Below are 115,898 nucleotides of genomic sequence, written 5' to 3' on the forward strand. Positions count from 1 at the left end.
ACCACAAACAGGTCTTCCTTCCACCAGATCACAACGTAAAATGTCTCTTGAGCACACCACTCTAAAAGAATCTGTCTCCGCTTGACTCCACTAGCGTTCCGCCACTGTCGAACTCTCGCTGGCTGCAGGTTATCCCCACCGACAACACATCTTTCTTATGTTCTAAGACATGATTTCGACTAAACTTGACCACTTTCCGCTCTAAACAAATCTATTAAAACACTATTGAAACAAATAAATGTTGTAAACACTTGGTCACACTCAAATCATTTACAATAAATAAAAATAATAGTTTGTTGATAGATAAATAAGCTAGTGTTCTGGTGCAAGTACACTTACATTAAATGGCAAGCAGACGACCTTGTAGGTGGAGCAGACTCAGCTATGAGTACCCACCCTGGCTATTAATAACCGCTTTAGCTGTATTTGGTCCTTTACTACTGTATCACTAGCGGCGAACATGAAGACGTGGCTTTTAGCGCCACGAAATCGGTAATGATACAGTAATAAAGGACCAAATACAGCTGGAGCGGTTATTAATACCCAGAATTAAATGACAAGGATTGTCGTTAGGACGAAGTGGCCGTGCGGTTAAAGGCGCTGCAGTCTGGAACCGCAATACCGCTACGGTCGCAGGTTCGAATCCTGCCTCGGGCATAGATGTTTGTGATGTCCTTAGGTTAGTTAGGTTTAACTAGTTCTAAGTTCTAGGGGACTAATGACCTCAGCAGTTGAGTCCCATAGTGCTTTGAACCATTTGATTGTCGTTAAATATTATTTAAACAATTATTTATTTTTACTTGATACAAGCGTCTTCTGACATCTTTTCAATAGTGGTCGCAGTTAACACATGCGATTGACCATTTTTAAATTACATTTGTTGTCTTCACATTGGCTGTAATTACATTTCAGTAAAGTTACTAGCGAAAATGATACCATATTTTTAATAACTATACAAGTGTGACAAGATACGAGGTTTTCATGCTGAATTCATTTACTGTGTTATTGTGGTGGAAACGCCATTATGAGAAAAATTTGAATAATAAAAAAATACAAATACGTAACACATCAATAAATAAATTAGGTAGAAATGAGTAGCTTTCAGATATGATAGCTATAGTGCAATACTGTCATCTGACGTATCTTTAGTTGAAATCACACGAAGCGTTTAAAAGCATCCATGGTCTAGGGGAGGCGGAATGGTAGCTCAGCATGTTCGGTAGAGGGTTATCTGCCTTCTGTAAGAAAAAAATCTGAGTGAACTGATCAAGGAAGAACTTGAACGTATGTCATGGGACGTCCGCCCGTACAAATGCAATGAACAAAATGAGATTTAAAAAAAAGGGGGTGACAGTGTCTTTGAGTAGCTGTAAAGACATTCTCAGTGCCGGGTTCGAACCCCACCACTGATTACATTTTGAATAAAAATTATCAGTAAAGGCGGCCGAAGACTTCCATCATAAGTAGACATTCTCGTTCAGCGAAAGGCACTCTCTTTCTCTCGTGGTAGGAAACTGCCCCTAAAGGTGGAAGAGTCAGCAATGATCACCGACATGAGGATGCAGAAGGCAATGGAAACCATTGCACTGAAGACACATAAGTGTATCCACGGGACATATGGCCTGTAACTGAAAAAGTGTCATGATAATATCTCCATTGGCAAAAGATTCCGGGTTACACCTCCTTTCAGATCTCGAGGAGGGGACTGCCAAGGGGGAGGTGGACATGAGAAAAATATTGAATAAACAATGGGAGGATACCGCTCTACGAGCCGGAAGGTGGACTGTCAGAAATTTGAATGTGGTGGGGAAGGCAGAAGATCTGAAAAGGCAAATCACAAGGCTCAATGTAGATACAGTTGGAGTCAGTCAAGTGAAATGGAAAGAAGACAAGAACTTCTGGTCAGATGAATATAAGGTAATATCAACAACAGCAGGAAATGGTATAAAGCGAGTAGTTTAGCGAATGAGTTACTGTCGCCATTTCAGTGGTACGATCGTTCTCGTCAGACTCGACAGTAAGCTAACACCGACGATTGTTCATATATACATGTCGACGTCGCAAGCGGAAGACGAAGAGGTAGGAAAAGTACACGAGGATATTGATCGGGTAATTAAGTAAGTAGAAGGAGATGTAATGTGGTTGTAGGGGAAGAAGAAAGGATTACGAGGGAATATGGGCTTGTAGACAGGAATGAGAGAGGACAAAGACTAATTGAGTTCTCCAATAAATTGCAGCTAGTAACAGTAGACATTCTATTCAAGGATCACAAGAGGAGGAGATATATCTGGAACAGACCGGGAGATACGGGAAGATCTCAGTTAGATTACATCACGTTCGGGCACCGATTCCGAAATCAGATACTTAGGGACGGAAATAGACTGAGATCACAATTTAGTAGTAATGGAGAGCAGGCCGAAGTTTAAGAGACTAGTCAGGAAGAATCAACGCGCAAAGAATGGGAAACGGAAGCACTAAAGAACGAAGCGCTACTCTTGAAATTCTCTGAGGGCCCACATACAGCGATAAGTAATAGCTCAATAGGTAGTTTAGCTGAAGATGAATAGTCTAGACATCTCTCATAAAGGACAATCACAGAAGATGGAAAGAAAAATATAGGTAAAAGGATGGTAACTGCGAAGAAACCGTGAGTAACAGATAAAATACTTGAGTTGGTCGATGAAAAAATGAAGAACAATAATGTTGAGGGATATTCAAGAATACAGAAATACAAATCACTGAAGAATGACATAAATAGGAAGTGCAGAGGAAATGGCTGCAGGAAAATATGAAGAAATAGAAAAAGAAATTACCGTCAGCAGGACTGACTCGGTATACAGAGAAGTAAGAACAACTTTCAGTGAAATTAATAGCAATGGTGGTAACATTAAGAGTGTGATGTGAATTCCACTGTTAAGAGGAGAGAGCAGACATTTGGAAAAAGTACATTGAGGGGGGAACACTGCAGTGTTCTCCACGCCAGCACGGACGAATCTGTTCCAGAAGCTCGAAACCGGCCATCTACAAGATGAAAATTAATAACTTAAATGTGATCACGACTGTGTTTCTTTTAAATAAGTTATAACGTTAATAGATCGTTGTATTTCGTGGAACAATGTCCCACTAAATCCTAGTTGAAGAAACGACTTTAACATGTTCTCGCCATAGAAATGCAAACGAACCTTCCCTCTTCGTGACAATGCAAGACCGCATACAAGTCTGCGCACCTGAGAGGAGCTCACAAAACATCAACTGTTCTTCATCAGCCACCCTAAACCCAGATCTCCCACCTTCCGACTTCCATCTTGAGCTGTGGCTGGCTCATGCTATGCGTTGGATTAAACCTTGGTTGCTATTCTGTGATTAGTCTCCCACGGTTATCGCGATTATGCTGTTATGCTCTCTTTCCACGGGTAGCAGCAGCGGTGTGTATCGATATTCACACCTTGGATTATCTTTGGCCTGGCGCTTATAGTTTCTGGCTGGGCTGTGTGCGAGTAGTTGGTCGGTTGGCGTGGAGCAGCGAGGAAGTCTCCGTGGCGCGTAGGTTGGCCAGGTCCGCTGGTGTCCTGTATGCGGTGTCGGAGTGTGTGGTGCTGTTTCCATAGCTACAAGGTTCGTGACTCACCGATCTTGGACATGAAAGTTGAATTTTCACTTAATCTACCAGCAAGTCACGACTATTCACATTATGTCGTTTGGATTTCGTTGTCAGCCGCTGGGATATTCCCGCGAGCAACAACGTTGCCAAATTTTAACCACCCTCCAGTGGAGTTTACCTGTACTTGGTTATTTAAATTGAAGTGCACCAGCGGAATCTTCTGCCTTGTGGCCGTTAACGTTCCGGTTACCTGCCCTGGCCATTGACGTAAATTCAGGCACTGTATTTTCCTCGTCGTGTTGTCGCTGTCCAGCACGGTGTGTAGTTTGACAGCTCCATGTATAATTGGTTGTGGGTGCCAATACTTACTACGATGTTCCATTGAACTCCCTGTTGTGTGATTATCAGGTGAAGTGGAGATTAGCTTGTCAGTGGGTCCGTTGACTGTCTGTCGGTTGGGTTTTCGTCAGATCAACAATGGTTGGGCCGACTGCCTGTCTCACCTAAGTGAGCATTAGTGTTTGAATTCCAGGCCGACACTCATAACTTCTGAGCGCCCTTGGGTGTACTGCCTTTTCTTGTTTGTACTTGTATGGCTTCTAGCCGATTTTTACATTGAGGTTGTTTTGCCGTTAAGTCGTCAGGTGGTTTGGGCCTTCAGCCTAATTTAAGAACTGTTTTACGTAAAACCTTTGGTATTTTTAAAATTAGTGTTATTGAGTCTTAAGTGTTGGGTCTTCAGCTGATTTTTTATTTAAGTTGTTTGCTCTTAAAGAGTCAGATTCTTTGGCTCTTCAGCCTAATTAAGGAACAGTTTTAAGATAAAGCTTTGCCTTTTAAATTTCTGATTTTTTATTTTCTTTTTTTTTTTAGCTTTGAGTTATTGGCTTTCAGCCGTTTTTAAATTAAAGTGTGCCACGCGGGATTAGCCGAGCGGTCTCAGGCGCTGCAGTCATGGACTGTGCGGCTGATCCCGGCGGAGGTTCGAGTCCTGTCTCGGGCATTGGTGTATGTGTTTGTCCTTAGGACAATTTAGATTAAGTAGTGTGTAAGCTTAGGGACTGATGACCTTAGCAGTTAAGTCCCATAAGATTTCACACACATATGAACACAAATTAAAGTGGTCTTGCCATTAAGGCATGCAATTGTACGGCGCATTCAGCCGCTAATTAAGTTCCAAACTTAAGCTGTGTTCTTTTTTTTAAAAAAAATTTCTTGGCTCTTGTAATGTTTGATCAAATAAAACGTTGTATGTTCGAGCGTAATTGACAGCCACATATTTTGGCCCCTTTCCACAACTTAAAGTATCTGTCCTGTCCTGCGGTTTTAGCAGGGCGTCTCACGTCTGCTGGCCCAGTGAATGAAGGATGAGCTCCGCAGGAAGCAGTAGGTGAATGATGGACAGGTTATCGATGCAGCAAAACATTGGCTCTGATGTCGGCGAGTGGAGTGGCACCATGCGAGAATACAGACCCTCCCAGTAAGAGGCGTAAGCGCGTCACATTGAACGTAGTTTATGTCGAAGAATACGGTTTTGCAGCCACATCAGTGGTGAATAATGTGTAGTATTGGAATCTTGAATAAAAGCGAGCTGCTGTCAGAAAAAAGAAGCGTTGCATTACTTAACGAACGCGCCTCGTACTTATGGATAACAATGAACACTGTGCAATAGTAGTGATAGAACATTAATGTGTATACACACACACACGCACACACACACACACACACACACACACACACACACACACACACAAGTGAACAAATAACAGTGGCAGAACAGTCCAGGCCAAGTTCAGTAACCAGCACAGTTCGTCATAATGTATCACTGAACAGTCCTAATGACAAGTTAACCTTCGCGGAGAGCGAAAGTTGAGAGAGAGAGAGAGAGAGCGGGCCGCGCTGTTTGTTTGTTTGTTTTAGGGGCAATCAGCTGCGCGGTCATCAGTGCCTGTACAAAGTCCCAATTTGTACGCAGTCCAGTTTTTACACTGTCCAATCCAGCCATTGTCACGAACGATGATGGTGGTGAAATGATGAGGACAACACAAACACTCCGTCCCTGAGCAGAGGAAATCTCCAGCCCAACAGGGAATCGAACCCGGGACCCGTGAACCAGAGGCAGCAACGCTATCTACTAGATCACGAGTGCCACCCCCCCCCCCCCCCCCCCCCCCGCCTCGCTCATCAAACGCCAGCAAACGGTGTAGGCGCTGTCGTATCGGTTCCTCGCCATCGGCACCACATTTGGACTCCGCCTTTGTGCTGGTGGGGGCGTGAACTCCCCGCCACAAAAGCTACGAGTCAGTTTTATGTACGCTACATTTTGCCTCACTTGGAGAACAATAAGCGACAAGAAACTTACGAGGGAGTTTTCCACTTGTTAAGAGCCCCATTTGCTATTCCTCAAGACAACAGATCCTGAGATTACTCTGAAAACTCATTTTAGGGCCGACTCCTAAAGACCAAGGTTCAACTGGTTCAACTGTCTCTGAGCACTATGGGACTTAACTTCTGAGGTCATCAGTCCCCTAGAACTTAGAACTACTTAAACCTAACTAACCTAAGGACATCACACAACACCCAGTCATCACGAGGCAGAGAAAATCCCTGACCCCGCCGGGAATCGAACCCGGGAACCCGGGCGCGGGAAGCGAGAACGCTACCGCACGACCACGAGCTGCGGACAAAAGACCAAGGTTCAAATGGCTCTGAGCACTATGGGACTCAACTGCTGAGGACATTAGTCCCCTAGAACTTAGAACTAGTTAAACCTAACTAACCTAAGGACATCACAAACATCCATGCCCGAGGCAAAAAGACCAAGGGAACAGCGACTGAACAACAAGGTGAGTCATACCATGGGTGCACAAGACCGGGATGATATGAAAACGTTTGTATTACGGAATAATAAATGTTTGTCATAAGGTGAGAAGTTTCACGCCCCACCACTGTCAGGACAGAAGTTGGCTGCTAATAGATCTTGTCTTAATCACGCCTGTTCCCATCCTCTTTTTCTCCTCATGGGTACAGTATTTGCAGCTATTATGACCTTCAGACCCGAAGATCATACAACCGTAGTCAAAGTGCAACCACAGGAAACTGTCAAATTGTAGGAGACATTGCGGCGGCGCGGTTGTGTTCGTCCATTACCTGCACCTACCTGTGAACTCTTTGCAGCAGATCGCCGGTATAACAGCTGAGCAGAAACCTACAGTACTGCGACTCGCACCAGGCTGCATACAACGTAACTATCCTAAGAATCGCGAAAAAGTCATAATTTTGAATGAAAGGTGGAAATACTGGCAAAACTTCGGTATATTCTGAACCATGAGATGGACACGTTCACTGCCAAGCCCGTGCTATTCTTAACACTGCCGTGCACAAACCCTTTCATTCACGGCAGCAAGTTTATGGTAACGCATTTTCCGAAATCTGAACAGCTACTAAGAACGCATTGTTCTTAAAAAAAATGATCGCCCTACTATTACGTATATAGGTGTCTAATGCACTCAAGCTTTTAGTCACCGCCCGCCAGAGTGGTCGAGCGGTTCTAGGCGCTTCAGTCTGGAACCACGCGGCCGCCACGGTCGCAGGATCGAAACCTGCTTCGGGCGTGGATGTGTGTGATGTCCTTAGGTTAGTTAGGTTTAAGTAGTCCTAAGTTCTAGGGGACTGATGACCTCAGACGTAAAGTCCCATAGTGCTCAGAGCCATTTGAACCATTTTTTTTTTAGTCACCGATCTGCTCAATATGCCACGCGGAATTACTGTCTTTTCTCATAAACAAAATTACTTAAAAATCCGTACTTTCAACAACAAAAAAAAACACACCAGAACAAATATGCCTTCACTTTAAAACACTTTTGAAACATGTAGCACAACTAAAACCGGTAAATTATAACTTCCTTCGGAGCTCATACTTCACACGACCGTACCATTCTGAGGCTAGGCTCCGACTCTCTTAGACTGTTTTCAGTATTCTGTATGTCCAAGACGCGAGAAGAATACTCCGTTCTGATTGGTCAGTTTTCTTTAAGACCTATAGAAAAACATTATTCTCCCGCGTTAGTCTGCGATTTTCATGATCAACCAATCAACAAACAACACACTTTCGAACTCTACTTTTTCCTTAAATAAAAATGTAATATTCTGATATTTTGTTTATACTTTACGTTATTAACTATTTTTATTTGCACTCGAATTAGCTTTTCTCTTGCCATAAACTTACTTAACATGTTATGATACACAATTCCCCGTCGTCTGCGTTTACACAGTCTTAAAAATTTGTCACACTAGTTGGTACAGCGTTCATCAGTAGATCAGTGATCTACATATTTACTTTAGACCACATTCAAGCATTTTCACACTACTAAAATTATGTAAAAACATAAATAAACAAAACAGCCTTCCAGAAATAAACAGAACAATCCACAAAAACATCCTCGTGACGTGCTTCTTCAATGTCTCTGTCCACTACTGGATTCTGATGGTCAACATTCTTAACTACATTATAGTTCTTTCTGTTTAGTCCTGTCCGCTACTGTCCTCTAGCAGGTGAAAAGTAGAATTACATACTCGACTGATCCCGCTATAGACCACCTGTCAATGTGAACGCATGAGTCATTCTGCCGATACATAGGCTCTAGACAGAAGCGATGTAAGGCGTCACGCCTCCACGTTCCTCTATCTTCCAACCAGTTAATGTCAATGGCTTTGAGGCACTCTGTTTTAGGACTAACCCGCAAAGGGCACATCATAGAACCAAGACCTTGACCAAGCAGTATGCTTTACACTACAACAGACTGCAGATTTTTGTACTTGCTGGCTGCTGGAAAATGTGTAATAGATGTGAGTGTATGGGACAAGTATTGCAAATAAACAAGAATTATGTGTTTGTCTCGAATGTAGCTTCCTTATACTGGAAGTAGTCTTAAGCTGAGGTTTGAAGATGGTCGCCTGTCTAAAATTAGAATTCCGGAAATAAATATTAATTTACAAAATTGTGAGTTACAGTTTACGCAAAGGCCAATTTTGCGTTTTGCAACTGCAAGAACAAGTAGTTTTTAATATTCAAGGACGATCTTAGCCGAAATCGCTTGCGGCGCGTATGTTCTGTAACTTACGTGGCTTTTGTAGTCCAATTTGGGATCGTTTCCCGGCTTAACAGACCGCAAGGGTCTTATGTCAAACTGTTCACATCGATTTCTCGTACAAACTGTGGTACACTGTAAACTACACCCTGTGTAGTTGAAATTAACATACTGTTCAACAGAACAAGCACTTACAACTATGGAGTTAACGTTAAAGTATTATCTGACAACAACTATTTAAAGACACACCATCATCAAAACGACACAATAAAGTTCAGTGAAGTTACTTTTGAACAATCGTTACGAAGTTTAATTTAGCGAACTATGGCATGAAAAACATTAAAGATAATCACAACACCTAGGAACCTGAAAGACATTACACAATCATTTCTGGGGCTCAGTAATACTGAAATTGTTGCTGCTTGCCTAGGGTGTCCATTCGTCCCGTTTTTCCCGGGACAGTCCCGTTTTTTACCAAAATGTCCCGCTGTCCCGAAAGTTTCTTTGGGGACGCTCAAATGTCCCGTTTTTTATGATTCCGCTTGGCTAGAGTATTTTACGCTACTGGTCGTTTGACTTGCTATTAACTGCGCAAGTATTTACGCGAGGAAGCGTGTGATGACTTTCAGCATACCGCAAACATGTACCGAACTGTCAAAAATCGCAAGTAATTTTAAACGCACTATAGGTTACGAATAACAACAAAGATTCTTCTCTTCTAAAGCGATCCACTGAATCCGTCCTTTCAGTCCAGAGATACTCTACACCACTGATACTTGCTCTCTGGCCACATTGTTAATGTTTTGCATTGTGTAATCACCGTTTCATTATGCCAAAACGAAAGTGTAATTTTAACAGCAATATAAAAAGCGAGTTTCCTTTTATCACTGGTAGTGGAGAAACTGTAGAATGTACGTTGTGCAGATCAAAATTTGCTATTGGTCATGGAGGAAGGTCTGACATTGTGAATCACATTAAGACGAAGAAACATCGCATGAGTGATCAAACGAAAAGAGCAAATAAATGCGTGAGTGACTACTATGTAAACTTAAAATCAGTAACAGAAATGGATAGGCAGTTGGCAGCACAAGAGGCTACGTTTGCATACCACAGTGCAATGCATAACCATAGCTTGAAGTCGATGGACTGTACTACAGCAGTTGTCAAAAAACCTTTCAATCCTAAATTCACATGAGGACACATAAAATGTAATGCAATCATTTCAAATGTTATTGCACCGTATGCAGCTCAGCAGGTTTTAAATGAACGGAAAAGTGCTCGATTCATTTCTGTAATGATTGATACATCGAATCATCTGGATTTGAAGTTGGTTCCTCTCCTTATCAGGAATTTTCACCCTGAAAATGGCATCACGGTGAAAGTGCTCGAATTGGTTAATTTAGATGGAGAAACTTCAGATTTACTTCAGAATTATGTGCTGAAGGTTTCAAAGAAATATGATTTCTGCAGACAACACTAACACCAGTTTTGGTGGTAAGTAGAGGAAAGGAAAAAACAATTTGTTCTATGAACTGCAACAGAACACAGTGAATAATATAGTCGGTGCTGGCTGTCCAGCACATGTAGTGCACAATTCCTTACAAACTGGCTCAGACTGCCTACCCATCGACTGCCAATTAATTGTAAACAAAATCTACCAGCATTTCCACATATATACAGTAAGTGTTGAATCTCTGAAGTCATTCTTTAAGTTTACTGAAACTGAATACAAAACTGTACTTGGGCACAGCAAGACAAGGTGGCTATCTCTGCTACCAGCATTGGTAAGAATTGTAGAGATATTTCCTGCTTTGAAATCATATTTCATTTCCCTTGATAAGTGTCCTGTTATCCTTAAACAATTCTTTGATAACCCTGTGTCTATTGTTCTTCTATATTTTCTTGTTAGCCAGATAAAACCTTTCTCCACAACAATGAAATGTATTGAGAAACAAGAAATCACAATAGTGGAAGTTTATCAAGAAATAAACAAATTATTGGGCAAATTACAATGTAGAAAATCGGAAAGATTTCTCACATCCTTTGTACATGAGACTCTAAGAAAGCTGGAAGAAGAGGGTGAAACTACTGTAGAACAATTTCATATTTATGCTGACATCTTCTATGACTATTGAATTGAGTGTATTAAAGAATGGTGTTTACCATTTCTCACACCTTCTAAAGCATTTGACTGGGTCAATACTGAAAAGGAGCAGCTACAGTGGAAGGACATTCAGGACTGTAGTGTTTTTGTTAAAAGTATTGTACCAAATTTTCCTGTTGATGAAGACGAACTGTTCGATGAATTTTCATGTGCACAGAACTTCATAAAAAGTGAAGGAGACAAAGAAAGTGTTAGTGCAACGTGGTGTAAAATATTTCCGTATTTCAAAAGTAAAAACATTAACATGAAAAACATGATTCATTTGGTGGAGTTTTGTCTGGCAATTCCTGGGTCAAATGCTGCTATGGAACGTGTGTTTTCGATAGTGAACTCTTTGTGGTCAGATGAAAAAAAAATAGAATGAAAGTTGAAATAGTGATGGCCTTGCTCATTGTCAAAACACACTTTAATGGTGTATCGTGTACTGATTTTTATGATACAATTTCAAACGAAAATGCACTTCTTTATAAAGTACATAAAAGTGAAAAGTACGGTGATAGTGTGGCAGAATAATTGTAAAAAGTGGTTTGGGATCATCTGAGTGCATGTTGTAAAGGTAAACTTGTATGTGTACTAAATTTAGTCAATACAGTATTTATGTCCCGTTTTTTTTTTTTCTTCATTGTCCCAGGATTTTCTCTAATTTATTTTAAAGGTCCCCTTTTTCAATGCAAATGAAATAGACATCCAATGCTTGCCTGTTTAATGGTTCAACACTTTTATTCGCAGAACAGCAATGTGCGCACTTGAAACTAAGACGATGATCGGTTAAACTCACCCTTAGGAACTTCGTCTGTGAATCTGTACTGCCCACTAACGTTAATGTGGCTACCTGATCACTTTATTTATTTTATCTGAACCAGGTAAATACACCAACCTTTGTAATTACGACAGTGCAGTGCTTCTGTTGTTCAGAAATACGTTGCAATTTTCCTTCGGACATGTATGCCGACATCGGAAAAGCGATTTTCAATTAAAATATCTCCCCTGTACGGTAATATACATCATGAATGTACGAGTGCTGGTTGTAGACACAAGGTTGACGACATATGGAAGTTTGGGGGTGGCTGTGATCTCTACTCGAGTAGCCTAAAGGTAAGACAACCGCTCATGATAAGCGATAAATCCGGCTTCGAATCCCGGTCTGGTACAAAGTTTCATTGTCGTCGTTCCATTAAGTGGTTGTCTATATTCGCAGCTGCGTCTACGTTTCATGCAGTTCCTTTGTATAGTCGGCTGTGCAGCCAGTAGACGTCATTAAGGATTTCCAAGAACATTAGCACTGTAGCATGACAAGACAGGCTGAGGTGGGATTGCCAGCCGCCCCGAGAACAACATTCTAAACGTTTCGTTTAGCAAGAAGCCTGGCGTCAAAGTCGGCAATGTTTGTGCCGAATCACGTAGAATACACCTGGCCCTCTCACTCTTTTGTGATGCCCTAAAGAAATTTTGAGAAATATTAAAAATAACATGTATTTCTGTTCTGCTGAGGAATATTTGTTCCGTCTTCCCTTCCTCCTCATTCATATATTCTTGGAACAAAATGTCAAGCTCGTTATTCTCTACAAGTCGCTGTAATATCGTGGTTATCGCGAAATAAGGAAATTTGGCTTTAAAACTACCTTATCTCTTTAATTCGAGGAAATAAGATATGATAAATGTATTTAACATTAAATATATACGTTTAAATATGATGAGAAGTTGGAAGTGTGTGCGCTTGGCTAATATCAACACAAGGGCTTAAACAGCGGCGGCTATCTCTTCATGGGGCTTTTTGCTCTATGGTTCCCATTCAGTTAGCAGTTGGGCTTAAGATCTTGGAGTAGATCACCCCTGGAGGGAGTTGAAATTATTACATACGTACATACACATACACATTGAAATAAATATATTAAGACTTGTTCCACAGATCATGCAAACGACATTTCGTAATCATGTGGAAATTGTTACTTTAATATAAGTTTTCTTTACATAAAATAATTCATTTTTTATCGTTACTGCTTCACATCTAAAAATTCATCTTTTGAGTAGAAGGAGTTATCATTCAGAAATTCTTTTAATTTGTTTTTAAATGTTAGTTGGCTATCTGTCAGACTTTTAATGGTATTTGGCAAATGACCAAAAATTTTTGTGGCAGCATAATTCACCCCTTCCTGTGCCAAAGTCAGATTTAAGATCATCCTTTCTTCTAGTGTTGTAGCTGTGCACTTCGCAGTTACTTTTTAATTGGGATGGGTTATTAATAACAATTTTCATAAGTGAATATATGTATTGCGAAGGTGCTGTGAATATCCCGAGTTCCTTCAATAAATGTCTGCAAGGTGACCTCAGGTGGGCTCCACCTATTATTCTGATTACACGAATTTGCGCAACGAATACTTTTTCTTTTAGTAATGAATTACCCCAAAATATGATGCCATATGAAAGCAATGAATGAAAATAGACATAGTAGGCTAATTCACTGATATTTTTGTCACCAAAATTTGCAAGAACCCTGTTAGCGTAAGTAGATGAACCTAACTATTTCAGCAGATGATCGATGTGTTTCTTCCAATTCAATTTCTCATCAATGTACAAACACAGAAATTTGGAATATTCTGCCCTAGGAACAGACTTCTGTTCATCGTCTATATTTATCAATAGTGTTATACCATTTACAGTACAGAATTGCGTATACTGAGTTTTCTCAAAATTTAGTGAGAGTCGACTTGGAAAGAATCACTTAATGATTCTCTGAAAGACATTATTTACAATTTCCTCAGCTGATTCTTGTGTGTTGGATATGATTACTATACTTGTATCATCATCAAAATGAACTAGCTTTGTATCTTCATTAATACAGAGTGGCAAGTCGTTAATATACTGTATATTAAGAACAATAAGCGAGCCGTGTGGGACCCCATTCTTGATACCTCCCAAGTTAGAGGACTGCAGATTTTTGCAGACTATCTGTACTGTTAATTTCAACCTTCTGCATTCTTCCAGTTAAATATGAATTAAACCATTTGCGCACTGTCCCACTCATACCACAATACTTAAGCTTATCTAGAAGAATTTCATGATTCACACTATCAAAAGCCTTTGAGAGACCACAAAATATCCCAGTGGGTGATGTTCGGTTATTGACTTATAAGTCACTTATCCCATGCCATCTCTGTAGCCGCTCATAATTGCATATGTTTGCCGGCCAGAGTGGTCGAGTGGTTCTAGGCGCTACAGTCTGGAGGTTCGAATCCTGCCTCGGGCATGGGTGTGTGTGATGTCCTTAGGTTAGTTAGGTTTAAGTAGTTCTAAGTTCTAGGGGACTGATGACCTCAAAAGTTAAGTCCCATAGTTCTCAGAGCCATTTGAACCATTCTGCATATGTTTGCCTGTGGAGGATTCTAAGCGCGAACTGCCTTCTCGATTATGTTCCATAAATGACCGATGGGCAAATTGCGTTGCCATTTCATTCGCTCTAACTCTCGAGAACGTTCTTTAAACCAATCGCGAACAATTGTGGCTTGGTGATATGGCGCATTGGCGTCCATAAAAATTTAGTCTTTTTTTGGGAACATGAAGTCCATAAATGGCTGCAACTGGTCTCCACGTAGCAGAACCATTTGCGTTTAGTGGGCTAGGGGACCCAGTCCATTCCATGTAAACACAGTCCTCACCATCATGGATCCATCATCTCCTAGCACCGTGCCGTGTTGACAACCTGGATCAATGGCTTCATGGTGTCTGCGTTACACTCAGACCCTGCCATCCGCTCTTACCGACTGTAATTAGTACTCAGCTGACCAGACCACGGTTTTCCAGTCGTCTACGGTGCAACCGATATGGTCACGAGACCAGGAGATGCGCTGAAGGCGATGTCGTGACGCCAGCAAAAGCACTCGCTTCTGTCGTCTGCTACTGCAGTCCATTAAAGACACATTTCACCGCACTGTCCTAACGGATATGTTCGTCGAACGCTAAATAAAATTCAAAACCATGTTTTCAACGGTAAAAATATCATAATAATGGATATAAACGAAAGAATAGCCTCAGGGTCAAGATGTCTGTACTCACTAAGCAACCCACTCAAAAGTAAAGCTTTGTCAATCACCACAAAGATGAAGATATACAACACTACCATCTGCCCCATAGTACTGTATGGTTCAGAAAGTTGGACGCTTACAAAGAATGCAAGAGAAAAAGTGAATGTTTTCCAATGAAAAGTAGTGAGAAAAGTCTGGGGACCTATGTTGGAGAGTGGCGTATGGAGAATTCGAAAGAACAATGAAATTTATCAGTTAATGAAGCAACCGACCATCATCCAGAAATTAAAAAGTAGGAGACTGCAATGGGCTGGACTTGTGTCTAGAATGGGAAACAACAGAATCACCAAGAAAGCATTTGAAGGAACTGTCCAGGCAACAAGACCATTGGGCCGACCTCGTACAAGGTGGAAAGATGGCATAGAGAAGGACATCGCAGCATTAGGAATTTCCGCAGGGTGGAGAGAGACTGCGAGAGATAGAAGGCGATGGAAGCATCGTTGATGCAGCGCGTGGTCTACGGGGCCTTTGGTCGCTGAGGAGAAGAAGAAGAAGAAGAATGTGTTACTGGATTTAAACGAACTAGAAGGAGGCCCGTTAACCAAAGGCGTTGACAGTGACATCACCTTGAGGGAATCAACAAGAATCTCTTCCAATAGCCTCGACTGTCACAGTGCCCCCAACTCGATGAAATCGTAACGTAGGGACAAATAACGCAGGCCCTCAGTGGCAACGTGGCTCCTGAACCACAAACGAAACATGCCTGGGTTTCCTGTACAAGTGAAGGATGAATTATCAATCTTTTGACTGGTTTGATGCAGCCTTCCAAAAGTTACGCTTCTCTAACAGTCTCTTCATCTCACAGGCACACTTGCCGCAAACATCTTCCACTATTTGTAGGATATATTCCATTCCCTGTCTTCCCCTACAAGGTGCACTGAACTGGATAAAATGCAAAATAGAAACAGTGAACGGTCCAAAGTTAACAAGTCCAACACTGAGCGCAGTGCCAGAGCCACGGCGTCCTGTTTAAGTGGTCATGGTGTTGACTGCAAAGCGGCCGAGTTGTGTTCAGTAGTCCCTCGTGCCATTTACTTTTATATTATTTTTTTCGCAACACTATGAACTGTTCGTCCGGTCACTGAAATGATTGGCAATTGTCATCCTACACATTGGTTACAGAATATCAGTCATGTGGTAAGAATGTGCCGAATAGTGACAGCAGGCGAGATATCACATAGACATTTCACAGAAATGAACACAACAAATAAACGGGTGTGAACTATGTTACAAGAAAGGAATTCAAGAGTCAAAACTTCCAAAGTGGAACGCAATAGCTAATTTCGATACAACAATTCCTACGACGTCTATTCTACTTCGGTATTGAATTTCATCGTCGACAGCGTAGGTCGTTTATTGCTCTCTGTACAAGGAGCTACGTTGTCCACAAGATGTCAAGTACCAAACAAGTTGGTTGTGGTTACGGGAAAAGCCACGGTCGCGAATAATATAAACTCAAGTTACAATCGGTCCAATTAGCTTAGAGGTCACTTATACGACGTTACTATGCAGAAATCCATTAAATATCGAGTGGTAGTATCACATTTACACGAACAACTAAATCGGTCAAGGAGGCTTATCTCACTCTCACCAGGCTTACAGATTAGGTGCGTCGATAAGAGATTCTTGTCATATGGCTCACATACTGTCAGTAACGCGGTGTCTGACACATTAGACTTGTTGAGCCCATTTCACGTCGAGCAGCCACACTACGCCGAGCAAAAGGAGGTCCGACACGATATTAGCAGGTATGTCATGGCGTTTGCAACTCAGTGTATGTTGTACTAATACTGTAAAAGCATTTTTAAAGCTCTCTGTACGAGCAAGTTTCTCTTATTGTACAGGGACAATACGGGAAACTTATAGCAAAAGATTATTGGCAACTTTGGTATTCTCTCTTTGTCCGTTTCCTAAAAACTAATCACAATGAATACAGATACATTACTGTCAGAAAACTAAAATTATAATGACCCTTCAATAAAACGTTACGTTTCCACTTATCGTACAACAGTAATTCACTTTGCCACATACTTAAATCTTTAGATGAAACCCGCAACAAAGTTAACTCTGTCCTCAGACGATCTTTCCAAAAAACGCAGAGCTCCAACTAGCAGTATGAGCCCTGAAAGCACCTAGCTCAGGTTGACGTCACTAAATATCGGTTAATACGAGTGATATGAATCTCAAAGCAGTGGCAGAAATTATGGGCCGGTATAATATAGGAAAATCTCCTGTAGTTGTGACTAACAAACGGTCTTAATACGTACATCTCAATAAATTGTCACCTCCACTGAACAAATTCAGCTCTGTTTGCTCACGACGAAGAGGAAGAAGAAGAATAGTGCCTAACTTACCATAGACGGCGAGGTTGTTAGAGGTGAAACACAACGCGAGTAGGGTAGGCATGGGGAATTAAAACGACCATGGCGTTTCCGAAAGAGCCATCCCGACTCTTCACTTCAAATGGCTCTGAGCACTATGGGACTCAACTGCTAAGGTCATTAGTCCCCTAGAACTTAGAACTAGTTAAACCTAACTAACCTAAGGACATCACACACATCGATGCCCGAGGCAGGATTCGAACCTGCGACCGTAGCGGTCTCGCGGTTCCAGACTGCAGCGCCTTTAACCGCACGGCCACTTCGGCCGGCCGACTCTTCACTTCGGTAGCATCAAGATAACACGGAAAACCTAAAAATTTGACGCCTGCTCAATACAGTTTCGGAGAACTAACTGTTGCTTCAACTTGTCCATTACCTCTTTGGAGAAGCTGTTTCGCTATAAATACAGCCCTGTGGCTGCAGAAAACTCAACGACGTTATATTTTGGATCGCATAGTGTATTACTTGAAACGTTCAGGTCTTTAAGAGTACTGTGGACGCTGACAACACGATTTCTAAAAGGCAAATGAATGTTTTTCGCGGTCGAGAACCCTCGACCTTGACAGAGTTCGCGGGAACGGATGACGTCACGATTACTGGCGTGAAACGGCAGAGCTAACGAGTGAGAGGATGCTTAAATACAGGTGCAGTTCAGCGGGCCTCACTCGTGTTCCGTGTAGGCACACCAGCTCGTGCAGTTTTGCACTTCGGTACGTACTAACACGTCTTGCTACATAAAGCAGTATTGTTGGCCAAACAACATCTGAGAGACAGGTTTAGTCTCCGAATACGAATTCTTTTCCTTCTTCGCGTATATTAAGTGTTTAGTGTGGATTTCTATGATCATAGGGTGTGAAGTAGATGATTTCGTCCACAGTGCTGTGTTTACTCTGTCGATAACGATAGAGAAGGGAGATGGCGAATCCATTGCCGGCAAACAGCCTACTTCTGTGACATAGCAAGATTAATACATTCGTCCGACGAACGGATCACAATCTGCACTTTTACACTCCGTTCATTTCTTCACGTGAGTGTGATTTCCCATTTCATTGCCAATATTTCCATTTTCAACTCGTTTCTACTGAGGAATATCTGTGGCAGAAGAGTTCAGAGGGAATTCTGAGAGTCAAATAAGTAGCTTTGTTAGGAGCGTTGTAGTTTTGTGGAGTTAATGGAGCAACTATTCGCAAGTTTATTTAAGTTAATAGGCGTTTCTAGTTTTCACCCGTGTACAACTTAATTATTGCACCATTTTGGTGATTGGATGTCGAGTGTCGTAATTGTTTTATAAAAAATAAGATTGGATTGGATTGGTTGGGGGAAGAGACCAAACAGCGAGGTCATCGGTCTCATCGGATTAGGGAAGGAAGTCGGCCGTGCCCTTTCAGAGGAACAATCCCGGCATTTGCCTGGAGCGATTTAGGGAAATCACGGAAAACCTAAATCAGGATGGCCGGACGCGGGATAAAAAATAAGATTTTCCTGTTTCAACTAATGGCTGGCCGCATAACGTATACACACTAGTAGCACCTACAGGGTGTCCCAGAAATGACGCGACAAACTTCTATGAGAGGTGGGGCACATCGTAAGGACCGAGAACAGCCCATGGTCTTAAAGGTCAGCGGTAAGTGGTAGCACAGGTCGAAGATCGGAAAGGAAACAATGGCGTTGTTCGTTTGACATATTTATTGGACAAAATAAGTACAGAATAGCATACGACGTCAATATAATTGTAATGTCAGAACGGACACCATGCATGCCTGCCACCGACGGAGGATTGATTGCCCGCAATATTAGAAGCCACCAGAACTTTCTTTGATTGCACCAGCTTCACAGACAATTCTTGCTACGAGATCTATTTCAGTCTCGATAGGATAGCGATACACGAGAGAGCTCATGGCTCGTGGTATACAGGAATTAGGACTCGAAAATCCGGTGAGGGTGATGGCAGTATTCTCGTGTACAGCAGCACCTAGCGGCGTACGATGTCGTTTGTGGCCAGCGGTTGCTGTGCAATTCTTGATCCTTACGATGCACCACACCTCCCCTAGAAGTTGTCGCATCATTTCTGGGACTCTCTGTAGACATATTACAAATAAAAGTCCCCACGCCGTGTTCTTCTAATCTCAGGAACCACTGCATGAATTTTGATACGGTTTCCACTAATAGATAGACTATTTCACGAGACCGTTTGTATCTACGCCAGACAAGTCGCCCGGTCTCACATGTTCAGTGTTACCCGTGCGAAGACGAGGCGGGTCGCTAGTAGTGGTAGAGTCGCAGCTCATGGTTCACCATTTCGTCAAATAAAATGTTGGTTTTGATCATCTGCAACTCCCTCCCCTTCTCACCCAAAAGTTATACAGGGTGGTCCACTGATCGTGACTGAGCCAAATATCTCACGAAATTAGCGTCAAACGAAAAAACTACAAAGATCGAAACTTGTCTAGTTTGAAGGGGGAAACCAGATGGCGCTATGGTTGGCCCGTTAGACGGCGCTGCCATAGGTTAAACGGATATCAACTGCGTTTTTTTATTAGGTATTCGTGTAGTACGTAAAAAAAATATGAATATTTTAGTTGGACCACTTGTTTCGCTATGTGATAGATGGCACTGTAATAGTCACAAACATATGGCTCACAATTTCAGATCAACAGTTGGTAACAGGTAGGTTTTTTAAAATAAAATACAGAACGTAGGTACGTTTGAACATTTTATTTCGGTTGTTCCAATGTGATACATGTACCTTTGTGAACTTGTAATTTCTGAGAATGCATGCTGTTACAGCGTGATTGCCTGTAAATACCACATTAATGCAATAAATGCTCATAATTATGTCCGTCAACCTCAGTGCATTGGGCAATACGTGTAACGACAACAACAGCCTTCTGTAATGTTCGCACATTGAAAGGTGGCTACACTGAGCCACAGCGTCAGAGATCGCGCTAGAGAATATTGTTCCGCCGCCTCCACTGGCAGTGATTATTGAGATGTCGTAGTGGGCAGTGCTTGTGGAGGACTCGTAGTAGTCAGTTCGTGTTGAGATGTGCTAGAGGGCAGTGCTTGTCGAGATGTTGTAATAAGGAGTGCTTGTTCCATGTTTTATGCAATTGTTTGATGGGATAGACAGTAGATGGTTCGAATGGAAATACTGTAATGATCAGAGTGCTTTTCGTCAATATATATGAAGGTAAAATATTCTGTGTTCTTTTTTTTTCATTATTTCAGTGTCTTAAATAATGCGTCATTACAGGTTAAGTCAACAAAGCATCTGGCCTGTGTTCTTGTATTAGAGTGTAATTCTGGTTCTCTTGAGTAATTATGGTATTTTTATTTTCTTTAATTAGTTCAGTATAAATGATGTTTAAAATTTCTTGTGTTATTGAAGAAGAACCGTGCCAGATGCGTACGTTGAGTCATACTTCCACACACAGAACAATTACACTTGTGTTTTGGTTTCGTAGATTTTATAGTTGCTGGGGACTTAATTAATTAATTAATTGTGTTAACGAAAATTTCCATTTCATTCTTTGTTGTTGTTCTATGCAGTCAGATAGCGTAATAATACTAGTCAGGGCCAACCGTTTACGAGACTTCGTAATCGGACATACAGCTACTAAAACAAAAATTTAAAATATTGTTTGCATTTTATTTTAATTGAGCCCCCATGCACGTGGCGACCGCTGCTTCGTATCGTCCCTTGGAATTCTTCTGATTGTAGAAATAGTAGACAGTAGGATTGTTGTAGTAATTTGTAGTTTAGTAATTGTAGTCTATATTGCATGTGTAGATTTGGTAATTGTCATTCTTCTAATGGTTTTTTTTTTTTTTTTTTTTTTTTTGCAAAATTTCATTTCTGTTATCTTGTCTACGGGTTTGACAATTAGTGCAATTATTTCAATTGTTCGATTAATCGTGTTTGAGGGAAACATTTCGTGTGAATGGTATTGTTGGAGATAAAGTGTCATTGTGTGTAATTTTCATATAGTGACGAGTTTTGTATGTTTTGTAAATGATTACGCGATCGATGAAAAAGGCAAAAATGATGGATAGTGAGAATGACGAAATTGTTAACATGGCGAACTCGCCAACAGAGGAAAACAGTATCATGAATAATGAAGTGGAAAACAATTTAATAAGTCGGGAAGATAGTCCGGAACCATTTCAAAATTTTTCTCAATCAGAAAATTCACAGAATCCGAGATTAACGACAGAAGATTCTGGAATAGTATCGAACACAGATAGCTTTATGGCTATGCAGAAGGAAGTTAGTTTTGCGGGAAATGTTAGGGGCTAAAAGAATTTTGAACCATTTAATATGGAGCAGTTGATGGGTGCAATATTAAATTTGGGATCACGGTTCGACTCACTAGACTCACAAATGGGAACAATGGAAACACGGTTTGACTCACTGGGATCTGAATTAAAAACAGAGATGGGGACTTTACGATCTGAATTAAAAACTGATATGGGAACAATGGAAACACGGTTTGGATCTGAATTAAAAACAGAGATGGGAACTTTGGAAACACGGTTAGATTCACGAATAGGGACATGTTTCAAAAATATGAAAGATTAATTAAAGAAAGAAATCAGAGAAGAAGTACAACCGATTTTGAATTCTCACAATAATAGATTAATTGCAGTAGAGATTAGACAAAGGGAACAGGATAGAGAACAGGAAGAAAGAGATCGCGTGATAGTACAAAAATTTTCAGAGTTAAATTTACAACGTGCACATGATAAGGAAGAAATATTTGAGAGAATCGAGGAATCCGTACCAAATGGCAGATTAAATAACCTAACACAACAATATGAACAGTTAACTACCAAATGTGTCAACACTGAAACCCGAGTCGCGACACTTACGGAAGATGTAAATAAACAGAAAGAAAAAATAGGTGACTTATCGGAAAGAGTTGAGGAGATTTCAGATAAATTGACAAATCTTAGTTTACATGGGGACAGAGATTCGGATGATACAGCTCCATTACCATTTGCAGAAACCGAAGAGTACCAGAACATAAATAAGCATGTTGAAAATCAGGGAAAATTTAATGAACGCGTTAAAAGGGAAGTTGAGGCATTACGAAAGCAAGTCAAACAAATTGAAGGCGAAATCGTAGGAAAAGACAGCAGAAGAAATTTAGAATCACAGATAGCAGAGGGCTTTGAAGAAAATAATTTGTTTCATTTACGAGACGCAACAAGAGAGCGCCAGGCGCGCGAACTTGACAATAATCGACATTCAAACTGGGACAGACGCGGTAGGTCTTTGTCGCCACGAGGCGAAAACTTTGACTATAAACACTTTTTGACTGTTCGGAAATTTAAGATCTTCCGCAATTCTAAGAATGACATACATCCATGTGCATGGTTAGATCAATTTATGTATGCACTCCCACCAAATTGGCCACTAAGTCACAAACTGGAATTTATGTGTGGATATTTAGAAAACTAACCGGCGACGCGGATGCGTGCACTCATTAGAGATTGTAATAATCTGAATGATTTTTATCATGCATTTCTATCGGCATATTGGTCCGAAAACACACAAGACAGAGTCAAACATAGTCTGATTATGCAGCGTAATTTTAAACAGTCTGAGTTCCGCACGCCGGCAGAATACTTTGAAGACATGATTCGAAAGAATCAGTTCCTGTCCAACCCTTATAGCCCGACTGAATTAATTCGCATTTGTTTAACTAAGCTGCCACAATCCATAAGACAAATTGCTTTAGCCGGAAGATGTAAAGATGATATTGAGACTTTTAAGACTTTGTTACAAGAACTTGAGTATGACAACGACGACGGGACTTCTTGTAACTTTTTCAGTAACAGTAATTACGATAGATTTTCAGAGAAAAGGGATAGTGATCGGAACGGGCGTTATATGGGTAATTTTGAGAATGACAGACGTAACAGACAGGACAATAGATACCAGCCTTATGACAATAACAGACGTTCTAACAGAAATTACACAGACAATTATAATAACGGTAATTCTTACCGGAATGATCAATCATACGGAAACAGTAATCGGTATCATCAAGACAGAAATTATTCATACAATACTAGAAACTCTTTCTACAGAAATAACCAGGGTAGTAGGTCTAACAATAATTTCAGAAGTGACAGTCGAAATTATACAAGAAGTAGTTATGCAGACAGACAGGAAAACAGAAATTTTAATAACAGACACAACCAAGAATTTGCATCTAACAGACAGGAAGGACCTAATTGGCATCCTCCGCGTGACAGAAATTCAGAGAGACAAGTGGAAATAGTAGAAATTGATCCGCGAAATGACGGGAATAATCAAAGACGTGACGCAAACAATCGACCATGACTTGCAGCTTCGGCTTCTGGCAGCAATATAGACGGTTCAAAAAGTAATGACACTACAACTTTACACTACGTACGCCCGGAAGATATGAGAGACATTTTGCTAGGCGAAAAGGAAAATAATGTAGACGCATTTTTACATCCTGTTATTGAAGTATGTGTGGGTAAGAATAAGTTCACTGCAGTTTTAGATTCTGGGAGCCCATTGAACGTCATTAGTGAATCAGTTTTTCGTATATGTGAAAGAACTATTGCCTGTCCTGTGTTACCTATTTCTAAAACTACAATTCGAGGAGCGATTTCTGGAAAAAGTGTGGAAGTTAAACAACAGACCAATCTAAATTTCATTTGTCAAGGATACGAATTTTCTGCTAATTTTATTATTGTTCCATTACTCAGTACACAGATTATACTAGGTATGGAGTTTCTTAACACACATAAGGCAATTTTGAACTTTAAAGAAGGAAGTGTGAATTTGACTGTTGCCGGAATGCCGAAGTGTTTGAAATTTTTCGAGTGTTTAGCAAGATCTGAATCAGATACAAAATGTTTAAGGTTTCTTACTTCTGATGTTTTCGTTGAGCATTATGACGACAGTGTGTTTATTCATGACAATGACAATAGATACAGAGACGCGATGGAGGATATAATTAGTAGCGAAGAATTAATTAATGAAAAGGTTAAAAAAGCTGAAGTGCCAGATGACGTTGCAAGAGAAGAGCTGCACCATATTTTGACTTCACATGCTACAGTGTTTAGTCATCACACAGGAACTATACAAGGCTTACAATATTTATTTAAAGTAAAAGAACACACACCATTTCGTGGGAAAACGTACGCTATTCCTTTGGCTTACAGAGACAAGGTTAAGAATGAACTTCAATACATGTTAGATCAGGGCATTATTGAGCCAGCAGTCAGTCCTTATACCAGCCCATCACACGTTGTTCTTAAAAAGGATGGGTCAATTCGTTTGGTTCTGGATTCCAGACAGATAAATAATATTATTATTCCTGAAACTGACCGTCCACAAAATTTAGATGAACTTCTTCAACATTTCCATGGAATTAAAGTTTTATCCACGATTGATATGCGCGCAAGGTTTTGGCAAATAGAACTCCACCCTGATTGTAGAAAATATACTGCCTTTTTAGCCTTTGGTAACTGTTACCAGTTTCGGAAATTACCGTTTGGACTTACTGTATCTTCTGCAGCATTTATTCGCAGTTTAAATGAAATTTTACCTGTTTATCTTCGTGACAATATTACTTCTTATGTTGACGACATTCTTATTGCTAAACGTTCTTGGAGTGAGCACAACAAAATTTTGGATTCATTATTACGTATTTTTGCAAGAGTTGGCATTACAGTGAACTTGGAAAAATCTGAATTTGGTCGTTCACAGGTGAAATTTCTCGGTCACATTATTTCTACAGAAGGTATTCTTCCTGATCCAGAAAAGCTAGACGCAATTTGTAATTATGCTGTTCCTACTACAAAACGTGATGTTCGTAGTTTCCTTGGTGTCTGTAATTTTCTTAGACGCTTTGTTAGATTGGACAATTTGGCCACACCTCGTTTATATGAACTATCTGGAAAGAATTCTAATTGGTGTTGGGATGAGGAAGCTCAGTCAGAATTTGAACAACTTCGTGATGCTTTAGTTGCTGCTCCACTTCTTTCGCATCCGGATTTATCTAAAGACTTTTGTTTGGCGACGGACTCATCATACAAAGGCCTAGGTGCACATTTATTTCAAGAGATAGAAGAAAACGGCGTTGTAGTACAGAAAACTATTGCATTTGGAAGTCGTGTTCTCTCTAAATCCGAAAAGAATTATTCGATTACGGAACTTGAAGCTTTGGCTGTTGTTTGGGCTTTCACAAAATTTCGCACATTTTTGTTCGGTAGACATACTAAGGATTACACTGATCATCGAGCTTTGGAATTTCTTATGTCGACAAAATTAACTCATGGCAGATTGTCACGATGGGCGTTGTACCTACAGGAATTTGATTTTAGTATTGTTTACATACAGGGATCTTCAAATATTGTTGCTGATGCTTTATCACGTGCACCTGTGGGTTTGAAACAAAGTGCTGAAGAGGACTGCAAAGAAAACCATTATTGTTTGATGTACATTCAAGGTGTTGCGTTTGAGAATTTTATTTCGTCTTCGCTCCAGGACATCGCTAAGGAGCAAAACAAGGATCCAATCTGGAAGGACATTAAGGAGAAGTGGAGGAGAAAGGAAAGCGTAGCGATCAGACAGTATTATTTAGTTCGCAATGACATTCTTTTCAAACGAAAATCGGTCGACAACTCTGTTTGGTTAGTTTGTATTCCTGATGAGTGGGTCAATAAATTGTTTTTGGTACACACATTTCAGTTATGCGCACTTTTGTCCCAGAAAATGCTTTCATAAATTGCGAGAAAATTGCTACTTCAGTAATATGGAAAAACGTATTCGATCTGTTCTTGCCAAATGCAAATTATGTCAAAAGGCCAAGCCGCCAACTGTTTCTCACAGAGCACCGTTGTTTCCTATCATTCCAGCGAAATTAAAGGAGATGGCTGCAGTCGATTTGTTCGGTCCAGTGGTTCGTTCTACTAATGGTTTTGCGTACATTTTCATAGCAGTGGAATTGACATCAAAATATGTGTGTTTTACACCTTTACGCAAAGCAACAGCTCGTTCAGTATCTAATGCTTTCATCAAACATTTTCTTAAAGAAGTTGGTCATGTTGATAAGGTTATATCAGATAATGGATCACAGTTTCGCTCTAAAATTTGGCTTCGTACTCTACGGCGTCGTAAGATTAAACCAATTTTTATTTCACTTTTTCACCCTCAATCTAATGCTTCAGAGAGATGGATGAAGGAAATCAATAAATTGTGCCGTCTTTATCGTCATCAGAATCACAGAACTTGGGATCAGTATCTTCATATTTTTCAAAACATTCTGAATGAACTTCCTAATGACTGAACTTCTTTACCGCCTCTATTGATATTAAAAAATAAAGTACCAATAAATCGCATTTCTGAAATCGTTCATTTTCCGCCTTCACGAAAACTGCGGCATTCTGAAGTTGTCAACCTGGCTCTACAAAATATTGCATCTGCGGCTGCTAGAAGAGAGAAATCAGCTAAGCGTCCTGGTCGTTTAAAAATCTTGTCAGTTGGTCAGAAGGTGTTAATTAAGTCTCATCGTTTGTCTCATAAAGGAAAAGGCTTATGTCGCAAATTTTTTCTGCTTTATAACGGTCCATATAGAGTTCGCAAAATTATTCATGATAACATTGTTGAAGTAGAAACTCTTAAATCTCGGCGCTCTAAGGGAATACATCACATATCTAACGTTAAATTTTTTGTGGGATGACATACTTTAGAGAAACCAACAGTTATACGTAAACATGCGGAGAGTACAAGGATACCGCGCTGTGTTTTGGCGGCGGCACAGACTCAAAGCAACAGTGAAGTCTGCGCGCCGCACAAGGCAGTCGTTGACCGCAAACAATCACTTCCTACGTCACGCGCCTACAGCTGATCGAGCGGTCAGTGCGAATGCACTGACAGACGTAAACAAATACACAGTCTAATTTCTCCGACTAAATTCTGTATAAAGCTATGGTGACTTTATAAATTATGTTATTAACGTTCAGTATTCTTCAGGATATGGTTGTATAAAATATTTAAGACCTTCAGGTAAATTCTGTGCGTGTCCGACGTTAAGACGACTTGCTATGGAGAGAATTTCAGGAAGAATATAATTTCAAAGAAAAAAGTAATAAACTAAAAAGGGTAACTATTAATTGAGTTATTTTTCAGGTAACATAATTCCACTTAGGTACGTATTTTAGATGTAATATGCTGCTCGCGATTACGTGATTCATACTTTGTGCTAATTTCATGTTCTATGAATTTACTTGTGAAGCGACGTGCTTGTGCACATTTGCTGATTTTGACAATTATTGATTAATGAACAGTGTTATTACTTGTGTATATTATGCATCGCTTGGCTGCTATGCTTTTTCACTGATGTCATATTTTTTAATTATGTGCCTGCTGTGCTTATTTATTTAAATTGTAATTGTCAACTGATTAATTGTGCTGACTGTGGTTATGTATGTAAGATATACTTTGTGATTTATCTGCTTGCGCCTTCATATTTACTTATTAAGATTACGTATGAACATTTATTTGCTTATGCTGATATGATGATAATGACCTGTTTATTATGTAAGATACATATTTGCTGCTTTGCGTATGGATTGCATATTTACACATTTCTGTTTGTTGTCATAAGTACTCTTTAATTTGGTGTATAGAAATGCTGATATACTGTGTACGTACATGGAGTTTAGGCCACACTATGGTGTTAATTATAGATTGTTTGCTTGGCAGAGCCTCGTTGTAGGAATTGTGCTGCATCCACTTGTTGACATTCTGTTCTCTACTGGTATATTTACTCGCTATTGCATGTTTTGCTTACGCTCAGTGCCTGATATTTTTAAGATAAGAAAATGAACTGCTATAATTCGACGAACGACATTAGTACGAGAAACTTCATAGAAGCCACATGAGCTGGAGGTTTTATGGAAGCTGTATAAATTTATGCTAATAGGAAGGAAGCTAACGACATGACATACCAATACTAGGTTAGACCATTGACAGTTATTACACTGCATTCTTCGTGAGTAATTGAAATAGGAAGTGACACTTGACACAAGAAATACTCCACATGTTTGCTTCTGTTTGCCATAATTTTTGAAGTGGTGTACACACTGTGAAATATTATGATCATTCACACTCCGTAATCGTACTTAATTACTGAGAGTTATTCGAACTAAGTCTGTTAGAGGTCATGTATGCATTTCTTTTATTTAATGATGAACAAGGAACCAAAATCCATCTTATAATTTATAATGAGTAGAAAATTTGGGTCAGATGGATTACACAGAGGTTGTGTGTGGACACTGTGTCTTCGGATTGTATGGGATGCTGAATTGAAGTTGCACTAGGATTTTGTCTGTACTTGTTCGAGGAGACTGACTAGAGGAAAGAGTTGTTATGGAAGTGAAATGATATTGGTGCTGAGGTTTATATATATCGACGTATTAAAGATGTATTATTGAAGTATTGAGATTAGGTGATGCTGATGATTATTGGAGTTTGGTGGATAACAGGTAAAGTAAGTGAGGAGCATATTTTTTTTGTTGGTCTATATGGAACAAGGAGGATGAAGATGGCAGACTAGAACACTCAAGTAGAAAGAAGATTGTCTACACACACACTTTGTTAAATCACTAAGCAGTATATACTTTTTTTTGGAGAGAGGAAGTAATTGCATATCTTGGCTCACTGACAGTTGTTCAGCAACCGTACATTTTGATCTGGCTTGGCAAACATTGGTCTTGACATGATGACTATGACGTTGACTAACTATTATTGACTGTTATACATTGCTGCCACTACTACACATGATGAACATAAAATTTTGACAGAATTGCATTTACACAGTTAACACTATTCAATTACACAGTAGCACTAATGTGGATGAAAGATGAGTGAGTGTGTTTTGTGTGTTTTCCTTTTATAATCCCAGAGAAGTGATCCCAAACTATCTCCTAAATATTATTTTACTTGTTTGTTGTGGCTTGCACTGACACCCATAAATATTATAGGTTTACTGCTATTTGGGTATTGTAATAGTTAATATGACAATTATCTGATATCATTTGTGTGTTTATTATTATTTGTATGATGAACTGTCTAATTAGTGATAGTGAATATTATGGACTGTTACATGCACTTGTTCAACATAATTTGTGCTAATGAACTTTGATTAACTGAGTGATTAGTGATAGGGAATATTATGGACTGTTATTTGCACTTTTTCTACATGATTGGTGCCACTAGGACATGTTTAATTTCTGCTGATGAACTGTGTGATTAGTGATAGGGAATATTATGGACTGTTATTTGCACTTTTTCTACATGATTGGTGCCACTAGGACATGTTTAATTTCTGCTGATGAACAGTGTGATTAGTGATAGTGAATTTTATGGACTGTGGTCAGCACCTATTCAACATTACTGGGTGCCACTGATGGACTGCTTCTACTGAAAAGATGTCACCTGTTGATGTCTGCACTTGCTCAACATTGCTGGGTGCCACTGATGGATTGCTTCTACTGAAAAGATGTCACCTGTTGACGTCTGCACCTGCTCAACATTGCTGGGTGCCACTGATGGACTGTTTCTACTGAAAAGATGTTACTTGTGGGTGTCTGCACCTGTTCAACATTACTGAGTGCCACTGATGGACTGTTTCTATTGAAATAATGTTACTTGTTGGTATTTGCACCTGTTGACCATTGCTGGGTGCTACTGCTGGAACTGTCAACTACTTGTTTCTTGCGCTATGGAAAGCGTCTATGTGAATATTTGTATAAACTGATTTTTTGTGTATTACTGTTTGTGAAAAGTTATGAGACTCTTACCTGCACATATTCGTCATTGCTGACGCTATTGATTGAACTGTTTAACCACATAATACTTGTGTAAACTATTATGTAAAGTCACATGTATGAAAGAATTTGTATTGCTTACTGTATTTTATATATTAGGTTATTGAAAGGTCAGTGCAAAGCCAAAATTTTAGCTAATATGTGATATTTACGTATTAATATTATCTTTTATTTTTGTCTGTATTTTTTTGACGAATTTGGTGGTATTTTCACCACCAATGCTGGCAAAAATACCATCAAATTCTAGCCTGTGGAGGAGGGCATATGAAAGGTGGCTACACTGAGCCACAGCGCCAGAGATCGCGCTAGAGAGTATTGTTCGGTCGCCTCCACTGGCAGTGATTATTGAGATGTCGTAGTGGGCAGTGCTTGTCGAGGACTCGTAGTAGTCAGTTCGTGTTGAGATGTGCTAGAGGGCAGTGCTTGTCGAGATGTTGTAATAAGGAGTAATACTAGTCAGGGCCAACCGTTTACGAGACTTCGTAATCGGACATACAGCTACTAAAACAAAAATTTAAAATATTGTTTGCATTTTATTTTAATTGAGCCCCCATGCAACATGCATTGACAATGCGCTGACGCATGTTGTCAGGCGTTGTCGGTGGATCACGGTAGGAAATATCCTTCAACTTTCCCGACAGAAGGAAATCTGGGGACGTCAGATCCGGTCAACGTGCGGTCCATGGTACGGTGCTTCGACGACCAATCCACCTGTCATGAAATATGCTATTCAATACCGCTTCAACCGCATGCGAGCTATGTGCCGGACATCCATCATGTTGGAAGTACATCGCCATTCTGTCATGCAGTGAAACATCTTGTAGTAACATCGGCAGACCATTACTAAGGAAATCAGCATACACTGCACCATTTAAATTTCCATCGATAAAATGGGGGCCAATTATCCTTCCTCCCACAATGCCGCACCGTACATTAACCCGCCAGAGTCGCTGATGTTCCACTTGTCGCAGCCATCGTGGATTTTCCGTTGCCCAGTAGCGCATATTATGCCGGCTTACGTTACCGCTGTTGGTGAATGACACTTCGTCGCTAAATAGAACGCGTGCAAAAAATCTGTCATCGTCCCGTAATTTCTCTTGTGCCCAGTGCCAGAACTGTACACGACGTTCAGAGTCGTCGCCATGCAATTCCTGGTGCATAGTAATATGGTACGGGTGCAATCGATGTTGATGTAGCATTCTCAACACCGACGTTTTGTAAGTAGGCTGTTTAGGTTTTTTTATTGGTAACGCCACCTCAGTATGAAAATCACCGGCTGTGCCGTGTGCAGTCTGTGGCTGCTTTGCATTGTTGTAATACTCAACCATTGTAGTGTTAGGCAGCTGGCTGTGAACAGCGCGTAGCGCTGGGCAGTTGGAGGTGAGCCGCCAGCATTGGTGGATGTGGAGAGAGAAATGGCGGAGTTTGGAAATTTGTAAGACTGGATGTCATGAACTGCTATATATATTATGACCTTTGAACACTATTAAGGTAAATACATTGTTTGTTCTCTATCAAAATCTGTCGTTTGCTAACTGTGCCTATCAGTAGTTAGTGCCTTCAGTAGTTTGAATCTTTTATTTAGCTGGCAGTAGTGGCGCTCGCTGTATTGCAGTAGTTCGAGTAACGAAGATTTTTGTGAGGTAAGTGATTTGTGAAACGTATAGGTTAATTTAGTCAGGGCCATTCTCTTGCAGGGATTATTGAAAGTCAGATTGCGTTGCGCTAAAAATATTGTGTGTCAGTTTAAGCACAGTCATGTATAATTGTTGAAAGGGGACGTTTCATATGTCGACCCTTAGCCGAGGATACCTCACTGGAATCTTCTGATTTTTTCTTGTAATTTGTGTAATTAGTGTAGCTTTAGTTTATTGCTAGCGCGTAATTGTGGAGGGAATCTCCTTTGTAGTTGCAGTCTTTTATTGTTGTTGTGGCATCCATGTAGATTTGCACCAAGTATTTCGAAACTGCGCTTGCAATTAACTAGACATTATTTTCAGTGCTATGTTAATGTGTTTTCTTATTTTGCTCTTCAAATTGTGCTTTTCTGTGTTATCGTGTGAAATATTGTACTATTATGGCGTGTGAAAAACGTAATACTAGGCTCCAAAGTAAACTGAGAAATGACAGTGAAGACGAAAGCAGTGTGTTAGCGCCACTGTGTAATGAATTAACTAATGTTCAAAATAGTAATTTGGTAATTGTGCATAGGGAAATGGAGCGGGCGGCAAATAATGGCGTAGACAGTGAAACAAGTAGTGAACAGGGAAGCATTATCGATCGATCAGTCGGCAATAGCTCGCCTCAGGATTCCGAAATGACAGGACACAATCTCGCAAATACTGTTGATTCAGGTTTTGGGTCCTCACCGTTTTCTCAAATAAGTCAAGACACATTTTCTGCTTGTCAAAATGTGAATGTTGCCGGTGCAAATTCACTGCCGTAAAGCATTGAGGAACATGTTTCAGACACCAATGCATTGTTATTACAATTAATCCAACAATTGGGACAAACACAGTAAAAGCTTCAAAAGTTAGACATAATGGAACAAAATCTTCAAAAGTTAGACACAATGGAACAAAATCTTCGGAAGTTAGACACCACGCTTGAACAAACACGTGAAGATTTAACAACTGAGTTACATAAAATCGAAGCGAAATGTCAAAAAGTCTGTAATGACGTAAAAACACAAATTTGTGAGCATTTCCAACCTATTTTTTCGCGTCATGAAAATGCATTTCATAATCACGAAGCAGCCATAAAGGAACTGCAAACTATAGTTCATGAAAATCACGACACCTTGCAAGCTAAAATTGACTCAGTTGCATCTACCGATTCGGTTACGCAACTTGCAAAAACTCAGGAAAACTTAAAGGACTCAGTAGATACTCTGAAAATTGGTTCAGAAAGACACGTGGAGGAAATTAGTTCATTATCAGATTAAGTAGTTTAACTTTCGGATCAGCTAAATAATTTATCTACGAAGGTAGATGATAATCTGAATGACACAAAAGCGGTAGTCTTTAATGACACAGAAGAGTGCGAACAAATTAGGAAATTCAAACAAAATCAGAATCAAATTAATACGCAACACCAAAGAGAATTCCGGGAAGTACAAGATCAGTTGACACAGGTAATACAGGAATTACATATTTTAGAGGTCACTCGCGCTCCAATACGGGAAGAGGGACATAGAAATACGGAACAGCCACAAAATAATAACTCAGGGCACTTCGGAAATTATGAAAGAAATTGGCAAGGTACACCGAATTTTGAGATGGAACCGCCGAAACGACGTAACAATGACCGACATGCGACTCGCCGACACGATGATTTTAACTATAAGCTGTTCATTACTACACGCAAATTCAAAACATTTAAGCATTCTGACAACGACATTCATCCACAAGCATGGCTTCATCAATTCTATCATTGTTTTCCTCCCAACTGGTCATTGGAGCACAGGTTAGAATTTATGTGTGCCTGCTTGGAGAATGAACCAGCTGTAAGAATGCGACCGGTCATTCACGATTGTCACAGTGAAGGAGAATTTTATCATGCCTTCCTCTCAGCATATTGGTCTCAAGCTACACAAGACCGAGTAAAACATAGCATCATAATGATGAAACATTTCGAACAATCTGAATTTTCCAGTCTTGTGAAATATTTTGAAGACATGTTGCACAAGAATCAATACCTGTCAAACCCATACAGCCCCTCATAACTCATCCGCATTTGCTTAATCAAATTACCTGAACATTTACGACATATTATTTTGGCAGGACGTTGCAAAGACGACATTGAAGCTTTTCAGGGACTGTTACAAGAACTGGAAATTGACACTGACAATCGCGGAACGTGAAAACAGGAGTACAACAATTACAGGTCACATCTGTCACAATTCCGCGATGACAGAAATAATACACGACCAGGCTATTGTTACAACGTAAATCGTGACCAAAACAGACACCACCCTTATGACAACCGTTGGTAGAATAATAGTTAAAGAGAAAGATCGCATTTCCGTAGTAATGAATATGACAGAGATAACCATAGAAACAGACAATATGGGAACCAAAACAATTATTATCAAGGGAGACAGAATAACTTCAAACGCAACAGTTCAGCGCGCAGTTACGATTCAGGGAGAAATTCTCCACCTCGTGAACGACAAGAAAGAAACTATCAAATCTGCCGACTTGACGACAGACGATATAATCATAACGGCAGACCTGAATTTCATCAGAACTGGCGGGATTCAAACAGGGGAGTGCCCTCTCGACAAGGTGAATTTGTAGAAGTTAGGTCTCCTAATCCCAATAACGACGTGCGTCAACAAAGAGACAGACAATGACTCGCACCGCGGCAGCCGCGTGCGCCGGCTGTCTCAGGGAAAAATTACATAGACGCTAACCTTGAGAAAAATTTTAGCATTCCTTACCGACGTATACAACATGGTAATTACTTTGAAGCTGAAACTCTGCGCACTAGAAAGGGTAAAGGATTGCACCACATTTCACATGTAAAACCTTTTATTGAGAGATAATTTGCTTTCTAACTTTATCTTTGCCATAAAACTTTTTACTTTACGTTACTAGTATGCATTGTCACACTCTGAAACTGTTATCATGCAACAATGTTTTGAAGTTAACTATCCAGTCTAGAACCTAGGGAACATATTTAGACAGTAATTACCACTGCATTGTGATAGTGAACAGAGGACACAGTGTTACTGTGTGTGTACATTCTTGCTTGTTAGTTGCACGATTACGTAACAACTATAAGGCTTACATACTTAGAACATATACTGCTAATGAGATTTTAATGCAACATTTTGGTTTACTTGAAAAGACATTCCTTATTTGAAGTAGTTTTTGTGAGATTAAAGATGACTTAGTATTTGGTTTCTTTGACAGCTACACAATTATATCATGACGCTACTAATGTGTGACACAATTTACATTGTTGCTTTTGTGCTGTATCTGCTTTATATCTGCTCAGTTTTTCTGTATTATTCTGGAAAGTAAAACATGTTTTAGTAGTAACTTTTGTGGTTTAGCAACAATGAGACAGCCTTTTTCGTGGCACAACAATACGTTATGTACAGTACTTTCTTCATCACGCCAATAAGCGTAATAACTAAGATATCTATACGCAAAGCATTTCACTTTTGTTTATCATGAGGTAAGTACATTGACTTCTGCAGAACTTAGCTTTCGGAGGACGATAACTACGACACTTCCACAGAGATAATGTTGCAACAAGACGCACAGTTTAGCGCTACAGTACACGTATTTGAGTGATTAATTTTATACTTAAAACATTTATTTTTAAAGGTTTTTGAATTACAAAGAAAGTTTTCCGTGATACATTTCATTCCGTTGCAATAATCTGTAACACCTGAGGGTATAATTACATTAATCCTCAGGGGGGTACACGCTTACTTTGTGTACCATGTGTTTGGCGAGCACAAGGAGCCCTAGCTAATATGGTATTTGCTTATACAACTTTACACATCGGTACCATATTTCTCTAACACATAAATTACACAGCTATCTGATTATTTGACAGAGAAACAAACATTCTTTTTACTACATCAGTGACAGATGTTTACGTAATTACACAGTTGGATACCTTCACACTTACGAAATTGTATTTTGTCTATACTTTGTGAACTGTTCATATTTTTTTGGACCCATTGTGATACTATGAGAGCTTTGAATGATATATTTGGTAAGGGAGCATGATTTTAAAGTACGTTTGAGGTAGATGACACTACTGAAATGAGCAGAGAATTTTTCTAGGTTTTGAAATTATTGGAGGAAGCTACGACGATTTTGAGATTTGACTGAGGTGTTATGATGTTATTTTTACGACGACGATGTGTATTATGCTGCTGAGGTATGTTTATGGTCAAGAAGCTGATGCTATATGAGTTATTTGATTATGCTACGTATTTATTAACAGGAAATATTGAAGAAGCGTCGACGAATTTGTATATGTGTAATAAGGTAAGGAGTAATGAATAGTGATTAGGGCACTCTGATTTGTGGAAAAGGATGTTGGAAACCAAGAATCGTACTTTAAGAGTTATGAAATGTGTGTAAATGCGTGAATGTATCACAATGCCGACGAAAATTTTTTGGACACTGTTATATTCATGGGATTTTGTTTTTACAGGTTTGCAACGCTAATTCTTGACCTGTGAAATATTTTTATTTAAGACTGCCATTGTAGCGGAAACCGCTGTCGTAAATATTTCCGTAGGAAAGTTAAGTGACCACCTGCACGTAATACGTCGTGGGCACACAGCTGTGTCAGACACCTGGGCGACAGCCGCCCGAACAAAAAAAGGCCATTAGCCTTCCAGCGGCACAGGTAGAAGAAAAAAGAGGCCATTATAATCGCTATTGACGTTCCTTTGTAGAAAGCATCGCAACATTTCACGGCTATTGTCGTGCTAGTTGAGAGAAATGCCATATGGCGACAGAAATGCCTAATGAAATGACGAGAAATATTTTTACATCTGCACACCTGATTACGACAAGCGTCTTTCTACGAGAGTTAACTTATGAAATGTCACATGACTATTGAATGATATTTTTATGCTTTGCCTTTCATAGTTGCTTATTTCATTTGATATTTAGTTTCCAGCTGTTTTGCAGCATGGGTTTTATATATATATATATATAAAAAAATTATTTGCTAATGTGAACACTTTCTGTCAACAGATCTATTAAATAATTATTTTATGACCCATATTCTTCGAAATAGGAGCTCTTGGAATGGAAAGAACAATAAGAAGGGACTAATAACAGGAACTGCATACATAATTTTCTTTTCTAGTACTTAGGAATCTTTTGTAGAATTAGTTTTTGTGGTGCACCACTTTAATTACTTAAACATTAAGATGTGATTATACATTTCCCTTATCTGCATTGTTATCTTTAGTGTACTATTTTTTCTGCTTGAGCTATGTCATATTTAGGTATAAGTTGCTGCTGTTTGCCAGGCATAGTGTTATTGAATTTGATTTTGTATTATTCTGTTAAGCCAGTTTTACTAATGATTTAATTTTATATTTTTATTGTTTGCTGCACATTGCCTTAGATTAGTTGTAATATTACAGTTGCTTTGCTAATTTCTTAATACTGCTTGCTTCGCAAATCTGCGTTTTTTTTTATTGCTGTTTATATTAATTGTTTTATGTGATGCTGCATTGCCTCGTCCCTTAGTTTAGCATCTGAGCTCAGTAGATATAAGTTAGCTTAAGAGGGGGTAGCCTATAAGATAATGAGTAGCGATTAATTGAAAAAAAATGCATTGAGAAGCTATATGAGTAAAGTACAGAAAGCAGGTATAGATAGGACTTTTGGAAATAATGAGGAATGAAGGGAGATCTCCGAGAAATAAAGAAAGTTTTTGTTTGCAACATACTGCAGTAAAAGAAACCCTGTCCTTTCCTTGTGTTATCCCACTAGGTGTTTGTGTTCCCTTGTGTATTTATGTTTTTCCTGTATTTATATGTATATCTGATAATACTTATGTTGTAGAATTTTTCTAATACTAAGCTACATTCACTGTGATGAGGAATACTGTGATCCTCAAATATAATTTGCATTGATAATATGTTATTTACTTTGTAAACATGTTTAAACAGTATTTGTTCTGTTTTGTTTTAATGCTCATGTGGAAGTTGATGTTTCAAAAGTTGTTCTGATCTTTATGTATGTACTTATGTCATTATTTTTGTAACACTGATGTATATATTTTTATTCTTTTGTAAAGCCCCTATTACCGCAAATGTTATTTGTATTGTTATGTTCTTTAATGATGTGTTTTGTACCTTTGTTATTGTGTTCTTATGTTATAAAATTGTATAGACACCAGTTCATCATATTATTAACTTGTAAGTTACATTTCACTGCACACGTTTTGTTGGTCATAGTATATGGACAATATGTGAGAAGTAGGGACTGTTAGTGTTTGTATGTGTGTTAATAATTCAGCAAGGGACTGGATGACAGCATTGCTGGTTCTAAGGACAATTCCAAAAACTTTGTGAGTGCACAAGTGGTGGTTATGGACTTGCTGTATTATCCGCAAGACTCTTCAATGGTGATTGTGCACCTGCACAGTCACAACGGATGGCTGCTGGCCATCTCTACAAGGACTACAGTGGGTCTGCATCTTTGATGATCCATCAATACCATTATTTCTACAAGGACTGCAGTGGGTCTGCGCCTCTGGTGGCCCACCAATACCGTAATCTCTACCAGGACTACAGTGGGTCTGCTCTGTGATGACCTACCAAACGATATTCTTCAAAACTTCGATTGACTCCGCTGTGGGTTTGCTCTGTTGTGGCCCATTACCTGTCAGCATGTCAAGAGTCAGCACTGTCTTTCTGTTGGAAGGACAACACTACTTCTTCAAGACTATGAAATTCCACTACTTCCGTGTGCATTTTCTTTTACTGCTCAGACTTTGAGAAAAACACTGCAATGTGATGTATGATCAAGACTGTCTTTATGGACTGTGAGAAAATTTTAGCTTTTGACCAACATTGTATCAATAAGTGTGTGCATTTGATTTCTTAGTTATTGTAATTATGAAAAATTTTTTCAAATCTGTATTGGGCACTGCCCAACCCAATTTGTAAAATTTTTTGTAGGGAGCATGGGGGCTATGTAAGTAGGCTGTTTAGGTTTTTTTATTGGTAACGCCACCTCAGTATGAAAATCACCGGCTGTGCCGTGTGCAGTCTGTGGCTGCTTTGCATTGTTGTAATACTCAACCATTGTAGTGTTAGGCAGCTGGCTGTGAACAGCGCGTAGCGCTGGGCAGTTGGAGGTGAGCCGCCAGCATTGGTGGATGTGGAGAGAGAAATGGCGGAGTTTGGAAATTTGTAAGACTGGATGTCATGAACTGCTATATATATTATGACCTTTGAACACTATTAAGGTAAATACATTGTTTGTTCTCTATCAAAATCTGTCGTTTGCTAACTGTGCCTATCAGTAGTTAGTGCCTTCAGTAGTTTGAATCTTTTATTTAGCTGGCAGTAGTGGCGCTCGCTGTATTGCAGTAGTTCGAGTAACGAAGATTTTTGTGAGGTAAGTGATTTGTGAAACGTATAGGTTAATTTAGTCAGGGCCATTCTCTTGCAGGGATTATTGAAAGTCAGATTGCGTTGCGCTAAAAATATTGTGTGTCAGTTTAAGCACAGTCATGTATAATTGTTGAAAGGGGACGTTTCAGTTTTTGAGATTCGCGAGTCTCGCGCAATTTGTCTGCTACTGATGTGCGGATTAGCAGCGACATCAGCCAAAACACCTACTTGGGCATCATCATTTGTTGCAGGTCGTGGTTGACGTTTCACATGTGGCTGAGCACTTCCTGTTTCCTTAAATAACGTAACCATCCGGCGAACGGTCCGGACACTTGGATAATGTCGTCCAGGATACCGAGCAGCATACATAGCACAAGCCCGTGGGGCATTTTGATCACAATAGCCATACATCAACACTACATCGACCTTTTCCGCAATTGGTACACGGTCCATTTTAACACGGGTAATGTATCACGAAGCAAATACCGTCCGCACTGGCGGAATGTTACGTGATACCACGTAGGCCTACTTACACGTTTGTGACTATTACAGCGCCATCTATCACAAAGCGAAAAAAGTGGTCCAACTAAAACATTCATATTTCTTTACGTACTATACGAATATGTAATAAAAATGGGGGTTCCTATTTAAAAAAACGCAGCTGATATCCGTTTGACGTACGGCAGCGCCATCTAGCGGGCCAATCATAGCGCCATCTGGTTTCTCCCTTCAAACTGGACGAGTTTCGTTCTTTGCAGTTTTTTCGTTCGATGCTTATTTCGTGATATACACTCCTGGAAATGGAAAAAAGAACACATTGACACCGGTGTGTCAGACCCACTATACTTGCTCCGGACACTGCGAGAGGGCTGTACAAGCAATGATCACACGCACGGCACAGCGGACACACCAGGAACCGCGGTGTTGGCCGTCGAATGGCGCTAGCTGCGCAGCATTTGTGCACCGCCGCCGTCAGTGTCAGCCAGTTTGCCGTGGCATACGGAGCTCCATCGCAGTCTTTAACACTGGTAGCATGCCGCGACAGCGTGGACGTGAACCGTATGTGCAGTTGACGGACTTTGAGCGAGGGCGTATAGTGGGCATGCGGGAGGCCGGGTGGACGTACCGCCGAATTGCTCAACACGTGGGGCGTGAGGTCTCCACAGTACATCGATGTTGTCGCCAGTGGTCGGCGGAAGGTGCACGTGCCCGTCGACCTGGGACCGGACCGCAGCGACGCACGGATGCACGCCAAGACCGTAGGATCCTACGCAGTGCCGTAGGGGACCGTACCGCCACTTCCCAGCAAATTAGGGACACTGTTGCTCCTGGGGTATCGGCGAGGACCATTCGCAACCGTCTCCATGAAGCTGGGCTACGGTCCCGCACACCGTTAGGCCGTCTTCCGCTCATGCCCCATCATCGTGCAGCCCGCCTCCAGTGGTGTCGCGACAGGCGTGAATGGAGGGACGAATGGAGACGTGTCGTCTTCAGCGATGAGAGTCGCTTCTGCCTTGGTGCCAATGATGGTCGTATGCGTGTTTGGCGCCGTGCAGGTGAGCGCCACAATCAGGACTGCATACGACCGAGGCACACAGGGCCAACACCCGGCATCATGGTGTGGGGAGCGATCTCCTACACTGGCCGTACACCACTGGTGATCGTCGAGGGGACACTGAATAGTGCACGGTACATCCAAACCGTCATCGAACCCATCGTTCTACCATTCCTAGACCGGCAAGGGAACTTGCTGTTCCAACAGGACAATGCACGTCCGCATGTATCCCGTGCCACCCAACGTGCTCTAGAAGGTGTAAGTCAACTATCCTGGCCAGCAAGATCTCCGGATCTGTCCCCCATTGAGCATGTTTGGGACTGGATGAAGCGTCGTCTCACGCGGTCTGTACGTCCAGCACGAACGCTGGTCCAACTGAGGCGCCAGGTGGAAATGGCATGGCAAGCCGTTCCACAGGACTACATCCAGCATCTCTACGATCGTCTCCATGGGAGAATAGCAGCCTGCATTGCTGCGAAAGGTGGATATACACTGTACTAGTGCCGACATTGTGCATGCTCCGTTGCCTGTGTCTATGTGCCTGTGGTTCTGTCAGTGTGATCATGTGATGTATCTGACCCCAGGAATGTGTCAATAAAGTTTCCCCTTCCTGGGACAATGAATTCACGGTGTTCTTATTTCAATTTCCAGGAGTGTATTTGGCCCGGTCACTATCAATGGACCACCCTGTATACTGCTGCTACTTGCATTGACGGTTGAAAGTGAATCTTTTGACGTGGTGATGCGATGATGTAGGCCAGGGCTGCCAAACACACGGGCCGAGTTTACGAACAGCGTGCAGATCCCTCTTGGCTTTGCTAGTTCCTTCCTGGAAGTATTCGGTATAGCACGACATTTCATTTAGAATTGCAGCGTGGCATTTTTCGGTCGGCACAACTCTCTTCTGTCCCGCAAATCTCGATGTCAGCGCTGTTTATCCTTTGGTATCTGTTCACGGAACGAAGGATATTCATTGGTCCAGGGACCGTAAGCAAAAAAAAAAAAAAAAAAAAAGGAAGTCTAGTGAGCTATTATCACAAGCCTTAGAAATGATTGGGAATGACAGAAGAGAGGGATGAGAACTCTCAGTATCTGTTATGAAGTCGCATAAGCCTAAGATACTGCAAATGTGCTGTGACACGATATCACAATATCAAGCAGAAGTAATTTAAAGATTTAGTTAAAAATTAAAGAGCAAAAAATTGCAATGATCGATTGTCGGGATTCATTGTTCAGTACACCAAGAAGAACTTTGTTCTAAATTTTCGGGTTCGCAGCATATGAAGAACTTTGTGGTAGGAATAGCAAAATTTATGAAGTCGTACGCATTAGTCGACTTACAGTTTTCTATGGAATTGAACGATGAGCACGGAGATATACCCCGAAGAGCCAAATAAACTGCTACACCTACCTAATATCGTTAGGGACACAGCGAGCAAGCAGAATGGCCGGACACGACGTGGCATGGACTCGATTAATGTCTGAAGAAGTGCTGGAAGGAACTGACACTATGAATCCTGCAGGGCTGTCCACAAATTCGTAAGCGTACGAAAGGGTGGAGATCTCTTCTGAACAGTACATTGCAAGGCATCCCATGTCTGTGGAGTTTGGTGGTCAACGGAAGTGTTTAAACTCAGAAGAGTGTTCCTGGAGCCACTCTGTATCAATTCTGGAAGTGTGCCGGAATCCACAATGGAGATTAATGAATGCAGGTGATCAAATAGTATGCTTACGTACGTGTCACCTGTCAGAGTCGTATCTAGACGTATCAGGGGTCCCATATCACTCCAAATGCACCCGCCCCCCATCATTACAGAGCCTCCACCAGCTTGAACAATCCCCTGCTGACATGCAGGGTAAATGGATGCGTGAGGTTGTCTCCATACCTGTGCACGTCCATCCTCTCGTTACAATTTGAAACGAGACTCGTCCGACCCGGCAACATGTTTCCAGTCATCAACAGTTCAATATCGGTCTTGACGGGCCCAGGCGAGGCGTAAAGCTTTGTGTCATGCAGTCATCAAGGGTACACGAATCGATCTTTGGCTCCGAAAGCCCATATCGATGATGTTTCGTTGAATGGTTGGCATGCTGACACTTGTTGATGCCCCAGCATTGAAATCTGCAGAATTTTGCGGAAGGTTTGCGCTTTCGTCACGTTGAACGATTCTCTTCAATCGTCGTTGGTCCCGTTCTTGCAGGATCTTTTTATGGCCGCAGTGATGTCGGAGATTTGATGTTTTACTGGATTCCTGATATTCACAGTACACTCGTGAGGTGATCGTGTGGAAAAATCCCCTCTTCGTCGCTACCTGGGAGTGCTGTGTCCCATCGCTCGTGCGCCGACTATAACACAACGCTCAATTCACTTCAGTCTTGATAACCTGCCATTGTAGCAGCAGTAACCGATCTAACAACTGCGCCTGACAGTTGTCTTATATAGGTGTTGCCAACTGCGGCGCCGTATTCTGCCTCTTTACGTATCTCTGTATTTGAATACGCATGCCTAGATCAGTTTCCTTGAAAGACAGTGCTCACTGCCATTAAAGAAAATCGCAATACTTGAAAAATTCGAATAATTTCCTAAACGTTTTGAGGACACTGTCACTCTAACTTCTGTTTTAGAGCTGTTTCCAAGACAGCTTGCCGTTTCAATTGAAAGCGCCCTTGAGCACATGGCGATGTACTTGACTGACCTGAAAGGCAATTCCCATTTTAATGACATATACTTTTATGTTAAAACTGTCCAGGAATTCTACATTCCACAGGTAGTTTCTACGTCCACATCCACATGGTTACTCAGCAATTCATACATAAGTGCCTGGCAGAGGGTTCATCGAACTATTTTCATACTACGCAACTTAACCATATTCCTAAATTGCTTACTAAAACACAAAATCTGACAGTTTTGCCCCTTGCACACAAAATACGTTAATTTAGCTACCCTACACTGCACACTAAAAATTACTATCTACCATCAACTTTGTCCTGTCACAAACACTAACATCAAACTACGCACAATATGCACACCACTAGCGAAATGACATCACTTCACTGGAGCTCAACTTCTACAAACAGGACAACTACACTGTAGTCTTACCTTTAGTTTATCTGATCTCGGGGTTCGGCTGCCCCCGGATTACGTAGTCGTTACAGTTTCTCAGTACTATCAGGATCGTCTTCTCAGACTCGCTTGCAGTAGTACGTTTTGTCATGAAAGAGTGTTTGCACATTCATTAATACATGGCATTGATCATGATATACATACATACATTTATCACTAAATATATATATATATATATATATATATATATATATATATATATACATACATAACAATAGACACTGAAAGAAAAATACATAAAATTTTATGTTTGTGGCCACTGCAAATTCGGGCCCCGCGTTTTTGGGCGACAGTTTCACGTAACTCGTGAATTGTAAATTGTTGCTCTTCTGTTTATTTATTTTTATTATTATTATTATTAGCGTACCAACGCATATATGAAAAGAGTTACGTGAAATACTTTTTGCGTTGCTGTGCTTTGAATTTCTTTATCATCATTACCTTTTAGCAAAATAATATATATATATATATATATATATATATATATATATATATATATATATATATATTGAAGTCTTATTGTTCTGTATCTGGCCTATAATTAAAGGAACGTTTTTTTGTAACTGTAACTCATGCTAAGAATCAATATATCTTCCCTACTTCATAGTTATTGAAAATTGAAATTACTTTGTTATGAACACTGATGTTACAGTTCGTATGATCGTTCAAAAACACAAGTTTGCAGTGGATTTTATTTCTCGGTAAAATACTATTTCATACCACGACTAGCCCAAGAACATGAGACTCTCATTAAAAAAAATACGTTGTCACTATAAAGTTTGCCAGACCAGAACGGAGCACAGCAAGATTCCTATCAGATTCTGAAGGTACATTATTTGTACTTGGTACTATATCCTATCAGCAGCCTGCGTCAACCTGCAACACATCATAAAATCTGCTGATCTGCACTGCCAGTCTGGGAGCTAAAAGAAATAATATTATTTTACTATTATTTTACCGCTTCCTTGCGGTATGCTCGACTATATTGTAAGTCGTTTAAATACGCCGCGGTAGCGGCTCTTCGTTCTCCACGCAGCTCAGCACCACAGATAATATTTATGTAACTGAAAAATGTCTCAACAGGATGGGATAATAGGCAAGCAAGCTTTAACAATTAATAATACAAGTTTTCATTTAAACAACTCTATTAAAACATTTAAATATCTCAGTGATTACAGACCTTTGTGAATTCACACGTAATGGCGTACATTGCTTAGTCTCGACAAAAGAATGCTACATTAGCGTTCTCTACGACAACACAGGAGATCTTACTCGCACAACTTCCAAATTAAGAAGACAAAGACATTCATATTCATCACGTATTATATACTAGTTCCTTTTTTAATCTCTGTTTAACATTTATCTTCTGTGTCGGTTTTATTACTCGCCGACGCAGACGTTCTCAAAAAAAAAATAATAAAAAAATACATAATTTTATACAATGACACAATATGATACACCTAATTTTCTAATTACTACATAATATGTTGTTTTTGTTTCTTACTAGACGTTACAATGCCCCCTGGCAGCAATTGACTAACGTTGAAAATGTTCGGCAATATGCTGCCACTAACGTCTGTTTGGTTATTGTCTGTTACCTTGGTTGGAACATTCACTTTACACTTCTTAGTTCTTTTACACTGTAGGTTTAATTACACTTTTTATACTGTTCTTACACTTTGCGAGGTGACCGTAAACCTAGTCCCAGGGTCATTACATTTCTTTGGCTCCCCCATTCGGGCTACGTGCGATCAGAAAACCTGGGAAAACTGCGCCGGAGCCATGGTCATCTCGCCTGGTTTGTTTTAATACCCAGTTTTATCACAAAAAGTTCAGACTCTATCCAATGTTCACATATAACAAAGGCTATTTGTGAGAGCATGTTAAACTTTTAGTCTCTTAGTTACCAATATACTTTCTACCCCTTTTTCATATTTGTGTTCTGGATTGTAATGAAAGTCACTTATTACACATTTTTACAGTAGTATAATGAATCGTCTCTGCACTTACTCACGACAAGTGTTTTAAAATGTTCTAGCATTCGTGCGGGTATACTTCATTAACATGACGAAAACATATTATATCTATACATCACTGAACCAATGAATACTTTGAGTCTGTATTGAGTAACTCAAGAAAAAAGACAAATGTTTGTCACGTCATTTCGTGTCCAATAAACCCTATTCATTAGTACATTAAACACATAGTTGATAGTTCATTTGAATGACAACAATGTTGTACGGAGCTGGCGGCGCGAAGCAATTGTTGAGTAGCGTCGTCTGGAACGACGCGTGCCGACTGCCGCTGGGTTCGACGACCGGCTCTCAGTAACAGCGACGTCGTGCTGACGTGGCGCCCAAGCAGTCGCGAACCGCGGCGAACCATTCGCCGATGTCGGCGAGTTGCAGTGGTTTACCGCGACCGGCTGGCTGGCGGCACGGCACTCGTCTCTGCTTCTCCGCATGGCTCCCCGTCGTAGCGCATGAAACAAACATTCCACAACGGTGTACTGTCTTTAAGGACACAGATTACTAGCTGTGGAAGAAAATGCAACTTGTTAAAAGCGTTTATTGTTCAGTAAGCCTTCGCTTCACTGGTATGCACAGGATGTTTTGGCGTGATAACAGGTTTCTTGTGGCATTGTGACACTGGTATTCAGGGTTCGTCACACGCACATTGTACTACACATTTTCACTCACTCCCACGGTTGATACACTGCCAGAGCGTCTTTCAACACGCGAAAATGTTTCGTTACACACATACTAAATGTCTCCGTCGAGCGATGTTTGTTTGAATCGACTCCGAACGGATCAATAACTACTGTTTTTATACACTGTCTATTGTTCGTTGAGCACTGCACTAGGACAGTCTATCACTCAACACTAGACTTATCGACGTATATATTGGTGCAGATACAACAGTCATTTTCTGTCCCTACTACACACAATATTCCGTCCTTTCCTCAATTGTTTATGCACACAGTTTATTTTTTAATACCTTTTAACTGTTCTTTGCATAATCACTCTCATCTACATGGCGTCTATTTGTTTTTACCTTATCACAACACAGTTTTCATATTGTTACTAGGCGTATATGGCCCTTTTGTAAATTTTTGAAAGGTGTGTGATTTTTTTTTTTTTTACATAGTTTTCCTTTCCTCCTTTCAGTGTAGCTTGCCTGGTTATCACCCATCTAGCAAACAGATTTTACCATGTGCATGACAGCTTGACTTGGGCATATTGCTCAATAAATACTTCATTTAGCACTAGCATTATTTTTAATGATTTTTCCTACATGACTACAGTGTAGGTTCCGCATTGGTTGACAATTCGCGTATCGCGTAATGAATATTCAAGGGCGTGTACCAAGTACACAGGCTTCAATTGAAGCATTGCTACATACAGAGCGGAGTTTACACGGAACGGGCTTGTTTTTTGATTAGCTTCTGCTCCAGTGTCGTTCTCAAATCACTACTGGCAGCAAACATCACATAATTGTTGCATATTACAAAGTCACTTTTTTGGCTAGTAAAGACTCTCTCTCTCAGAGTTCCTTATTCTAGTACAATTACAACGGTTACCTTACTATATAAGATTGCATCATTAATTGCACTTACGTACTACACATAGAAAATGATTCAAGAAATTAATCCTTTGTAAAATGGTTCAAGAAATTAATCCTCACTTTATCAACAAGAAGATTGTTCGTTGCTTAATGAGCATATAGTATTTTAATGGCTTTAATTGTTTTTAAACAAAATCTTTCCTGTGTAAGCTATTGTTCACTTTCTGATTCCACTTCCTCCAAGTTTAATTACACACAAATTTCTTCCTTAATACTAACATACTTATACTCTAAAACATAATTAAAATCTTCTTACAACTATTACTCTTTATATGTGATATGTCACTGAATAAATAACTTCACATCTTTACGTGGATACAATCCTTTGATCTTCCCCGTATGGGGATGTGCTAACAAATAGCTACATTCGTGGGGCACGCTTATTACCTCAAAGGGCCCTGAATATAGCAATTGCCACTTACTATTCTGTTTTAAGGTGGCTGAGGATTTAGGGTGGTTACGAATAAGTACTAGGTCTCCTACATTATATTTTTGTCCGTTAGTTACACCTCGGTCGTACTTCCTTTTCCTCTTTACCGCACAGCTAGTTAGTCTGTTCCATATCTTTTTCATCTTTTCCTCCCTTGTTTCTGCCTTGGCTGGTAATCTCGGTAAAGGCGTGAGCCATTCATTCGGTGTCTCAGTAACTCCATTCAATATCTCTACCGGTGGGTAGCCTGTACTTGAATGGGGTGTTAAATTGTGTATTTCTACAAATTTAGGTACTAACCCTGGCCATTTTGTATGTCGGTTCCCTAGGTAGATTCTAAGGAACTTATTCAATTCTCTGAATATTCTTTCAACTAGACTTGCTTCTGGATGGAACCGGGATACCAGAATATGCTGTATATTTTGTTCCCGTAGGTAATTTTTCCAAGTTCGACCCGTGAAATAAGAGGCATTATCAGTCGTTATGGCTTCGGGTTTTCCCACTTGAGGCAAGTATTCTTGATTGATCCGCCTGACCATGGTTTTGGCAGTAGCTGATTTTATGCAATAAATTGCTAAGTATTTGGAAAAAATATCGTACATGGCCAGTATATATTTCATACCTCCTCTGGCCATGGGATAGGGACCTGCTACATCCACAGATACTAGTTGAAGCGGCCTGAGTGGAACTATGGGATGTAGTTCAAACTTAGTGGATCTATTATAGTGTTTTGCTTTCTGACATATCACGCAAGTTCTAACTGTTGCCTGAATCTGGTGTTTCATACGGGGAAAGTAGCAGTATCTCGCCATGATTTCTGCACACTTTCCAATCCCTGCATGGCCCCATGCCAAGTGCGTGTGCCATATCATAACTTTTACCGACTGGTTAGGTATACATACTGCCCAGCAGTCTTCTTTCGTGCTAAGTTTATGATACAAAATATGGTTCACTATTTTAAAACCTCGCTCATCTCTATTGTTAACACCCTCTTCAATATTATTAATGATTTTTTTCCACATCGGATCTGATCTCTGTAATTCGAACATGTTGTTACATATATATAGAAAATCCTTCATGTAAGTATTGCCACGCACTAACAGCACTTTATACTCCGCGGATTGCTCTAACATTTCTGCTAACTCCGGTAATCCTACCGGCAGTCGCGACAGAGCATCCGCTATTACGTTATCTTGGCCTTTTATGTACATAATCTTTATCCGGTATTCTTGTAAGATAAGCATCCATCTCCTCAGTCTAGTATGGAATAGTTTGCATGACATCAAAAAACTTAACGCCTGGTGGTCACTATACACTCTAATCTCCTTCCCTTGTAGATAATAATTAAACTTTTTTACAGCCCAGACTACTGCAAGCGCTTCCAGTTCGGTTGCCGAGTAGGCTCTCTCGCAGCTAGTTAAAGTCCTACTGGCGAAGCCGATAATCTTTATTGTTGTCGGGTCGTTTCCTTCCTCCCACTGAAACAGGCACGCTCCCAAGCCATAGGAACATGAATCCGTCGCAAGACAAAAATCTTTTGACAGATCTGGGTGCTGCAAAATATTTGCATTCAGTAGTGCGGTTTTAATCGCTTCGAAAGCTTGTTGACATTTGTCAGTCCAAACCCACTGCACATTTTTTCGTAGTAGATTTAGTAGTGACGCGTCATTTAACAACTGATTGGGCACGAACCTTCTGAAAAAAGACGTAAGTCCAAGGAACGCTTTCAATTGTCTCTTAGTGCGGGGGCTTGGAAATTCTCGGATCGCCTCTAGTTTTTTGTTGTCTGGGCTGATACCAAGTGGTGTAATAAGATGGCCTAAAAATTTAATTTTATTTCGTCCAAATTTTGACTTTTCGAGGTTTGCTGTCACCCCTGCTTGCCTAAATCTCTCTAGTACTCTATGCAACAATTCCATATGTTCATCCCAAGTAGCAGTAGCGATTACCAGATCATCAACATATACTGTGATTTTTTCTAACAAGTCTGGACCCAGTACCGTGTCTAGTGCAGTAATAAACACTCCAGCACTCACATTCAATCCGAAAGGAAGTACCTTGAATTGGTAACTCCGCCTTCCGAATATGAAAGCTGTGTACTTCCTGGATTCCGGTGTAAGTGGGATTTGCCAATATGAACTTTTAAGATCGACTGAGGTCAAGTACTGCACTCCATGAAATTTTTGTATCTGCTCATCTAAATTCTCTGGACGAGTCCGGACAGGTATAATAATTTTGTTAATGTCCCTCGCATCTAACACTAGCCTGATTTTTCCATTAGCTTTCGCCACTGCTACAAGAGGACTACTGTATGGAGAGAAGGAGGGCTCAATGATATCCCACTCTAACATCTTCCGAATCTCTTTAGCTACTAATTCCCTCCTCGACCAAGGGATGGAGTAAGTTGCGCGACAGTATGTTTTGTGGGGCATCACCTCTATGTGATAGTGGTACCCTTTTACTATTCCTGGTCGGTCGGTAAATACCATAGTATATTCCGATAGCAGCTGCGTCAACTGTTGCTTTTGTGTATCGCTTAAGCCTTCAGATTCCTGCACTTTGGTTTGAAATGCCTCAACATTTGTTTCAAAATTTCGATCCTATAAATTCGGGTAATAGAGGTCTGCTGCATGTGAAAAATCATCGAGGTGTAGTACCCAAGGGTTCCTACCTTTGATATTGATTCGATTACAACACGGCACAAGTACCTCCTTCGATTTCATCATAGATAACTCAATCCTCCTACCCCTATTAACTATGCTTAATTTCCCCAAGGAGAGGTCGATCAATGCGTCCCTCTCACGGAGAAAATCTACTCCCAGAATGCAGGCCACCTTTAATCCTTTAACAACGAGGAACGAGCTCACTATGTCTTCGCCCTCCTTACAAATCTCCACCTGCACCTGGTACTTAACTAATTGGCTCTGTGCACTAATGGCTCCAGACACCTTACAATTATTAACCGGGAAAGTCGGAATGCTATGTCCTTTTCCCAGTGCTTTAAATAACTCCATACTCATTACACTTACTGAGGCACCTGTGTCGATGATTATATTCACTGCAACATCATTGATTTTCGCTTCGATAATAGCTTGCACATTTTCGTTATTATCCTTCTTACATTCGTGCGGTTCGTTCAGTAGATCTTTATCCATACTGACACCGTCGTTGTATCGCAGCATACGTATCCCAGGTATATTATTATGACTCGTGCTGCTCTCACTCCATCCCTCGGCCATCGATGGAGAGCATATCGAGGCCGATTCTAGTTTGTTGGATTGTTTACTTGTGAGGTACTTGGACGGCTATTGTCCGCGACCTCCACTATATGTACACTCTGATTTGTAGGCCGCCACGGCTGCGCAATAGGCGCATTTTGCGGTGGTGGTCTATTGTTGTCATACCGGTCATTCCCCTGTCGCTCTGGGCTTCTTCGCTGATTCTGCTGCCAATTTCGATTACTATCACTATAATTGCTCTGCCACTGACCTCGCGCATTTTTCCAGCGGTTGGTCCCTGACATTCCGGATTCGTACCGGTCGTCAAATCGACGCTTTTTGTTATAAGTTGGTTGTCCATACCCGTTCTGGCCTCTACCATTACTACCATTTTGCGAATGTTCTTGCCGCTTGTTACCACCCCCACCATTTCCATGGTTGTGGTTTTGTGCACTACTATTTCTGTCGTGTTTACATCCTGACCCATTATTCCGCGAGTGATCACACGCTGATTTTGCGTCTTCCTGGATCAAGTCTATTGAATCTAGAACAGACAGGAAGTTTTCCATGTCGCTTTCTGGTACATGTGTTAATTTCTCTTTGATATGAATGGGTAAATGTGATTTTAGTAGTCTTATTATGTCTCTTGGTGATATAGGCTCGTCCCAGTAGCGCGTTTTGTTTATATACTTTTCAAAATACCGCCTCAAATTCCCAAGACGGGGTGAGTACGGTTCGGGATTATATACTTCTTTTCTTAGCCGCTCTTGTATACAAGGCGACCAATATTTCGACAGAAATGCCCTTTCGAACTGTTCGTATGTCCTGCAGCTGTCTGCTACTTCTGTAGCCCACAACGCTGCGTCACCTTGAATGTATGACATTACGTATTGAATTTTCTGTGTTTCGTTCCACACACTGGGCAAGATATTTTTAAAGCTTTTTATGAATACTACTGGGTGTACTGATTTCCGTTCAGTAGTAAATGTTTGAAATTGCCTATTTTTGATTAAACTTTCTTCAACTAATATTTTTGAACTACATGGGTTTGCTCCTGGGACATATGCTGTGTGCTCCGAACCGAAGCTACAGCTCTTCGCATTATCGACTGCAGATTCCCCATTGTTGTATCGCGTATAAATTTGTGCGTTGCCAAAACCATGGGCTGTTGGCGACATAGGTTCCTGGTCCAAATGCTTTCTGCTTTGTGCTAAACCCTTCTCCAGGTCGGATATCCGTTTGTTCATATTCACTTGCCACTGCGGAATATCCTCACTGAGTATTTGTTTGATGGTTTGCACGTCGTTCTGTACCTGACTATTTACTGCGGTACTGAACGATTCGGAATCTCTATTTGCTATGGCTACTTGTACTTTAGAATTAATATTTTTGTCAAGCTCACTCTCCTTCACTTCTAGCCATGAGTTGAATTCGGTTTCGATTTTAGTTGCTTGTTCGTTCCACTTCTGCTCTACAAGCTGTGTGGAATCTATTTCTAGCTTTTCTACTCGGTTGGCTAATACACCTATTTCATCTACCATGTTAGTGTTTGCTACTTGCAGGTTGTTGACCTGTTCCGTCAACTCCTACACGGCCTTAGGTATCGACTCATAACTCTGTTTCATACAGGCAATGTCCTTTTTCATAATTTCTAAAGATTGCACAAGTTGCTGGTCCCGCTCATCTTGCTGGGCAAGTAAATTTTCTGTTAATTGGCGATCTCGCTCAGCTTGCTGGGCAAGTAAATTTTCTGCTAACTGGCGATCTCGCTCAAGCTTGCTGGCGATCCCTCTCAGCCTGCTGGCGATCTCGCTCGGCTTGTTGGCGACCTCGCTCAGCTTGCTGTGCGAGAAAAATCTCAATTTTCTCGTCCTTTTCAGCTTGTTGTTGCACAAATTTTGCCTGGTAATCTAACACACGCTCTAAGATAGCCTGAAGTGAATACCCACCAGGCAGATTACCACTCTCTGGTTCCTGCTTTTCTGGTGGTGGTACAATTTCTTTATCTACATCTCCTTGAGCACTGGTGGGCGGTGGCACCACTTCCTGTGCCCCTGCCCCCACATTCTCACATGTTATATCCTCAAAGAGAGTACTTGTACTGCTTAAGGTACCCGGTTCTACATTTCCTGCACTAACTAATTGTTGTTCCTCAGTATCCATATTGCTCGGACGCTGACTACGCAACTTAACCATATTCCTAAATTGCTTACTAAAACACAAAATCTGACAGTTTTGCCCCTTGCACACAAAATACGTTAATTTAGCTACCCTACACTGCACACTAAAAATTACTATCTACCATCAACTTTGTCCTGTCACAAACACTAACATCAAACTACGCACAATATGCACACCACTAGCGAAATGACATCACTTCACTGGAGCTCAACTTCTACAAACAGGACAACTACACTGTAGTCTTACCTTTAGTTTATCTGATCTCGGGGTTCGGCTGCCCCCGGATTACGTAGTCGTTACAGTTTCTCAGTACTATCAGGATCGTCTTCTCAGACTCGCTTGCAGTAGTACGTTTTGTCATGAAAGAGTGTTTGCACATTCATTAATACATGGCATTGATCATGATATACATACATACATTTATCACTAAATACATATATATATATATATACATACATAACAATAGACACTGAAAGAAAAATACATAAAATTTTATGTTTGTGGCCACTGCAAATTCGGGCCCCGCGTTTTTGGGCGACAGTTTCACGTAACTCGTGAATTGTAAATTGTTGCTCTTCTGTTTATTTATTTTTATTATTATTATTATTAGCGTACCAACGCATATATGAAAAGAGTTACGTGAAATACTTTTTGCGTTGCTGTGCTTTGAATTTCTTTATCATCATTACCTTTTAGCAAAATAATATATATATATATATATATATATATATATATATATATATATATTGAAGTCTTATTGTTCTGTATCTGGCCTATAATTAAAGGAACGTTTTTTTGTAACTGTAACTCATGCTAAGAATCAATATATCTTCCCTACTTCATAGTTATTGAAAATTGAAATTACTTTGTTATGAACACTGATGTTACAGTTCGTATGATCGTTCAAAAACACAAGTTTGCAGTGGATTTTATTTCTCGGTAAAATACTATTTCATACCACGACTAGCCCAAGAACATGAGACTCTCATTAAAAAAAAATACGTTGTCACTATAAAGTTTGCCAGACCAGAACGGAGCACAGCAAGATTCCTATCAGATTCTGAAGGTACATTAACTTATTTGTACTTGGTACTATATCCTATCAGCAGCCCGCGTCAACCTGCAACACATCATAAAATCTGCTGATCTGCACTGCCAGTCTGGGAGCTAAAAGAAATAATATTATTTTACTATTATTTTACCGCTTCCTTGCGGTATGCTCGACTATATTGTAAGTCGTTTAAATACGCCGCGGTAGCGGCTCTTCGTTCTCCACGCAGCTCAGCACCACAGATAATATTTATATAACTGAAAAATGTCTCAACAGGATGGGATAATAGGCAAGCAAGCTTTAACAATTAATAATACAAGTTTTCATTTAAACAACTCTATTAAAACATTTAAATATCTCAGTGATTACAGACCTTTGTGAATTCACACGTAATGGCGTACATTGCTTAGTCTCGACAAAAGAATGCTACATTAGCGTTCTCTACGACAACACAGGAGATCTTACTCGCACAACTTCCAAATTAAGAAGACAAAGACATTCATATTCATCACGTATTATATACTAGTTCCTTTTTTAATCTCTGTTTAACATTTATCTTCTGTGTCGGTTTTATTACTCGCCGACGCAGACGTTCTCAAAAAAAAATAATAAAAAAAATACATAATTTTATACAATGACACAATATGATACACCTAATTTTCTAATTACTACATAATATGTTGTTTTTGTTTCTTACTAGACGTTACAACATCCACATGGTTACTCAGCAATTCATACATAAGTGCCTGGCAGAGGGTTCATCGAACTATTTTCATACTATTTCTCATACTACATACTCTCTAATGGCGCGTGGGAAAAAGGAACACCTAAATCTTTCCGTTCGAGCTCTGATTTCTCTTATTTTATTATGATGATCATTTCTCCCTACGTAGGTGGGTGTCAACAAAATATTTTCGCATTCAGAAGAGAAAGTTGATAATTGAAATTTCGTAAATAGACCTCGCCACAAAGAAGACGGCCTTCGTTCCAGTAACTGCCACCCCAACTCGCGTATCATAGCAGTTACACTCTCACCCCTATTGCGCGATAACACGAAACTAGCTGCCGTTCTTTGCACTTTTTCGATGTCCTCTGTCAATCCTACCTGGCAAGGATCCCACACCGCGCAGAAATATTCCAGCAGAGGACGGACAACTGTAATGTAGGCTGTCTCTTTAGTGGGTTTGTAGCATCTTCTAAGTGTTCTGCCAACAAAGCGCAGTCTTTGTTTCGCCCTCCCCACAGTATAATCTATGTGGTCTTTCCAATTTAAGTTACCCGTAGTTGTAACTCCTAGGTATTTAGTTGAAATGACAGCCCTCAGATCGTATACCAAAAATTTATCGGATGTCTTTCAATACCCATGTGCATGACCTCGCACTTTTCTTTCTTTAGTGCCAATTGTCAGTTTTCGCACCATACAGAAATTCTCTCTAGATCATTTTGTAATTGGAAATGATCGTCTGATGATTTTACTAGTCGGTAAATTACAGCGTCATCTGAAAACAATCTAAGGGGTCTGCTCATATTATCACCTAGATCATTTATGTAAATTAGGAACAGCAGAGGGCCTATGACACTACCTTGCGGAACGCCAGATATCACTTCTGTTCTACTCGATGATTTACCGTCCATCACTACGAACTGTGACCTCTCTGAGAGAAAATCACGAATCCAGTCACACAACTGAGACGATACTCCATATGCACGCAATTTGATTAATAGTCGCTTGTGAGGAACGGTATGAAAAGTCTTCTGAAAATCTAGGAATATGGAATTGATCTGAGATCCCTTGTCGACAGCACTCATTACTTCATGGGAATAAAGAGTTAGCTGTGTTGCACAAGAACGATATTTTCCGAATCCGTGTTGTTTATGGATCAATAAGTCATTTTCTTCAACGCGATTCATAATGTTCGAGTACAGTACAGTTTCCATGTCTCTATAATGAGGTTGCAAAAGTGCTACAATATTTCGAACGACATATTTGCGTGTAAGACCTTTTTTGTATTAAGAAACTAAATAAGTGACAATTAAGTGACAACTTGAGTACGAACATTTGTGAAACCGTCTGCATCTGTCGGTATGCCTACGGTTTGTGCAAGATAGAAATTATATAATGTCTTCAGCTTGCCAAAATAATTAAATAATACTGAAAATTCGTTTTGTTTGTGATTTATGTTGCTGAGAAATGTGAAATATAAGACTAAGTTGCGTACAGTGCTATTGCACTGACCCATGTAATTGTGGTGTGTGTTCTGTTCACCCTCCCCCCCCCTTCGAAGCACTCAGAGAGCATTGTGTGGCGGTGGGGGGGTGGAGGGGGGAAGGGGGAGGGAATGTACAACAAGACAGCGCTGTGGCACTCATACCAGGGCTCGGCCCACTAGCCGAAATCTTTCCTGCCCCTGATCTATGTATTCAGAATTTTATGTAATCTGAAGCAGATGCAGAAGTGTATTCAAGGTTAACATTTCAGCACAACCACACCATAACATCATCTACAGCCTGTATTTAAGGAAAAATAACATAGCTGGTTTATCACATCTGAATGTTGGCTATTTGTGTGAAGATCGTGTTATGGCTTGTGTGAGCAGGAACTTCTGCCAGCACCTGACGGTATTCGACAGCAGCAGGATGGTGGTCTAATGATACTGCAGTTCATCGTTTCTACAACATACACTCCTGGAAATGGAAAAAAGAACACATTGACACCGGTGTATCAGACCCACCATACTTGCTCCGGACACTGCGAGAGGGCTGTACAAGCAATGATCACACGCACGGCACAGCGGACACACCAGGAACCGCGGTGTTGGCCGTCGAATGGCGCTAGCTGCGCAGCATTTGTGCACCGCCGCCGTCAGTGTCAGCCAGTTTGCCGTGGCATACGGAGCTCCATCGCAGTCTTTAACACTGGTAGCATGCCGCGACAGCGTGGACGTGAACCGTATGTGCAGTTGACGGACTTTGAGCGAGGGCGTATAGTGGGCATGCGGGAGGCCGGGTGGACGTACCGCCGAATTGCTCAACACGTGGGGCGTGAGGTCTCCACAGTACATCGATGTTGTCGCCAGTGGTCTGCGGAAGGTGCACGTGCCCGTCGACCTGGGACCGGACCGCAGCGACGCACGGATGCACGCCAAGACCGTAGGATCCTACGCAGTGCCGTAGGGGACCGTACCGCCACTTCCCAGCAAATTAGGGACACTGTTGCTCCTGGGGTATCGGCGAGGACCATTCGCAACCGTCTCCATGAAGCTGGGCTACGGTCCCGCACACCGTTAGGCCGTCTTCCGCTCACGCCCCATCATCGTGCAGCCCGCCTCCAGTGGTGTCGCGACAGGCGTGAATGGAGGGACGAATGGAGACGTGTCGTCTTCAGCGATGAGAGTCGCTTCTGCCTCGGTGCCAATGATGGTCGTATGCGTGTTTGGCGCCGTGCAGGTGAGCGCCACAATCAGGACTGCATACGACCGAGGCACACAGGGCCAACACCCGGCATCATGGTGTGGGGAGCGATCTCCTACACTGGCCGTACACCACTGGTGATCGTCGAGGGGACACTGAATAGTGCACGGTACATCCAAACCGTCATCGAACCCATTGTTCTACCATTCCTAGACCGGCAAGGGAACTTGCTGTTCCAACAGGACAATGCACGTCCGCATGTATCCCGTGCCACCCAACGTGCTCTAGAAGGTGTAAGTCAACTATCCTGGCCAGCAAGATCTCCGGATCTGTCCCCCATTGAGCATGTTTGGGACTGGATGAAGCGTCGTCTCACGCGGTCTGTACGTCCAGCACGAACGCTGGTCCAACTGAGGCGCCAGGTGGAAATGGCATGGCAAGCCGTTCCACAGGACTACATCCAGCATCTCTACCATCGTCTCCATGGGAGAATAGCAGCCTGCATTGCTGCGAAAGGTGGATATACACTGTACTAGTGCCGACATTGTGCATGCTCCGTTGCCTGTGTCTATGTGCCTGTGGTTCTGTCAGTGTGATCATGTGATGTATCTGACCCCAGGAATGTGTCAATAAAGTTTCCCCTTCCTAGGACAATGAATTCACGGTGTTCTTATTTCAATTTCCAGGAGTGTATATTGCTGTTCGCCTTCGTCGATATCTCTGTCATTCGTGTTAATATCCAGTCAACGCAAGAACTCTGTGGCCTTGAGCGACTGCCGCCCGAGAGGACTGGCATATCGTCAGCTCTGCCATACGGGATGGTACAGTCACGTCACGTACCTTGACTGAAGAAATGGGTTTTTCTGAAGCCATACAATATCAACAGTAACAGCGTGGAGCTGCATCGACTCTGTGGTAGATTCTTTTATGTGTTTCTCTATTTTTTGTTTGTCTGTTGTCGATGTATTATGCTCGCAGTAAAATGTCATAACAACGTGATAAAATTGTCTCTGATAGTGCTGTTAAAAGAATTACTGTTTGTTGCGCGTGTGAAGAGTCTTGGGAGAGACGGCTGGATATTTTTAGCAACTATTCATACATGAGATTGCAGGTTCGAGTGCTGTTATCCACGTCTCTTCCCGTACACGTCGCATTCAATCTGAAACAATTCTGCTATTTCAATACTTCCAAAAATACTAATAAAAGTCGTGACGCTCACCTTTGTTCTCATGACATAATAACGGTTTATTGTGTCTCTTGTACAATTCTCCACATAACATCAAAAGAAGCGAACAGAAAACTCTAGTTACCCTTAATTACGAGTAAACCACAGAGAGAGTAATATTCCGAGTCAATGATATAATTATCATGGAGTCTCTCAGATAACGTCTTTGCCACTTAGCTTTCTCACAGTCGATTCAGTACATTACATATTTATTACACTACAACTCTCGCAGAGACAAGGCGTCAACGTTGGTGTGGCCAACAAGAACACTGGTAAAAGAATGGCAGTGCATCAACTTTTCACAGCAGACTCGGTTGTTCATACAGAATCACGATGGAAATATCTAAGTGTTTCATTTGGCATTGTCGTAAAGGTCCAGCGTTGCATGTGATGACGTGGTATGCTATTGGGTACAAAACATGGTCGCCTGTGGTACACATGGTCGATAATTTGGGTAGTGGGCGTTACATATCTGGCTTGTTATCATCGGTGTTTGTGCGCTCTCTTAGAGATGTCAGTGGCATCATCCTTCAACAAGATAATGCAAGGCTGCAAGTTTTCTGTGCTGTCCTGAGCTACATCAATGCAGAGAGAGTTCGACTGCTGCCCTGACCAGATCTCTCATCCACTGAAAATATCCCGTTAATGGCCACCAACAGACTGGTATACCAGCAGGAAGCAGCCACTGGGACTGTAGAACCTTGACATAGAACTGAAGCACTGTAGAAAGATATACTCGTATCTGTCGTCCAAAAGACGGCTTTATACCCAGCCACGTTAGAGATATACTTGCTGCCAGAGGTGACTGCGCTGCGAGCTAAATTTCGCAACCTCTGTACCCACAAATCACTTACAGAATTTAATCATATTTTTCCTTCACTACTGTATACTCAAAATAAATAAAATTTCGTTATTGCCTATCCTTGCTGCTACTGCAACTTCAATTTTGTATTTACAGGGTGTATCAAAATTACACCGACAAACTTCTAAGGAATGTAGAAGGTGTCTTAAGGAACAAAATAAGAATAGGAGCCCATGTCCAGAGAAGTCATCCAATGACGCTAAAGAGCGTAAGAATTACATGCACCAGAACCTTTATGTGTATATACAGAGTTTTTCACAGGTCATGTTACACACCTCTAGAGGTTGAAGAGGGGACTTAGATCAAGTTTTACACATAAACCAATGCCCAGAGACGTGATGCGGTGATGCAGCCCTGGAGAATGGCGTATTGTATCACAGCCGTCCACAATACGAGCACAAAGAGTCTCTACATTTGGTACCGGGGTTGCGTAGACAAGAGCTTTCAAATGCCCCCATAAATGAAAGTCAAGAGGGTTGAGGTCAGGAGAGCGTGGAGGCCGCGGAATTGGTCCGCCTCTACCAATCCATCGGTCACCGAATGTGTTGTTGAGAAGCGTACGAACACTTCGACTGAAATGTGCAGGAGCTCCATCGTGCATGAACCACATGTTGTGTCGTACTTGTAAAGGCACATGTTCTAGCAGCACAGGTAGAGTATCCCGTATGAAATCTTGATAACGTGCTCCGTTGAGCGTAGGTGGAAGAACATGGGGCCCAATCAAGAAATCACCAACAATGCCTGCCCAAACGTTCACAGAAAATCTGTGTTGATGACGTGATTGCACAATTGCGTGCGGATTCTCGTCAGCCCACACATGTTGATTGTGAAAATTTACAATTTGATCACGTTGGCATGAGGAAGTACAGTGCATACTGACGAAACTAAAATGAGCTCTAACATGGAAATTAAGCGTTTCCGGACACATGTCCACGTAACATCTTTTCTTTATTTGTGTGTGAGGAATGTTTCCCGAAAGTTTGGCTGTACCTTTTTGTAACACCCTGTATAGTACATACATTTACACGCGCCGACTCCTACAACTTCGGCACCCTGTATCGTCGACGGATGACTTTTCTGGCACACAGTTTCCTACACTCATTTTCAAGACACCGTCTACATCCCTTCGAAGTTTGTCGCTGTAATTTTGAAACACTCTGTACATACACTCATAGCAGCTCCGTTTACTGTCTGTCGTGAACGATTGCGGTTAATCCATTACACGAAACAGTTAAAAAAGGTGCTTACTTTCAAATGCGCACCAAATACAGAGAATGCTCCGTTAAGCTTACTGTTCAGAGTACTGTGCATCCAGTCTTGCTGACCGTCTGGGAAGAAATTGTTTGAGAAACCTTGTGGAAAGTATGAATCGTTCTTCGTGAAATATTCACACTATTTAATGTGAGGAGATCTGAAGGGAACAACAGGAGTAAAAAGAGTTTCTATGATAGGAGAACAGTAAAGCGAAAGGCAGACGATCTGGACGAGGAATGATGTGAAAAGTAATACAGTTGTCTTGCTTACATCAATCCATTTCAGAGATGGTTTCTCACAAACCAGGCATAGTGAATTACTGCACTAATACTTAACAAGCGTAATCACTCGTCCAAATCTTATAACTCCTATGTGGATTCCGTTCGTAACAGTTTTCTCCAAAAACCTATGAAAGAATGTTTACTAAATATCGTTTGTTGGTACTCTAGTTGACTTAAACTCTAGAATTCGCTGAATGTTTTTTTTCTTTACAGGCCCAGAGAAATGGCTCAAGCGAGCGTTGATACCGCTCTGCAGTCCATGGCAGAATCCAACGTTAACTTCACATTCGACATGCATAAGGTAAGTTACATGGTTTTGAAACAGTTAAATCTCTCGTCATGACAACTCAAGGAAATTTAGTCGCGATATGGTTTCTTATTGTAAAGTCAACTAAGTACAAAAGTCTTATATTTACGACTGATCCAGTGCATTTCTAAATGCAATTTTAAGTGCATTACTTCCAAGACCTCGTTTTAATTCCTCATTTCAGCAAAGGAAAGTACGCGAAAAATAGTATTTCAAGATTGCCTTCTGCCTTATATGATACCAAGTCTTCCGAAGCTCTGTCAAATTTTCACTGTAATATTGGAGCTCCTATGTGTTCCAGACCGACTTCCATTCTTCACCCATCTACCGGACTGAAAAGTACAGTGTGTTGCTAACCAGCAGTCCTCACCCAAACACCATCCAAAGAAACCCACAATAGTTTAAAATTCCTAGCTGAACAAACATGGGGATTAACTGCCACATCCGCCATCCACACACATAAAACCATCACCTGTCCCATCCACACCTATACCAATGCAGCATGAAATTCCTTCCAAATCCTGGAACGACATGCTCTCTATCTTGGTTTACACAACCTCATCAAGAGAGTGAGGATACCTATAGGTGAACATTAATATGGGGTGTATTCACCATTCGCCTTTCTGGAGACTTGTGCCCTCCTGGAACACTGTCAATAAGGTGTCTGAAGGTCTGTGAAGAATGGCAGATGATTCTTCCTCAAGAACAGAAACCAGAGAACGTAGTGATGTTGGACGCTGGGGTCTCGAGAGAAGACGACGTTCTAATTCATCCCAAAGGCGTTCCATTGGGCTGACATAAAGACTCTGGGCTGGCATTCCATTTCTGGAATGTTACTGTCCACAAACCATTACCTCACAGACGCTGGTTTATGACTGAGTAGATTGTCTCCACGATGCAGTCGTAGTCTCCGAATGATTCCTCTACTGTAGGCAGTACACATTGCTATAAAACAAGTTCTTATGCTGCCTCATTTAGATTTTTCTTAAACACGGTAAGTTGTTGCCAACACACACCAAGTAAAGGTCATGTAAATAACAGTTAAATGAAAAACGATTGTGAACGGTCAATGGCACTGTGTAGCTATCACATAATTTTTGTGTAAGGTCTCTGTGCTTTTGTCTTTGTTTTCCTATAGCTATTGTAGTATTGGTTTTAGATTACTGATATGCATTCCGAGTGTTTGAATTATTATGTAGAGACCGAAACTGCCAATCGCAGTTAAGTGCAAATAATAAAAATAATTTGAACAACCCGTGTCAAATAATTCAACGTCCTTTAATTTAGGCATTCCCATTTAAATACAAGCCAATAAGTATTAATTATGTTCATGTTTTCTATCATTTCTAGACGATGGACGCGGGAAACATCTTTTATTCTCCTCTCAGCATACATGTGATACTTACACTAGTATATTTCGGTGCAGAAGGTGAAACAGCTCGGCAGATCCGAGAGGGTCTCCGTTTACGTGGTAACGACGATGTCATAGAGAGAGGCATCGAGACTACAATGGGTGAGTTAAACGTGAGTACAAAAGACGAGGTTGTAAAAGCTTTGTAACTCTTCAATTTAATGTAGCAGTTGCGCTGAACATTTCTGCAGATTATGTCCCATATTTGTTCTCCGCAACAGTTCCATTAATATTTTAATTTGTAAAATCACTGTGGTAAGTGCCAACTAAATAATTGTGATTTTAGTGTGTAGAGCCTATAACACCAAAGAAATGCCGTCAGCCTATCTTACACACAATCCTGAAGTTAGAAACGACAGATAAAAGCAAGAACCGTCACTTGTTAGCTCCCGCAACCATGTTGCTGATCAGTCTAACATACAATAACTAAGAATCAAGTAAAATCTACCAGCGTCAAATATAGACCTTGACAAAGAAATTCCTGAAAACGTACATGAAGAGTGCTGTACTGAAGTGAATCAAGGTACAAAAATGGCACATATCTGGCACGTAGTCGTTCTTCTTCACTGTTCAACGTATACAGAAATTAATTAAAGGCACTAAATTAATGTGTATGGATGTGTGACTGAAAATACTGTGTGAAAGGATATCAACGATATGCTGATGTCACTGTCGCATTAAAGAGTCTGTTGAATGGACTGTGCTGTCTACTGAGCACAGAATGTAGATTCGGAGTAAATAAAAAAATGAAAATATAAACGAACATGATAAATGAGACTAACTACAGCATATAAATCGAGGATCATGTGGTAGTCGAAGCGAAGGAATTGTGTTGAATTGGAGGAAAATTAACATGTGATGAATGACGAAAGAAGGATATAAGAAGCAGACTAGCATTTCCTGCCAAAATAAGTCCCCTACAATCATATATAAAACTTCACTGTGCAAAAACCAACAAAGAAGGGAATCTAAGCGTTAGGGATGTGGTACGATAGGAGGGTGTTGGAAATTAAGTAGAGCAGCAAAATAAGAAATGAGGAGGGTCTCTTCACAAGGGGAACATACCATCACCCCCCCCCCCCCCCCCTCAGATTTAGTGGTAAGAGGTCTCAGTGGACAGCTCGTCAAAATCTGAATACATATGAAGCACAGAACAAGGTGTACTGTACTGTGAAAAAAAAATCAAAATAGAAACAGTGAACGGTCCAAGCAAAAGAAGTACAACATAGAGCAATGTGGATGAGCCACGGCGTTGTTGTGTAGTGATCACGATGTTGAACTACAAAGCTGGCGAGCGGTGTTCAAAGTTCCCTCGTGCCAATTTTACGGTGTTCGCTGTATTCAAATTTGTGTGCGTGTCGTGGTGTAACGTCCGTTTGTAAGAGCGAGGTGTAAGGAGGGGACCTTACATTAAATGTTGATTCAGCGCAACTATTCCATTAGAAGCCGAAAGGAAGTGGCTTTCGAATGGGAGCTGGAAACATTTGTCAACCGAATCCTCCAGCGGAAATCACGTCTGATGTGTCATACACCGCGTTACTGACAGTATGTGTGTCATATGACAAGAATCTCTTATCGTCGCACCTAATCTGTAAGCCTGGTGAGAGTGAGATAAGCCTCCTTGCCCGGTTTAGTTGTTCGTATGAATTTGAATGTGATACCTCCCAAGGAAATAATGAAAGCACAATAGTTTGGCACGTAAGCTGCAGCAAACGAACGCAACAGTTTCACAATCAACAGTTTATCTGTGGTCTGTCAACATATATGTTTTTAATGTTTTTGAAGTTGCGTTCCACTTTGGAAGTTTTGACTCTTGAATTCCTTTCTTGTAACATAGTTCACACCCGTCTATTTGTTGTGTTCATTTCTGTGAAGTGTCTATGTGATATCTCGCCTGCTCTCACTATTCAGCACATTCTTTCCACATGAGTGATATTCTGTAACCAATGTGTAGTATGCCGGCCGAAGTGGCCGTGCGGTTAAAGGCGCTGCAGTCTGGAACCGCAAGACCGCTACGGTAACAGGTTCGAATCCTGCCTCGGGCATGGATGTTTGTGATGTCCTTAGGTTAGTTAGGTTTAACTAGTTCTAAGTTCTAGGGGACTAATGACCTCAGAAGTTGAGTCCCGTAGTGCTCAGAGCCATTTGAACCATTTGAATGTGTAGTATGACAATTGCCAATCATTTCAATGACCGGACGAGCAGTTCATAGTGTTGCGAAAAAAAATAATATGGTACGAGGGACTACTGAACACGACTTGGTCGCTTTGTAATCAGCACCATTACCACTTAAACATGACGCCGTTCTTCTGGCACTGCGCTCATTGTTGGACTTGCTGAGCCTGGACCGTTCACTGTTTTTATTTTGCATTTTTATCCAGTTCGGTACACCTTCTTCCTATCTTCGTGCTTGATCTGTGTTCAGTTTTTGACGGGCCTTCCATTGGGCCATCTTACCAATAAATCTGAGGGGGAAGGTCGTGCGACGGGGAGTTTCCCTTGTCAGAATCGGTGAGGAGTGGAACATGTGGAACACATTGAAAAGAAGAAGGGACAGGATGATAGGATATCTGTTAAGACATCGAGTAATAAGCTCCATGGTACTAGGGGGAACTGTAGAGAGTAAAGATTGTAGGGGAAGACAGGGAATCGAATATATCCTACAAATAGTGGAGGATGTTTGCGGCAAGTGCGCCTCTGAGATGGAGAGGTCGTTAGAGAAGGGTAACTTTTGGAAGGCTGCATCAAACCAGTCAATAGATTGATAACTCAACCTTCATTTGTACCGGAAACACAGGTAGGTTTAATCTGTGGTACAGGAGCCACGTTGCCAGTGAGGGCTTGCGTTATTTGTCCCTATGGTACGATTTCATCGAGTTGGGGCCACTGTGATAATCGGGGCTATTGGAAGAGATTCTTGTTGATTCCCTCAAATTGATGTCACTGTCAACGCCTTGGGTTAACGGGCCTCCTTCTGGTTCGTTTAAATGCAGTAACACATTCTTCTTCTTCTTCTACTTCTTCTTCTTCTTCCTCTCCTCAGCGATGAAAGGCCCTGTAGACCACACGCTGCATCAAAATTGCTTCCATCGCCTTCTATCTCTCGCAGTCTCTCTCCACCCTGCGGAAATTACTAATGCTGCGATGTCCTTCTCTATGCCATCTTTCCACCTTGTACTAGACCTGTCCAACGGTCTTGTTGCCTGGACAGTTCCTTCAAATGCTTTCTTGGTGATTCTGTCGTTTTCCATTCTAGCCACATGTCCAGCCCATTGCAGTCTCCTACTTTTTAATTTCTGGATGATAGTCGGTTGCTTCATTAACTGACAAATTTCATTTTTCTTTCGAATTCTCCATACGCCATTCTGAAACATAGGTCCCCAGATTTTTCTCATTACTTTTCTTTCGAAAACATTCACTTTTTCTCTTGCATTTTTTGTAAGCGTCCAACTATCTGAACCGTACAATACAATGGGGCAGATGATTGAGAAAGCTTTACTTTTGAGTTGGTTGCTTAGTGAGTACAGACATCTTGACCCTGACGCTATTCTTTCGTTTATATCCATTCCTATGATATTTTTACTGTTGAACACGTGGTTTTGAATTTTATTTAGTGTTTTGTAAACATCCATAGCTTTGGTTACTTTCGATAGATGGTGTTCTTGTAGTTGGGCGTAACTTGTTAGTCTGTTCTCTGCCTTTATGCGTGATACGTTGGGCACAATTGAGCATAAGTATATTAATTTTGTTAGTCATGTAGAAGAGATCACAGGCTCGCCTTTGATGAACACCTGGATGTGTGTGTGTGTGTGTGTGTGCTGTTCGACTGTTTGACGTCTCCGTTTTTGCAAAGCGGGTACTTCTTATCACATGTTTTATGTGTCGCAGCCCCATACAAAATGTGATTTTCGACAAAATTGTTAAGGCTTTCGGTGCCAATTGTTGACAAACTGACTATTGGCTTCTGTCTCGGGTTCTTCCGCCGACGTTCATCTAATGATTTTACTGACGTTTCACCAGTACGAGTGGCTGGCATTGTCAAAGTTTCACCCTCCATTCAATCAATTAACACCAGGATCAAAGAGCATAAGCGACATTGCAGGTTGGGGCAGGTGCAGAAATCGGCCGTGTCAGAGCACGCACTGAGTGAGACCGACCACGTAATAAAATTCGCCGACACGGAAATTCTGGCTGTAGAGAAGCACTATCACACGCGCTTGTTCAGAGAAGCTGTAGAAATACAAAAACACGCGAACAGTTTCAACAAGAAAGAGGAAGGCCTTAAGGTAAACGGATCCCGGCTTCCCGTACTGCAGCGAACGACCGTCGCAGGTAGCAAGAGGAGAACCGCACCGGAAATGACCGCGGAGAAGCCCTCGGACGTTGGCGCGCCAGGTACATATAGTCTGCGGCCGCGAGCTCGGTTCCAGTTCACCACCGGCAATGGAGGGTGAAGCTGTGATTTTTGAGTTTGACAAACCTTCTTGCTTCAGATTATGGAATTTAATTGGTCAAATTTTCCTTCTGTACCCTACTTTCTGCAAAGAAGTCTTTGGTTCTTGATTTCACACTGCTTGATCAACCAAAAGGTCTGCGCACGTGCCTGATGTTATACGAGAGGTACCTGCCTCACGTTCACCTTCGTCACAGTTTCCTTGGGTGTCTTACACAGAGGTGATAAACGTCATGGGATAGCGATACGTGCATATACAGATGGCGATAGCAACGCGTAGACAAGCTATAAGAGGGCAGTGCATTGGTGGAGCTGTCATTTGTATTCGGATAATTCGCGTGAAAAGTTTTCCGACGTGATTATGGCCCTACGACGGGAATTAAGTTTTTAAATGCGGGAAATCAATATTCCGAGATCTACTGTGTCAATAGTGTGCCGAGAATATCAAAAAATTACCTCTCACCACGGACAACGCAGTGGCCGGCAGTCTTCATTTAACAATAGAGAACAGGGAGTTTCCGTTGGGTTGTCAGTGCTAAAAGAAAAGCAATACTGCATCAATTAGCACCAGAAATCAATGTGGGACGTACGACGAACGTATCCGTTAGGACAGTGCGGCGAAATTGGCGTTAATGTGCTATGGCAGCATACGACGGACGCAAGTGCCTTTGCTAACAGCACAACATCGCCTGCAGAACTTCTCCTGCGCTCGTGACCATATCCGTTGGACACTAAACTCCTCTCGAAGAGTCCACGAAGGCCGAACGGTACCGACCGGCCGCCGTGTCATTCTCAGCCTATAGGCGTCACTGGATGCGGTTATGGAGGAGCATGTGGTCAGCACACCGCTCTTCCGGCCGTATGTCAGTTTCCGAGACCGGAGCCGCTATTTCTCAATCAAGTAGCTCCTCAGTTTGCCTAACAAGGGCTGAGTGCACCCCGCTTGTCAGCAGCGCTCGGCAGACCCATCCAAGTGCTAGCCCAGCCAGACAGTGCTTAACTTCAGTGATATGACGGAAACCGGCGTTACCACTGCGGCAAGGCCGTTGGCCGTCGGAAAAATGGTTCAAATGGCTCTGAGCACTATGGGACGTAACATGTGAGGTCATCAGTCCCCTAGAACTTAGAACTACTTAAACCTAACTAACCTAAGGACATCACACACATCCATGCCCGAGGCAGGATTCGAACCTGCGACCGTAGCAGTCGCGCGGTGCCAGACTGTAGCGCCTAGAACCGCTCGGCCACCCCGGCCAGCAGTGTGGGTTGTGTTTACATAGAATAGACTGGGTACTTTGATCCAACTGAACCGATAATTGACTGGAAATGGATATGTTCAGCTACTTGGTGGTCATCTGTAGCCATTCAGCGACAGAATTTTTATGGATGACAATGCGCCATCTTGGACAATTCGAGCGAAAGATTTGGCCATCCAGATCGCCAGACGTGAATCCCATGGAACATTTGTGGTACATAATCGAGAGGTCAGTTGGTGCACAAAATCCCTGCACTGGCAATACTTTGGCTATTATGGGCGGCTAGAGAGGCAGCATGGCTGAATATTTCTGCAGGAGACTTCCAACGACTTACTGAGTCCATGCCACGTCGAGTTGCTGCACTGCCCACGGTAAGAGGAGATCCGATACGATATTAGGCGCTGACCCATGACTTTTGTCACCTCAGTGTATTACTGAAATATGTCTGCCTCTCCTTCAAAGCTGCAATGTCTACAGAAACGCAGTGCAGCCGGTATTTGCAAATACCTGTGAATCGTCATTATTACGGAACTGTTTCAGTTTAAGACTTTAGCTAAGTTGACTTCTGGAGTGCAGCCTTAAATCGTATTGAAACATGTCCGATAAATATTATTAATAAGACGAGAATACAGTCTTGAGTATGTGTTGGTGTAGCAGAATTCTATACATTAGGTGGGAAGAGTGGGTAATGAAGAACTGCTGACTGACTAATACTTTTTTATTCTATGGCGAACGGGCCACATGCCTTATTCCGCTGCTTTCCAGTCGTTTGTAGAGTGCTCCCATGCTCCCCACGCAATGATAAAGCACTTTTAAAGCTATCCTAGGGACCTCTAGTGTGTATATAGGTGACTAGAGCAATGGTTCGAGCACCATCTCTCGGGTTGAATTGTGCCATAGAAACTCTGGAATATGTGATCTTGCGAATGCTCAAACTAAGGTGTGAAGAACTTCACGGGACACTTCTTAGAAAATGGCACAAACTGGTTGAAATTCATCTACAACACTGAATTGCTATGGACATACACACAGAGCAGCATATTCTAATTGTTGCTACTCGTGAATGCTTTCATATCATTTGGCTTTGGTCAACTTAGTTGAAATATGACGAATAGTAATCATCATATTGAAGTTTTGATCTCAATTCCCGTACTTGCAGAAAAATAATAATGAATTAAGGTTGGGTCCACCTTTTTACAAGTACACACGTTATTGTTTGGCTTTAACAACCAAACATGTTTCACCACAATTGTGATATCCCAAGTGGGTTTTTTTATTATTATCCTGAAACGCATAAATAGAGCTTATTTTTAGGTTAAGGAATATGATACATCAGATTCGGTTGTCATTTAAATAGTATGTGCGCTTTACGTTTTATTTTACACTGCACGCGTCCTGTGGCTGTTAACCAAAATTAAAAACATGTCAAAGTTAGTACGCCATGTCATCTACAAACATGAAGGTTGTTAAAAAATCAGTGTAGATGATTTTATAACATCCCTCATATTTGCAGGCGACGTGGTGTCCTAACTTCGACCTGTAACTGATTTTGGTTGACAGCCAAAGCTTGCACACATTGTAAAATAAAACATAAAGTGCACACACAATTTAAACGACAACACAATCTGATGTATCATATTCCTTAAAATAAAAATAACCTGTATGCATCTACTTCAGAAAAAAAAAAGAAAAATCCTCTTAGGGTGCCACACATGTCGTGAAACATTTTTGAATGGTAAAACTAAACAATAAATTGTGTACTTGCAGGAAGGTGTACCCATCCTTAATTCATTAAAACATGAATTAATTTTGCTCCATGTGCATTTCATGTCAGATATTGCACGTTTCGTAGCACACGTTGGTTCCATATTGTTTACTACTTATTATTCTTTTTCTGTGCTCCTAACAAGTACCTTCTGTTGTTCCCACATTTTATTAGCACCTTATAGTGAGTGTCATTTTCAGGAGAATTCTGTCTGTACATTTTTAAAGGTGTTGTATGCAGCAATAGTACCACTTTTTCCTTGTGAGCAGTTACCAAATGTTAAACAAAATGTGTAACCTCATGACATGTCTGTCCTTGTAAATGTTATGTGCAAATTTTAGAGTTTATTAATTTTATGTCAGTATTACCCTGAGAATACACTTTTTCAGGAATACGATGACATACTGCTCGACATAGCTAATAGAATATTTCTGAAGGCTGGTTTTGAACTACGGAAAGAATTTCTACAATCTGCAGATAAATTTATAGCGGGAGTCGAACAAGTGAATTTTCATCAATCAGACGTAGCAAGGAAAACGATAAATGACTGGGTCGCAAAGAAGACACATGATAAGATACAAAACTTAATCCCTTCAGGTAAGAGACACAACTTGTGGAGACTTAGCTCTATTTGCAGTTAACCAAAGTCTACTTCAAAATTTGGTCTCCAACATCCCGCATATTATTTTTAACAGATGCAACTCGAATTAAACTGAAACTTAAATGCTGATTACCTAAGCTTTACTGCAGAACAGCCAATTTGTGCCTCACACCACTATTTGTGTTTCGTGTAATATGAAAAATTCCAGATGGCTCGCTGTGCTCATGAAACATTCTGTCTTGCTATTTATTTACTTCCTGCCGTAGTTGCATAAATATTCTTTAATGCTGCTTAATTTTGAATGTATGGACAAATGATGATGGCGTCCTCTTGGATAAAATATTCCGGAGGTAAAATAGTCCCCCATTCGGATCTCCGGGCGGAGACTACTCAGGAGGACGTCGTTATCAGGAAAAAGAAAACTGGCATTCTACGGATCGGAGCGTGGAACGTCAGATCCCTTAACCGGGCAGGTAGATTAGAAAATTTAAAAAGGGAAATGGATAGGTTAAAGTTAGATATAGTGAGAATTAGTGAAGTTCGGTGGCAGGAGTAACAAGACTTTTGGTCAGGTGACTACAGAGTTATAAACACAAAATCAAATAGGGGTAATGCAGGAGTAGGTTTAATAATGAATAAAAAAATAGGAGTGCGAGTAAGCTACTACAAACAGCATAGTGAACGCATTATTGTGGCCAAGATAGACACAAAGCCCATGCCTACTACAGTAGTAAAAGTTTATATGCAAACTAGCTCTGCAGATGATGCAGAAATTGAAGAAATGTATGATGAGATAAAAGAAATTATTCAGGTAGTGAAGGGAGACGAAAATTTAATAGTCATGGGTGACTGGAATTCGAGAGTAGGAAAAGGGAGAGAAGGAAACATAGTAGGTGAATATGGATTGGGGCTAAGAAATGAAAGAGGAAGCCGCCTGGTAGACATTTGGTTCAAGAATCATGAAAGAAGGTTGTATACATGGAAGAATCCTGGAGATACTAGAAGGTATCAGATAGATTATATAATGGTAAGACAGATTTAGGAACCAGGTTGTAAATTGTAAGACATTTCCAGGGGCAGATGTGGACTCTGACCACAATCTATTGGTTATGAACTGTAGATTAAAACTGAAGAAATTGCAAAAAGGTGGGAATTTAAGGAGATGGGACCTGGATAAACTGAAAGAACCAGTGGTTGTACAGAGTTTCAGGGAGAGCATAAGGGAACAATTGACAGGACTGGGGGAAAGAAAAACAGTAGAAGAAGAATGGGTAGCTCTGAGGGACGAAGTAGTGAAGGCAGCAGAGGATCAAATTGGTAAAAAGACGAGGGCTAGTAGAACTCCTTGGGTAACAAAAGAAATATTGAACTTAATCGATGAAAGGAGAAAATATAAAAATGCAGTAAATGAAGCAGGCAAAAAGGAATACAAACGTCTCAAAAATGAGATCGACAGGAAGTGCAAAATGGCTAAGCAGGCATGGCTAGAGGACAACTGTAAAGATGTAGAGGCTTATCTCACTAGGGGTAAGATAGATACAGCCTACAGGAAAATTAAAGAGACCTTTGGAGAAAAGAGAACCACTTGTATGAATATCAAGAGCTCAGATGGAAACCCAGTTCTAAGCAAAGAAGGGAAAGCAGAAAGGTGGAAGGACTATATAGAGGGTCTATACAAGCGCGATGTACTTGAGGACAATATTATGGAAATGGAAGAAGATGTAGATGAAGATGAAATGGGAGATACGATACAGCGCGAAGAGTTTGACAGCGCACTGAAAAACCTAAGTCGAAACAAGTCCCTGGGAGTAGACAACATTCCATTAGAACTACTAACGGCCTTGGGAGAGCCAGTCCTGACAAAACTCTACCATCTGGTGAGCAAGATGTACGAGACAGGCGAAATACCCTCAGACTTCAAGAAGAATATAATAATTCCAATCCCAAAGAAAGCAGGTGTTGACAGATGTGAAAATTACCGAACTATCAGTTTAATAAGTCACAGCTGCAAAATACTAACGCGAATTCTTTACAGACGAATGGAAAATCTGGTATAAGCTGACCTCGGGGAAGATCAGTTTGGATTCCGTAGAAATGTTGGAACACGTGAGGCAATACTGACCTTACGACTTATCTTAGAAGAAAGATTAAGGAAAGGCAAACCTACGTCTCTAGCATTTGTAGACTTAGAGAAAGCTTTTGACAATGTTCACTGGAATACTCTCTTTCAAATTCTAAAGGTGGCAGGGGTAAAATACAGGAAGCGAAAGGCTATTTACAATTTGTACAGAAACCAGACGGCAGTTATAAGAGTCGAGGAACATGAAGGGGAAGCAGTGGTTGGGAAGGGAGTGAGACAGGGTTGTAGCCTCTCCCCGATGTTATTCAATCTGTATATTGAGTAAGCAGTAAAGGAAACAAAAGAAAAAATTGTAGGTATTATAATCCAAGGAGAAGAAATAAAAACTTTGAGGTTCGCCGATGACATTTCTGAGGCAGCAAAGGACTTGGAAGAGCAGTTGAACGGAATGGACAGTGTCTTGAAGGGAGGATATAAGATGAACATGAACAAAAGCAAAACGAGGATAATGGAATGTGGTGGAATTAAGTCAGGTGATGCTGAGGGAATTAAATTAGGAAATGAGACACTTAAAGTAGTAAAGGAGTTTTGCTATTTGGGGAGCAAAATAACTGATGATGGTCGAAGTAGAGAAGATATAAAATGTAGACTGGCAATGGGAAGGAAAGCGTTTCTGAAGAAGAGAAATTTGTTAACATCGAGTATAGATTTAAGTGTGAGGAAGTCGTTTCTGAAAGTATTTGTATGGAGTGTAGCCATGTATGGAAGTGAAACATGGACGATAAATAGTTTGGACAAGAAGAGAATAGAAGCTTTCGAAATGTGGTGCTACAGAAGAATGCTGAAGATTAGATGGGTAGATCGCATAACTAATGGTGAAGTATTGGATAGAATTGTAGAGAATAGGAGTATGTGGTACAACGTGACAAAAAGAAGGGCTCGGTTGGTAGGACATGTTCTGAGACATCGAGGGATCACTAATTTAGTGTTGTAGGGCAGCGTGGAGGGTAAAAATCGTAGAGGGAGACCAAGAGATGAGTACACTAAGCAGATTCAGAAGGATGTAGGCTGCAGTAGGTACTGGGAGATGAAGAAGCTTGCACAGGATAGGGTAGCATGGAGAGCTGCATCAAACCAGTCTCAGGACTGAAGACCGCAACAACAACAATTTCGAATGAGTCCGTTCATTTTCGGACCGTTCCTGCGTCTTTCTCTTATGAGTGAAAAACAATTCCAATGTAATATATAAAAGATTTGTTGAGTTCTTACAGTATACGATCGAAAAGTCTGTCTGTGGCGAAACTGCCATTTATACATTGAAAATCAGTTATTCTATTATAGCATCTATGATCACTGGTGTTGAACGAAAAACTAAGGAAGATAGGAAGATAACCCTCCTTAAGAAATAAGACATAAACGTAATTACAATATTCATGACTACCCATGTATCCGCTTCCCCTGTGTAGTGGACCCCTGACCTATTAAGAGAAAATACAAGCCCATCACCCTACGGCGCAAGTCACCTTCACACAGCCCCCACTACCGTGTAACAACCACTTCCTCTGTGTATTTGGCCCCTAATATACTAAACGGAACATGGAAACCCACCACACAATGGCGCAAGTCGAGGACATGGTGGCAGAACCCTCTGAGCCACTGATTCAGAGATCCCACACTCGGTTCTACAAGTTCCACAGCTGGTCCTGTCGACGATGCTATGGGTGGTGAGCTCTGCCTTCATCTCGCAAGCGAGACTGGCAGTATTTACCACTTCATCTAACCACCTGACACCAGAGAGAATCTGTGGTGTCACAGCCAGACACCACACGTGGTAGGTGGTAGCTTAAATCGGCCGCGGTCCTGTAGTACATGTCGGACCCGCGTGTCGCCACTGTGTGATCGCAAACCTAGCGCCACCACAAGGCAGGTCTCGAGAGACTGACTCGAACTCAGCCGAGTTGTACGGACGACAGAGCTAGCGACTAGACGTACGAAGCCTTTCTCTCTCATTAGCCGAGAGACAGAATAGCCTTCAGCTAAGTTAATGGCTACGAACTAGCAAGGCGCCATTAGCCTTACAGTGATTGTAATTAAAGTCTCCTTTGTGCGATGTACCACAATGATTCATTAAAAGATAAGTATGATACCAGCTACGTACTTTTCTTCATAGCATTAATTACGTATCCTGTTCCAGTACTTCACGCCCGTCTGCGTTAGTCTCGCGTGCCCTTTAAGCCACCTATATCTACAAGGTGTTGGCCCAGCTGCCGACACATCAGAATCTCTTCCTATTCAAAGCGACACACTTTGTTAACATCGTTATATCCGATATGAGCCACCATGTGAGCTGGCTGCGCCCTGTGCTCTTCACGGCATCCAGAAGCAACCATTCCACGTCTGGAATGACTTCCTCCGGAATGAACACAGACTGCACACTAGATTCCTTCCCCTCCCTGGTAGACTTGTCCCTTATGGGCCCTATTATCTGCCTAAACGCTCTAGCTCTCAACTAACAGCAATCCCACCCTCTGTAAATACTCAGATCCTGAGGACCGAGAGGCTTCCTTTGCAACAGACCGAGCGACTCTGCATGGCTCATGGATTTCTTCAGCCTCAGATTGCGCCAGAAACTTGTTCTCAGACTTAATGAGAAGGCCCTCTGATCGCCCCCCAACTCCCCCCTCCACCCCCCACCCCCGGCGATTGTTTCCTCGGCGATGTTATCCCTCAGCTGTGCTATGCCACTAGGGATCAGTCAGGTAATGTAGATGCCTCTCATCACTGGGATGATTTCGGTGAGTATCCATGGCAGGTGAGCCTGTCACTATCACTCGATGGACATTTTATCTTATTAAAACGGTCGTAGTTTGTATTCCTCCGGCAGCCGCTAGAGTTAGGGCGGTTGGATCGAAACACACATCCAAATCATTCATGTAATATGCTTCTAACATCAGTCATGTTTTTAATTTCTATATCTAAGAGAATTTATGTTCTAAGACGATTTATGGACTCACTCGATCTAGACGTAACTATAAGATAAGACGTGCGGTAGCGTTCTCGCTTCCCACGCCCGGGTTCCCGGGTTCGATTCCCGGCGGGGTCAGGGATTTTCTCTGCCTCGTGATGGCTGGGTGTTGTGTGCTGTCCTTAGGTTAGTTAGGTTTAAGTAGTTCTAAGTTCTAGGGGACTTATGACCACAGCAGTTGAGTCCCATAGTGCTCAGAACCATTTGATTTTTATAAGATAAAACCTTATATTCCTGCTACATATATCTACATCTGCATGGTTACTCTGCAATTCACACTTAACTGCCTGGCAGAGGGTTCATCGAACCATTTCCATACTACTTCTCTACCATTCCACTCTCGAATGGCGCGTGGGAAAAATGAACACCTAAATCTTTCCGTTCAAGCTCTGATTTCTCTTATTTTATTGTAACGATCATTTCTCCCTACGTAGATGGATGTCGACAAAATATTTTCGCATTCGGAAGACAAAGTTGGTGATTGAAATTCCGTAAATAGATCTCGCCGCAGAGAAAACCGCCTTTGTCTCAGTGACTGCCATCCCAACGCGCGTATCATATCAGTGACACTCTCACCCCTATTGAGCGATAACACCAAACGAGCTGCCCCTCTTTGCACTTTTTCGATGTCCTCCGTCAGTCTTACCTGGTAAGAACCCCACACCGCGCAGCAATATTCCAGCAGAGGACGGACAAGTGTAATGTAGGCTGTCTCTTTAGTGGGTTTGCCGCATCTTCTAAGTATTCTGCCAACAAAGCACAGTCTTTGTTTCGCCTTTCCCACAATGTTATCTATGTGGTCTTTCCAATTTAATTTGCTCGTAATTGTAATTCCTAGGTATTCAGTCGAATTGACAGCCCTTAGATTTGTGCGATTTGTCGTATACCCAAAATTTATCAATGTCTTTTAATACCCATGTGGATGACCTCGCACTTTTCTTTCTTTAGTGCCAATTGCCACTTTTCGCACCATACAGAAATTCTCTCCACATCATTTTGTAATTGGAATTGAGCGTCTGATGATTTTACTTGACGGTAAATTATAGCGTCATCTGCAAACAATCTAAGGGGACTGCTCAGGTTATCACCTAGATCATTTATGTAAATTAGGAACAGCAGAGGACCTATGACACTACCTTGCGGAACGCCAGATATCACTTCTGTTCTACTCGATGATTTACCGTGTATCACTACGAACCGTGACCTCTCTGAGAGGAAATAACGAATCCAGTCACACAACTGAGACGATACTCCATATGCACGCAATTTGATTAATAGTCGCATAGACGTAGAATAAAATGTTATATAAATGTAATGTCAGCAAAAAATGGAAGATACGCCGAAATAAGCTTGTCGTTAACCTATGTAATCAATAAGAAATAAACAATTAGCAACTAATTCTGTCAAAAGTGCAAAGAAGATGTCATATTGTGACTTTATGCAAGCTGTGGGCCCAGCACAGATGAACTTTGTACTTTTGTTGTACAGTGAGTGTACAACGACTCTTAGAGACACGATGTTTCTTGGCTGAGGCGTGTTCTGAACGAAAAAAAATTTTGAGACGCCAAGGTAATCGTTACACATACAGTATTGGCCACTGAAACTACATCACTGGGAAGGATAACAAATAACGAAATATTACTTGTTGTGCGCATATTGTGTAGCATGAAAAGTACGATCTTAAATCTGCAAGTGATTTGGCGCACAGAGTGCGACAATTAAACCTCAGAAACGCTGTCTTGGACAGCAGAATGCCTCTAACCGCAGCTGGGGTTTAGGTCGAATTGAGCTTAGATGACAGGAACGGTCACGGCATTCTACGGTGCTTCAACTCATCAACAGCTGTGGCCAGTCTCACAGAAGCCCGTGACCAGATGTTTTGTCAGTGGGCCAGAGACCTGGAGGGTGCGCTGGTCACGGCAGCAGTCGAACGACTTCTGTGTCGAGGTGGTTCAGGACAGCTCGCTGAAAAACCATTCTTTCAGAGACAGTGCAAACGGCATTACTGCAGTTACGGTGAAATTCTACGCACCTGCATATCCAAGCGTTTAGCATTCCTCATGCAGGTGCAATTTTGATGGCCAGGAGCGTACTCACACTCTGGATGATCAGTGGAGAAATCAGAAAGTTATCGGAAACGGTGAAAAGTAGTGACTTTCTAAACATTGAAATTTACCCCTTTTACGGTGTTAAACTTTTAGCGTCCGGCTGAGACATTATATCGAAATTGCGCTGGGCCTTGGCAGCTGTATGTGCTCTCTGCCTATTTCACTTACGACTTTAGCGATGTTAGGCGAGTGGGTGCAATGCTCATTGTACATTAATTTAAACAAATTAATCAAAATCTCCAAAGCATGTGCATACCGTCACAGTGAGACACCAAATTAGTTACGCAAGTAACTAACTGTCTTTATTATTTACGAGTTTCCTACCTACGTTTAGTTGTGGGGTAGTCGGGTTTATAACTGCAAAGCAAGGATTCACTGAAGAATATCAGTTTATTGTGAAAAAAGTTCTACATGAACCAAAGATAATTAATACTACGCAGTTACTGTCGTGAATAATCAGTTCTCTAACATTAACGGAGAACACCGCTAGAAGCTTATTTACATCTTAATCTATCCCCGACACATCCGTGGCTGCGTCGTATTTAACTGGAAGACTATTTGGGAAACGCAGCAAACTTTCGCAGTCTGCACATCTCGCAAACTGCAAAGTAATCGAGTGCAAGACTCGTCAAATAAGTAATCAAGCAACCCAATCTGCGCTGCGAATCCCGCAAATTGTGAGCTGCTCAGATAATGGACATCTCTAAATGCGAAATGCGAAACTTATTTAGAAATCAGCGCACATGTGCCCCAATGCAGTCAGCACCGGATGCAAAATGGCTGAGATGGCGGCCGGGAATAGCTGCCACCGACCTTGGGACAGGTCCAGACGTCCTCTCCACGGCAGGTCCCGAAACGCAATCCTCGTTTCCAACTGCCTCTCTGGATCTCGAACGATTCAATTCGGAGGGGAGGATCTCCGGGAATTGCCAGTGTGACCAGCGATAATCTTGAGTTCTTCTCCAGAATACACGGGAACCCTGCACAAATTTACCATTCTTGGCTCACTTAATGCATTGTAGTATGCAGAAGGTTGGTACTGACTCCCAGCCAGGTTCCACTCATTGACCAAGTCCTCGCACCAAATCACGGTGTCGGACGAGATTCACATGATTGGATAACCGGATTTTGGAGGGAAGGCAACGAGTTTTCCCACAGTAGGCTAGCGGATGCGGTGGCCGAACGGTTCTAGGCGCTTCAGTCTGGAACCGCGCGACCGCTACGGTCGCAGGTTCGAATCCTGCCTCGGGCATGGATGTGTGTGATGTCCTTAGGTTAGTTAGGTTTAAGTAGTTCTAAGTTCTAGGGGACTGATGACCTCAGATGTTAAGTCCCATAGTGCTCAGAGCCATTTGAACCATTTTGTAGACCGGAAGGTGAATTCTTTACGTATGGCAATTCTCTGGGGCCTAGTCGGCAACTGCTTTGAAAGGAGAAAACCGCATTCGCAGCCTTAATGTACGTCCGGGGGCTTTCTACAGACGCTTCCGCAGAAAAAAAACCTCTTCAGATATGTGTGAAATCTTATGTGACTTAACTGTTAAGTTCATCAGTCCCTAAGCTTACATACCACTTAAGGGGCTCCGGAACGCCCTATACTTGCAATGTTAAAATAACGCTTATAAATTACATCTTTCCTCAAAAAGTATTTGAGGTAGGAAGTTGAACTTTTTACAGATTATTTATTGGAATATGGGCTACAACTTAACACAGGGATTTTACAAAATTTTAGTTCAGTTATTAAAGATGATTTTTTTTCAATTGTAATGAAAATTCACAACATTTTTTGCAATTTTTTATTTATATATTCAAAAATATACAGTTTTTTGGAAAAAGGCTGTGTTAAATTATGCAGAAGGTACTGTGTAACATTTACTGAAAGTTTGAAACAAATATGTTTGGAAGATCCTTAGAAAACATGTAATTAGTATGAGAAAATAAAAGTTTTGGGAATCGAGCGACAAAGATTGGATTAACTTTTTAGTGCTTTCCAGGTCCATAGGATGGATTATCTTCATTCTCTGCAAACTCCTCCTCCAGCTTCCTCTTGTTCCTCTTCCTGTTTACTCTTGCTTGTATTTCTAGACTCTTTACAGCCCTGTCTGCAGCCCGAAGGCGTTCCTTGTCTAAACCAAGCATCGCTCGTACCATGTTAGAACCTATCTTCATTCCCATATTTCTAAATACCTTGCACCTTACAATGTTGCCATCATTGAAAGTCGCAACAGCATCATACACACCAAAGTGAAGTGTTTCTATTCCAACAAATAAAGTCTTGGGGATTCTCGGCCATATAACACTATTTACACTTCTCAACAACAGAGAGACACACAGAAAATTACAGATCTTTTCGAATGGCCAAAGCATAAGACATGAGAATAAGCCTAAATATTTGGGAGTGAAACTAGACCGGACCCTAACGTACAGCTCACACCTCGAAGACACAAAGCAAAAACTAAAATCCCGCAATGCTATCCTTTCAAAACTGGCTGGAACAACATGGGGATGTGGAGCGAGCACTTTGAGAACTTCAGCACTAGCCCTTGTCTACAGTGTAGCTGAATACTGTTCACCAGTCTGGAGGAGAAGTGCACACGTATCTAAAGTGGATGTCCAGCTGAGGGAGACAATGCGAATAATCTCGGGAACACTCAGGGCCACCCCCTGTGCATGGCTTCCTGCACTAGCGAACATAGAGCCTCCAGAAATCAGGCGATCACAGCTAGCCCTAAAAACGTACAGGAAAATTATAGACAACCCGGACCTCCCTATCCACCAAGATCTGACACCGACAAACAGGCTTAAATCCAGATCACCCTTTTGGAAAATCGGTGAAGAACTACAAGCCTTTGAGCCGAGAACGGCCTGGAACGAAGTATGGTCGGCAAGTGAATTTAAGAACAAAAATTTAGTGCACGATCCGAACAAGAAGATTGATGGCTTCAACCTACCAAGAAGAGTGTGGACAGCTCTAAACCGGGTCAGAACGAGTGTTGGGAGATGTAAACACCTGATGAACAAATGGGGCCTGGCAGACAGCGCTGTATGTGAGTGCGGAGAAATACAGACAATGGACCATCTACTCGCGTGCAAAGTGTATGGCTATGGTGGTGAACTCATGGACATACATAGACTCAGTGACTCAGCCATAGAGTGGCTCAAAAACATATCTAATATAGTGTAGAATTATATTGTTTTCTTTTTTAGTATATAGTGATAAGAATATTGTAAATTATGCCTCTGTGATGCCGAACGAGTAAATAAATAAATAACACTTTCATTGGGGTTTTGAGTTTTTCCGTGAATACACTTTTTCAACAGTTCAGGTGCTGCTAAGTCTCTGAAAATAGGTTTTATCACCTCCATTATTGCATGAGGCAGACTATGCTTATGAGTGTACACTTCACCAGGTAGCAATCCTTTGTTATATTTACACCAACTGTCTCCTTCTTTGGGACCAAGCTATGTTGGGGATTTTCATCGTCTTTATTGTTTACAGTAATAACACATACCTTTGGCTTTCCAACATTTCCCCTTTTCTTAAAAGCCTTCAGAGGATTTCTAATAACTTTACTTTTACTCATTATTATACTTCAACAAAACAGAGACTCAAGAAACAGAATTAATTACGAATATTTTCGAGATAACGACAGAGTAAATAAACATGAAACAATCGACAATCACACCAGCGATATATATTGAACCATCACAGGTTAGCCACAACACATACTTTATCTCACATCACTAAAATGTACCTGATGAACACGGACGTTAATAATAACACCATTTGACAGCAGTTTAACAGCGCCACAGTGGGTCACGCCCATGTAGAACACATTTCAAAAAAAATTTAAAAATAGTTGTAGTCTTCGGAATTGAATAAATTATACATCTATTAAAAGGTAATAGTCTGCAGATTCAGAAAACGCAAAAAAGTAAAAATTGAACTTTTCATGATTTTGAGCCTTTCCGGAGCCCCTTAATCTAAATTGTCCCAAGGACAAACACCCTCACCAATGACCGAAGGAGGACTCGAACCTCCGCCGGGACCAGCCACATTTCGCGAAAAGCAACACCAATGAGTCCGGCCCCCTTTCACCAGAGTGTTTGTGACAAACCTCCTGGGATCACTCAGTGATCTCTACACGGCCACTCAGCCCATACACTTTCCTTCACGGTAAACCGCAACCTTCCTCCATAGCTACCCAGCCTTGTGCATTCCTCAAACATGATCAAAATGAGCAAATAAAAAGATAAAAATCGCACACAGGCTTGTGAATTCATCGTCACAGCACACTAAGCTACGATACCTTTCAGCATATCAAATTGCGAGGTGACACAGTTGACCCAACCATATAGTTGGAAGAAATGTCAGAAATCAGGCTGAGCAATATCTCGCACACATTATCTAACTGGAGGACGGAGAAGAGACTCGTGCAAGTTAGTTTTTGGTTTTTGCTGACATTTCATAGAATGGAGGAAACAAAATGTGACTACATTAAGTCTTTGCTTTCTTCTAGGAGCTCTGGGTGGTCAGACCCTGATGGTGCTAGTCAATGCAGTCTACTTCAAAGCAGAGTGGCAGAAACAGTTTAATAAAATGAACACTGCGCCCAGACGTTTCTTCACGGATGCTGGCCCCGCGAAAAATGTTGATATGATGCAGATACAGAGCAATTTTAAGTACGCAATGAGGTACGATCTGGATGCACAGGTCCTCGCCCTTCCCTATAAGGTATTGTGCGGAAGTAACCATTTATGTTCAGACAAAATCTGAACCTATCATGTTATGAAAATATTATTTTGGGGGGGGTAACGTTTTGTGACTTTAAACCTGCTATTAAATGCAATGTTTCTGAATTAGGACCTTATTACCTTGCGTCATGGGAAACTCTGATTGTAAAATATCTGAAACAGATTGAGTAGCCTCTGCTAAGAAAAATGTCAAGAGTAATTTTAGAACTTTTTTTGACTACTGTAACTATTTTTTATTACGCTGTGCATGATCCTTTAACGTTAATGATGTTATTTTAGTAACAATGTATTTGCTTTTTGTACTGTCGAACGTATGCATCTCCTGCTAAATTATTTTACATTCCTCTCTTCTTGATCAAAACAGGGAAACAAATTCATCATGCTTGTATTTCTACCAAGACAAGCAGACGGTTTGAGGAACCTTGAGAGTAAACTTGCAGATTTAAATCTGAGAGATGTCACCAGTAATATGTACGAAAATGATGTACTTGTCTTTTTACCTAAGTTCAAAATGGAGTATAAGAAAGAGCTTAATGAACCATTGCAACAGGTTGGTATTACCCATTTTTTTTCTTCTAAGTATTGCGTGTAGTTTTTAACATATGAGCAAGGTTGTTGTGTTGAACACCGAGGAACTACTATGAACGACATAGTAAAACTGAAGAGAATATGTCAATTTATAAAAAAATGGTTCAAATGGCTCTGAGCACTATGGGACTCAACTGCTGTGGTCATCAGTCCCCTAGAACTTAGAACTACTTAAACCTAACTAACCTAAGGACATCACACACATCCATGCCCGAGGCAGGATTCGAACCTGCGACCGTAGCAGTCGCACGGTTCCGGACTGCGCGCCTAGAACCGCGAGACCACCGCGGCCGGCTGTCAATTTATAAGTTAATTTTATAATGGCAGTAGGAAATTGAGTGCATACCTATGCCGACATCATATCGTCAGTTGCGTTAGCCGTCCAGAAAGCTACGAAAGCACAGGTCATCTTAGTTCATTGATTATGTAAAATGGGAACATATGTTGGTTGCAACACGAACCTATCGGGGCTGGAAGGTGACAATGCGGCTGTGAAGGAATGTGGGCTGTCAAGGTCGTTAGTTATATGGTTTCACATCTATAAATGGAATATTCGTCTGAGGGGATTTAGAGTGTAGTCTACTTTGTTCGGGATCTTGAGGGGTGTCCGTCATTAACAATTATCTAAAACAGTCATCAAATGACACTAATATGAAGCAGTCTGGTGCAGCAGCACTGGACATGCGCTGTAGAATCACGTAGGACGACACCTTAGCTGTTATCTCTTCTGGTTGTAGCTAGTGATGCATGTCACTTTATAGACAATTGAGCAGTTGCAGACCAGGTATTATTAAACGTTTGAGAGTGTACCAGTGTGCATTGCTGTAAAGGATGGAGAAAGCTAATTATTTGAGTCGCAGCAAACGGTAATCTTCAGCTTTCGGATGAAGGGGAATACTGTTTCTAAAATGGTAACACCTGTGAGTTGTTCGCATTCCTCTGAACTGGCAGCGAATCATGTAAGGTCTAAAGAAACCACTGTGTATAGCCACTGACCTAAATAAAGTATTGCGTACAGTCGGTGCGTAAACTGCGGAACTTACGAGCATTCCGGCAATAATTTTCGGCGTTTCCAACTACGTCAGTGTATCAGAAACAGCAGAGGTGGAACAGGTCACCAAGCAAATCACCTGAAGGTTAATGGATATGAAGACTACGAAAGTAGAAGTCGCTGAAGAAACAATACCACATAACAGGCAATTATGACCAGTCGATTAATAAGAGTCATAAATGAGGAATTATTTAGCAAACTTCTAAACATTTGCTCGAAAATATAAGCGTCATAAGGTTCATACATTTCCCTTAATAGAAGTTGTACATTTTTCTTTATTCTTTTACTAAGCATACATGTGGAATCCCAATGAAGAGGATTAAAATACAATGGAATGGAAAAGTAACGCAGACTTGTCGAACGCAAGATCTGGATATACTACACTGCAGCCCAATGTCAATATCCTTAGTGACCGCTTTATGCAAATCTTTGACACAAACTGTTCCATTCTGCTTGACTGAAATTCAGCTTTCCCACTTTGATGATAAATAACGGGATAATGCACAACAAGAAAGTAAGCTTTGTTTAGACAAATATGAAAATGTAAGTACTGTCAGAGACAGCAAAGGACTTGGAAGAGCAGTTGAACGGAATGGACAGTGTCTTGAAAGGAGGATATAAGATGAACATCAACAAAAGCAAAACGAGGTTCATGGAATGTAGTCGAATTAAGTCGGGTGATGCTGAGGGAATTAGATTAGGAAATGAGACGCTTAAAGTAGTAAATGAGTTTTGCTATTTGAGGAGCAAAATAACTGATGATGGTCGAAGTAGAGAGGATATAAAATGTAGACTGGCAATGGCAAGGGAAGCGTTTCTCAAGAAGAGAAATTTGTTAACATCGAGTATAGATTTAAATCTCAGGAAGTCGTTTCTGAAAGTATTTGTATGGAGTGTAGCCATGTATGGAAGTGAAACATGGACGATAAATAGTTTGGACAGGAAGAGAATAGAAGATTTCGAAATGTGGTGCTACAGAAGAATGCTGAAGATTAGATGGGTAGATCACGTGACTAATGAGGAGGTATTGAATAGGATTTGGGAGAAGAGGAGTTTGTGGCACAACTTGACAAAAAGATGGGACCGGTTGGTAGGGCATGTTCTGAGGCATCAAGGGATCACAAATTTAGCATTGGAGGGCAGCGTGGAGGATAAAAATCGTATAGGGAGACCAAGAGATGAATACATTAAGCAGATTCAGAAGGATGTAGGTTGCAGTAAGTACTGGGAGACGAAGAAGCTTGCACAAGATAGAGGAGCATGGAGAGCTGCATCAAACCAGTCTCAGGACTGAAGACAACAACAACAACAACAAGTACTTCATGTTTTCCAAGTAACTGTTTAGCATTTTGCCAAATAATATCCCATTTATGATTATCATGAATCTGCTGTTTGTCTACTACACGGCATTGTCATATCAGAGACTTGTGCATCTTTAGATTCGATAAGCTTCAAATATTTATGCAAAATGTACAGGACGCCGACGCGACTTAAAAACTTCTTGGTTCCTTTTGTGATCTGTTCCAGCTGCACCGACCCAGAATCAGATCACTCCTCATGAACTCCGCTGTATAACTGAATTTGTCGCACACTGGAGCACGCAATGAGAAAAGATACGTATTTGTAAATGAGTTACTGTTTACAGGGGTTCGTTACCTATCTACTGAATTGACAACACTGGTCCAGATTAACACCAATTTTATTTATTGTTTGGGTTCGCACACACAAAAAGGAAGCATACATTAATGAGATTGATAAAATACAAACGCCAGTGGGAATACAAGCCGTGAACATCAGGGCAATGTAATTGAGTCGTTGATCTGCTTGAAGCGCCCACAAGGCATGGATAACAAGAGTGGCAATCACCTCAACTGGTTGTCCCCCTAAAACACATAATCACGCCTTGGTGCGTAATTGCTCCGGTCCTAGCAGGAAGAAAGGTATTGGTTCCACAGGCAGACATGTAAATCGCTCATGGATGATCCCTCTGCTGCAAAACGAAATATAAAGTCACTTCCAATGAAGGTGAAAAGAAACAAACCCGTAATCATTCTCCTCACACACTACGACCTGCTCTCACCAGAATCGATAGTTCAGAGCGAAAAGACCTGCATCCCCCAAGCCCAACTGGCAGCAACAACTCATCAGTCATGGATGATGATCTGATCCTTGAATGCAGTTCCGTATCTGTAGGACCTAAAACCAACTGCGGGAACGCCTTGGGCTGCGGATCGGAGCCGCCAGGAGGGGTAGCCGCCGGCGGTGGAGCACGCACCACCGGGTAAACACAGGACGAGTCGGACGACAGACCAACGACAACCGACAACAACCGGCGACGACCGACACAACAAGGAAGAGATAAACAACGGAGGCTCGTAGAAACCACAACACCAGTAAATCCACTCGGAACCAGAGCCAGGCAAATGTCAACAACGAGCAACATACGAAAGCGGGGGGAGCGGCTATTGGCCGCGGTCTGCACGTGGCGTAGCGGTGGCGCCCTCGCTGCGCGAGAGCCGCTGCGCTGAATAGCCGCCGCGGAGGCGGAGCCCTCTATGGGCTGGCCACGTCCATTTGTTCTGGCGCGTGTTCGACTTCACCGGCGGGAGGTACTAGAGTATCCCTCGCCCACGTCTTTCAGTCGAGTGTCCTCCTCCACATCCCCTAAACAAGTCTCTCTAAAAATGTTCTATACCTCTCTGCTACAGAGTCTCTCACTATAGTCCGTGCAGACTATGCTTCACCGGTGGGAAAGCTCTGTGAAAGATTCTCCAGTGAAATTTTAGAAAACTCGAACATCCCACCTAGTAGGTATTTTTTAAGCCAGCAAGTGAGGTGCTTTCTCAAGTTTTGAGAGAGAAACTTGTTGTTGACATTATTCAGAGTCTGGATTGCGCTATTCCTACTCCTGCAAAAGGAAGAAAAATTTTGAAGCCACCCACTCATGGGCCAATCAATCGACCAACTGCCCCAGTTGAGTAGGTCTGCCCCAACATGTAGGCGATTTGTTAGTGGCTGGGTCGGTAGTTTGGGTGCGTCGTCTCCGCTACCTATTACCCACAACCGCTACCTGTCACCCAATGTCCGACCTTTTCCCTTCTGTTTTGGCATGGGCAAAGCTGTTCGACTGGGAGCAGATAGGGTCCACCATGCACTCTAAGTGTGTCCACACACTGTGAGATGGGTCAGCGACCCACTCAATCCAGTCAGCGGGTGTGAGGGGGGGGGGGGGGAGGGGGGGCAGGAGGAGGGAGCTACCACAACGTAGCTTTCCCACAAGAGAACAGCGTGGTCTCTTTCTTTTGCCCAGGATGCCTCCCTCAAATTGTTTCAGCCTGTCAGCAAAAAATGTGCAAGCAAGAGGTTTTCTTTCACAGGGATGGTGGCCCATAAAAATTTTATTTTGCTTTTTCTGGACGCACAACATAGTTCCCAAACCAAATCTTTTAGGGAGTCACCACAGTCGTACCAAAGGAAGTTCACAATTCTAAGGACCTGGAGTTGTATGCGACCTGCCAGCACCACTGAGATAAAGTGGCGTGGCTGACAGATCCTACCTGCCGATTACTGGTCAGAGCACTGCTCTGTTGTTAGGTGGTCCTGCTTTTACAACTCACCCTATTCCTAGGAACACACCTGCTCCACATAAATGGATTTCCATCAGTTCCAAGGCTCATCCATTTCTTGTGCAGAGATGTGCAACTCGTTAACTAAAGATACAGACAACTAGATAATTAGTTAAAAAATGAAATATGATGGGCATCAGTGTCTCGATCCTCACAATCATTACTCATGACACAAATACAGAATTTTATAAACTGACTCAATCATCACACAGATTGGCACAGATTGGTGCAACAAAACTGAAATATGAAACGTGGCTAGTGATTTTCAGGCGAAAAAGAAAAAGAACCAGATGTGTGGGTGGTGACATACTTAGGTAGACCATGGTGGGAAGTAACTAATCACGTTTGTATAGGACCTCCCTACCCCAAGACAACGGGATAGTTTGGAAACTGGGAGAATAGCCATGCCAAAGCATCATTAGCCTAACAAAAACCTCTCACTTAACCCAAGAGCTACCACCTACTCACCCTTACTGCTGATGTGTTTACATAAAGGCTTTATTCCCATTTACAAAAAACAAACCATCTAGCACATCCCATTCACTCTTTTAAAGAAACCTTATAAAGATCGTCATTTTATTTCACCGTCTCTCTTTCACACTTTACAATCCGGCACATTTGAATTCCACAGCCATTCCTTAGACACCGTCAACAGCCTCGTCAAGGCCCCATTGACTTCCAGATTCGTGCCATTATTGTTATTACAATTAAAAATTGATTCCATTCATTCACTAATTCGTTTACTGCGATCTCCTGCTCTTAACTCTGTGACCCCATTCCAGAGCACGATGAAGGCATAGCAGACGATCTTGAGCTCACGAAACGGCAGAATCTGTAGTCGATCTACAGATATTTACCACACAACGGCCTCTCGGTTGCTTCAGTTACAAGATTACACCACAATTCGTGGAAATATCGGAAACGCGAAGTCAGAAGCAAACAGTGAAAATTTGGCGTAATAAATTGCGAAATCACTTATTAATTGTACAATCTGACTTCTTTGTCAAGCAGTCGCATGCTGAATCACACTTTAGGCATCCGATTCACTCTTCACCTAACATGGAATGGTCTGCTGGAAACACTTCTCATTCCAACCCACACAAAATTTCAACACTGGGACAAAATAATTGATATGGACGTAAGGTAAACGATATACACTTTTTTTTAACCTTGATTGTTTAACACAATGTAGGAAACACAAACAGACAAGGCAAGGCTGAAAGTCCTCAAAACGAATACAACAAGGTCAAACAGAAAACGTTGTCATACGTCGTTATTGAACACTGTACAGAACCGTTTGACATACTGAGAGAACTCGCGTGATGTTTCTCGTGTACAGTTATACATATCCAGAGTTTATCTCCAAGACACCGTTATTTACGAAACTGTAAATAAAAAATTTTCTGGGGAAAGAGACAATGATAAAAGCTGTCTCAAAGTATTCCCGTGTGGATCACTGTAAAAAATTGTGTGAAGTTCAGTTATCGTTTTGTTTTTTGGGTTACCAGTCTTCTCACTGGTTTGATGCTGCCCACCACCAATTCCTGTCCTGTGCCAATGTCTTCATCCCAGAGTAGCACGTGCGACCTACACCCTCAGTTACCTGCTTTCCTATTTTCCTGTATCGTTCTTACCCTCTACAGCGTCCGCCCCAGGTAGGTGAGTGGTCAGGGCGAGAGAATGTGAATCCTCACGGCCCGGCTGGATCGGAGATATTCTCCACTCAAGTACTGGGCGTTGTGTAGTCCTAATCATCATATTTCATCGTAATCGACGCGCAAGTCGCCGAAGTTGCGTCAACTGGAAAGACTTGCGACCGGTGAACGGTCTACCCGACGGGGGACTTTCAGGAATCTTACGGCAATGGAAACGTCATCATAACGAAACCTATTCCTCTTATACCGTTTTCTGCTGATTCCCGTGTTACCTTACACTCATCTGATAAGAAATCCTTGTCTTCATTTCATTTGGCTTCAATGACCACCACTATACCTACACTCCTGGAAATTGAAATAAGAACACCGTGAATTCATTGTCCCAGGAAGGGGAAACTTTATTGACACATTCCTGGGGTCAGATACATCACATGATCACACTGACAGAACCACAGGCACATAGACACAGACAACAGAGCATGCACAATGTCGGCACTAGTACAGTGTATATCCACCTTTCGCAGCAATGCAGGCTGCTATTCTCCCATGGAGACGATCGTAGAGATGCTGGATGTAGTCCTGTGGAACGGCTTGCCATGCCATTTCCACCTGGTGCCTCAGTTGGACCAGCGTTCGTGCTGGACGTGCAGACCGCGTGAGACGACGCTTCATCCAGTCCCAAACATGCTCAATGGGGGACAGATCCGGAGATCTTGCTGGCCAGGGTAGTTGACTTACACCTTCTAGAGCACGTTGGGTGGCACGGGATACATGCGGATGTGCATTGTCCTGTTGGAACAGCAAGTTCCCTTGCCGGTCTAGGAATGGTAGAACGATGGGTTCGATGACGGTTTTGATGTACCGTGCACTATTCAGTGTCCCCTCGACGATCACCAGTGGTGTACGGCCAGTGTAGGAGATCGCTCCCCACACCATGATGCCGGGTGTTGGCCCTGTGTGCCTCGGTCGTATGCAGTCCTGATTGTGGCGCTCACCTGCACGGCGCCAAACACGCATACGACCATCATTGGCACCAAGGCAGAAGCAACTCTCATCGCTGAAGACGACACGTCTCCATTCGTCCCTCCATTCACGCCTGTCGCGACACCACTGGAGGCGGGCTGCACGATGTTGGGGCGTGAGCGGAAGACGGCCTAACGGTGTGCGGGACCGTAGCCCAGCTTCATGGAGACGGTTGCGAATGGTCCTCGCCGATACCCCAGGAGCAACAGTGTCCCTAATTTGCTAGGAAGTGGCGGTGCGGTCCCCTACGGCACTGCGTAGGATCCTACGGTCTTGGCGTGCATCCGTGCGTCGCTGCGGTCCGGTCCCAGGTCGACGGGCACGTGCACCTTCCGCCGACCACTGGCGACAACATCGATGTACTGTGGAGACCTCACGCCCCACGTGTTGAGCAATTCGGCGGTACGTCCACCCGGCCTCCCGCATGCCCACTATACGCCCACGCTCAAAGTCCGTCAACTGCACATACGGTTCACGTCCACGCTGTCGCGGCATGCTACCAGTGTTAAAGACTGCGATGGAGCTCCGTATGCCACGGCAAACTGGCTGACACTGACGGCGGCGGTGCACAAATGCTGCGCAGCTAGCGCCATTCTACGGCCAACACCGCGGTTCCTGGTGTGTCCGCTGTGCCGTGCGTGTGATCATTGCTTGTACAGCCCTCTCGCAGTGTCCGGAGCAAGTATGGTGGGTCTGACACACCGGTGTCAATGTGTTCTTTTTTCCATTTCCAGGAGTGTATATTGAGCTTTAGCATCTCCATTTTCAGATTTTCTAGTTTCCGTAGCACGTTCAAACTTCTGGCATTCCACGCTCCATCTCATATAACGTTATCCTTTCGGTGGCTGTTCAGTCTTCTTCTCATGGTCTCCTCGCCCTGTGCAGTCTACTCCTGGAGATCCTAACGAGGGACTATTCAGGAATCTTTTGCCAATGGAGAGATCATCTTGGCAATTGTCAGTTACAGGCCATATATCCTATGGATACACAATATGTGTCTTTAATGCAGTGGTTTCCATTGCCTTCTGCATCCTCATGCTGTTGATCACTGTTGATTCTTCCACCTTCTGAGACAGTTTCCCACGCCAAGGTCAACGGAGTGGCCTGAACCACTGTCTGCTGCTCCGACCTTTTTAAAAAGGCCGTCAGCAGAATGAGAGCGACTTCATATTCTGGATGTCTTCGGTAGCCGTTGCTGACGATCTTCATCAAAAATTTAAGCTGGGGCGGGTTTTTATTTAGTAGTCAAGGACAGTATCTCCAGACCACTGATTATTGCTATGCTGTTAAATAATGTAAGTGCGAATTAGGTGTGACCCAAGTTTTACACAGCAAGTTTAAAAACAAAGGTAAGAAAATACGTACCTATATATGTGAATCACAATTTTACACTCTTTTCTAATAAAGTCCACCTGAAATGTAATGAAACACTAATAGGACACTCCTATGCACCCTGCCTGTTACCAAAAGTACGTTCTGAACGTTGTTCAATCAAGATGCGACACGTGTCCGTAGTTCACACTCTCCGACTCGTGTACATGGGTAGCTGACAGAGTTCCAAGTCCAAAAGTTTCAACAATGCGTTGATATTTTCTTGCATTTGCTTCACTAGCATCAGGAAATCGGTACCAAAGCTGAAGCTCATGACAAGCCTACCGTAGAGGAGACATAGCCAAGGACCTTGAAAATGGTGTGTCAGCACCGTGACCGAAGCAAGAAGAGGTTCTGTGACCATTCTGGCAGTGGTCAGCAGCTCTCAATTCTCAAGCAGAGAAAATATCATGCGTGGTATAACTGAGTCAGATGTAGTAGGCTGTACCAGACCTCCTTATCCCCAAGGAGAGAAAATATTATGTGTGGTACAACTCTACCAGATATAGTAGTGTGTACAAGGGCTTTGATTCTCAAGAAGAGAAAACATGATGTTCGGTACAACTGTACCAGGGGTAGTAGCCTTACAAGGGCTCGTTAATCTCAATAAGAGAAATTGCCATTATGATACTAGTCTATTGCGCTTAAAATGTAGTAGAGAGGCATTTTTGGGAGAGAGAGGCGCCTGAGATCCCCGAGTGGCGGACATCCATTTTGGACTTACTCGCGATAAGATAGGTTAACATGACTGCTCTCTGTTGTTGCGAAGATTTAGCAGACATGACTTTGTCTGTGGCACATGCCTCAGAGCCACTGAAAGAGCTGCAATCGCCGCAGCCATGGCTCACCGAGCACCCCCTGAGAGACAAGTGCATCCGTGATATTACCTTGCTGGCTGAGGTGAACCGCTTGCCGCATGCACGGCCTACTGAGGAATTCGTCAATGAAGGACTGTTTCCCCTTTAAGTCTCCTCTTCTATATGGCAAGCTGTCCGGGGGCTTATTTCCTTCTTGGAAAGTGAGAGTGCCCAGTCGCCATTTTCGCCATTTCTTTAGTGTGGCTGGTTTCCCTCTCCAAGGATAGCCAGAGGCAGCCCCTGACCCACTTGTGGTGGGGAGTCTTGCAGTGGTGGTGTATCCCACCTGCTGTCAGTTGTCGATGCTCCACTCCCCCTTGCCTCGTGTCCATCTCTGTCACACAAATTCCCACTTCCAGTCCTTGTCCATACGTGCATCACTTGGTATCCATGCATCTGCATATAACTTTTCATTGCAAAAACTAACATTGTTTATTTTTGTACATCGAATAGTCAGGAATCTCTCTAACGAACAAACAGTGTATGAAACGTTGCGTCGGCGCGGTTCTTTCCATCCCTTTACGACGGACCTGCACCTACCTGTGAACATTGTCTCAGCAGATCGTCAGTAGGAAAGCCGAGTGAAACCTACTGTACTTCGACGTGAACCAGGCTGCAATTAAAGTCACTTATCTACGTTTCGGGAGAAAGTTTTCACACAAATGAAAGGTTGGAAATTTTGTCCTCAATTAATATATTCTGAAACTTAGGTGAACAAGTATCACTGTCAAGCACGTGCTAGTCTTAACACAGTCACTCACAATCCCTTCCACTCACGTTAACAAGTTTATGGCGTTGCATTTCCCGAAAACGAAATAGCTACAAAAATACTGATTGTTTTTGATTGAGAATGCTCGCCAAATATTAAGTCTGTCGTTACCAAATGCAGTCGCAGTTTTTAGCCACCGACCTGCTCAATACACCACGCGGAATATATGTCTTTTCTCGTCACAAAATTCACTTAAAAATTCCGAAATTTCTACACACCCATCGGAATAATTGTGCCGTCTCTTTACCACACTTTTGGTGTATGAAACACTGCTAGATCCGGCAACTTATCGTTTCCATCGGAAGTACTACTACACACGCCCGAACTGTTTCATGGCTAGGCTCCCACCTTCTCTAGAATACTCTCAGTGTTCTCTACAAGCAGAGAAAGGCGCGCGAAGAATATTGCTTTACCATTGGTCACTTTACTCAACAGCCAATAGCAAAACAACATTCTCCCGCGTCAGTCCGCGCTTTTCACCAATAACCAATTGCAAAATAGTAAACCTAACGACTCCACTTTTTACCGACGTAATTATCTAATATGCTGAAGTTTAGCATAAAGTTATTTACTATTGTTATTTATACCCGAATTAACTTTCCCTTTACCATAAACTTACTTTACAAATCTATTCTACAAAAATCCCCCTTGTTCATATCCATACTTCTTCGATATGTTCCCACACTAAATCCTACTACATAACCCGTTAAACAATTATCTTCATATTAACCTTAAACCACGCTCACGCATCATTCATACTGCTAAAACATATTTATAACATTTTACACAAAAAGACATAACACTTTATGAAAATACTAGAACAATTTATGAAAAACATTCTATTACTTTAGAGCACTCTAGTGGGCACAATCGAAACTAAATCAGTCCCCTATCCAGTATTGTCCTCTATCGGCTGATACATGAACTACGTGCGCGTCCAGTCTCGCATCACCATCTGTCACTATCCAGCTCAGAGTCACATCTCTCACTTAACCACCTCCAAGGCAGGATCGGTATACGGCGCTACGCCTCAACGTGAATAAGAACTTATCTATTCAACATGACAGTTTGATTACCAAAATTATTATTTTCATATAATTCTGAAAAAAAAGAAAAACTAATATTCTTGGCACTAATTTTGGTGATTTGTCTACATATATACCTTATACTGGCAAAAATAAAATAGTTATACTTGTGATGTGACAGATGGCCTGATACGCTTTACAGGGTGAATTTTAACACAATTATTTACATCAACGATCACAAAAAAAGTTTGTGTTACGACCACACATTCATCATTCAATGAAAAAGAAACGCCGCGCAGGATTAGCCGAACGGTCAGCCGGCACGGTAGCTCAGCGTGTTCGGTCAGAGGGTTAGCACCCCTCTGTAATAAAAAAACTGAGCTAATCGATCAACAAAGAACTTAAACGGATGTCTTACGACGTCCGCCCCGAGCAGATGCAACGAACAAAAGCGAACAAAACGAGATAGAAAAAAAAAAAAAAAAAAAAAAAAAAAAAAAAAAAAAAAAAACGGTCTAAGGCGCTGCAGTCATGGACTGTGCAGCTGGTCCCGGCGGAGGTTCGAGTCCTCCCTCGGGCACGGGTGTATATGTTTCTCCTTATGATAATTTAGGTTAGGTAGTGTGTAAGCTTAGGGACTAATGACATTAGCAATTTAGTCCCATAAGATTTCACACATATTTGAACATTTTTTTGAAAGAGAAATCATGTTACATGATTAATCACTCTGTTACCAGACTACTTTCTCCATACTTCATCCCTGATAACAACATGTTTTCATATATGTGAATTTAAGCAATATGATACTCAACTGCTACAAAAACAAAAGAGAACCACAACGCAGACTACATCCATACATTTCTGAAATCGGAAGAATTGATTCCTCTCGACTCACTGCTTCCATTTTCCTTTCTAGATTCTCATTCTCTGCCACTTTTCCTCAAATGCTTCTATCCAATTATTGCTTGTTAAGTCCATTTCCCTTTCCTCTTTCGATCGTCCTTATTTCTCCCCTTCGGCATTTTGTATTGTGTTTGACAGTGACATTATACCAGAGCAATGTAGAACAATATTGGAAAATTAAATGATTGGTAAAAAAAAACTATCTGCAAAAACGCAACATATTTAGTAGCCTAGATTCACATATAGTGGCCACAAACAAAAACGTCTAAAGAAAATCCTTACATTAACATGTTACTTAGATACTCATGTGTTATTCCTCAAACATTTATTCTTACTTTTAATTCTTTCATAGTTACTTTCTTTTGTTTTTAGGTGTTTCCTTTCATAGACTATTTGTACTATAATCCATGTACTCTTCAATGTTATTCCTCCACTTACGAGATTGGACCTTCAATGGTTTCGTTACTTTTTGGCTTGGTGGCTGTCCAAATAAAGCTACTTAGAGAGAAAAACACGAAGACTAGTTGGACACAAATCACCGCTTCATTTCCATTATGTTGTAGCTATAGACCATTTATTGGTTTCCCAATTATCTGCTTTGCGGCTATCCTTTCACATTCCTGCATGGTAAGAACATAGCTCGCAAATATCAAACATTGTCAAAAAAAAATGGCTCTGAGCACTGTGGGACTTAACATCTGAGGTCATCAGTTCCCTAGAACTTAGAACTACTTGAACCTAACTAACCTAATGACATCACACACATCCATGCCCGAGGCAGGATTCGAACCTCCGACCGTAGCGGTCACGTGGTTCCAGACTGAAGCGCCTAGAACCGTACGGCCTCAAACATTGTCACTTATTCTGTGCTCCTAAGTCATTTTTCCATAGTCTAGGGTCCAAATGTGCATCCACTGTGGACATCAATGTATCTCAAAATCCTCCCCTAATCCATCCATGCCAATGCGCATCAGACATGGACAGTAATGCAACCTGCGGTCCAAATTGCATCCGACATGGACATTAACATAATACAACCTCTCTATTTCCTGAATGATGATGATGTAACAACTCTTCTCTCCACGTAAGAACATTACAAAACAAGAAAAATCGAGAATCCTATACAATATTGAGAGAAAACTTCACCACAAAATGGCTCTGAGCACTATGCGACTTAACTTCTGAGGTCATCAGTCGCCTAGAACTTAGAACTAATTAAACCTAACTAACCTAAGGACATCACACACATCCATGCCCGAGGCAGGATTCGAACCTGCGACCGTAGCGGTCACGCGGTTCCAGACTGAAGCGCCTTTAACCGCACGGCCACACCGGCCGGCTCTTCACCACATTCACAATGATTTGACTGAAACAAATTCCAAGTTCCACCTGACTACTTCCACAAAACATCAAAAATCACGGAAGACCTTCATCTCTCTCGTCAAGTCTGTCACAAAATATCCACTTGGGATTAAAACTGCCACAAATAAACATATAGTCCACCCTCCTTTCCTTGTTTACCAGCCTTAGCAATATCAAAGGGAAATGTACTCTTCACTAAAACGTCTTCCCATGTCACTTGTCCTAAACAGAAAGCAAAAGCTTACCAGAAAACACACTTTGCACAGGACGGGAAATGCGGTAAAAGTCTGTCCCTCAGTGATATAATAACTTATCACAGATCCAATCACAAACTGATTACCAAACAAACTCTTCCGGAAAGAGAAATAAATTCTATACTCCAGAGACAAATATAACCCAATTCAAAATTTAGTTTTTTGTTTTCCCACCATCTTAGATGCTTTACTCGATAAAAGGTTTTTCATTACTGATATGATGCACCCCCTATGACTTCCTTCATTTGCTTGTTTCCACTCTGGCTATGTTCACACGCACAACCCTTCGAATCTGTAGTACCCCAATGAGCAAGGAGAAGAACTTGTGGCACAACACATTTCGCTTATTTGATAATCTCTGCGATCTTACTGAAATCTTCTGACCCGCTTTGTAATGTCTTATGGTTGCCTTCAGCTCAGTACATTCCTTCCTGTTTCCTGGGGCCTGTTTAATGTGAAGGAGGGCGAGAGGTATCACATCCTTATGGTGTAAAGACCGTCGATTCCAAGACAGATGCATTTTGGCACAGTGTAATCTATACAGGCTGCCTAGCAAGCCTAATCCTCGCCACAAGGTCTGAATATCAAGTTACCTTCCATTAGGAATGTGGATGCACTCAACGACTGTGATCTGACTCTCAAATGATCGCAACAATCAGGTTTTATTAGAAAAATTTATGTTTCGGCTAGTGTCTAGCCATGTTTTAATATGGACGATAGGTCAAAATGAAGACTGGTTTTTTATCGTGTGCCATTTCAACATCGCCCTATCAGCATGACCAAACCTGCAGTTCATGATCAGAAATCATCTTATCCACACAGTCTTTTTTAAAAAACTTCTCCTAAAATGCTTCTGCCACAGTCCCAGCAGTGGCCTTTCACAGTGGAGCCAAAGTTGCAGAATTTAACTCAACAGCCACCGGGCTATAACAGAAACCATGCGTCACTCTCGAAAGGGAGTCCATGAAAACAGTTGCCGCAAGTGGCATAATTTCACAGGTACTATGAGGAAAAAAGGTGCCTGATTTGATGTGGTGCAGGGCTTTGGCTTTTGACAAGCTTTGCAGATGAACAACACTTTGTGACTCCTTTGCTAAATATTATTGAAATGACAAGTTGCCTGCAACTTCAAGGAAAGCTTCTTCAGCACAAAGTGGGCACAGCTTAGGTGCATGCACCATTTAAGTTTGTTCACCAACCCATCTGTTGTACACAACAACTAGTGACTCGTCCAAATATCTGTGACGAAACATAGCCTCATTTCCTGCCAAACTGCAATTTCCTCTTTATCTCTACATTTGTTTTCCAAATCCAGAAAGGCGGGGTTTTTTGTCCTATTCTCTTGCTGTTTCTTTGAAACAGGTAGATACTTAATTTTCAAGCACAATGTTTTAGAGGTAGTATAGTACGAAATGGTTTTCTTAGAGATCTTCTTCCATCCTCTCAACAAGATTAGTAGGCAAGCATGATAGTGTGTCCACTACAATATTAACAGTGCCTGGCAAATGTGTGATTGTGAAGTCGAATTCTTGGAGATGTAACAACCACCAGATGAAGCATCCATGTACGAGTTTTGCGTTTGATAAGAACAGTAATGCCTCATGGTCAGTGTAAATTTCCGTTTTGCCACCAGATAAGAAGTACAGAAACTCTGGAAGCCTCACACGATGGCAGGGCACTCCAACTCGGTAATGGAGTAGTTCTTCTTCTATTTTGATAGCACTCTGCTACTAAAGCGACAGTTGTCATTATTATCTGTCTTCTTCGACTTCTTGAAAAAAAATCATGCCTAGACCGGTTTTGGTGCTATTTGTGGTCATGCACAATTCACATGATAAATCAGAATCTACTAAAATGGAGGCAATCACGAGTGCATGCTTTAGTGACAAGTTAGCATTCGGCTTCCATATCCCAAGCTCAGACATCTTCTTTCCTGTCAGTCCGTACAAGCAAGGTGCTGACAACGTCTCCACATTGATGAAACACCTATAATATGGTGATTACTGGATGCAAGTTTTGAGTAAGGCGCTCCCATTCTTTTTTAAAAGTAATTTCCTTACCTTGTCATATTCTGTCACTGGTTCTGAGGTCTTTCATGGGCTCTTGCATCTCCATTCCCGTGTCAGACTCCCGCCATAGTGGTGATTAATTCTCCGTGTTGTGTCTGCCTTACTGATCAGGAGAGCGAATTTCAATGATCTCAGCCTAAGGTCTAGATCCATAATGTCCACTCAATGCGAGCCAAACCAATGACCATTGTTGCATCGTTCGTTGTACGAGCTACTTCTGTTGTGCTGTTACGGTCGGAAGCGCCCGTCACCTTGCGATCAGAATCATTGTGACACAGTTTTCTCATCTTGGCCACACTTCAGCTCTCACAACAAACCTTTGATAGCTTCATCATCCTCCTTACAACGCCCAAAAAGAAACAGTTTGCTTCTTATAGCACGACAGTATAACCTCTGCAGAGGTGAAAGTTGTGGCGACAGTTTTTTTTTTTCCTTAACATTGCCTCAAAAAGCTTCATTGGACTTAGACTCGTCTAGCTTCCGGCTTATCATTATATCCCGTGAAATCTGGCACTGCACTAGACAAACAACTAGCTAAGTATGGGTCCGTAAATTTCCTATACGATGTACACTATAATGCTAATCGTCGCATACACATCGCTGTTCCGCCCTCGAGATATCCACACGCAATTGATCAGTTCAAGACTTCAGGTGTACTGGTTTCCATCATTCCTAAGAGCAGGAAATTTTCACACCGAAAGGAAGTTCTTGTAGTCAAAAGATTCACCTTCTTGTGGTCTTGTTTGACTGTTGATTGTAGAGTATTCTTCTTCCTCGTGCTAGCGTGAGGCTTCCTGTCCACAGCTGATTCCTGGACCAACACATCCAATTCCATACGCATTGCTTTATGTGGACTACACACAAGTATGTGGTGCACCATTGGCGCCTTCTCGCCAGTGTAACACCTTTGTGACTTTTGCCTTCAAATCTCTGATATCGTTAGTCATAATCTCGCTCCTTTGGCACTGTCATTGATTTATACCTTCTTGTCGCTGTTTAAATGCGAGGAGCAATTGTACTTCCTCGGTTTCCGCTGCTGGTACTGGACATGGTACTCTTGCAACCTTCTCGTGCATTTCTCACTTGCTGCTCTTCAGTTATTTCATTGCCTCTCAAATTTCCCATGTTTCGGTATCATCAATATCTTCTCAGTATCTTTCGGTATCTGAAGTCACTCCTCTTCCATATTTAATCGTTTTTTCACGCTCTCAACACGATCCACTTGCACCACTTGCCGACATTCTACACATCTAATCTGCTGCTGCATTATCCAGATGTGTTCAAGTTGGGGCCCAAGTTGAAGCAAACTTTCTTCCTGTTTACTCAACATTTCTTATGTTTCGTCAATCGTTTTTACTATAACCTCAAGTAATAAATCAATCTTATCCTTCTCTTCAAAAAGTTTTCTCTATGCTGAGCTGGGCTGGTTCAACTGAGGATCAGTAGAAGTGGTAAAATTTGGGCTGGTGTTATTTTTACATCGGAAATTCCACAATCATGTCTGCATTTTGTGAAACTGGCGCATTATCATTTGTGCCTTCACGTTTCTATTTTCCCTCTGCAATCTCTATAAACCAAGGGCATCTTCTCGCTCAGTGCCATCTACACCTCCTGCTCTTCTGCTACCGCTATTTTTTCACCATTACGTGCCATCCTCATATTTCTTATATAGTCTCCTCTTTGTAACTGTCCTTTTGCCCTGCTCTGACTCCTCGTCTGCATTCACTGACATTTTATTACAAGAAGTAATTTTGTCCTCACTATACCCAGCAGTACATGACATATCCTCTGTCCTTTTCCTGGGTTTCCTCTCCCCCCCCCCCCCTTCCGTCCTGTTTTTTCCTCACCTACCCTCTCTCTGCCTCCCTTCTCTCCCCCAAATCCTTTTGCATTTCCCTCCTCTGCCTTTCCCCATTCCCTCCCACGTCTGATCTGCCTCCCCCCCCCCCCATTATGAGTCCTCTCCCTTAGTCGGTCCCCCCCCCTTTTCGTTTTTCCTCTCCTCCCTCATTTTCCCCCCTCATCTGTCCAGGTCCCCCCCCCCACCCCCATTTGCCCTTTGCTGTGTTGTGTCATCTTCGTGACGACTTTTTAGTGCAGTGTTTCCAGCCTTGTTAAGTGCTGTGCATCTTTTCCAAAGTGTTGCGAACGGTCATCATGCTGTCGCTGGGTGTGATTTTTATATCTCTTGCGAACAGAAACCAGACTGTCGCAGTGTTTTTTAATTGTCTGTCCACTATTTTACCTGTCAGCTTCCTGTGTATTTTATTAGCATCGCCCCCCCCACCCCCCACCTTTGCTTTGTTTTAATTTTCCACAATTTTCCGCCGTTTTACAATTTACGTCACCGTTTTATCGTCTGCTTTTATTGTTTCTTATCTTCTTATGTTTTACAGGTTTAAGAGCAGCATACTAAGCTGCTGCCAGCCCGCTCCCTTCGGGGGGAATCGAAATTCAATAAAGGAAAAAAAAGCAAAGGCACTCTGTAGTCGGCCTTTCCTTATCGTTGAGTACAAAGTCGTACACAATGAAGCTTGACCAATATTGTCAACCCAGTAGATAGATAACGTACCCCATTTATTAATCATTAATGATTTTGTAAGACTTGACACCCAGAAGTCACTTATGAGGGCATTCCTTTGTTCATTATGCAATCCATGGCACACCAAATTCAATTATACATCTGAAGCTCATGGGGAGCGATCTGTCCCTCAGTCATCCCACTCATAACGCACCACAAAAATAACCAAAAGGTTTGTTAAATCGAGTTGGCGTCTTACTTAAAATGGCTACCCTGTACAGGCGTCGCTAACTTCAGATACTCTGATGGGTAGTAGGAATATGCATTTTTGCCCAAAATCTGTCGTAGCAGGGTACAACATTCGTCAAACGAATACGCTGCCATCGATCTAGCAACCGTTGGCTTTTGAACGAGAAGAAACTAATTTAGAGTCGTATCTTCGATAGATAAAACAAAATTGGATAACTTTAATTTAAGTAGCTGACGCATTTAACTAAACCTGTGTTGCTCTCTTTCAGCACTTTTTTTCATCTTTTCTACGACTTATTTTTACGACTGGATTGTTTGTCGGCGTTGGAAAGTTTTGGTAAGGTATTAGTGTATGACATGTTTGGGATACAGTGTTGATATGTCATGTATTGCTGAGTACAGTGAGAACAAAATTACTTCTTGTAATAAAATGTCAGTGAATGCAGATGAGGAGTCAGAGCAGGGCAAAAGGACAGTTACAAAGAGGAGACTATATAAGAAATATGAGGATGGCACGTAATGGTGAAAAAGTAGCGGTAGCAGAAGAGCGGGAGGTGCAGATGTCACTGAGGGAGAAGATGCTCTTAGTTTATAGAAAATGCAGAGGGAAAATAGAAACGTGAAGGCACAAATGATAATTCGGCAATGTCACAAAATGCAGATGTGATTGTGGAATTTCCGATGTAAAAATAACGCCCCTTATACGATGCGTATCACAATTAGTAGCGAAAACTGGAATGAATGAAAGTGTAGGAGGGAAAAGGGGGGGAGGAGTGGCGCCAAATGATATGCCGATTCTGTGGATGTTCTCGAACTGGTCCTATGGACACTATGTAACTTTGAGAGTCTATTTTCTTCGTGACGCTTCAACAATGGCTGCTGTGTTACTCTCTAAATTTCGCTGCTGCGCTACCTTTAAAACTGATTATAACTGAAACTATTGGCCTGATTTTGAGGCTGACTGCAGTAATAAATGTAGTATTTTATGTTACATATTATCAGCCATAAGGAACTTCATTTATTACGTAATGTTAAGTTACTACAACAATTTACATTCGGGAATGAGATTGAGACGGAAAATGAAATAATTCTACAACATTTTAAATATCAGACAAGAAGTTTTCCTCCCATGCAATAGATTAGCCACTGATATTTGCAGGGTACATTCTCGTAATGGGTATACAGGTAATATTGCACATCTGGCTTTTCAGCTTGGTATGACCGACATGTTCAGCGGGCTCAAGGCGAACTTCACTGGAATTACCAGAAGGGAGCCGCTACACGTGGACATGGTCTTGCACAAGGCTTTCATCGAGGTCGGCGAAGAAGGAACGGAGGCAGCGGCTGCTACAGGTGAGTTACTTCAGCAATGGCGCACTGGTCTGAGTCACTGGTGAATGGTGGTGGGGACTAATTTGTGCTGCATGAGAGGACTCACCCTGTGCTGCATGAGAGGACTCACCCTGTAGCATGAGTCCAGACCACGTGACGTTTAATATATGTCCATGCACTGAACATGTTTTTTTTCCTTTTACCAACGAGAAGAACTATTTGCCACTGAGCATTGTCCCTGAAGCCGACATGAACAACTATTCCATTTGCCTAATAACGGAAATAACCATGTACCATAACATATCTAGGCTGTGGGAAGCTACAGTACAGACAAATCAATAGCAGAACTGCACAACTGCTGTATTGCCACTAAACAAGAAGCCACCAGCTGATAAACCAATGGCTTTATTTGACCCGTTTCGGGTAGAACGCATCCTCAGATTGTCTGCAAACCAGAAATACACAGCAAATAACATAAAATGTATCTATCCGAAGAAAGAAAAGAGTATATAGCTACAAGTATCGTCGAAATCAAACAGCTGAAATACACACCATGTACATCTTGAAACTTCCCGGCAGATTAAAACTGCGTGCCGGACCGAGACTCGAACTCGGGACCTTTGCCATTCGCGGGCAAGTGCTCTACCAACTGAGCTACCCAAGCACGACTCACGGCCCGTCCTCACAGCTTCACTTCTGCCAGTACCTCGTCTCCTGTCTTCCAAACTTTACGGAAGCTCTCCTGCGAACCTTGCAGAACTAGCACACCTGAAAGAAAGGATGCGGATAGGAGGGGCATGTGGTCAGCACACCGCTCTCCCGGTCGTAATGATGGTTTTCTGTGACCGGAGCCGCTACTGTTCGGTCGAGTAGCTCCTCAATTGGCATCACGAGGCTGAGTGCACCCGAAAAATGGCAACAGCGCATGGCGGCCCGGATGGTCACCCATCCAAGTGCCAGCCACGCCCGATAGCGCTTAACTTCAGTGATCTGACGGGAACCGGTGTATCTACTGCGGCAAGGCCGTTGCCCTTGAATACTATAGGCCAGAAGGAAAATAGCTTCCACCCCCAATACGCTTCTCAAGCTTCACTGGGCCAAGAAACGACGCAAGTCTCACCACAATCAGCAATGACCGCTCCGACTTCTGGTAGGGGATGAACAGTGGGGGGAACAAAAAAGGTATACAGACTGGAGCCTTGGGTAGAAGGGAGAGAGGTCTATTCAGACCAGGGCCATGGTAGACGGAACACTTCCTGTTCTGTCGGCCTAGAAGAGCTTTTTAGTGAACACTTGCGTTCACAGTGTTCGAAAATCTCGTAACATCTCTGGAGTGGAGATTACGGATTTCGACCTGGGTTAGTTACATCCTGCGGAACAATTAAAGAGGTCAGAGATGTACACAGCGCCAAGCCAGAGCGAGTGGACATTGCCAGTAGTTAAGCTAGGTAAAAAACAGGTTTTCGCCTTACTAAAACTCGGGCAGTTTCTGACAGCTGATGCAGTCAAGGCCAGAATGGTATTGAGGTTTACAGGTCCGCACACCATCGACGCGCCGCCGTCACCATACCCCACTACCGACCACAGCAGCCGCCTGTAAAACACGGTAAATACCGGTTTTCTCAGGCGCTCAGTAAGGGAGTCGCTAGCTTGTGTGTTCACTTCAGTTCTATTGGAGATTGGAGTTGTGTTACGTATTTTCTTCTCATTCCCTCGTGTCCATGCTAGCCACATCTCGCGTGTGTGTTCATAGGGCTTAAAAGTCGAGAAAGGTATTCGTAAATATACGTTATTGTCCAGCTAAAATAGCATACACAATAGGGTATATTGAAGTATTTTGAGTGTAATACTTTGGAGGGTAAATTGCTTTGTGATCACTGTACTGTAAGTTACTGAGCCGTGTGTGGCTCGTGCTCTTGCCGTTCATAACTTGGTGTCTTATAATAGCGATAGTGGCGTCTCGTTTCCTTCTCTTGTTATTGGCGCCACTGAGTTTGCTAGTATTGTTTCTCCTCGAGTGGCAGCAGGAGCAGTTATCGATAGCCAGCACTGTGGCACTATCTTTGGTGCCATGACCAGTATTTCCGGGTCATCGTGTGTGTCAGGCAGTTCGGCTTCGGACGTAGCAGCGAGGAGGTCCGTAGTGCGAGGGCAGGCCGGGACCGCTGGCGGCGTGCAGGCAGTGTCGGATCGAGGGGCTGTAGCCGACAACCGAACCCAGGACGTTTCAAGTTGAGTGAATCTTATCCAGTAGCGAAACCTCCACTGGTGGAGAGCTCACTGTTGTTTGCATGTTGTTGTTCCCAGGGTCGGTGAGACCAACTGCAACACGTGGAGTCTGTCAGGTTGGCAGAAGCTGTTAGCCGCCTTCTACCACTTGGTGTTAGTTTGGATTTAGTGTTATTATTACTGAAGTGCAACTTACTACCTAGTGGCTGCTAACGCCTCAGTTACCTGCCCTGGAGGTTACCGTATTTTGCGGCAGTGCATTTCTTCGTCTTGCCGATGCTGTCTGGCATGGCATGTAATTTGACAGCTTCCTTGATTGGGATATGGATAATTGTTTCCCTTGTCTACCTGAGTTATAGTGGTTCCTTCTACCTTTTGATGTTTTAAACACCGGATTCTGGAGACGCAGTGGTGTTTGTCACTTCGCTCTCGCCTGAATTATTGCACTGTTGTACTGTTTATCTGGCGTTAGGTGGATTTGCTAAGAAGGTTGATTGGCATTTAAACTGTCTCTAGTTTGAGTTGCCCTCCTTAGGGGAACATATTCATCGCTGCCTGTCTCACCGCTTACACAGCTGTAGTGACCTTCCTCAGGTCGATTCAGGGAGCAATGTCTGTGGATCAGTCCATCTTACTTGGTCAAGTTGTCATAATTGTTTAAAATTTACCCTAATGTTATAACATGTAATTGCCTTTCTCACTTGTAATTCACGCCTTCAGCTGTTAATTGTTTGTAACATTGCCGACAAATAGTTTTCAATTCTGTCTTAACAAGGCCTTCAGCCTTCACTATAGCGTGTGAAACGTCCCCTTAGAAAAATTAATGAATTACTGTGCTGATAAACCCCTTACGTTATTTGATTTTCAAACAGCAGAGCAAAACTGAACGTACTCAGACATTTCTCTCTTTACTTATTCTGATCATCACTAAACTGACACACAATATTTTTAGCGCAACGCAGTCTGACTTTCAATAATCCCTACTAGACAATGGCCCTGACTAACATTAACCTATACGTTTCACAAATCACTTACCTCACAAAAATCTTCGTTACTCGAACTACTGCAATACAGCGAGCGCCAATACTGCCAGCTAAATAAAAGATTCTAACTACTGAAGGCACTAACTACTGATAGGCATAGTTAGCAAATGAAAGATTTTGATACAGAACAAACGATGTATTTACCTTAAAAGTGTTCAAAAGTCATAATATATATAGCAGTTCATGGCATCCAGTCTTACAAATTTAGTGTCTCTGATGGACACACGTCCAGATCATTCGCTCTCAAAAGTCTGCCATTTCTCTCCCCACATCCACCACTGCTGGAGGCTCACCTCCAACTGCGCAACGCTAAGCGCTTTTAACAGCCGACTGCCCAACACTACAATAGCAAATTCCAACAATGCCACCCAGCCACAGACTGCACACAACACAGCCAGTGATTTTCATACAGAGCGCTACGTGGCGGTGGCGTTACCAATATAAGAACCTAAACAGCCTACTTACACCTGTTACAGTTGGTTAAGATTGTTTAAAAAATATTTTAGTGTTTTTAACATGTTATTGCCTTCCTTACTTGTAATTCGGGCCTTCAAGCCGTTGAGTATTCTGAAATTGCTTGTGGCCTTCAGGCGACGAATAATTTTGAATTTTTTTCTTAATCAGGCCTGCAGCCGTTGATTGTGTGTAACATTGCTTGTGGCCTTCAGCCGGCAAACAATCTACAATATTACTATAGCTTGTTACAGTTTTTTGATTGTTTAAGAAGAAAAAAGTCTAGTAAATGTTAGTATGTAACTGCCTTCCTCACTTGTAATTCAGACCTTCAGCTCTTGAGTCTTCTGAAATTACTTGTGGCCGTCACCTGACAAAAAAAAATTGAATTCTTTCTTAGTAAGGCCTCCAGCCGTCAGTGTAGCAAAATCTTTTAAAATGACTGTTGAAAGTTATTTCTTCAAATGAAGTGTATGTGTTTACTGTAGCCAACGGTAGCTGATTATGGCCCCATCCACAATCGTTGCCTTATCCTGCCTCTCCCTGACTACCAGATTACAGTTACACTATGGGTTCTTTTCTCATGTAGGAACGCTTTTGAAAGTTTGTTACGTGTTCATGTTTATCACGATTACTTTCGTTTAGTTTGTGAATTCATTGTCAGGATCTTCCTACTTGTAGAGGATTTTCCAACGTCACCAACTACACACTTGAACCCAATGTGTACAGTGATTCTGTAATAAAGAGATTTAGGACAGGTAACAGTTGTTTGTGTATTCTAGAGTAGAGACTACCCCTTCCTCACTGAAATATTTGAGGGCATATATGACGAATGTTATTCTGTTTAATCGTGACTTCATCCGGGATCTCCTTACCTTGCAGGGCCTGGGTTCACAGGCACTTTAATCTGTCAGATATCTCCGTGCATGGCAAGCGGCAAGGACGGGTCATAACGACTGGGGGAATACGTTAGAAGCTAGTGATGTTTTTAGCAAACAATTTTCTAGCATATGAACTGATCAGCACACCACTCCGAAAAATTCGACAGCTTTGGTAGTATATTAAGGATTTCCCTTTCTCATGCATTCATTAGATGTTTCTTGGGGTACAACAGTATTGGAATATCTACTTAGTGGGAAAAATTAAAAAATACGGCTCACAAGACCTAACATAATTCTCTAAAATCACTCATCGAGTTGTGCAGTGGTTCACTGCTCACTTCCTATCATGAGACTTAGACACGACTGGCAGAAATCACGATATATATGTTTAGAAAAGAAATGCAGATAATATTACAAGCAAGCACTCATTGTAACGATATAAAACATAACATCGGCGTCGATACTTGTAAAACATTTGAGTTGGCCTACTTGTGTGATTCAGCCGCCATGTGATTCCTATTTACTATGGTATCCTATACGAATGAGATTGTTTAATTCCTCTATTCTTTTGTCTGCAGTTGTTAGTTTCTCATCAATCACTTCTGTGGGAGGTACGCGTTCGGAGCAGATCGTGTTTAAGGCCGACCACCCCTTCCTGTTCTTCATACTGCACGAGCAGACGCGACTGGTTCTCTTCGCCGGACGTTACTCGTCGCCGCCTCCTTAACTACTCCATAATGGCTGGTAAGCTTCTCCAGTGATCATATCGTACCAGTAATTTACTTGTAGAAAAGGAAGTCAGGCCCACTAAACGGTAGGTAACATTATTAGTTAATTATCACTCTTTGGTGTTGTGTGCAACAAAAGGTTCCTCTACACGGGAAGACACAGCGCCACAGGACAATATCTCATTGTGTTGGCCATGACGCCCGTTTCGTTTAAGCGCGTAACAAGACATTGTTAGTTCGGCAGGTCGATGATAGTTGTAAAGGTAAATATAGACGTATCTTACTTAAAATCACTGAATTCAAACGCCTACTCAAAGCGTAGAATTTTGAGCCAAATGCTAATGGCTCTGTTCTAACTAGATTGGTTATCTGGTTGCAGGAGCGTGAAATGTTACATGAACTGAATTGACATATATAAAAACTTTCATTTAATAATAATGATCCAAATACGAGGACTATCCACAAAGTACATAACGTTTTGGAATTAAAAATAAATAAAGTATTAGAAATTTTTTTTATTGTATACAGATGAAAGCCACACTTAAATACTACTTTTCTACATAGTTGTCATTTAAATTAAGGCACTTATCGTAGCGATGGACGAGCTTGGAAATTCCTTCGTCATAAAATTCGGCCACCTGCGCCTTCAACCACGTGGTTACCTCTTCTTGAAGCTGTGCGTCGTCATCAAAACGCTGCATAGCCAACCACTTGTTCATTGCTGGGGTGGAGGTCGGGACTGTACGGCGGATGAGGAAACAACTCCCACTTAAAAGATTCGAGAACTTCACGAGTGGCATTTGCCGTGTGGGCCCGGGCGTTGTCGTGAATCAGCAAGATCTTTGAGCCCAACTTTCCCCTGCGCTTGTTTTGTATTGCTCTTCTGAGGTTGTGCAGAGTTTGGCAATACTTTTGAGAGTTTATTGTAGTGCCTCTTTCCAGGAAATCCACAAAAATCACACCTTTTCTGTCCCAAAAGACAGTCGCCACGTGGTTGAAGGCGAAGGGAGCCGAATTTTACGACGAAGGAATTTCCAAGCTCGTCCATCGCTACGATAAGTGCCTCAATTTAAATGGCGACTATGTAGAAAAGTAGTATTTAAGTGTGGCTTTCATCTGTATATAATAAAAAAAATTCCAATACTTTATTTATTTTTAATTCCAAAACGCAATGTACTTTGTGGATAGCCCTCGTAACATCAGTATACTATAAGATCATTGCCACAAGAAAATAACCAAAAGACACTGAAGCTCCAAAGAAACCGGTAAAGAGATTTGTAAACAGACAGAATACGGCGCTGCGGTCGGCAACACCCATGTAAGACAACAAGTGTCTGGCACAGTTGTTAGATCGGTCACTGCTGCTACAATGGCAGCTTATCAAGATCTAAGTGAATTTGAACATGGTGTTAAATAGTTCGCGCACGAGCGATGAGACACAGAATCTCCTAGGTAGTGATGAAGTGGAGGTTTTCCCGTGCGACCATTTCATGAGTGTACCGTGAATGTCAGGAATCTGGTAAAACAACAGATCTCCGAAAAATCCTGCAAGAACGGGCGGGACCGATGACGACTGAAGAGAATCGTTCAATGTGACAGAAGTGCAATCCTTCCGCAAATTGCTACAGATTTCAGTGCTGGGCCATCAACAAGTGTCAGCGTGAGAACCCTTCAACGAAACATCAGCAATATTGACTTTCAGAGCCGAAGGCCCACTCGTGTGCTCTTGATGACTGCAAGACACAAAGCTTTACGCCTCGCCTGGACCCGTCAACACCGACATTGCACTGTGATGAATGGAAGGAAATATGTTGCCTGGTCGGAAGAGTCTCGTTTCAAATTGTATTGAGTGGATGGACGTGTACGGGTATGGATACAACCTGATGAATCCATGGACCTTGCATGTCAGCAAGGGACCGTTCAAGCTGCTGGAGGCTCTGTAAAGGGGCATGTGCAGTTGGACTGATACGTCTAGATACGACTCTGACAGGTGACACGTATGTAAGCATCCTGTCTGATGACCTGCATCCATTCATGTCCATTGTGCATTCCAACAGACTTGAGCAATTCCAGCAGGACAATGCCACACGCCCAGAATTGCCACAGAGTGGCTCCAGGAACACACCTCTGAGTTCAAACACTTCCGCTGGCCACCAAACTCCCCAGACATCAACGTTATTGAGCGTATCTGGGATGCCTTGAAATGTGCCGTTGAGAAGACATCTCCACCCTTTCGTACTCTTATGGATTTATGGACAGCCGTGCGGGATTCTTGGTGTCCATTCCTCGACTTCTACGTCACACATTAGTCGAGTCCATGCTACGTCCTATTGTGGCACTTCTGCGTGCTCGCGGGGACCCTATGCGATATCAGACACGTGTACCAGTTTCTTTGGCTCTTCATTGTAATATAAGAAACACAGGTCGGTAAATCAGGAAACAAGGCGTTCATTCAACAGTACTCAAAATCTTTCCTTTCCGATTTTTTTTGTTGTGTAACACAACACATCATTATAAATAAAATACGTTTGCTATATACGAGGGTTGGGACTTTAATAGTGGCAACTATTTATTTACAGCTCGTCTCTAAGCTGGTCGCAGGTTGTGTTCCAAAAATGAACAGCATAGAGACAATAGTGATGACACTTTCTGCAGGAACTGACCATCATTTTGCAGGACAATGCTCAAGCACGTACAGTGCAAGCTGTTACTGATTTGTTTGACTTATGGGGCTGCTAGGTGCTATACCAGCTACTGCACTCCCCTGACTTAAGCCCTCGTCAGTTCAACTCTATTTCTAAACTGAAGGAAACACTTCAAGGCATTCGCTACAGAACTGCTGCAAATTCGTCGGGCATTAGACCGCACCGCTCGAACTGTCAACACAACTGGCACTGCTAAGAGTATCCTACGACTTCCACATCGCTGGTAACGGGTTATACACAGTGCTGGTGACTACTTTGAAGGTCAGTAAAACTTTGAAACAGGTGTCTATTTTGTACGATCTGTAAATAAATAGATGCCACTATTAAAGTTCCAACCCTCGTATGAAGTCGAATTTAACGGTCGGCATAAATAGTTGTACCGTCATATTTCAATTCTTAGAGGCCCCTCTGCCTTCCTGTGGTTTTCCAGTTCCAGCAATGGGCTGTCGAATTATGCCAGTTTTTTTTTTTTTTTGTCAGTCTGTGGATGTGCACCTTTACCTGATAGGCATGTCGTCTGTAGGAAGTCTTGATAAGGAAGTCTTGATACAGACGCATCCGCATGGGCAAGGAAGTGAAAAGTATCCCACGTTAAACATACTTCCCAATTTTCTGTAATTCATTATACAGACCTTTCATTTTTACGTTCTTTACTCTTCAAAAACCAGGTGATAAATTTGTAAATAGGAATAGGGAAAAATACAAAAGCTTTTAATAATACGTTTTCTGGCTAAAGGATATGACATCCAGTACCAAAGAAGCCCATTTGTTGACTCAAGGTACATGACGTGCCTGAACGATGCTGCATGACCGAGACAACCCACTGACGGAAAGCCGGCCGAAGTGGCCGTGCGGTTAAAGGCGCTGCAGTCTGGAACCGCAAGACCGCTACGGTCGCAGGTTCGAATCCTGCCTCGCGCATGGATGTTTGTGATGTCCTTATGTTAGTTAGGTTTAACTAGTTCTAAGTTCTAGGGGACTAATGACCTCAGAAGTTGAGTCCCATAGTGCTCAGAGCCATTTGAACTGACGGAAAAAAAATCGCAACACCGAAAGATTATTAATGTATTGTAACGAAATTTCGGGAATACATTTGTCCGGATAAGATATTCAAGATCACAGGTTATTGTAAGCACGAGGTAAGTCATTGCAGATGTAAAATGCTGGTACATTAATAACCGATGAACAGTCAGAATGTTGAGTGCAAGCTTGCAAATGTGCATGCATTGCGTTGTGTGGGTGCCGGATATCAGTTTGTGGGGGGAAATTCTCTGCCTGATGCACTTACTCGGTCAATACAGGGACGGTTAATGCTGTTTGTGGATGATGCTGCAGTTGTCGTCCGATGATGTGTCATATGTGCTCGATTGGAGACAGATCTGGTCATCAAGCAGCCCAAAGCTACATGCTCACACTCTGTAGAACATGCTGGGTTACAACAGCGGTATGTGGGCGAGCGCTGTCCTTTTGGAAAACAGACCCTGTTTCATAAGTGGTAGCGCAACTGGTCGAATCACCTGTAGTAATTTGCAGTCTGGGTGCGTGGGATAGCCACCAAAGTGCTCCTGGTGGCACGCGAAATCACACCGCAAGCTATAACTCCACGTGTAGGTCCAGCGTCTCTAGGACGCAGACAAACTGGCTGCAGGCCTTCAAATGGTCTTCTCTTAACCAACACTGAGCCATCACTGGCACCGAGGCAGAACCAGCTTCCATCAGAAAACACAACAGACCTCCATCCTTCCCTCCAAAGAACTATTGTCTGACACCACTGAAGTCTCAAATGGTGGTGGTCTGGGGTCAGCAGGATACACGATACTGGCTCGGTGCTGCCCTTGAAGTAACCGATTTGCAGTAGTTCGTTGTCTCCCTGTGGTGACCACTGCTGCCCTTATTGCTGCTGCAAGTGCAGTACGAAGCGCCAGAGCCAAACGCCGAACACGATGGTCTTGCCTCTCGGTAGTGACACGTGACTGGACGGGAGCCCGGTCTTCCTGCGACCGTACATTCCGTGGCCACCGTAGCCAGCAATCAGATACAGTGGCTGCATTCCTGCCAAGACTTTCTACAATATCGCAGAAGAAACGCCCAGCTTCTCATAGCCCAATTACATTACCTCGTTCAAGCTAAGTGAGGTACCTGATAATGGGGTCTTGGTCGCCTTAAACGCATTCTTAACATAAACTCACTAAGTCCAATCTCAAAGGTAACTAACGCTCACGACCGTTACAGAGTGTACTTAAAGCTAACCTGATTCCCATCTACCACGCTTATGCGACTGATAAGAAAACTGAACAGATGTAGAAAGACGACTACCGGCTTTCGTTTATGTCATACAACTCTTTCTTGGCGTTGCAATTTTTTTCCGTCAGTGTATTTCTGTCATTTCGGACGCTAGACGCATTGTGCTGTTGAGACCATGGATGATGTTATGACTCTCTTGAACCCGTAGATTTCAGATTTGCATGACAGTCGTGGGTTCCAAGCAACGCGAGTAACAATATCGCAGAACGGTGAAGCGCATTCTCAATAGGCGATGATGCTGTCGCTACAGGGTTGGTATAGGTAGTGGTAGGCGTTATGCTTCATACACGAAACGCAGCACAACCTTCTCACAAGCAGACAACATTAAAACGCAGGTTTTGAATTAGGAAATCGTTTCGTAATCTTTCCTTATATAAACAATGCAGATGGCGTTTCACCTAGTACTTCGTAAGATTTCGCGGCAGTGCAAATAATTTGTGAAGCCAAGGATGGACTTCACTTAACGCCAACTTCACTTTTGTTGGGTTGTCTAAGGTCTAAATAATGGACACGAATATTTTGTATTAAAAGGTCTAACATATGGATTGTTATGTCAGTGAACTCAGATGCAACTGATAGTAACACCGTCTTTAACGTACACTCACTGGTGTTGCAATTAGTGGCCAGTAACGTACATCGAATTAGTGCGGTCTGTACTTGAATTGCCGGCCGGAGTGGCCGAACGGTTCTAGGCACTTCTGTCTGGAACCGCGCGACCGCTACGGTCGCAGGTTCGAATCCTGCCTAGGGCATGGATGTGTGTGATGTCCTTAGGTTAGTTAGGTTTAAGTAGTTCTAAGTTTAGGGGACTGATGACCCCAGAAGTTAAGTCCCATAGTGCTCAGAGCCATTTGAACCATTTGTACTTGAATTAGGGAACAGCTAGTGGCTATGTCCATAGAGAATCAGTTAATGATGTTCAATCCAGTTTCATTCAATTTCCTGCAATTTGCTAACGTTACCTTTTCCTGTTTCAGCTTATCGTGTCCTGAAGAATTTTCTTACCCGAAGATCTGTAGAATGCAGGCGTCCAATCTGCGTGGCTAATTTGCGTAACTATCTGGAAGTATATCGACGAACACCGTTCTCAGTGCGGTGCCACTTTGTATATCCATTTTATATGTATTATAACAGATTAAAATACTGCCGAATTACAAAACACTGTATTGTTTTCGTACGACTGTATCCTTGGCTTGTTACTAATTTTCAAGCATTGTCAGAGAAGAAACAAGGTAATGGGAAGTGTTTCATTTTGTCACTTTCCCCGTTGTTTTGTGGAAAAGCCTGGTATGAGCGATATCTGCGCGATATTTCGATGGTCGTACATGTGAGAGCAAATACATTTATAATGAAACGATACATTTTAGTTCTCTCGCTTTCTTTATGTTTCCTTTGGGTCACCTTTTTATATTTTAGTACTCTTGTAAGTGAAATCCTCAGCAGTCCCTACGATCTAAATAGTGGACATGGATATTTTACGTTAAACGACCTAATGGATGGATAGCTCGTCAGCGAACTTTGATGCAAGTGATGATAATACTGTTTCAATATACACTCAAATAAGTTTCACCGCCACTATCTCAGAATCACTATACAGATAGACTATTTCATCACGCT

General features: G+C 41.9%; 1 protein-coding gene and 1 pseudogene across 1 annotated transcript; one reads left to right on the forward strand and one right to left on the reverse strand.

The window, feature by feature from the left end:
- Positions 1-16,606: 16,606 nt before the first annotated feature.
- On the forward strand, positions 16,607-115,640 carry LOC126234272 (serpin B3-like). Its single transcript, XM_049942963.1, has 9 exons — positions 16,607-16,685; positions 61,736-61,823; positions 63,180-63,353; positions 71,104-71,311; positions 83,049-83,263; positions 83,648-83,833; positions 103,818-103,959; positions 109,123-109,288; positions 115,259-115,640. Exons 2-8 carry the CDS (start codon positions 61,746-61,748, stop codon positions 109,269-109,271), a joined length of 1,152 nt encoding a protein of 383 aa, XP_049798920.1. The 5' UTR covers positions 16,607-16,685; positions 61,736-61,745; the 3' UTR covers positions 109,272-109,288; positions 115,259-115,640.
- On the reverse strand, positions 104,852-104,969 carry LOC126237794 (5S ribosomal RNA; annotated as a pseudogene).
- Positions 115,641-115,898: the final 258 nt, after the last annotated feature.

The sequence above is a fragment of the Schistocerca nitens genome, chromosome 2 (genome assembly GCF_023898315.1).
Source record: "Schistocerca nitens isolate TAMUIC-IGC-003100 chromosome 2, iqSchNite1.1, whole genome shotgun sequence".
Taxonomy (NCBI): Eukaryota; Metazoa; Arthropoda; class Insecta; order Orthoptera; family Acrididae; genus Schistocerca; species Schistocerca nitens.

Excerpts from the sequence above, each read along its gene's own strand:
- LOC126234272 (XM_049942963.1), top strand. The coding sequence starts at position 61,746 with ATGGCTCAAGCGAGCGTTGATACCGCTCTGCAGTCCATGGCAGAATCC. Across the intron at positions 71,312-83,048 it reads ACAAAACTTAATCCCTTCAG|GAGCTCTGGGTGGTCAGACC; the intron begins GTAAGAGACACA and ends GCTTTCTTCTAG. Across the intron at positions 83,834-103,817 it reads TTAATGAACCATTGCAACAG|CTTGGTATGACCGACATGTT; the intron begins GTTGGTATTACC and ends CTGGCTTTTCAG.